The sequence below is a fragment of the Ctenopharyngodon idella genome, chromosome 13 (genome assembly GCF_019924925.1).
Source record: "Ctenopharyngodon idella isolate HZGC_01 chromosome 13, HZGC01, whole genome shotgun sequence".
In the NCBI taxonomy this organism is placed as follows: Eukaryota; Metazoa; Chordata; class Actinopteri; order Cypriniformes; family Xenocyprididae; genus Ctenopharyngodon; species Ctenopharyngodon idella.
In genome coordinates, this window is record NC_067232.1 from 22,947,470 (window position 1) to 23,084,609 (window position 137,140).

The following is a 137,140-nucleotide window of genomic DNA, read 5'->3' on the forward strand; positions in this document are numbered from 1 at the left end:
ACTTTATCCAAAAGAAGCCCGACTCGCAAAATGATTTGCTAAATTCGGAACCCCATACTAGCATACTGCTTTTACTATTTTTTAACAACATCTTTCTATGGTAGGAATAGTTAGAGTAGTATACTAGTATGCGGTTCCGAATTCAGCAATTGACTTGCAAAGAGCGTTTCTGATTGGCTAAACAAAGGCGGTCTGCTGACTCTGTTTAATTAAAGATACAGATCATTTGACTGTTTATCATTGATAGATGTAATAGCTATCTCAATTAACCTGTTTCAGTAATGTGGTATCGTATCACATTTGTAGCTATGGTATCAAAATAAACAGATTAGCAACATTGAATTCAAGTTGCAGTTTGGGATGTTGCAAACAATAACAAATGTTGTCCTTGTTTACATTTTGAATAAAGAGCTGCAGGTATATTTGGTGAAAATATGGATAAAACAGAAATCTTGACTTTACATATACGATGAATAGCCTAGGCTATTTATCAGAATTGCTTCACTCTACCGACATTAGGTAGCCTACAATAAAGTGAAGCAATTCTCGATTTCCATGACGAATTAAGTGTTTTTGTTTTTGTTTTGTTTTTTGCCAAATTCAGTTTACTCTGCAATAATTTCTGTAGGAGTTCATACCTCTTACAATCCAAATTCAGAGCAAAGAATTAAAGCAATGTTGTTAAATGACCACTATATGGCAGTATAGTGTCATGAAAGATGCTCCAATCTCCTTGATGCTATGAAGGGGATCAATTACAGTTTTACAGTTTATCCTTAAGACAAATCCACTTTCACAGTTTGATCAAAAGACAATTCCCTGGAAGTAGATCAAACACTCACAATTGCAACCATTTAACCATAATAGATAATGTAATCTCAAAAAAGAAGAGAAGTATACAACTTGTTAAAATGTGCTTCATTTTATGACTGACGGGAACAGGCGCTAAACTGCAGACCAATGTGAGACTTAATTGGATCTTGTTCCACAAGACCACTGTTCATATAATACTCTTATGCTATGAGAGACGATTGTGATTGTGACGATTGAACCACTGGTCCAAATGAGTTAGTGCAGTGTCCTTCTGAGCTGCTCCATAATCCAATCACCTGCCCTGAGAGGCGGGCTTAAAGCAGGGCTAATATTGTCTTTGTCTCAGGTGAGGTCATGCGGCACAACATGGAGACAGGTAACGGCGTTTAACTTCATCAGACTTTGTTTTTATTGCATTTAGGCATCATATTAACATCTGACTAAGTGAAATAAGTAAATAAAGTAAATTAGTTTTTATTCAGAATGAATCTTACTAGTAATGCAAATAATTCCATGCTAACCTGTTGACTGCATCTTTTGCTTGAGGATTTCATAGGATGATCTTTGTATAGTTGTGAGATCTTCTCACCCAGAATCATTTATGCTAGGCTATTTACTCTCGAAGAGCAAGTCAACACTTTATCTCTGTGAATGCTGTCTTATATTGTTCACTGAAGCGTTTCAAAACCTGTTGCTTGTGCGCTGTCCGAGGTGCTGATGATGACAGTCAGTCGACAGCGCCAACTTCCTGCTAAGAATATCAAAATGACAACATCAGTTTCTTATCTTAAACATATATTATGCCTGACCCAAAAAACCTACATGAACGCTTAGAGGATCAAGATAACGTGTTCTGGATTAAGTGGGTGTCTTTAAGGAAAATGAATCAATCCTGTTTTTATTGTTACTTTAAGGGTGATGGATTAGGGGTGAATTCAGCTTGATTGGGACACTTTTTGCCATTGAGAAGACTGGGGAAAAGTGTCCCAGTCAACCTGAATTCATCCTAATTTAAGTATTATTTTCATTTGTTTACTTTCCATATACAAATAAAGTAAAAATGAATTTAATATTGATTTATAATCCTGAAAGATATTCTTAAACGTAAACAATATCTTGTTAATAGGATTTTTTTTTCACACTCTGGACATTCTTTCAATCAACTTTATGAGGTGTTACCTAACCTGGGATGCTTATTAAAGTACAACCCGAATTCTGGAAATGTTGGGACATTTTTTAAATTTGAATAAAATGAAAACTAAAAGACTTTCAAATCACATGAGCCAATATTTTATTCACAATAGAACATAGATAACATAACAAATGTTTAAACGGAGAAATTTTTACACTTTTATCCACTAAATGACTTTGATGCCTGCTACAGGTCTCAAAAAAGTTGGCACGGGGGCAACAAATGGCTGAAAAAGCAAGAAATTTTAATTCAGCTGGGAGAACATCTAGCAACTAATTAAGTTAATTGATTTCAGGTCTGTAACATGATTAGCTATAAAAGGGATGTCTTAGAGAGGCAGAGTCTCTCAAAAGTAAATCTCTTAAATCTGTGAAAGAGTGCATAAAAAGATTGTGGAATACTTTACAAACAATGTTCCTCAACGTCAAATTGCAAAGGCTTTGCAAATCTCATCATCTACAGTGCATAACATCATCAAAAGATTCAGAGAAACTGGAGAAATTCTCTGTGCGTAAGGGACAAGGCCGAAGACCTTTATTGGATGCCGTGGTCTTTGGGCCCACAGATGACACTGCATCACTCATCGGCATGATTGTGTCAATGACATTACTAAATGGGCCCAGGAATACTTCCAGAAACCACTGTCGGTAAACACTATCCGCCGCGCCATCTGTAGATGCCAACTAAAGCTCTATCATGCAAAAAGGAAGCCATATATGAACATGGTCCAGAAGCGCCGTCGTGTCCTGTGGGCCAAAGCTCATTTAAAATGGACTGTTTCAAAGTGGAAAAGTGTTCTATGGTCAGACGATTCCAAATTTGACATTCTTGTTGGAAATCACGGACGCCATGTTCTCCGGGCTAAAGAGGAGGGAGACCTTCCAGCGTGTTATAAGTGTTCAGTTCAAAAGCCAGCATCTCTGATGGTATGGGGGTGCATAAGTGCATACAGTATGGGCAGCTTGCATGTTTTGGAAGGCACTATGAATGCTGAAAGGTATATAAAGGTTTTAGAGCAACATATGCTCCCCTCCAGACGACATCTATTTCAGGGAAGGCCTTGTATATTTTAGCAAGACAATGCAAAACTACATACTGCAGCTATTACAACAGCATGGCTTCGTCGTAGAAGAGTCCGGGTGCTGAATTAGCCTGCCTGCAGTTCAGATCTTTCACCTATAGAGAAAAATACGTCAAAGACGACCACAATCTCTTCAGCAGCTGGAAACCTATATCAGGCAATAATGGGACCAATTTTCAACACTAAAACTCCAGAAACTCATAACCTCAATGCCCAAACATCTTCACACTGTTTTGAGAAGAAGAGGAGATGCTACACCATGGTAAACATGCCCCCGTCCCAACTGTTTTAAGACCTGTAGCAGGCATCAAATTTGAAATGAGCTCATTTTGTGCATAAAATTGTGAAATTTCTCCATTTAAACATTTGTTATGTTATCTATGTTCTATTGTGAATAAAATATTGGCTCATGTGATTTGAAAGTCATTTAGTTTTCATTTTATTCAAAAAAACGTCCCAACATTTCTGGAAATCGGGTTGTACTCATATATGCTGGGCACTTGTTGGCTGCTTTTCTTTCACTGTTCAGCACACATTGGCACAATAAAAAAAAATTGGCTGGAATGATGTATGAAAGAAGCCTATGTGATGTAAACACTTTCAGTCATATAGAAATGCCTTTTATTTTGTTTTATAAAACAAAATATGAAGTAAAAAAATAAATAACTACAAGCCAAATGTAATGATTAATCCATCAAGAATATATATTTTTTAACCAATTACCAAAAATATGTAAATTACATTGCTGAGGCAACACCCTTTATGCATTCTTAGACTAAAAAAACAGGTCCTAACATATTAGTGTTCCACATCAGCTCAGTATCTCTTGCTGTGGAAACAGTGCAACCCTTAGCTTTCCAGAATGCAATAATTGCTGATATCACTTTACCTCCCATGGGAAATTACTCATTGCGCGGCTGGGTTCTCACAGATCTTTCTCTGTCGTCTTGGATCACTGGCAGGTAAAGGTGAGACACTGAGGCCTGGGAGGACCAGATGACTGACTCCTGCCAAGCAAAGCTCCACTGGCAGTGAGGAGGGACTCCAGCCCAATGCCCCAGTCTAACCGGCAGACTTACAACTCAACAAAAAGATCTGAGCCTCTGTTATACATCCTCCTCTCTTCCGAACAATGCACATAAGGATACACTTTGCTTTGCCACTGCTTGGATAATAGAATTTGTTTATCAGCTGTTTTATGAAATGATTATAACTATGTTGGATTCCTTTGGATCAATTCACTCTATGAAGACGCATCACTATATGGCTTGTAATCTGAAGTGAACAATGCTGGATCCATCGCAGTTTCTTCCTGCACCATTGCAGCAGAGTTTCCTTTTGTGGAACTAATCTGGACTGTAATCCTCGTGACTGGTACTGACCCACCGGACCTCTAGTTTTCCCACTCCACCCGTCTTCCCTTTAAGTGCTCAGGCCCTGGATGAGGGTCAGAAGGGAGGTCGGCACTTTGCCATGGCTCATTCGTCTGACGCGGCACGCAAAGACATGACGAATGGGGCTCATCCCAGTGCCCAGCCAGGGCCCTCGGGCACCTCTACCCTCCCACGCTACCTGCACAAGAAGCAGCAGCGCCAGAGAGGAGTGAGATCTTCCTCCCCTATGGGCAGGGTCATCATCATCAACTCACCTGTCGATGGTGAGTTTCCAACAAAAATTTGCACCTTCACATGATATAGATGCAAGTAACCAACACACTCTCATGGCAATTCAATCTATTTTTTACGTTTTGGCGAATTGGTGGCAAATTCGTATTATTTGGTATTGTGATGTCAAAAGTACCGACTTCAGTACCAAGTCGGTACTGAAATTTAAAAAAAATGTGACGATACCAGCATTTCCCCCTAGCATTTTGAGTGCTGTTGAACGCATTCTTAAACACCTCTGATTGGCCATTGTGTTCACATGCTCAACAGATATGTCTGTGATTGGTTACAATGATCAACGCTTCAAAAACATGTTGTAAATAGACATGTTTGATGCTCTTCACTGAGCGCTTACACAGATACACACGGGAGCGTTTGAAAGCAGGCGTCTATCAGCGGATATATTGGGGATCCGCTGATAGACGCCTGCTTTCAGACGCTCACATGTGTATCTGTGTAAGCGCTCTGTGAATTGTAATTGTGAATCATTGTAGCCAATCACAGACGTATCTGTTGAGCGCATGAACACAATGGCCAATCAAAGGGGGAAATGCTGGTATCGTCACATTTTTAAAATTTCAGTACCGACTTGGTACCAAAGTCGGTACTTTTGACAACCCTATTTGGTATGATGTCATTTGAATGTTTTTCGTTTGATCTGCTTACTCTTCACTTAGAGTTAGGTTTAGGGGTCGACATGAAGGCGTAGTTTTTATCTAAAAATCATACATTTTCGTACGAATCATATCATACAGATTCATACGAAATCACCAACTATTTCATGAGATCAGGTTTATTTAATCCGTTTAAGCATTAAGAATATACTAGTGCCATATTGGTTATCTGCAAATATATATATAATTTAATTAAACTATATGTAATGTCTGTATCTATAAATTGTAATGTCCTAGGACAGTAATAATACAGTGTCATCCAACTTTGGAATAACACAAACGGGTGCTTTTTAAACAAGATTGAAGGGATTGCCAAATGCTATACAATTGTTGGCTGCCTTTCCTTCCATTTAAAAACATTAAAAAATATAATAAAAAAATTATTTTTATTTTTTTTTACTTTTGTAAAGAAATTCATACATAGCAACAATAACAGTCCATTATATGCCTAGTTCTGTCATGAAACTCTAGATGGCACATGCTGATGGGTCCATAACGCTGATTGGTTCATGTCGCATCTGCAGCCAATGAGCTTGCTGCTCACAACATTTAAATAGCTGGTTAACATTCACTATAACAGTTTTCAGGGCGCTTTTAGATTTCCCCTAAAACCCTCAACCTTCCCCAGCTCCACCTGTATAGATCTGCCATGGGTAATTATGTATATGCTATTTGTGCAGCAGCAGCATGTCTTACATACGCACAGCGGTGTATCAGCGTATGTATTGGCAGTAGAAAATTCCTGTACTTGCTCTGCAGCAGCAGCAATAATCTACAACAGCAGCAATTCAGCAGCAGCATAGCTGATCTACTCCGCCAAGACCAAATACATTAACATTGTCATATCCATTACCATGCATGGAATCCATGAATCCATGAAATAACTTTGAATTAAGAATTTGTTTTCAGCTCTTCTTTCTATTTGTGTGTTGATTTCATGCACTGTAGGCGGGGATGACTGTGAAGACATTCACACAATTACTGTAGACAAAAGTGAGGATGGCAGGCTGGGCTTCAGTGTGCGGGGAGGCTCTGAACACGGCCTTGGAATCTTTGTCAGCAAGGTGGAGGATGACAGCACTGCAGGTACCCCTGACAGCAGAATAATGCATGAGGACACAAGACTGAGATTTCCATCCAAAATTCTTATTACATCTTACATCAAAGTATATTTGTATAAGCTATTAATGAGTTATATATCCCATATTTTGTTTCCTCATTCCACACTTCAGAGTTGGCAGGCTTGTGTGTTGGGGATAAGCTGGTCGAGGTGAATGGCATAAGTCTGGAGAGCATCACCATGAGCAGTGCTGTAAAAGTCCTGACGGGAAACAATCGTCTGCGCATGGTGGTAAGACGTGTGGGGAAGGTGCCTGGTATCCGCTATTCAAAAGAGAAGACTACATGGTAAGTGGTTTAAAATTTTTATGTCATTGTTTGAACTTGATTTGCTATTTTGTATGTTTTTATATCAGGCTAAACACATTCTATCAGACTGAACATCATTAGTAATGTTTCTTCTGCACCAGTGGTTCTCAAGGCATCTTATTTATTCAAATATGGCCCCATATTGGCCAAGATATTTCCTCTGCTTTTTCTGCTAAAATTTGTTATAACAAATATATAAAGATGTATTAGTGTGTGTTAGTGCTGTCAATCGATTAAAAAAAATTAACTAATTAATTATACATTTTTCTGTAATTAATCACGTTTAATCACATCCTAAAGTTAAAATTTTTTAATATATTTTTGTACTGAAATTATTTCACATTTAATCTCCAAATTAATGTAGAAACAACATAAAGACAGTATATTTTAAATATTTGATCTAACAGGTAGGAAATATACAGAAATTGAATAAAGTTATCAAACACTTCACAGTATTCACTGCATAAATTATACATTAAATATATATTCATCTTTATTAAAGCTACAAAAGTTATTCAAAAAAGAGCAGTGAATGATTTTCTCTTTGTCTTTTATTCTTTGATTAACATTAATGACACAGGTTTATTAGGCTGCTGTCACTTTAAGATCTGAAACACATGACATGTCCTCACAACTCTTTATGCTCATTTAAGCCTTTATTTTAACTCATTTAACACTGTGCGTAAGAGGACACTCAACAAAGCAGGTATTTTGGCATCCTTGTGTGTGTTTGTATCTGTTCAAGCGAGAAAGAGAATGCTTGAGGTTTTCAAATACCCTTTGACAGCTCATTATAGAAGAGAACATTTAGATTTCTTTTGGTGGCCTGTTCGAAATACTGGTACTTTAGGCATTTATTTGTTGCAGATGTGCTGAATGATGGGGTTTAATTAGAATAACTGAACTGAGAACATAAGGAAAGTGTAGGGATGGGCTGCCGCCCCCCTGCCTTGACTAACGGGGTGGAAACCCTGTGACTCTTGGCCTTTGCTTGTTATCTTTTCCTTGAGGTTCTGTTTCAGCATACAGCGGTGGTAGAGTTACCTCAGTGGTCTTCTCAGCCATTTCATTAACTGATAGTAGAGCGAGCAAGTTTATTACAGAAGTATATGTGTGTCCACCTGAATGTTTATGTGTATGCTTGTGGATAACATATTAATGGTGATGTTTGTAATTTTTTATATTAAAATATTTTCTTCTATCTTAACTTAATATGCAAAGACAACTATAAGTAAACCATCTGTATGATGATTTCCTCAACGTTTGCAATTTTTTATAAAGCATAAAGATATAGAACAGTGAAGGAAATATTTGCAAATAATATTTGCATTAATTGGCATTAAAATTTGCACATATGTATAGCCTACTTTTAATTGTATGCTTAATATGTCGAAAATGTAAAACGTTTCTTGTCTCATCACACTCAGTTAGAAATTACATCAATCACATAAATGCATATTTTCAATTCAAAACGGCCATATTTGAGAAAAAAGTTGAGTAGTTTGCATCACTGGATGTTACTGTCGTTTAACATTTCTATTGCGAAACAGCTGACATGTATTAAATATTTTGCTATTTACATCTTACCTCACTCTCTTTCAACATTAAACCGACGCTTTGTGCTGGAATTCACTCTCTGCTTCTGTGAACAGTAAACCCGACTACTTTGATTTGATTGGCCATCTCAATCATTTTGACATTGACAAGCGCTGTTAGACCGCTGAAGCAGACCAGACTAAAATGTAACTTAAACATTTATGTCATCCTAACAACATACAGAGTGCTGCATAATGGAGTGCAGTAGAGCGGTGCTAGAATTTCAAGTATTGGGGAGACAATTTGGCCATTTCTAATTATAGGGGGGGACTTGTTCCCCTCAGTGTCTATGGTGGTTAAGGCCCTGGCATCACATGGTCCTGCAGAAATCATTCTAATAAGCTGATGTGGTGCTCAAGAAACATTTGCTATTATTATCAATGTTGAAAACAGTTGTGCTGATTAATATTTTTTGTGAGAAAACATGATTTTCAGGGTTATTTTAATGAATAGAAAGTTCAAGAACAACATTTATTTGAAATAGAAATCTTTTGTAACATTGTAAATGGCTTTACTGTCACTTTTGATCAATTTAATGCATCCTTGGTAAATAAAATAATTATTTTCTTTCAAAAAAAAGAAAGAATGAAAAATGAAAATCTTACTGACCCCAAACCTTATTTGATTGGTTGTTATTTTGTAGTATGACTGATATTATTGTGTAACTTATTAAACATATATGAATGCATGTACTGTATGCAGGGTAGATCTGATTCACCGAAGGATGGTAGTGGAAGAAAGTGGTCGCACACCTTCAGAGGCCAGTTCAGACGGAGCCCTGCGCAGAATAGTGCACCTTTACACAACCTCAGATGACTACTGCCTGGGCTTCAACATCCGTGGTGGCAAAGAGTTTGGCCTGGGCATATATGTCTCAAAGTAAGACATAATGACCAGACATTTGGGGGATACATTTCCATGTCTAAAAACTAGATGTTGCCTAGATGTTATGGCTAATTTTTTTTTATTACTTTATTCATGTGATGATTTGTTTGATTTTGTGATAAGGCTGGACCCTGGTGGCCTGGCAGAGCAAAATGGAATTAAAATGGGGGATCAGATTCTGGCAGCCAATGGAGTGAGTTTTGAGGACATCACACACAGCAATGCAGTAGAAGTGCTAAAAAGTCACACTCACGTGATGCTGACCATCAAGGTGAGAATCAATATATATCTGTGTGTACAACTTTTCAAAAGTTCTGGCAGTTAGATAGATATTACAAAATATTTCAGAATAAAAAGGAGAAATAAAGTAATGTCATATTTCAGTGATTCAGCATCTTCTGATGTTCTGTCTGTGGAAAACTTATAAAACACCTTAGTTTATCAAGACGAATGATTTCCAAAGTGCTGTGGCATAATAATTGCCACCACAGCATGTTAAACAACACAGCCTCTTATTGCGTCTGAGAGTGAGAAAGCATAGCAAAGCAGACAGCTGGCATTTAGCCGTCACATTCCTGGTTGCTCGCTTTACTCAGGCAGAGCTCATGTTCCACCTGTGAAAAACAGCCAGCAGGTGTGCATTATTCACCAGGCCTTAGGGATCAAGTTATAATCAGCAGAAAGCCTAATTTTATGGCCTTTTCTCATTGCCCCCATGGCAAGGCTCTATCAAACCTGCAGCGGTGCTATAAGTATATAGGGCTGCTAAATGCCTGCTTTGTTAGCTATTGATGCCACTTCGTGGTGGTAAGTGTGAGCTCTGCTGGTGATAAATGAAGTGACAATGTGAGAAAATGTCAGACAAGCATCAACACAAAAGGAGAAAGGGAACTCTGCTGCAGTCTGTTTGAATCCAGCTCCTGTATGATATCTGTCCTCACAGTGACTTATTTTCCTACAAGGCAGAAGAAGCTGCCACCTACCATCATCTTAATGGTGTTCAAGTTTGTTTATGTTTATAGAGGAACAAACTTACTGTGACCTCATGAGAGCCCATAGTGAGGTCAGCATACACCTCGGGCATCAAAAATTAGGTCATATCCTCCTGACTTGTCTAGTGGATAAAGCTGTTTTTTAGTCATTTTAGGCTGTTTAGACTTTGCAATGAATTATATCCAACACAGGACATTTGAACTTGTATACAATGTAATTAAGGCTGTATATCCTTTTCTGACTGAGATTATGTCTTGTGTAATATCCTGTCCTAGGAGGCTGGTCGATATCCTGCTTACAAGGAGATGGTGGCGGAGTACAGTTGGCTTAATAAATGTATGTAAACATTACCTGCAAACCTCACTATTTAATATCTAATTTGTTAATTATTGTAAATATATTAAAGCATAGGTTGCGTGTTCTGTGTGACCTACTCATTTGCACTTGCGTTAGAAACCCATTTTTCATAATTAAATTGATGGTGTGCACTGGGATGGTCCATCTCCAGATTAAAGCTGAAAACCAACCGACCACATGTCAAGCCAGATTTTTCATTGCCCTCTGATTCTCCGTTTTCCATTTAATATGGATGCTGGTGTATGAAAATAGCTACGGATTAGACCATAATGTTCACATTTAGATAAATCGTCTGGGATTGTGCATGTTTGTAGCATCAGGGTGATTCAGGGGTATTTGGGTTGCAGGACAGAAGCTCATGCAATTCTGCTCCATATTTAACACTAGTGACATTAATATATTCATTCAGATGCAAAAGTGCATCAGGGCTTTCTTTAATATTTATGAGGCTTTTAGACTACATGTCTGTTGCTTTATTTTAATTTAATTTTTTATTTTATTTTATTTTATTTTATTTTATTATTTGATATTGTATTTAATTTTTATTTTATTTTATTTTATTTTATTTTATTTTATTTTATTTTATTTTATTTTATTTTATTTTATTTTATTATTTTATTTTATTTTATTTTATTTTATTTTATTTTAGGGGGTACCAGTGGCAGTCCTGGCTCATTTGGTGCCTTTCACTGTAAAAAGTGGTTGCAGTTGTTACCTTAAATAACTATTTCTACCTGATTTAACACATACGTTTTTTTTTTTGTTTTGTTTTTTTTGTATAAATCAATGTATTTAGGTGGATTCAGTGATTAAATAATACTTTTGGCTTGAATAAGTACAGTTCACATATATGTTACCAGTTGTTTTCTGTATGGGGCGAGATTAACCTTGACCTAAAGAAAATAATGACTGGCATGAGTGGCGCTGTACTGTATATCTAAGTTCTCAAGTGTAATGAAGTGGACCACAGACCTCCAGTCTCTAAAAACATTACATGAAAGTCTCTCTTTTCCCTCTCAGTGGCTAATGGAGGTCAGCCCTCTTCATCCCAGGGTTCAGACTCCTACTCCTCCACTTCCTCTCTCTCTTCCGGAACGCCGGTCAGCTCTCTCAGCGGCCTCTCGCAGGTCATGTTCCCTCCTGCATTCGGCTCAGAGATGGTGGATGTCTGTATCTCCACCGAGGACCGCTCACGCCGGCCCAGCTCTGAACGGATAGAGACCGCCATCCAGACTGACCCACAGGAGCTTGACACCACATCAAGATCCAGTAGGGTCATAACCACAGAAACCAGCCGAACAGTTGGTGAAACTGTCCTGTTGAAAGATACTGCGATCCGGAGCGCGACCAGCCACTCTCGGACAAGGACCTTCTCTGCTGGGGATAAAGAGACTCTGGAATCACCTAAAACGGCAGTCCTGATGGCTCTCAGCAAGCCTCGGAAACCCATCCGCCGATCCCAGAGTCACATCACTGTGTCAGGTACAGTAAGGCTGCTGTGAAGAGATAAAAAATGAGTCAGAAGGCTGTGAATCAAAATGAGATGAGCTACACAAGGCCGTCCTCTCTCTGTATTACTGATGTAACTCATATTTCAGTTGTAGAGCCCGGGACCAAGGTCACAACCAGATCGGTGATGAGGATCTTGGGTTATTTGATACACACACCATGCTGTGGAAGCTCTGCTCAGAATAGAAAATGCATTGTTGAAAACCAGCAATTGACCTTTAGAGCCACGCTCCTGCGTCTGTTTGTCAAATATATAGCAGTGTGCTGCCATTGTATCTGCATTTAAATGAACTTGGTGGAATGCATAATGCATCAGCATTACTGCATGGGATCTCCCTGTGAAAGATTAACGGTTCAGACTGGAGAATCTGATGCCATGAGAAATGTACGCTCAAAATCCACACAGCAAAGTGTATATCATCCTGTTTTATTTGCCAGGCTTAATACCTCACACTGAGATAAATGACTGGAGGGTTTGTGGCCTTTAAACAAATACATTCAATCACAACTTAGCATAACAGGCTCTTCTTGGGATACGTCCAGGTCGTATTTTACCCCAAATCAAAAATAGAAAAATAAGAACTAAAGCCTATTTTAGCAGCATTAACTTTTTTTGCGTGATTTTATGCACATTTGTACGGAACCTGGTTTAACCCGGTAACACGTGAAAAAAAAAAAAACGTGGCCACAGTTTAAGAATTTGTTCCCACGACTTATTAAAGGGAAACTCTATCCAAAAATGAAAATTCTCTAATCATTTACTCACCCTTATACCATCCCAGACTTCCTTTCTTCAGATGAATAATCCATCTTTGAGTCCATATAATGCAAGTGTACGGGACCTCCAAAGTTGACTCTTCAAAAACCACACAAAGTGAATATGATGGTAATCCATACAACCCCAGTTGATGTCTTTCAAAGTGAAACAATAAGTCTGTGAGAAAAATACTAATATTTTAAACTTTTTAAATTATGAACCATCACTTCCGGCCAACTGAACAAATTCTTGTATCTTGTTTTTCCCCCATATGTGATGTTTTGGGCTCTGTACATTTCCCCCAGTGACATTAATGCATCCAGATTAAAAATGTAACAAATAAAAATAAACTTTATTTCGCCAGTCCACTTTAGACATTCTAATAACTATAAATAACTTTGCTACTACATGTCAACTCCCAGTTGTTGAAGTATTAGTGGACTGTCTGCTTAATATCTGCTAACAGTTTATTTTGATGGTCCTTCAACAGACATTCTACTGACTATAAGTAACTTTTCAACTACATGTTAACTTATTCTACTAATCCTAACCTAACAGCCTACACAGCAAAATCACCAGAGTTAAATAAACTCTGCTCGGAGTACGTATGGTCCCTCTCTAAATAGTGTTAAAGTAACACTAAAGCAGAGTTAAAGTTAATGAGATAATTAAGCAATTAATTAAGTGATGAATGAGCATTAATGATAAACACCTGCTGTTAACAAGCAGAATCACTGAAGAAAAGATAATTCTCCTCTGCTGAGTTCTTGAGGGATATAATGTCTTTTATCTTCAGGTGATTTCATCTAAGACTGTGGCTGAAGTCAGCTGTAGTTCTTGTGTTTCTCTTTTCTTCATTGATTCTGCTTGTTAAGAGCAGGTGTTCATCACTAACGCTCAATCATCACTTAATTAATCGCTTAATTATCTCATTAACTAACTCTGCTTCAGTGTTACTTTAACACTATTTAGAGAGGGACCATATGTACTCCGAGCAGAGTTGATTTAACTGGTGATTTTGCTGTGTACTGATACTTTAATGAGAGTTGAAGAGTAAGTTGACATGTAGTTGCAAAGTTACTTCTAGTTGGTAAAATGTCTAAAGTAGATTATTAATATAAAGTGTAACCAGAAAAAAAAGTCACATGGTAGCAATAAGAAATGGCCTTAAAATATACAATTCTTTATGCAATATATATATTTTTCTAAAGAAAAATTAATCAATATTTCAATGAAAAATGTTTTATGAAAAATGACACCAGTATATCCTTGACAGTCTTTGTGAGTATTCAGCAGGTGTTTTTCAACTAAAACATTTCTAGTGCTCTTGCCCTGGAGTGACCTGGGGTTAAATGCCCTGTTCGAGGGCACAGTAGCAATGAAGCAAGATTGTGATCTCATTAACTGTCAGGTTTCTGCATGGGCCACCATTGCTCAGGACTGAACTTGCAACCTTTGCTACTTATAATACATGTATTTTATCACTTTGGCGCTTTCCTTGTAATATTTATCTATTCAATATAGTTAAAATTGCTAATTTAACTCCTTTGCCTGGAGGTCATTTTTTTTTCTTGTTTCTGTTTGAATGTTAATCAGAGGACAAGCAGAAGAAAAGCAAACATCAGAAGGACAAGGTAGACAAGGAGGGAAGCACCCTGCAGCGCTCCAAAACCTTTGTCAGCTTGCTCTTTAAAAGTGGACGCAGGAGGGAAAGGTCGTCTTCTAGAGACAGGAAGGACACCGGGACAGGGGATGGACACAGAGGAAGATCCAAATCCCCAAAACATTTAGATAACGAACCGGGTGAGTCCATAGCTGAGGAATAGCTGAGACCAAAGGCAGAGACGGATATTTGCATTTGAAAAGCCAGAAAGCAGTATAATGAGTTTTTAAAGAGGCTAAATCAGAGAGCTGCTTTACTGTACATGGATCTGCAGTAATTCCCTTGGAGTGGCCTTGATTCCGACCCCTGTGGTTTTGCTCAGCTAATGATTGCTGTCTTCTATACAGTGCCTACTGCAGCAACACACTGAGACAGACTTAGAAACGCATTGAAAACTCCAAGCTAATCGCAGCTTGTCAGCCAGTCAGATTTGCCAATTCAAAGCGCATATTAACAAAGCATAGTGGTCTTTTTGTAATGTTGTAACCAGGGCTTGACATTAACACTCGCCAACCCGCCAAATGCAGGTGGATTTCAGCAGTTGCGTGTAACGCAGTCATTCCTACTAGCCACTTTGGTGGGTTAAATTTTATATATAATATACATTTTTTTAAATTGTAGTCTTTTAAAAAGGCATCTGAAATAATAAACTAAATGCAATGTAGTGTTGTCAAAAATATCGTTTTTTTTCATACAAATCGATACTGAAATATCATTCTTTATTTGTTCCAGATGAATATTGTTGGTGTTACAGGACTTGAATTTCGGCATGGGATTGCACGTATGGGATTGCACATGGGATTTTGTTCTCACATCTAAAGTGTGCACACATAAAGCCGCCTCTCAGTATTAAATTGAGTTCTTTTTCGCTGTTTATTGCGTTTAAACAGTCAAATACACACAAAATAATGTCAAAATGTCAGTCTTGGCGAGTATTCACGTAAACACAGTCAGTTATATTTGACTGTAAGTGAATGTAAACAGTTGAGAAAGAAAACACATGTGTAACAGGATAATGGATTGGTGTGTCATGTCTTAAAGTGACAGCAGCCTAATATTCCTGCTGCCAAATTATGAGATATTAAAAATATCTATATGGCAGTTTTTCCCCATGGAATCGATGTCAAAATTGTGGCCAGTGAAAATGGCTTTGGAAAACCACTAGCCACAATGGCTGGTGAGCAAAAAGGTTAATGTCAAGCCCTAGTTGTAACACTACAATATAGTAGACATATTTGCAATTTTAACTACTGTTATGTTAGGTCTTATTTATGCAAACAAGACCTTTAATTGCAGTCAGAGCTTGTAGACTGACTCTAGCACTTGTGTCCTCAGGTAAAGAGCGAGGTCGACCCATAATTAACCTGTTGAGTTCTCCCAGAGAGACTCGTGCTGGTATGAGGGAGCACAGCGCCGTCCCCAGCCCGGAGACCATGGCTATGTTGGAGGACATGGCTCGCAAGCTGCTCAATGAGGATGAAGTGGCCGCTGTCATGAGACACTGTAAAAGGGTGAGTCAGCTAAAAGTCTGCTGAGGGGGAAAATGTCTAATTTATGACTTTATACAGATACTTTATACTCCAAATATTTCTGGCTGCCAGTCATGCTTATTAAATATGAATTTGCCTTGGCATTTAGGATTGAGATCAAGTGGTCCAAATCATCCAAGCTCTACAATTAACACATTCAAACTTTGACACAACACCGAGATCAATTCAGGAGATATTCTTATAATGCAGACATTGGTTGAGGTTCAAAACTGCTGTGTATACTTTATTGACAGCCTGTGAGCCTTAAATTGCAAGAATGCTTTATGCTTTAGACAAATTTTGTGAGATTTAAACTGTTTAAACCCAGTGCTTGTGATTAGTACACATTATCTGGACTAAATCGCTGACTCCAAAAGTTCACAATGTAACTAGGGCATCTCCTCTACCTGTTCTTTAGTTTCTGGTTGAGCGTGTGGTTGAGGATCTGGTGCGCCCCCTGCTGGCCATCTTGGACAAGCCTGAGAAGCTTCTGCTGCTGAGGGAGATCAGGTGAGGAGTGTTACAATGCCAGCCTACTTTACTCATATAACTCCTGCATGTGTTTACACCATTCATGCAGTCACTTAATTTGTGTGCAATGTTTGCATCTAACATCTAACTTTGTCTTATGTAGAATGATCATCCCTCCCACAGATCTGGGCCGTTTTGACAGTATGGTTTTACCCTTTGAGCTTGAAGCATATGACATACTGAAAAGCCGCTCTGGTAAACTTGAAACTTTGGCTTTTTAAATTTTTAGCCGACACATTTCACATTTATATATTTAATCTGAATCTAGTGTGGTGAAGGTGAACTGTTAATGCTTTTTCAGTGAGGTCTCCTGTCCTGCGTTCTCCTCGTCATGGTGGAACACCCCGTCGCCATCTAATAACGCCCATCCCAGGTAACATCCCTGCTTGTCTGAACTAGAATTTCCCATTCTTTCTTCTCTCTTTTGTTTTCACTGTTTTCAGTGCTGAGTCATGTCCTTAGATTGATCCCAATAGGAAATTATATAACCAGGAGACACAAACTCTCCTCTGTACCAGCCATTTCATATCCTGAAATGAATGTCTGACCATATGCTTAAACACATGCACACACTACAAATTTCCTGTTGCTGATATTTAATCCACACACAATCCCTGTCAGCCCTTGTTACTGTACCCTAGGCTACCATCACTTCTTGATAATGAGTCTGTGAAGTTTTGATCATTGTAAGCTGCCATTTGGGACACAAATGCATCATTTGTGTCATCAACATGCATCAATGCCAAAAGAAGATAATCTGTCTCTTATTGTCAAATAGCCTGCCTGTTTCTTTTTGCTGCTGCTGACACTGCATGACCTCCTGACCTCTAACCTAAGAGCGCACAGTACCGGCTATGATTGTGCACAGTGTCGGGCTGCATGTGCCTCTGACTTTTGAATGGAAGTCATTTCTGAAATGCAAGAAAGGCTCCTTGCATTGTTTAACCTTCAAGCGTCCACCCACACAGGTCTGAGGCTTAATGCAGCCCCTTTGTACGTCCACAGAGGAGTAATTCAAAACTCACTGTGCTAGAGGCCCCTGAAACGCCACACCGCTGATTACTCAATGGATATGAATGTGTGATTGTCGCTCACATTTCTGGATGAAAGGGAAAGTGTGTGTGTGGGGTTTTGTAACATCTGCACTGATTTATGGAGATGTAAATGAATTTGAATGCTGTTGAACCAGTTGTACATATGTTTGTGGGAGGAGGAACGTGTGTGTGAATGCGATGAATTCTTTGATTTTGAATTCTCAGTTGTATGTATATATCTATAAATTTGACTGTGTCTGTGATGTAGGCTTGTGTATCGAGAATGGTTCCATTTTAGAACCGGTTCCAAATTTGCAATAACCAGGGATTCGATAAGACAGGTGCATTTTGATTCCATTTAACGATTCCTGCGTTTGCATTTTAATGTGATTTTAACCATTCAAGCAAAAGAAGACGCAAAAGAGAACACAATTCGGCACTAGCACGCTGTTTTCAGCGCTGCGCACACATCTTAAGCATGCATAGAAAGCATCCTCTCATGTACTGAATACTAAATTGAGTTGTCTTTCACATCTTCTTGAGCTTGAATGGGCACATATACACAAAATTATGTCAAAATATCCTCGTAAACACAGTCGGTTTTGTCTTAAGTGAATGTGAACAGTTGAGGAAAAAAATGTATGTGTATCAGTATATTGGATCCATGCATTCAGTCTTAAAGTGACAGCAGCCTAATAAAACTGTCGCAGTCTGTCATTAAAGGGTTAGTTCACCCAAAAATGAAATTTCTGTCATTAAGTACTCACCCTCATGTTGTCTCAAAACCGTAAGACCTTCATTCATCTTCGGAACACAAATTAAGCTATTTTTGATGAAATCCAAGGTCCAGAAATATATTAAAGACATTGTTAAAATAGATAGTCAACATGACTACAATGGTTCAACCTTAATGTTATGAAGCGACGAGAATGTTTTTTGTGTGCGCAAAAACAAAACAAAAATAACAACTTTATTCAACAATCTCTTCTCTTTCCTGTCAGTCTCCTATGCTGTTGATGTAGTAAGCACAGTGCAGCGCTTCCTTGTTTATGTCCAAACGGCGGCACAGTATTGGCTGACACTGTTCACATGAGCAGCACGATGCATCCGTGTGATGCTGACGCAGGAGCCAGTATTCAGCTACAACAAGACAGAATAAATATGTTTGCTATCTAAATATTTGAATTTTTTTGCCTTATTGGAATCGAAACTTGGAATTGATAAGAATCGGAATAAATATGCAGAATCGGATTAGCTAAAATTAAAATGATAACCAACCCTACTCTGGTGGTACTATGATACAATGATGATATCAGATGGCAGTACCATGTACCTTGGTATCTGTTAGCCCCCAAACATATTTGGACATTTTAGCCAGTATATGTATAAATGTATAAATGTATAAAAAATGTATAAATGTATAAATGTAATTGTTATATCACAAAATAGATGAAAAGTATGAAATAAATAAATTTTTAGGATTCAAAAAGATATAAAAAAAATAGATATATTATTTAAATTAATGTCCAAACAACCAAGAACTGGTTTTAATATCCTCTTGTATTTTCTCATAGATTATAGGGGTGGATTCCACCTTCAGCCGGTGCAGGATCTGGAGAGAGAACGGCAGCTTATTGAAGATATGGAACGATTGCGTTTGTCAGGATTACCGACTGGACGACTTCCTCCTCCTCGGGCCTTCACACCTCTCTTGGATGTACCGGTGGACACCTACATCACAGACTCGCTCCGTAATCGCTCCTTGAGTCCTGCTCGGTCTGCATGGCCGCACTCAGAGTCCTCTCACAGCACAGAACGCCACGGACGCTCCCCCCAGAGAAGAGACAACGGTTTCCCCCAGACATCACACCATGACTCTTTATCCAGCAGGGGCGATTCTGTCCCAGAGCGAGGGAGATCCCCTTATAGAAATGGACATAGAATGAAAACGGACAAATCTCAGAATGGTAAAGAGGTCAAATATACCGTAATGAGTGCACGTCACCGGAGCAGGACACCATTGACACAGGTGTTTACGCCCAGCTCAGATCAGGACTGGAAAGAACCAGTGAATGGACACTCAGAAAGCCAAGAAAGCCCACCAGAGCAGGAGTATGAACTAACTACGGTTACCATCTCTAAGACCAAACAGTCCCTGGGTGAGTTTCTCGGAGTCACTGTGTCCTCGCTATATAGGGAAATGTTTCTCAAATGACAGACATCTGTCTGACTAAAATAACTAGATTTATATGTATTTTTTTTTTGTAAGAAAATTTTATTGCAGTTTGCCTATGCAAATGTTCTCGCCACAGTGCTAGGGTGTTTTGGTGGTTGCCAGGTAGTTATAATTTTTTTTTATCTTGTTGCTATGTGGATTATATGGTGTTCTGGGTGGTTGCTAGGTGGTTTCTTACCGGTCCAAGTTCCCAGACTCAAGTCTGTGTTATATTCTGATCTATAGACATGGTTTTAAGTTCCTCCATTTGAGTCATGACATTTTTATCATTCATCAGGCAAAAATTATAAGTTTGATAACTTAGAAAAGTAATCCCTTCCCAGAAGGCCAATTTGAGATGTCATTTATGTCAGTAACATAAACAGTGCTGGATGAGTTGTGTATAAGTTTAATACTTAGGGTTAGGGGTTTGTTCTGATCTCTAATTCTGAGTAATAGTATGACTAAAGCCTATTAATACAGTAGTTTGCAAAATATGTGATTCATTATGCACACACAATGCCTTAGTGTACACTGACAAGTGAAAATAAATAAGACTTTATAATCACTGATGAATTAGTATTAAAGAAGAGATTCTCCCTTAGTTCCTCTTCTCTCCTCGCCAGAAGATGGCAGTGAATTGCCCAATGTAAACAGTAACCCAAAAGTAATAGAGTGTGCTCCCTTTTTAAGAAAGTCTATAATGGATGCAGCTGGTGGACGTCTGTTTAGTATCTGTTTTAGAACTGGAATCAGAATCTGTTACTTTTAGGGAACAATCAAAAGCTCAGTTTTTACATGCATCAGAAGTCAGTGGTTACCATTTGTATGACTAGGTGATTTCTACTTTTCTTTGTGCAGGAATAAGCATCTCAGGTGGCATTGAGTCAAAGGTGCAGCCAATGGTGAAGATAGAGAAGATCTTTCCAGGAGGAGCGGCCTCTACCAGTGATGTTCTGAAGGTAACTGATCCTCCTCATATAGACTCAGCTGCAGTAGGCCAAGCAGTGTTGTAGTCGACAGCTTATTTGAGACTGAGACAAGAAGAGGGTTGAGTCTGACTTAAAGCCAAGACCAGAAGAGGGGCAAGTTCACGTTTCCAAATCCATTACAGGACCATGACCATGAAAATACGGTCTTGGATTCAGACTCTGGAGCACATGGACTATGTTTTGATTTGAACTCGACCCTCTTCTTATCATTGGTCTTGACTTGGACTTGAATGAGCGGGTCTCGTCTACAACACAGATGCTTAGTGTGCAAAGGATGACAATCTTCAGTCATGTATTGTGTGCTTCGCTTAATGACACACGTCCAAAACTTGATATAGCACAGACCCTTATGATACCGTCTGCTTGATTCTGTGTGGATTCGTTTGATATTTTACCTCAGCACTGTATCAGTGACATTTCTGTGCAGGTTCGGGTGTTAGTGAGAATGTCTCTCCTTGTCCATTTCGAGTGATAAGAGAATGATAACAATGATTTTGTGTTTTCTCCCTCTGATTATTTTGTTGTTAGTCATTTAGTATATGCTTTATTCATACATGTAGTATACATTTAATCATTATTTATCTCTCAGAGCCAGACTTTTGACAATTAGTTGAAAGTCTGGTCCATACTGCAGCTTATAATGGCCACTTGCTGTAGATATGAAGAGACCATGATGCCAACATGTAAAGTGACCAACCATAGTTTGCTGTTAAATCTGAAATTAGATAAAGAATAACATATTCCCAAGTGGTGGTGCGCTCACTGTAAAAAAGTCTGTAAAAATCACAAAGTACTGTATAAATATGAAATTTCCCATATTGGTCAGTATTTTGTTTACTTGCAACTAAGTGTCTCAAACTAAACTGAATATCTTTCTATGCCATTGCTGCGAATAATGTATAAGGATATTGCCGGTAGCATTATTATTTGATGAATAGTGTGTTTGACTCCCAATCATTATTAGGAGGGTCTGGTAATGATCAACGGTTTGCCTCGTAATTCCTTCTGTTGAAGATTTCTGTTTTGGTTACGTTAGCAGAGCGCAGAGGCATTTTTATATGCTTAAGTGGCGCAAATCATTCATCTTTGATGAATTACATCAGCCAGGTCAGAAAATGTAATATTTGAGTCAGATACTTTTCTTTTTAAGTTAGCTTTCACATGCTTTACGTCTCTGCTGAAGAGACCAGCTTGGTCCAGGCTGGTTTGTTCTGGTACTTCTAGTTTGGTGCTGGTCTAGCTGGTAGATCAACACATTATTTTTTTTTTTTTTTTGATGAAGCTGGTTGATTAAGCATGAAGCTGGTTGTCTTTTCATATGTCTAAACAATAGGGATGTGCCTGAAGCCGAATACTATGTTCGCAAAGGAAATGATGCATTCTACGGAGCCCTTAAAGGGACATGGTGAAAAAAAATATTTCACTGCTTTTGCATTCTCTCGCAATTATATAGTTGGGTTATTATATTGTAAATAATATGTGGGCATCAGGAAGCCGCTATCAATATGCGGGATATTGAAATCAATTTTGAATGCGCACTCGCATTTTACTTTCGCTTTCCATTTTGCAATCACGTACTTTGTGTATATAGAGCGGCGTTACTGACCACACATTTTAGAAGATCAGGGGCCTCATTTATAAAGTGATTTGATCTGAGTGTGCGTACGCTTAAATCCACACCAACGCTCATATTTATAAAAACGGTCTTTGAAGTGGAAAAGTGCTTAGTGCCACGTCAGGGTCTGAGCAGACGTATGCACTTTTCCTTGTCAGATTACTGCAGGTTTTTGGAAATCTGAGCTATTCTTGCAGCTCGCCATTCTAAATTAAAGGATTTGGACGATGACTGGTGATCTTTTATATATAAATGACATTAATTAGGTGTCGTTTACAACGCGGAGAACTGAAACCATTTAGCTGTGCACAAGTTCAAGATCATTTGCGATTTATAAATTTCACACCTGAAAGAGAGGCGTACGCTCGTTTTCTGTGTGTACGTTCATTCAATGAATCACACGTACGCACATCTGAGAAATGATCGTAAGATCAAATTTAGGACGGTTTCTGCGCAACATTTTATAAACGAGGCCCAAGATATTTGTCATTGACGCTCAGGATCTGTTGCGCACCTCAGTCATCTCTCCTTACTATCTTCACGTGACACATCTGTGTACTGTAATGTACTGTAATATAACCGACTACAGCAGCAAGCCTAACCATGTCCCTTTAAGGGCTAAATGCGTTATTCATTTTCTGTGCCTTTCCGAATTCAGAATTAGCCTTCTGGCACATCCCTACTAAACACATCCAGGTTGCATTGCATCTGTACTAAGTGAGGCAGAATGAGGGATAAAGGTCAAAGCAGGAGAGGGCACAATACCAGTGGCACTTCTGTGACCTCGCATGCAAGGTTAAAACCCTGGAATCCCATGTGTGTCTATGTATGTGTATTTGTCAAGAGAAGACGTATCCTTGTCGCTTACAGCCTATCAGGTGACAGCACTTCCCTGGCCTGCTCTGAGAGGCTTGTGTTGCCACACTCAGGAGATCTGGTGTCAGGCTCAAAACCCTTCAGTTGCCAAGAACATCCACTCATCTCTGGCCTCCACCTGGGCTTGGTGTGAAAGACCATTGGGTATTTCCATTCATACCAAAGACTGGCTAATTATCATTCCACTCAATTCACTTGTTGTCACACCCTGAAGCCGCGAGAGGTTCTTCTGAGCGACTATCTTCACTGAGCTCTGCAGATTATCAGACCTGCAGAGGAAAGTGTGGAGCGCCCTGTTGACATACTTCCTTTTCCTGTTGATAACTGCATTATCTGAGCAGCAAGTATGCTCCAGTGGCATGGAGGTCAGGTTTCTATCACACATTGTCTGCAGTCACGTCCCTCTTATCAAACGTTGTTGACACGCATGGCAGACGGAGGTCATGTGTTGTGTATGTGTTGGGGCTCCACGGAGTCTGCTCATTCAGCTCATGTGTAATTAGTCCAGCACTTTTTCATCTTGATTGTAGTCTGTTGTCTTCATCTTAACGGTCATTCTTCAGCTTATAAATACAGAGGACAGTTTAATAACAGATTTAACTACATTTCAACATTTTCTGAAGAAAATTGGGATGTTTTGCCAATGCATAACTTGCCACCATGAGGTAGCTTGACAACTTTCCCAGTATTTGCTAAAGCATGGCTAGAGGGTTCTGGGCGGTTACAGTATTTTGCATCAAAATTCAAAATGGCTGAATCGAAAGATCAACAGTCAGTTTCATTATTTTTGGCTACAATTTTCAAAAGCTATAGCATTACAAGAATACTGCTTCAATTCCTCTTCATTGTCCTCACTGTCAGATTTATGCGTTATACGCAAATGATTAGATAAATCATAAATTTGCAAGTTACTTTTGATTGATTGGATTGATTGATTGATTTTTATTGTCATTGTCAAAAAACAATGAAAACTGGTCAAGCATCTCTTTTGACCAGCACTGTCCGACCCAAATTTGCGGATTTGGCAAAATCTTAAAATATTTGAAAATATGTTTCTATTCAGCTGTAGGAGTGCTAAACATATTTCTTCTCATCCCTGAGTCATCATCTTTCTCTCTCTCTCTTCCTCACACACACAGTGAATTACACTGCTATCCACTGATGAATGACTCCTGCTTGTCCTCTGTAACCATAGAATGCTTTGGTAATTTGTTTTTTAGTCAAAAAGGCAGATGGCATACAGAAAAGACTGATGATGTCCCTGCGGTCTCCTTAATATAAGTGCTATTTGAAGGGGAATGTCAGCTTAAACAAATCTTAGGCCCCTAAACGGCCATAAAGGGACGAAAACAGACTAAGTATAATGTTTTGAAATACTCTTCATAATGCCTCTTAAGGAGTTTTGTTCTACTTTTATATTCACTCACCATAACTGGAATAATCATTGTGTAAAATTGTGTGCTATATTGTAAGCATACTTGTGTAAGTAACTTTAATGTTAGTGTTAATGATGTTATCAACCCATTTTACATCCTTAATGAGTGAAACGTGATATTTTATAACATGTTATATATCTGGGCATTACATATGAACAAAGCAAGACCAAATGCAATGTTTAAAGGGATAAAAATGAAAATTCTGTCATCATTTACTCACCTTCATGTCATTCCAAACCTGTATGACTTCTGTGAATCACAAAAGATATTTTTGTCCATGCATTGGAAGTCAGTGGTCACCAACATTCAATCTTCTTTCAGTCTTCTTTGTTTCACAGAAGAAAGAAAGTCATACAGATTTAGAGCAACATGATTGTGAGTAAATGACAGAATTGACATTTTTGGATGAACTATTCCTTTATTTATTTTGCGTGAACTATCCCTTTAAGAACTGTTTATTTCAACAGGAACTGTTTTCTGTTTTAATTTTATTAGAATGCACAGAGAAATATAATGTCTCTATAAGATGACAATAGTGTTTGTTCTGACTGATGGAGAGCATGAAAACAGACCCACGAAGGATGGGTGTAGAGAGTTCAGTAAACAGGTGCATCCTGGTAAGAGATCGTGACTGAGGAAATGTGCCTACTTTGAACTAAACGTGCGTTTGTGAGCTCAGCTGCACTTTGTACTTTTTTCCTGGCAGGAAAGACATAATTCCAAAGACACACTCCTGCATCTGTGAGAGTGTTTAACTTTTTGGTTATGCACACCTAGAGAATGGTGTATATAATTTGGTCCTGCTCACTATGAGTTGACCGTTCCCCCTAATTTGTAACTTTGTTTATGCTGTTGGTGGTGTCAGAGATAAGAGAATGAGTTTAGAAGAGAGCTAATGGGTATGTCGTGTGTTTTTGACCTGAAAGACCCAAACATCTGTGCTTCTGGTCTGCCAGTGGTTACAATCAGAGAAAAAAGCATCCATTTCTGAAGTATAATAAGCTGATGTCATTCACTGGCAGGGCTTTGACACACACACACACACACACACACACACACACACACACACACACACACACACACACACACACACACACACACACACACACACACACACACATATACAGTGTCTGAAGCAGAACAGATGAGATCATTCACAGGTATTAACGAAGGAGAACAAAGGAAATGAGAGGCATCCTGTGCCTGCAGCATCTGCTTTTTCCTGCCATTCAGACAGCGTTCTGTCTGCACTCTGCCAGGAATACTCAGGGATGTGTCAGAAAAACAGACATCTGCATCAAAGATCAAGTACGACATCTGAACTTTTCTAGAAATCTCTCTCTTTTTTTGTGTGTGTAGGCTGGATTCGAGCTGGTGTCAGTAGATGGAGAGTCCCTCCAAGGTGTCACACATCAGCATGCGGTGGACGCCATTCGGAGGGCTTTCAGTAACAAGGCCAAAGACCCCATGGAGTTCATCGTCAAAGTTCCCAAGAACCCAAGAGGCTGACTGAAATCAGCCTGATACCAAATGTGTTTGCGCTAAAGGCCCTGATATACTCACGGCAAAGTTCTTTTTCATTCTTCACTCAGTGGGAAAAAGAATTTTGTAGCGGTATACCGTTAGCGAACATCCTGACGCTGATGGAAACAGCTTTTAGATGAACATATTAAGATGTTAGATGAATAAGCTGTGCGCTTTCCTCACAATAACAAAATAAACACAACAAAAATGACAGATCATAACGAAGTGGACATGTTTGCATGAGCTCTGCAATTCAGCACTCCAGTCAAGTCAGTTCACGTTCATTTATAGCACTTTATACAATAGATTGCTTTAAAGCAAGCAGCTTTACAGTATTAAACACGAAAAAGTGTTACTTTCAATTAGAATTACAACTTCAGTTTTTACTATAAAGCCTCTCTTTAGTGTGTTCATGTTTGTACTTGATGGACTGTCACTGAACAGAAGAAATGGAGCAGAGAAGATTTCCATGTCAAAGAAGGCGGAGCCACAGAGCCACACCCACCTATTCCGTAAACGCCACGGACCAATGGTAGTTTGAAGGCGTTTACCAGCCGGAGCAAACTTTTCAGGAAAGTTCACTTTGGCAAGCTGTTTCAAACTTCAGAACAAAATCCAAACAAACTTCGTTTTCGGCCTGATTTTCTTTGAAATTGTCACATCAGTTTGTTCTTTCATTTTGCTAGAAGTATATTGGGGCCTTGATGCTGCTGGGTATAAACAGAGGGTACATGCTTGATTTGGAAGAGAAATAATGCCATCATGTCCAGTGGGGGTCGAGGCAGACCCCTGAGCAATAATTTAAAGGGTTAGTTCATCCAAAAATGAAAATTCTGTCATTAATTACTCACCCTCATGTCGTTCCATAAGACCTTCGTTCATCTTCGGAACACAAATTAAGATATTTTTGATAAAATCCGATGGCTCAGTGAGGCCTGCATTGACATCAAGACAATTAACACTTTCAAACGCCCATAAAGGTACTAAAGACATATTTAAAACAGTTCATGTGATTGCAGTAGTTCAACCTCAGTGTTATGAAGCGACGAGAATACTTTTTGTGTACCAAAAAAACAAAATAATGACTGTATTTAACAATATCTAGTGACGGGTGATTTCAAAACACTGCTTCATGAAGCTTCGAAGCTTTACGAATCTTTTGTTTCGAATCAGTGGTTCGGAGCCTGTCAAACTGCCAAAGTCACGTGATTTCAGTAAACGAGGCTTCGTTACGTCATAAGTGTTTCGAAATTTCAATGGTTCACCACTGGGGGGCGTGACTTTGGCAGTTTGATACACGCTCCGAACCACTGATTCGAAACAAAAGATTCGTAAAGCTTCGAAGCTTCATGAAGCAGTGTTTTGAAATTGCCCATCACTAGATATCGTTGAATAAAGTGGTTATTTTGGGGGTTTTTTTGGCACACAGAAAGTATTCTCGTTGCTTCATAACACTGAGGTTGAACCACTGTAGTCGCATGAACTATTTTAAATGTCTTTAGTAGCTTTCTGGGCATCTGAAAGTGTTAATTATCTTGCTGTCAATGCAGGCCTCACTGAGCCATAGAATTTTATCTGAAATATCTCAATTTGTGTTCTGAAGATGAATGAAGGTCTTACAGCTGTGGAACAACATGGGGGTGAGTAATTAATGACAGAATTTTCATTTTTGTGTGAACTAACCCTTTAAAAATGGGCTTCCACAGAGTGCTATTGGCCATTCACAGATACTGACCTTTTCTCTGCCTCTGTTGAAAGTTATTCACTTTTGAATCTGTTCTTTTCCTAATTCAGATCTATTCTGTTTACATGAATACAAATAAAACAGTCATAACATGTCACGTCCACATTTAAAGGATCCGAAACCCTGTATAAACATGATTGTGGGTTTCTATTTTTGGTTGCGGTTTAAGCCTAGGACAAGATAAGAGCGCACTGGCATGACATGCTGATAATCATAAATCATATCACCTCCCATCCTGGCTAGTCTCCACAGTCATGCCTGAAAGAGATTACACATGACCACAGTATGGATTGAGATTGAGATTAGGTCTTTTTTTCTTTTTCTTTTAAATTGCTGGTTTGGTTTAGTGAACGTCTGGGGGATTATTACAAATGATGATCCCTGTCTCACTTTACATCCTGTGCTCTAATCTAATGTCTATTTTTGGCAATTAATGCATACACTTGCATTTTTTATATTTGTGCCTTAATGCTGCACATATGGACTGTGCAATTAAGATATAAACGTTGTGATGATTGTAGGATCAGTGTTATATACTGAACGTTTTACTCTGTAAGCATCTAAAGAAAGCATATAAAAGCATCTGGTCTGCATTTTTGCAATTCGTTTTATTACAAAAGGCATTGTGTGATTATAAATAAAAAATTAAATAATGCCTGCTTCCATTGTGTAAGCTCTTTTGACAGATTCTGACCTCGAATACAAATTACTAAAGCTACTACACTGTGCAACTTTTAGCCCTCTAGCGGTTGAAGCATAAAACTACAATTTACTTGCGAAGGAACATTGTTCTGGTGATTGAGTTGAAATAACGAAAGAAAGACGGATATGAACATGTCTAATGAGTAGGTAATATGCCGCTGTTGCTTGACTTGTTGAAAACAATTGTTTTAAAATATTACAAACGCTTGGCAATACTGACTAATCGTTAGAACGAACAATTATTCATATCACAGAAGGTAAAACAGAGGATACTATTATTACTTCGCTAGTAGACTATTTATAGGCAAATAGACCAATGTAGTAACTGGTTTAGAGGCTGGCATTGTTACCAACTTATTGTTTCGTGAACCCAGCCAATGCCCAGCAAATGTGATGCTTTGCAAACGTATTTCTGAAAAGCTGAACCGGTGTGGGTTTGTGTTTTATTATGAGCACTGTTGCTTTCCTTTTTGTTTGCAATCTCTTTTCGGTTCAAGGTTCATTTGTTGTGGCTTTAAGCTACTGTGAAATTTCTGCACATAATAGTAGTCATGGCCTGCTTTCCTTTATTTATGGATATGACGCTAACACGCACGGAAGAATGACAGAAGCATGCAGTTTCCCGCGAAATCCGCCCCGACAACTCTAAAATATAAATTATTAAAGCCTTATCGTAGTAATTTTGCGCTCTAGTGTCTTGCGTCATTATCTACTTCATGATACATTTCTAAAATATTTTATAATCAGGATATCAATATAATATTTAAAGAAAGCCGTGAAAATGATCTGTCTTGTAAAATAAATTTGTTGACTTGATAGTTAAAACTGTAGGTACATTTTCAAAAACAACAGACTTTGCATGAGGTGACTTTCTTTAATCAAAAACACATTTTTACAAGAAATATACAACATGAAAATATACATACATGACTAAAAATACTACAGATTGACAAAGGAAACAAGCACATACATGAGGGCAAAAAGATTAAACATTAATTTGCTTTGGTCTATTCACAGTGGTTACAACTTCAAAATAGATATTTTGCGTGTGTAAAAACAAATGTATTGAATATGTCAATAATAATTACAATATGAGGAATATTTACATGTATTATTATCAGGGGCGTGATTGACATGAGGGAGGGATGCACAGGACAATGTCTAGGGGTGAAAGAGTTTTATTCTTACACTCATAACATATCTGTGCTACAGAGATGATGACAACAAGAGGGATGATAATCTGAGCAAGGTGAGAAAAATTGCCAATTCATATTTTTGATTCTCAGGTAGTTAAAAATGACCAGAAGCAATACAAGACCAGACCAATCACAAACAGTAATCCATTCTGACCAATACTGAAATTAATCATTTGGCCTTGAATGAAAAAAATACAAAAATGATTATCACATATATAAAGTGTCTGTTTTACTGTAGAGTCATGAAGAGTATAACACATTGTTTTATATTTATAAAAAAGGAAGCACTGAGTAAAAAATGTGTGAATGTATTATAGGCTGTTTAAAAGAATCTGGAAATTATGTAGCAGATTATCTTTGGTTGAGATGGCTAAAATGTGATTTTGTGAGTTCCTCATTTCATAATTTTTTTTTGTCATTAGATTTTATTGGTCTTCCCTGATGTCAAAAAAGTTAGTGTCCCAAACATTGCCTTATTGTCAGGCAATGTTCTTGCCAATTTTCTACAACATGCTCAAAAATCCTTATGTGATAATGCTGGATATTATTAACAGAGAAGGACACGATAAATACATGTGCGGTAGACCCCATGAGAATATAAAAGCACCAACTACTGTATGAAATACTATTAGAGCTGATGGCAAATGATCCTCTGGACAACAGTGTGTGAAATATGCAATTCATATGTATTAAACCCACAAAGTTACCTGTGTTACCACAAAATAGCTTGAGGTGCTATATATAAAAATATACATCACATATATATTTAATTCGTCCTATCTTTTTTGTTTTAAAGGATCTGTTCTGTAAAAACAACAAAGTTTATATTGTATATATCCCTTTAACAAACAAACATTTGATTAGTATTTCTTAGATTGTATGCAAATCTATTATGATATCTATGCATTCATCAACTATGTCATTACTTTGCAGAATTGGTTGGAAAAACCAACCCACTGACCTGTGTGAAGCCATAACGTGACTCGACTCCAGACTGTCTGGCCACAGAAATGCTACGGTGTCATGCACACATGCTATTCACTCTGTACAGTGTGCAAGGCAATACTCAAAAGAAAAGAAAAAATATATTTTCCTCTATATTTGCTAGTTATATCTGCCAATATATCATCTAATTATAAAAATAACACTTCTACATCAGTAATTAGTATCAAATGTAGTGTAAGCAGCGTGGCTGTGAGATGAGAGGTGACAGTTCTTGCTGCATAGTGCTGTAAATGGCTGAGAAGAAATGACACAATGTTACTGAGGACTTAACACCAGCACAGCTATAACACCAAGAATGAATGCAACAAATCTGCAGTTTCAGTGGCCTAACATGAGATGCTCAATAGAGTGCCTCCAAGTCCCTTCCCATCAGTGTTAATGCTGGTACAATGGGCGAGGCAAGTATTGTGCTCTTTCCATTATAGGATATGATAAACTCCATGAAACACTTAGCCTACATGCTGTATTTCTTCCCATCAGTTCTTCTATCTCTTAGCCATTTCAGTATATTTCTTTGCTGAGACAGTCTTCTCTGATTGTGTGTAAGGTATTTAGTTGAACTAATGAAAATATTGTAATTAAGGCTGCCAAGTGCCAATCAAATTTAATTAATCACACAGCAAAATCACCAGAGTTAAATAAACTCTGCTTGGAGTATATATGGTCCCTCTCTAAATAGTGTTAAAGTAACACTAAAGCAGAGTTAAAGTTAATGAGATAATTAAGCAATTAATTAAGTGATGAATGAGCATTAGTGATGAATGCCTGCTGTTAACAAGCAGAATCACGGAAGAAAAGATAATCCTCCTCTGCTGAGTTCTTGAGGGATATAATGTCTTTTATCTTCAGGTGATTTCATATAAGACTGTGGCTAAAGTCAGTTGTAGTTCTTGTGTTTCTCTTTCTTCATTGATTCTGCTTGTTAACAGCACGTGTTCATCACTAACGCTCAATAATCACTTAATTAATCGCTTAATTATCTCATTAACTAACTCCACTTCAGTGCTACTTTAACACTATTTAGAGAGGGACCATATGTACTCCGAGCAGAGTTGATTTAACTGGTAATTTTGCTGTGCAAATGAATCGCAAATAACTGCATACATCAATGTTTGCTGAGGAAAAAATTCCAAATGAAATAAGTTACATTATTGTAGCAGGCGAGTAAAGTATTGAATAGACAGTTTCATACCTTGTTTGATTGTTTTCTTCATATAATTGAACATAAGCCCATAATTGGTCTACGGTTCACAACAACCCGTTTAGCAATTGGGTTTGTCAGTCTGTCCAAGGTAGTTCACAAAGGACGCATTCTAGTGTTCGCTCTACACTAAACGTCTTTGGCCGTTACGTCTCATCTTGCTGTTTATTTCAACATCTTGTCTTTTGTGAACTCCTATGTTCCTTATTAAAGAATTTCTTTCTTGTTTAATTAATTGAACTGAATGGCAGCCCTAGTTTTATGATAAGGGTTTGTCAGCAACAAAGCACCATCTTTGAGGACATCCTTCCCATCATCATTGGCACCAATTAACTGCTGTTCACAGTCATTTTACATTCATCTGAAGTCCCTCACAGGTTTCCGAGGCAGGAAGTGATCATAAAGATGTCTAAATACAAACATTCCATGTTTTATTGGCCTCTGTAGACATCACAACAATAACTTGCCTTGAACACAAGTCTTTTTGAAATCGTGTAGAGAAGCATGCCAAATGACACGGCAGAAAGACTGCTCCTCACACAAGCACAGTGGAGATGCATTTTGGGAGGGCAGAGTAAGATGTGGGTTAGATTTCAGTGGCAGTGATCTCCTCAAAATGGATCTCGTTGCTACGCATGTCAAACTCTTCCATGTCCCTGTTCTCCAGCTCCAGACTAAGTTCCCTCATCACACGCTCAAGGTCACGGTTTCTGCGGTACATCTGGATGTAGTTCTGCTGCAGCTGCTTCTGGTAACGGATCACCTTGTCTTTCTCCTCTTGCCACACCCTGCGTTCCTCGTCAAAGCCCTCCAGCTGGTCCTCGCTCCGCCTCCTCTCGTACATCAGCTCTGCCCGCAGTCGGTCCACCTGCTGACGAAGACCGTGAAGCACATCCACGCTCTGGCGCTGCACCTTCGCCTCATCACTCTCGTATACTAGAAGCTGCTCTTCGCTGCTGTTGTCCCGGAAAGCGGGGCTGATCCCATGAGTGATCCCCCCACGGCTTTGTGGTAGGGGCAAGCTCATGCATTGGCCTTTAGAAGGTAGAGCTTGGGACATGGGCACCGCCAAAGCCTCTTTAAGACGGATGGACTCTTCCTCCAAACGGCCCACCTTCTCCCGCAGGAGCTCCGCTTCACTCTTACGGCGCTGCAGCTCATTCTCGCAAACCTCTAGTTCAAGTGTGCGAGTGCGAGCTGTGGCGTGGGCTTCCTGCGAGCAAGTCTGGCTAGCTTGAAGCTCAGAACGAGCCTCTCTCAACTGGGCCTTCAAAGCAACAATCTCGCTGGCCTTCTGACCAAGATCTGACTGCAAGTCCTTCAGCTGCTGCTTCAGCAGAGAGATCTCACCTGACTTCTGACACACCTGCGAGACAGAAACATTCAAATATCATTGAATGTAGTGATTACTCATTGCTAGTTCCACATGGCTAAAATGGTCTCACCTCCCACTTTGTCTCTTCTAGACGAGGACCAAGTTGAGTCTGCTCCCTCTCAAAAGAGGCACATCTTTTCTCCAATGCCTCCCGTTCTTGTAGCAGTTGGGAGAAGTCCTCCTGTAATTTCTTCTTCTCCTGTTGCAGCTGAAACACCTGCAACTGCAGAACCTGTTGTGCCCGTTGTGCCTTCAGCTGCACCTGCTTCATCTTCGATGCACAGCTCTGCCGAAGGTCCTCCAACTCTTGCTCGCAGCGCTTCTGTTTCTCCTCATACACCTGCATGGAGAAGACAGATGATTTGACTTACATTGTATCTATACTGTATCTAAAAATTCCCTGTCAAATGACACTAATAACTGGTAGAAATCAGCGATTGTCACCTGACAGATGGCTGCCTCGTTCTCATCCAGGTTGTCCCTAAGTTGCTGCAGCTCCAGGTCTCTTTCCCTCAGCTTCTCCTCAAGTTCCCGAATTACGCCTTCATAACCTTCTCCTGGAGCCGGGGAGCGGCCACACGATCCGTTGTCTGAGAGGGGCTGGCCACGCCCACTTAAAGACCCTGTACTCTTACTGGATGATGACCGACCACTGTCAGAGTTAGAGTGTCCGTGGCCACCACCGGAGCGTGTGGTTTCCATGTGCCCAGTGGGTACTTCACTCTGTGCCAGGCTGTACCCTGTGCTGCTGTAAGTGGGTAGGCTAGAGAGGGAGTTGCGGCCTGAGTCGGACATAGTGCAGGACTGGCTACTCCGTGCGTTGCGTCCCCCACTGTAAGAGTTACGCTTTTCCTGACAGCCCAACCCCGCTCCATTGCCAGGAAGTAAGAGGTTGAGGCTGCCCTGGCTTTCAGACAGACTGCCCCCTGACCGTGGAGACAGGTACTGCACAGAGTTGCGATTCTTGGGCATGACAGGCTTAAAGGCAGTGGGACGGATCAGTATCTTCTCCATACTCTGTAATCAAAAGTAAATGGTTAATGTGACTACTATTTAAAACCATTTATTTGATCACTTATTTATTTGATACACCGCCTGGCCAAAAAAATTCGCTGTTTGGATTTTAATAGGCAAATACTTAAGAGTCTATGGATGGATCAATATTACAGTGATTATTATGTTTCTAGCATGTTATATGTTTGGCAACGGTTCTTTTAACCCTAAAATATGGAGGGATTTTCATTTCTTAAACAACCATGTAGGAAGACATATCATGGCGATATTCCAGGATGACAATGTCAAGATTCATCAGTCCTGACCTTAATTTCATTGAAAGTCTTTGGGATGTGCTGGAGTAGACTTTACAGAGTTGCATTGTCAATGTAAGATATACTTGACCTGTACTTGACCAAAAATTGATGCACCTCTTGATGGAAATAAATGTTGTGATGTTATTTCCATCCAGAGGCGGATCAATTTTTGGTATTAAAATTAAAATCCAAACAGTGATTTTTTTTTATTTTTTTTTTGGCTGGGCAGTGTATATATAATTTATAATTTATTCCTGTGATAGCAAAGCTGAATTTTCAGCAGCCATTGCTCTCTCTTCTCACATGATCCTTCAGAAATTATTCTAATAAGCTGATTTGGTTCTCAAGAAACATCTTATTATTATCAATGCTGAAAACAATAAAGTGGTGCTTAATATTTTTGTGGAAACAGTGATAAATTCTTTTTAGAATTCTATAATGAATAGAAAGTTCAAAAGAACAGAATTCTTTTGTAACATTAGAAATGTCTTTACTGTCACTTTTGATCAATTTAATGTCTTTGTTATAATAATTATTCATTTGTTTAAACTTTTGAATGGTATCTGCACAATAAATAGCTAAAGCGTGAAGCCACCAACATCTATTAGTGTAACTGAGTTGTCATTGATTAAATGTGTACAGTGAGTGATGGCATATTGATGTATTGCAGTGATTAAAGGCTCTCCTCGATCAATAGAAATGAATAGCCAATTAGATGTACTACCCACTGTGTGTAATGAGCATCAGCAAAACCACCATTCTTTCATTTCTTCTTAAATGAATGAGACCTCGACAATGAAATGGACAGTGTTTTGAAGGAAAAAATGGTTCAAAAACTGTTGTATTTACATTAATGCACTTTTAATGGACACCTATATGGTACCCAGCATGTGTCGGAAAAGTAAGGCCCATTACCATAATTGCGAGCTTCGGCGTCCAAGGCTTTATGCAATTGTGAACACTGTTGATAATATCGTTGGTTTTATCGTATCAGTTTGTGCCTGAGTCTCAGTGGTTTCTCAATGGTAAGTAGTCTTTGTATATTGCTAGCGTTGTACTCTCCCAGGCTCAGGAAGCTGTCCTCTGTAAAATGTGCAAACTTTTGGGTTGTACTGCTCAAGAACAGCTTTATTAATAAATCTTAACCTCTGATTCCTAATTTTATCTGTTTTCGGAAGGCCAAACAAAGTGGTTTTGCTTTCGCATCCAAAAACACAGCGTCTCCATGACATGACGCAACACTACAATTCACTGAAGCCTCGTCTTTTCTCTTTGCATATGCCTTTGGACGGACATTATGCTAATATTTCACATTGTGACAGATGTTTGAGGAAGTAATATCTGGACTTCGATCAAGGCGTTTTAAGCAGGTCTGGAGCAGTGTTCTCTGTTAGATAGAATAAATCCCTCTAAATGCACAAGTTTACATTTATTATAAATATTAAAAAAAATGTCTCACTACTATTTATTGTACTTTTTAAAAATGTTTACCCCCCAAGCACCTCCAGACTCACCTTTTCCAGTCTGCCTGACACTGGGACGAGTTTGGGTGGAGGGCCACCAATATTACCATTCATGCCTCTGTTATCAGGAGGCTCTTCAGTATCACTTGATGGGCTGCACGTGGTCACATGATTATCATTCCAGTCGCCTACTGGCTCGTCACTCAAATAGCCATAGTTGCCATTGCCAGCAGAGATGAGGGCAGAGGACTTGTTCTTAGCAGGTAGAGGAGGCTGGCTGGCGAGAAGCTGCTCCTGTGAGCTGGCGCTGCGCAGCGTGCCCTCCTGCTGTCGGAAACAGCTCATAGCTGGTGTGGGTTTGCGATACTTGGCACCAAAGTCGCTGGCGGCACGGCAGTGGCGCTCCTGGTAGGTACGTCCAGAGATCAGGCTGCTGACAGAACCCATGGTGCCTGCCACAGCTACAGAGGGGGAGTGAGACACTGAGCAGCACTGCTGGACGTCAGCGCTGGGCTTAGGGTGATCAGTGGGCACAGGCAGTGCCTGAACTAGAGCCATGGCGAACACACGCCCAGGATACACACTCTGTGGAGAGAAAAGAAGGAAGACAAGGAAAAAATATTATTGTCTAAATGGTCTGATTGTCATGTAACCTGTAAAATAGATCAAACTAAATGTCTGATAAGTGTTTTTGATTTTTAACACAAAAGAATCACAAATCTTTAGACGTTGCCACACAAATAAAAGTGGTAAAATTTCTCCTTGTACTTTCAGAAAAAAAGGTATAAAAGCTGTCACTGGGGGTTACTTTTTCAAAAGGTACACATATGTACCTTTATTACCCCTAAAGGGTGCATATTAGTACTCTTTCCCGCCATTAATGCAATTTTCCGTCATTTATTATGACACAATGCTTTGCAGTAAATTTCCAACAATCCATGTTTTCACTGTTATTCTGTAGAGGGGCGCTATTACACATCTTCTGAAAGAGTACAGATCAAAACTACCTAATATTACCAAATGAAATGTCGAGGAAGTGGTATAGGACTGTGTAAGCTTTGGGGGTGTTGATGAAAGCGATCTACTTCATCTATGTTTTGATCATCATTCTGAATCTGATCCAGACGTAGTCTTTGACAAAAACACAATTTTTTTCAGCATTTTGTTCAAAATGTTGCTTTGTTTTTATGAAACTCAACCACCTTCAAGTGTTGATAAAAAAGAATGCATGAAGCTAGAATAAAACAGGTTTTATTTTGTTTAAAAGCAGAGACTCTGTTCCGGATGTTCATACAACAAAATATTCTGGGGGCCATGAAAATTTTGTGAAAATTATCAAAAATGTTAGCAGTGGCTGGCAACATAAAAAACAAAACAAAAAAAAAACACTGGTGGGGAAAGAGTACATGTTACTACCTAAAGTGTACATATTAATACCTTTTGTAAGGGTACCACCCCAGCTTTTGTACCTTTTTTCTGAGAGTGTGTAACTTTTACACAATGTTGCCACAGAATGAGATCATGGTCTTATTACAGGTTGTTAAGATTAAGTGCCTTGAGTTATTACAGCAATCTGCGGTCAAAATGCAACTTTTGTGTCGTTTAGTCCTGTTAGCTTTGAGGCTATCTATTGGCGCTTTTCCACTGCATGGTACGGTTCGGTACGGCTCGGTACGGTATTTTTTTGGTGCTTTTCCACTGCATGGGACGGCTCAGTACGGAACGGTACGGCTCGCTTTAATAGTACCACCTTGGTGGAGGTTCCAAGCAAGCAGAACTGATATTAAATGTGACGTGTAAACACTGCAGATCACTGATTGGTCAGAAAGAATCATCACTACCAGCATCATTGGATTTGAAACACGAGACACCAAACCCGCTAGATTTAAACAGTAACAGCCACCACAGTATCATTGGTTTGCGCGACTTTTTTTAAATGACCGTCGCACAGAACCTGAAAAAAGAAATGGCTGTATCGTGGTCAGTACACGAGGTGACTCGTTGGTAGCCGAGGAGTGGATCCGTGACAGTAAAGGTGGCACAACTATAATGATCAATCTATAATCCCACCCACTTTGAAGCGGTACTAAACTGCTGTGGAAAAGCAAACCAAAAATAAGCGAGCCGTACCGAACTGAGCCGAGTCGAGTCGTTCCACGCGGTGGAAAAGCGCCATTTATAGTATCCTTTAACTCTAATCTACATACTAAAAACTAAACTGGAATGATATCTGGTTGTATGTTAGTGTGGAAAAAATGTCTCTTTTTTGGGGTCTTTTTTGAACCCACATAGAAAATGAATTGGGTTACAGTGTGCAACACTAATGCTCACCTTCAGTGATCTGCATCTTAATATAAGATATGTCTTCATTTTATGTGTGGTATTAAAAAAAATACATAAATTTAAAAAAAAGTAATAATAATCATAATGGAAAAACAGGCACAAAGGCGGTGGTCAATTAAATACAGATAAGCAAGCATTAGCAGCTATTGGTTATGTGTCTGTGAATCAGTGTGTCAGGATTTAATTTGCAGATGGGCATTGAGGAGTATATATATATAGCCAGCTGCTGTGTGCTAAGAGCAATCTCACCATGTGGAATAATCTGCAAAAAGCCTGCCAGTCCAATCAATTACACACACCCCCAGTGCACTTCAGAAAACACTCCCAATGCACTTCAAAGAGCCACATGCAGGAGGAACATGAGATCAGACCGTTCCGACTGCACTGGCATCCCAATGACCTCTCTACCACAGGGACAGGCAAAGAGAAAGCCAGCACCAGTCTGACTCAAACTTCTCATAAGACATTCCCTGTTCTGTTCACTCATCCACATGCAGCCCCCCACATGCCATTTTAGCTGAGCTTTGAATTTTGATGAAGTCAAAGTAGCAGACTTCAGCACGGGAGGACAGCGTTTCTGTTGTCCCAACCTTCCCGTCCCGTCCGTCACAATGTCCTTGGGCATAGACAAGTTTCCCTCTGTCAGGAAGATTTCATTTTTGAGTGAATACCTGATGGTCTAAACGCATTATAATCCTCTTATATTAACTACCAGTCAAATGTTTCCACATTTTAGAACAATAATCATCAAAATTGAAGTATGGGTATCCTAGGGCCGACCCAAGCATGGGTCAGGTTAGAGGAAGTTGGGCCTCCATTGGTCGGTCCATTCGTGATCATCCTTCAGGGGGTGGGGGGTTGGGTCCCCGCGGTCTGTGCGGGATCGTCTTTTTTACCAGTTGCACCGCCCTAAGGACGACCCTTAAATCTTAAATTGGAGCTTCTTCAAAAATCACCACCCTTTATATATTCACTCATCCAACTTCATATGGTACAGCTTGGGATTCACTTGTTTGCTGGACACTTGTTAGCTGCTTTTCCTTAAGTAATTGACCCAAATAAAAAAAATATAATAAGATATAATATATTATAAAATAAACAATATAATATAATGTTAGACATATAAAGCAAAACATCAGTAAATTCAGCCAAGTATGCCCAAATATTTGACATACGTTCTTAACCAACCTGATTTATTAATGAGAACAATACAAGCAAAAGCAAATAATCCAAGGCAGACATCAGTACAAGTAGTGCTAGCATACCAAATTTCCAACAGATCATTTATTATTAAGTTATGAAGAAAAAATGTGCTAATAATTTTAAATTGATCTAAAAAGTACAAATTTTTATTCTCTGTTACGTACTTCAACATGGACCCCCTTGGAGTACCCATGGCTCTAGATGATAAAACACCTATTGTCACGAGGTTGGAGGGGAGATTCTGCTCTATTCCTCTATGTCTCCTCTAAATAAATCCAGGTGCATATTGACATGGCACTGGGAATCTTTCTGTCACAGCTGAGAATGTGGATATTAATAGCAGAATACTTGGATAAAACAGTGCTGTGAAGGAGATGAAACAGAAAGTTTGAGAGAGAGGAGAAAGAGGGATAGCGTGACTTGCTGAGAGTAACAGTTTCCAGGGCGGTTCTCTGCGAGTGCTTACGCACATGGTTCCACTAACGTGGCTATCAGGTATTTCTGCTTCAGCGCTTCTTATGAAGTATGTTCCCGCAGCCAGTCCAGCTAACTGCTGTGTGGCTCTGCTGCACTTCACGACAATCAGTCCTTAAATGCAAATAAACACCAACTACGACAAAATAATAATAATACAATTTTAAAAAACTTGCAAAAGAGTTTATACAGGACAAGGTGCATCATGAAGTGTGTGAAGACATTCAGGCTCAGTTAAACTGCAATTACTATATGTCAAGTTAGATGGACATAAAACTGCCTAAATTTTAACCTGACTCAAACTGAAGGCACATTGCAAATAAATAAATAAAATAAAGATACATATCCATTTCCATTTTCAAAGTTGGGAATGTCAGATTTAATCTGAATTTAGTCTGTGTTTTTAGCTGTTCACACAAAAATAAATCTGTCACATGTGAGGGGAAAACGATTTGCCCCTAATCAGATTCTGGAGAAAGTCCAAGACCAGAAAAAGACAATGTCAAATCGTGCTGGGATCATCATGGATCACTTCACTCTTTCTGAACTCGCTTCAACTAATCCCACCCCCTCCTCAAAGCCAGTCCTCACTCTTTGTTAAACCCAACCTACACCATTCCCAACCAGATTCCAACTGTTACCCTAAAGTTACCCTAAAATGAACTGCATGGCCTCCAAACCACTCACAGAGCCTCAGTACATTCTGCACCTCATACAAACGAACTAACCCAATCATAACCCTGAATGTTCTCCCATAGCTGTGATAATATAATGAGAAGACCTCCTCAGGATCGGCACCGCTCAACCCTGTGAACTTCAAACCTGCTTTTCAGAGACCCGTCCTCTCTGAAATGACCTCCAGATCTCGCTCCTCTGTTCCTCCTCTGTTCCGCCTTCGGAGATCTCAAAAGTATTCACTTTGGTTTTGTTTTGCTGTGTTTTAGAGGTGAATAGATCTTAATACCCTGAAATGTTATGTACAAATGCCCTGTTATATATATATATATATATTTTGATCATTCGAAACTTAAAACCCTCTGGTGCTCTTCGTGTGTCAGTCAAAAATGACCGATTTTTTTTTTAATTTCAGTTAAATGAATGTACTATATTTTAGTTTGATAATGTTTTTTATTTAATATTTTGTGTTTTTAGGGAATTTTATGGTACTTCATTATATTTACGCAGAAGTTAAAATCCATTATTCACTTGTTGAGCATAGACATGAAAATTCCAACTTAAACTGTAATAGAGCTTAATTTTGATCTCTTTTCAAAGACGACACTTGGCAAATTATTGCTGAAGTTAAAAAAGTTAACTTACGTTTGTTATGAAAACTGCACAAAAATACTATTTTCTATTTTTATGTGAAATATATATTTTAAAAAACAAGTTTTACTCTATAACTGCAAGAAAATCATAGCCATAAATCTAAACAAGTTGGGCTCCAAATTTGAGGTTGATATCTCGAAAAATTAGCTTTCAGTAAGATTTTGTATGGCCGCAGTACCAAAAGTTTCCACTAGATGAAATTCGTCTCCCATTCATTTTCAATGCAGTCATTTTTGACCGCGAGGAGCACAAGTGTGACTATTTTTTTCAGGACCATTTAACCTTTTCGAATCATGTCCATGATTTTTTTTGTGTGTGTGTTCACAAAGCAAGTGCCAAAACCTTTACCAAGTTTCATACCATTCTGATGAGGTAAAAAAAAAAAAAACAGTTCGATTACAGAGCTTGATTACAGTGCTGCCACTACCATTGTTTGATATTTTGTTATGCACTTCAGTGACAAATTTAATTTACCACATAACCCCTTTCTAAAATAATATAGGCAGCTATACAAAATTTATACTGTGAAAAAAATAGTGTGTGTAGAATATTAACTTGAAAATATTTAGTTTCAATTTAGTTGACAGTAATTGTGGGAAGAAATAATACAAAATACTGGTAGAAGCATAAAACTGGCTGTCCACAGAATTAAAACATTTTGATTAATATCATGATTTCAGACCAATCTTTAGAAAGTAGCATGACAAATTCTCAAATTCTGTAAATAATTTACATTTTTTTTTATTATATTATGTATTATGTATTTTTTTAACCAGACACCATGCAGACAGTATTATTTGAGCATAATATATATAATAATATAATAATATATAATAATAATATATATTATTACAGTAGGTAAAAAAGTACTATTGTGCTTTTGTCATTTTGATTGATTTTAAACATATTTTTATATAGCTTTAATTCATTTTTATTTTAGTTTCAGTTTCAAACTTATTTTAGTTAGTTCTCATTTTTGTTTACATTTTTTTTATTACATTTTTATAATATTAATTATATATTTTTGCACTTTTTATCCCCCCTCCCTCCCCGATTGACACATTTTACATATGTCACGCTTTACTGTCCTGCACTAACTGATGGTTAAATCAGTCTTTGATCTCGTCAGTCTCGACTGAGAGAATAGTGCATCTCTCTGCTGCAGGTGTTTCTAATCAAATTCCACAGCGAGGTGGCTGGTGGCTGAAATCTCGTTATGATAAGTCTTAATAGTGCCACTGCCGCCGGAAAGGATTAGCGGCGAGGTGTGAATCCCCCGGGAATCACGGAGCTCCTCTGTGGAGTCTGGAGCAGAATAGGATGGAATGCCAGCATGGGAGCCTGGAACCCAGCAGAGCTCCAAATCTCCGGGCAGAAATCCCTAAACCCTTAATCACATTTGGTCTCTGTTTGGTTCAAGTGCAGTTGCAGAGGCAGGATATTTGATGTGTGTGATGATCCCGATCAAAGCCTCTTCCCATGGAGACGTTAGACATGACATTGTGGCATGCAACAACAAAGCCTTTGTTCTGATAAAGGCAAGCTTTTTCCCTTAACTGTGCATTCCTCATTAAAGTATCCTCCTCACTTCACCATAAGCAGTGTCGGGGATAACGCATTACATGTAACTTGAGTTACGTAATCAGATTACTTTTTTTCCAAGTAACTAGTAAAGTAACGCATTACATTTAAATTTACAAAAAAATATCTAAGTTACTTTTTCAATTAAGTAACGCAAGTACATGTTTTCCCATGTATTGACTGACTCCCCATGTTGAGAGAAATTGTGCCGGGGTGTTGTGGGCGCTGTGTGAATGATGGTTTTTGTAGTTCTAGACATATGAGCATGCATTTACTTGCACAAAAACAGAATCAGTATTCCTCAAAATGAATAAAAACAGCGAAATGCAATCTCAGAATATTGCACAAACTTGCAATAATTATATTAAATTAAACAAATATACTTTATATATTTAATCTCACTTTATTGCTGAAATAGGAGTGTTGCTTCCTTCTCCTGTATCCTATACACTGCAAAAACTGCTTTTCTTACATAGAGTTTTTGTCTTGTTTCTAGTCCAAATATCTAAAAATTCTTAAATCAAGAAGCATTTTCTATACAAGTAAAAATTATTGTCTTGTTTTCAGAAAAAATAAGTCAAAATTAAGTGAGTTTTTCCTTAAAACAAGCAAAATAAGCTGCCAATGGGGTAAGCAAAATAATCTTATTTCAAACCAAAAACAATATTTTGCTTACCCATTGGCAGATTATTTCGCTTGTTTTAAGGAAAAACTCAATTATGACTTATTTTTTCTGAAAACAAGACAATAATTTTTACTTGTCTAGAAAATGCTTCTTGATTTAAGAATTTTTCAGATATTTGTACTGGAAACAAGACAAAAAGTAAGAAAAGCAGTTTTTGCAGTGTTTTTTCTTCAATCCAGAATGGCAGCATAGCTGAAAGGTTTGTTTGAGCTGCGCCCTCTACTGTACAGGTGTGAATTTGCATTTCCTTCAGGCTTATTCATTTTACTTTTGGTGTGAAAGGGCCTTCCTACGGAGCCCTGCACGACATGCAAAAAAAAAAATTAAATTGTGCGCACGATTTATAAATCGAGGGAACGAAATAGTAAATCGTGCACACGTTTTAGTAAATCGAGGCAACGAAACAGTAAATCGAGGGAACGAGTTAATAAATCGTGCGCACGATTTAGCCTACTATACCTTCCATACCTTCCTTTACATTTGCCAAAAATAGAACTTTATTGTTGTCATAAAAAAAAAAAAAACAAGCAAGCCCAGGTAAGAAAAAGTAATGCAAAAGTAATGTAACGCATTACTTTCCATAAAAAGTAACTAGGTAATGCAATTAGTTACTTTTTTAGGGAGTTACTCAATGTAATACATTTAAAAGTAACTTTCCCTAACACTGACCATAGGACATAAGACAACTAATTTAAGATTTTAGGTCATTCAAATCTGTCAAAACAAGACAAATTTCAAAATACCCCAGACAATAAACTTGCATTACATCACACAACCCTCACAGGCACGCAAAGATCCACAGAAACACAGGAAACTAGAGAGAAGTGGAGGCAGCACAAAGGAAATGCTGACCTCATCTACTACCTCATCTGACTTTTGCAAATGCAACCACACATCCTCATTAACACAGTGTGCGTGTTCCCCAAAAATAGAGAGGACAAAAGTACATGCTTGGATAAATGTAGCCCATGGAAAGCAGACAATTAATCCACAAGAATGACTCCTTGTGCACTTAACAGGGAAAAGTGAGAGCTGCATAGTCTCAGTGTGCTCAAGTGAGAATGATAAAGTGATCAGTGAAACTTATGATACTGTGTTTAACGATTATGAAGCTTCCAGCGAAGGAGAAGCATGTGAGAACTGAAGCGGTCAGCTGTGTTTATTTACATTCTTAAAGTATCTCTATGCCCTGATGACCTTCTAGTCTTTCTCATTAGTCACTCTATCCATTCCTTTAGTTTCGTTTAATCACTCTTCTTCCTACTCTCCTTGGAGTCATTTTCATTCCTTAATGGAATGTAACTTATTGCAACTTATCTACAGCATTCGTTGCATAATGTTGCCTGTAAACCTGGTAACTTCGCACAATGTCTCTACAGGGATACTAAGAAGGAAGGTGAACGGGAAGGAAGATCTCTTGCATTTATCCCACATTTAAACATGTGTTACATGTATATCAGTGTGAGTTATAGATATGAATCAGTGTCCTGCTTCAGTCACACGTCCAAACCCCCCAAGAGAGCTCTGAACGGCCGCTCTGCAACCTGCGGCCCCGCTCCGAGACTTCCTGCCAGCTGCACTGTTATTGTCCCCTCCATCAGATAACATACACAATGATACAAAAACACGCGCAGTTACATTCACAAACACACCGAAAAAAGATCATGGTCACATGACCGCATGAGAAAACTAAACATACTGTTAGTGATCTGAAGGACCTACTTTGAAAAACACAAAACAGCTCTAATTAGGTTGCTGCAATTACAAGGTGTGCGTGTGCTCATGAATTATTTATATATGCCATGGAGAGTAATTGTAGCAGTAATTAAACTTAATTAACATAGTCTTTGTTATTTAGGATGAGGGAAATTAGCAATTTACAGTTACTACAGAAAGCCAAACAGCACAATTAATTAGACTGCTCTAAATTAGTTTAGTACTGAATGCCACTACAAATACAAATGATGAGACCTAAGAATAAAAAAGGGTGAAATTTAGCATTTTTGTCATATGGTGTTAAGTTAGTGGGTTTTGTTTTGAGCTGAAGATTATAGGGATTCAGAAGTTTATAAATCATCATAAATTCCATTACTCTTCATGCTAGTATAGTGTTACTAATGCTAAATCTCAATTCGCATACTATTCATCCTATACAGTTTTCTGGATTAGGATTAGTATGTCCCAAAGTGTAGTAAAAATGAAACAGTATGTCAAAGGACCATGGATGGCATTTCTTTAATGATGTATTTATGAAGTCTGGATCCACGCTTTTAACATCCACAACCCCACTGAAGAGTTTGTGACAGACCTCTTACATTTTCAGCTGTAGGGAACAGATGCGAAAATGACAAATAGCTAAATGAACTAGGGCTGTCAAAATTAAAATGTTAATTTTGCTTTTTTTTTTCCAGTTTAACACTGAAAAAAGACGCAAGGCGTGAGCGCAACGGTCAAACACATCTGTCTAGCGCGTTTACATAGAAACATAGAAACACATCTGTCTAGTGCATGTTTACATAGAAAAATAATGGCGAAGTGGAATGGAAAAACGTATTCTGTGTGTGTGAGAAAGGCCCCTTTAAGGCTGTTCTGATTTTTCGTCATCTTACCTGAGAATTCCAATACACAAATGTTTTCATAACAAAATGAGATGCCAGGAATGAAGAAACTGATGAACATGATTGACTTTCAAAATGGTAAGCAAGTGCTGCTATATTTAGGGATTATATATATATCTGCAGTCCTAGTTTTGGTTTCCCTTTTTGAATGACGAAAATAGACTATTGATACCTGCTAATATAGACTGTTATTTCCTTACATGCAGGCACAGAACGCACATGCTAGTTGGCAGTCAGCTGTAGTCTTTGCAGTGTGTTCAAGTGCAGCTTTTTGGCCCAGACATAGCCAACGCGAGGCGACAACACTGTTTTGTCACCGCTAGTTCTCTGATGTCGGCTTGGTGTGTCACAGCCTTTAGATGCAAAAGAGAACTCAATTCGGTACTGGCACGCTATCTATGAAGCGGCTCTCTGTGTTCACTAGTGATGGGGAGTCTACTCCAAAAGAGTCGATTCCTCAACTCTGAATAGCCATACAGTTAGGGTTGACTCCAGCACAGGAAACGACCCTCGTTGTTGACTTTCTGTGTCCGAAATCGCTCACTTGTTCATTCATTCTCTGAATTTCCTATATAGAGCATGGCAGTTTAGTTCACTATATCAGCAAGGAGTGAATGGAATGAAGTGATGAATTCGTTAGAGAATACATTACTTTCCTTCTCATTTATTTAATTCTGACAATATTTGACCATGGCTGTTTCTCATGAGTTTCACCTCTGTAAAATTAGGCAGTGGCAACAACTAGGTAACGATGTTGATAGCTACTCATCATTTCAAGGTAATGTCATCACTAAATTAGAATAATTTGGACAGTCATGTTAAATATATGTTGTTTTAATAAGGGCAATTTAAGGCTTTGTGTCGGGGGAAAAAATAATTTGTGTGTAATAAGTGTGTAATAACGACTGCAATCTTGTGTTATTCCTGATCCTGTTTTGAAGTACAGTAAATGGAGTCATAGCGTTATTTCGTTTGACTCCTATTGTGGGAGTCTAGAGTAAGTCGACTCCGAAAAACCTGGAATCGAATACCCCTAGTGTTCACTCACCCTAAATGAGTGCACAGAAAGCCTACACCCTAAATTTTTGACGAGTATCCTCGTAAGCACAGTCTTAAATGAGTTAAAGTGTCTTAAATTAACATAATAAGTTGTGGGAAAATCTATGTTAATCTATATTCAATTTACAGTTTATGCATATTCAGTTCATAGTTTATGTGAAGATTGTTTTAAGATTACTTAAATTAAAAGTTGTTATATTTTCTAAAGTAGTATTAGTCATGGTAAAACATGGTACTCGCTGTAAATCAAGAAAATTAGATTTAAACAATAAGCTTAGCTATATAACATGATTAGTTTTCTGTCAATGAATGTCAAACAGTTGCTCACCTGTCTAATAAAACACGAAAAGGTAATGTGGGTGTCCTGGTTAAAATTGCTTATTTCTCTGGATTTAAACATTCTTGGAAACATTTGGGATAATGTAAGTACAAAAGTCAACAAAATATATAACACTATTCTAGTGGTTTTTGGATATTTTAATCCAAAAATCTTACATATTGTGCCTTTAAACAAACATTTTAAAAAATACATTCTACATTAATTTGGAGATTCTGTGTGAAATTATCACATTGTTGTATTAATATGCAATTAATCACAATTACAGAAAAATGCACATGCTTGTGCAGTGTTTCTGAATACTCAAAAGTATGTACTTTCCCATCACCAGCGAAGTACATACTTTTAGTGCATAGTAGAAGTATACAATATAAGATACAGCTTCAGGAATGTGGATGTCAGTCACTTTTTACATAAATCCTTCATTGTCCTTATCAGCTAATGTGCAAGACTAGCTCAAATGAATTAGCTAAAGACTTGATAAATTGAATTACGCTGTTGGCCAGTCTGAAAAGTCCACTGGCGCCCAAGTCTGGAGAAACAGAGTTTAGTCATGAATGACGCATTTGCAATAATAGAGTCAATGGAGCAAGAGAGAGGGAGTCATTACCGTCAGAGGACCCAAATATCCTCCTCAGTGTCTACTAAAATGCTCTGATGGACTGAAATAAACAGATGCGATACCTTCTTTCATCCCTTCATTTCTCAGTCAGGAGTTTTGTTCTGAATGATGACAATGAGTCACTGATCAAACTTTCACAGCCTTGCTGTCTGCGAATAAGGATTATTCTTTCTGGCACACATACAAAAGCATTGAGTGTGTTGTCATTAATTATGCGTGTAAAATTCTCTGTGTCAGGAAAACAAAGCCGAATGAGAACACAGGGAGTGTGTCTATGATTTATTGATAAGGAAGATGAGAGTCTTCTTAACTTCTTTATGATATCTTTACAAGACTTGTTTGAATGTGTCAGGGTTCTCATGGTAATAGATATAAGAATACACCTGGTCACGTCATGCGTTTTACTGATCAGATAGCTGTTCGATTTTTGTTAAAACTGTTCCATTTACGCTTGGCCACATAAATGTGTCTCCACAAAACAAATATAAATCCAATCTTCAAGTCCTGCGCTATATGCAAGCTCACAAAAGGTCCATGTCCATTTTATTTTTCAACTTCCAAAGCTTAAAGTTTTAGTTTTATAGAAGGAACAGTAAAAAAAAAATATATGGCAAGCCATTATCTATTTATGGCTTTTTTAAAATAATTGGGACTAGAATGATAAAACAAAACGCAATATATTAAAGGCCGATAACACCAAGGACGATAACTATAATGATAAAGCTATAGTTCTAAAATTTGTTCTCAATATTAAAGGTGTCCTTGATTATGATTTCACTTTTTTAACTTTAGTTAGTGTGTAATGTTGCTGTTTGAGCATAAACAACATCTGCAAAGTTACGACGCTCAAAGTTCAATGCAAAGGGAGATATTTTCTTTTAAAGAATTCTCTGTTTAAGGACTACAACAAACAGCTGGTAAGGACTACAATGATCTTCTTCATGGGTTAGTGACATCACTAACCCTAAAATTAACACAAACCCTGCCCCCGAGAACACACAACAAAGGGGGTGAAGCCATGTTGGGCTGCTTTAGAGAAGAGAAAGAGTTGTTGTAGTAGAGTGTTGTTACCATGCCGTCATTTTACGCTGGACTGCTTCACAAACGAGGGTCAACTCAACGCTGGATTTGCACAGAAGATGAACATGACGGCACATGCTAGTCGATGAGTTGAATCAACTCCACAGCAACTACGTAAATTTATCCACTAACCATTCAGAAACGTCCAGATGCATTCTAAAAGTTGTAACTTCTTCCTGAGTCTCTCCATCCGTGTCCGACTCTGGTTTGAACAATGTAAGGCTGAACACCATTGAGCAACGAAGCATGAGCTGTTAAAGCTCTGCCCTCTTCTGGGGCAGAGAGCAGCAGCTCATTTGCATTTAAAGGGACCACACAAAAACGACATGTTTTTTGCTCACACCCAAATAGGACCAAATTTGACAAGCTATAATAAATGATCTGTGGGGTATTTTGAGCTGAAACTTCACAGACACGTTCTGGGGACACCAGAGACTTATATTACATCTTGTAAAAGTGGCATTATAGGTCCCCCTTTAAAGAATAGCAGAGTCCACACAACTATAACGATAACGGCACAGAGAAATGATATAGTTGGAATCACTTCCAGAACAATTTTTTCTAGCTGATGAACGATAAAAAACATTGACCGGCAATCAGAATCCATTCTGCTTTAAAGAGTTTGAACATTTAAAGCAGCAGACAACAAAACTGCAGCATGCGATTATAATAAACAGAAAAATATCGTAACACTAATATACTTTTCGTAACAGTTATATTTATAGTTATCGTTCTTGGTGTGAACGGGCCTTAAGAGATTCAAAATGTATTTGGCACTAGTGAATTCACTCAAATTTAAAATCTCTTATATAATGACACTACAACAACGATTCCCAGAGACCACATGGTTGCTGTTAAATTCTGTGTAAAGCAACTCATTTTTTCATGTTAAATCACTGTAGCTCTCCTTCTCGAATCAATTAATGGTATGTTTCTTTGTTGAAATGCTGGATCGAATTAAAAGCGGAAGGGAAACACTGCCTAAAGAACAAGCATTAATGGCCCTGCTAGTTTCACTGCCAACCTGTTGCTGTTACAGGCTTTTGGCTTTTGGCTCTGTTTGGGGCTGTTGCCATGACACTTGAGGCCTACATGTGCACTGCCTGGGGTGAAAGAGAGCGAGAGGGGGAGGGAGCCAGAGTTTGTAACAAAAACAAAGGGAGAACTCCGCAGAGAAGAGAGGAAAGAGAGACAATGAATGATAGATAGACTATAAAAGAAAGACAAATTAAAACCTGAGCAGGTGGAGTGTTAGTGAACATGCATAAATAAGTTGCATGAAGGGGAAGGCCTGAGTGAAGTAGAGGAATTCATAAAAGAATGAGTGAGAGAGGGAAACTCAAAGTTTAAGATAGGGGGCTGGTCGGCTCTTTAGCATCTCAAAGCATATGGGCTCTATTAAAGGCCCCCTTGAACAGGGGCCCGAGCCGCCTCACAAACCTCCTGAAGACAATCTCTCCTGTCTCACTGTCCGAGCCTCCCTGGGCATCCCATCCAGCGAGCCTTTCAGAAAAAAGCCGGCTGCCTCAAACTCCAGAATGAGATGCAGCAGGCGACGTTATTTGCACAATACCACACAGGAGCTGCTGCCATCTGGACTGACACTACCTGCCAATCAACAGTGGACATTTTGTTTCACCCAGTGTGCAGTGCTAGACTCACTGGCACAGGCCCAGACGCCAGCCGTGGTGCCCATTACTAAGCATCTGCCAGCGGGAACAACCTCCCATGGCCTGACTGGTATAAAGTAGATTGAGTGCAAGCACCTCAGGAGACGAGTAATCTATACAAAGTCATTTTTTTTAAATAAATTAAAAATCACCTTCATTATTACACCAAGTTCACACAGAATATGCAATTGTGATGTAAATATGAAAGTTTTTCAAGTTATTAAATAGTTGTTTATGGTTCCAAGTGCAGTATAACTTGATTTGTCTACTCCACTGCATCTAAATAAGGTTCTATGTTACTACCCTTTAATTACTTAAATTATGCTTTTTCGGATGTTACCTTTATAGCTGTTTGTGAATGTAAAAGGTCTACAAAGTTTAAAAGATCAAAATGCACAACAGATAGAGTTATTGTCTCCTAAAAGAAAGAACCAAATCTGAACTGCCTGAAATGAGTCGTCAGTAATTCCAGTCTATCTTCCTGCACAAACCTACGTAGGTTTGTGGCAAATTTGCATAATGCCCATCCATGGCCTTCATTGGCTGCCTGTGAACAATGTCTACTTTGCCCCGCCCTCAAACATTGTAGTTGTAGCTGAGGCCTGGAACGGTTTGGTTTGTGTTGTCGACATGTCGAGAAGACGCCGTTTTCTGTGCTGCGAAAGTAAATCCACTTTGCATGCACTTCCAAAGGATGAGGAGACCAATCAGAGCAGAGTAGACTCTCAAAAAGGAGGGGTTTAGAGAAACCGAATCCTTTATCGAACCATTTCAAGCACTGTGGGAAAAAAAGAGGTAATGTTGCAATGTATATTTTTGACCTTGGATGCATGTAAACCCATTGTAGAAGACCTCCAAAACAAAATTAAAAATGTTTAAAATAGCATAATTGGGGCACTTTAAGGCAATTTACTAGTAAAGCCAAATAATTCAGGCTATGACTGTAGGTTAACAGGGTTGTGATACATACAACAAGAGTTTTTAAAGAAGAACTAATCACTGGACTTGCCATGTTAGTGACACAAAATCTTCTCAGAGTTGAGGCACTTTGTAGAAGGTAAACTAGATAACCACGAGCAAAATTGTATATTTAGGGCCTGAGCACCGATGGTGTGAGGACCCTATTGTAATTGCTCAGTCAATTCTTCTTCTTCTCTGAAATGAATCGCATTTTTGAGGGCCTAAACATGCTTGAAAACTCATGAAACTTTGCACACGCGTCAGAAATGGTGAAAATTTACGTCTGATATGGGTTTCGGAATTGGGTGTGGCAAAATGGCTCAATAGCGCCACCTACAAAATTTCAATAAAGTGCCCTTCGTGCTACGTTTCACGTACAGGTATGAAATTCTGTAGACACATGTAACAGCCCAATACCTACAAAAAAAAGTCCCTAGGTGCAAAATCTGTAAACCCAAAAGAAAGTGAGATATTTTGAATTTTCTCTGCAAAGTTTTTGCAGTTTTTGCCATTTCCAGGCGTTGTATTTTAACAAACTCCTCCTAAAGCTTTAATCAGATCAACATCATATTTGGTCAGTCTAATCTAAAGGCCTTTGCAACGTTAAATTAAGTTTTCACTAAAGGGCATGTCCGTGGCGGCCTGACAAAGTTCAATGTTTCGCCATGAAACAGGAAGTTGTTGTATCTTAGGCATACAATGTCCGATCTGCTCCAAACTTCACATGTTTGATAATAGTCCTGGCCTGAAGACATCTACATGGCAATATTCAGTTATAGTCAAAGCTCCACCTGTTGGCAGCAGGAAATGTGGCACGTCGAAATGACTTTGCCATAATTCTCCTGTATTTACTCGCTAACATGCATGTCGCCCACTGTTCACTGTTTTCCTAAGGCCACTGGGTGGCGGTGCCCCTGGGTGCGAGGGCCCTTTCATCGCTGCTTGCAGCTTTAATCTACTTTGAATCTGTAAGGTAATAAGCACTTATTACATTCTGATGTACACACATTTTGCACTATTTTTTGGTGTGTCCTGTACAGCCATTTATGGTCTTACAGCATTTTGCCAAATTTTTTTAAGCTGGTTTTTGTATAGTGATATCAGTATAGATAAACCTAACCCCTGAACTGAACATGAAAACAATATGAACTGTGACTAGCTGCTTTACATGGCAGTCAAACAGCTTCTTTCTCTGTAAGTATGCAAAATGAGCAGCAGAATGGATCAGGCATTATGCTGTTATGTGAAACTAGTCAGACTACCGCTCTGTGGTCAACAATACATGGTCAATCTGACCCATTGAAATTCTGGGCATTTGCAAGCAGTAGAAAAGCGTCCAGCGTGGGAATGGCCATGTAACGTCCAGGAGCCAGTTGTTTCTGAGTCAGCTGCTCTTTGCCACGGTAGGAATTTCCAACCACTAATGATTATTCAGTTCAATCCAGTGGTCAGAAACAGACACTTGGAATAACAGCAGAACGGAGAGGAGCTGTGGCTCCACCTCACTGTTATTACTGTGAGAGTGGCCATTTTGAGGAGATGCCACTGATAGGATGGTAATAAAGTGATGGAGTTTTTAAAATGCGGTCTGAAACAATATGAAATCCAGACCTTCAGTTATGAACAGGGGAGAGGACATACAATTTGGTTTTTATTGAAGAGCACATAAGGGCAAGCTACTGCCCAGCAGAAATGACTGAGTGTGAGCTAATGTTTCTTCAAATTCAAAAGTTTTTGATATATAAATATGATCTCAAATACTTATCCAGATTAGTCAAATAATCACAGTAGTCCATTTGTGTTTTACAAAGCTTAAAAATAAAACTTTTAGTGTAAATCCCTTACAAAAAGCACTTGAAGGGTTAGTTCAACCCAAAATGAAAATTCTGTCATTAATTACTCACCCTCATGTTGTTCCAAACATCTTCAGAACACAAATGAAGAACTTTTTGATGACAGAATGCTGTCAGATTTCAGTTGCTGTCTTAGCAACTGAAATATGCAAGTAAATATATGCGAGTAAAAGCCTAAAATAAATCTGTTCATCATAACAAGCGATCAAGTCTCTTCAGAAAATTTGGACTAAACCACTCAATTCATATGGATTACCTTTCAGATCTCTTTATGAACTTTTTGAAGCGTCAAAGTTTCAGTTGCGAAATCTGACAGCATTCTGTCATCAAAAAGTTCTTCATTGTGTTCTGAAGATGAACGAAAGTCTTACGGATGTGGAATGACACGAGGGTGAGTAATTAATGACAGAATTTTCATTTTTGGGGTGAGACTAACCCTTTATCATTGCCATATTTTTTACATGATACTTCCAAATAAATCAGTGTCCAAAAATCGATGGAAAAATCATCTTTTTGATGATATCTGATAATGTTGAAAACAAAACATACACTGTAAAATTTTATTATTTTACAAGAAAAGACTGTAAAAATGCTACAGTAAAAAAATCCTGTTAAATAACTGTAAAATACCTTACCATACAGAAAAAATATAAATGGTTTAGCATCACATTAAATGTAATTTTACTATAAAACACTGTCAGATTTATAGGGTTTTATACCATATAATTTTGATAAAAATTTTGATAAAGATTTTTACATTATATTATTCTAAACATTTAATTAAATAGTTTTGTTTTCAGTTTCGTTATTAGTATCACTGTAAAACATTTTCAGCTGGTTAAACTTAGAAATGAAAGTTCACCTGCTGCCTTAAAAATGTGAGTTAACTCAACTAAACATAAGTTAACTCAACTTGAAGATAAAATTTAAAGTTGAAACAAAGATTAACAAAGTAATATGTTGTCTTGACTATTTTTGTGTTGAAACAAAGCTTATCTTCAAGTTGAGTTAACTCACATTTTTAAGGCAGCAGGTGAACTTACATTTCTAAGTTTAACCAGCTGAAAATGTTTCATTAGGGTGCTTTGTGTTACATTTTCTAGTATGTAGTGAATTTTTATTGCATTATTTTAGTGTCATGTGTTTTTACCTTGGTGGTATTGGTCATCTTTGTGTATGTGAACCTGTACAACCATGTTTTTATGAACAGACCACTTACGATGAAGTCTGATTCATGTTGTGGCATTTTTTACCACCTATATTATTATGGTGGTTATCAGTTCATTTTAAGGTAAAATGTATTTCAAAATTAGCATTATATTGCTTAATGAATTTTTCAGGTATAACCTGTAAAATATACAGGCACCGATATGCCATCCTGCAATACCAGAAATACTAATACCGTATATTTTACAGTGAGTCAATCACAGCTGCCACTTTTTACCATAAATTTAACAAGACATTTCTTACAGTGAAGGAAAATAAATTAAAATGATCAATGTTAGAGATAGAAAGTTGTGTTTTCCCCCTGTTTCATAAAGGAATGATCTCAGAGTTCTTCAAATCAAAGTATTTCTTTACTGACTGTGGCCATTGATCTTTTCAAAATGGCTTCTCTGCCTCCTCTCAAAGCTCTCTGAACCAAACATCAGCAGAAAGAGGCAAATAAACAATCTTGTGGTGTTTCTGACAAGCCATAATCATCAGTCTCATGATCAAACTGAAATCACAGCGCAGATATGCACTGCAGTCGGAGGGAAAAGTGGCACAGCGCACATACCGGTAAATTAATTCCACACCAGCGCTTACATAACCAGTGTGGCCTCAGACAAACTATGCCAGCATGAATATGTAATTCATCTCAAAAGTGCAGAGATGGTGAACCACGCAGGAGCCGCAAACAAAAAAAGACAACCTTGGAGCTGGTCGTGAAACTTGCAAACACGCCGCAGCGAGGCCAGCCACAAGAGGATGTGGACATACAGACACTGTCCCAACAGATTCCAGCCAAGCTCAGACGGAGAGGAAAAGAGTGGCATGGAAAGTTGTGATTCAGTGCAGTCAGCTGAGACTGACTCGACGTTAATGAGCTCTCCCTCTGTATATACGTCTGCAGGAAGCTACAGACTTACATAAATACTTGGCACATAAAAGCATCTCATAAATGGAAACAGTAAAGTGATGAGAGGAGATGGTACGAGGTGTTTTGGAGAACCTAAACCTGTGAGGCATAGCTAGACAGTGAGGCACATTCTGTCCTTACAGAGACAGTGAGCTGACCGCATTTACTAAGGCTGTATTTCAGAGCCTTGTAACATATGAGAGTGATTTAACTCATCTATTATTTTCCGACTCACTGACGCAAGCACCTTTCCACCCCCCTAGGTGATCTCATCTGGAGCAGAGTCATGGACGCTGCTGACACGCAGGAACGGTCCGCTCTATTTCAGGCTTTTACTGTATAAGAATGTGCCACGAGCTGAGTCACATCCACTTTAAACACAAACAGCAATCTCAATATACTTGGGGGCGCTTCAATCTAAACTTCATCCCATTTGAAAACGAAATGTCAATAGATCAGGCCGCATGCTGAGCAAGAAGCTTAGTGGTGTTTGACTAGTTTGAAGAAGCTTTGTGTAAGCACTCGGCGAGGAGTGATTGGAGAGTGTGTGTGTGTCCGGACGTTCCAATCTAGGCCAGTTGTTCATACATCAACTTTTTGGTAACACTTTATTTTAGGGTCTTTTAACTAGTTGCTTATTAGCATGCATATTACTAGAATACTGGATATTTATTAGTACTTATTAAGCACATATTAATGCCTTTTTCTACATAACTTTATTCTACTTTCTTAATCCTACCCAATACCTAAGCTTAACAACTACCTTACTGACTATTAATAAGCAGTAAATTAAAAGTTTATTAAGGGAAAAGTCATAGTTAATAGCTTATATGTGTTTCCTATACTAAAGTGTTACCAACTTTTTACTTTACATTCACAATAAAGCAAACAAAATGCATAAATGTTTTGGCAATCATTATTACATATTCGGGTCTTTAGCGACCCGGATCTATATCTAACATGGATGGATCTCTAACTGTCGCGATAATATAAAACTCTCCTGATACTAGAGTAACAATTACAGAAGAATTTTTGTTACCTTTTGGAGCTTGGAAGGGTTCAGTTTGAGCAGATATTTTATACCATCATCACTGTCCTCGTCAGAGCTCAATTCCCAGTACATTCAGCATCTGGCGCATATTCGCGATCTCAAACAAATTCTCAAAACTAGTGTTTTCAACATTCACCAGATCCACCATCGAGTGACAGTGACACTAATATTTGATTGCGTTCAGTACTTGCTCTGCAGTAAATCCCTGAGCCATTTCAAGTTTTGCTGAAGATACTTCTTCCTATTCTTTTGTTTTCTGCCTGCGGTAACTATGAGTGAAACGTCACTTCATCATTGTGTATCAGACATAAACTGTTACACACCTCGGGTCGTTGGCGACCCTATATAATTTTTTTACAAAAAATGAATGGAAAAACAGGCACTCTTTTACAATTTTATTATTTTTTTCTTGTTATATTGTTTATAATGAATTGATTGAGGAATACTAAGAAGGTTGATGTCTAACTTTAAAAAAATGAATGAGTAGGAGGGTAGAAAATGTCCCGGGTCACTAAAGACCTGAGGGTATGCGTTTAAGGGTTAAAAGAACCATTTTTTCTTAGTTTAAAGAACCTTTTTGCACTTTTTCTCACTAAAGACCCTTTTGAGCAATTGATGGTTCTTCATGGAACAATATATGCTAATGAAGAACCTTTATGTTTAAGGGTGCACTTCCAAAACGCTGCTTTTAAACGGTGTAGTCTCCACAAGACATAAATAAAACAGCTTAACTAAGTTCTGTAAATCAATCAATTCACAAGGCCCTGCTCTCTCTCTCACACACACACACACACACACACACACACAAACCAGCTACAAAACAGCTCAACACTCTTTACCACAGATATAAATACCTATAGGAAACAAAAACCACAAAAGATATCTAACTTATGTCTCCTAGACAAGAATGACATTAAAATGAGAGCAAATGGAGACTTTTGTTTAAGCCTCATGCTTAGATATTTCTCCTTTGGGAAAAGCCCTGAGTAATCTCACATGTCTCCTCTTAAGTGCCAGAAAAGATCTCAATACACTCATTAAGAAATCTAATTTGAAAAGATACCAAAGTCTGCAATAGTTAGAAATCTCAACATAAACTCAAACATTTGTCATCAAATTCTTCCAGGATCAAATGTAAGCTTCTGTTGTCCACAACTTATAGCTTTTTACTCTTTACTGTATTTTGACAATCATTTCATTTAGTCTAATTTTATTCTCCAAAGAGTAGAAACATATATAGAAAAAGTTCATAGTTAAATGAAACATACTGAGATCTCTATTGTGCCTTTTGAACTCTGATAGAACAATAAAAATCCTTTCGAATAGTAGAGCCAACTTGCTCTATCCTCAAAACAACACATTATCATTAACTTTGTGCCATGCAGTCGTTTTCACACTGATCTCTCTTCAGAGGAAAACACTAACACTGCTCCTAAACTTCAAAGAGCTTCTTCTCACCCCAGTGTGATCAGCTTTAAGAAAGTTAATCATTCATTTCACATCACTTCAAAGCTCTTGTGAGCTGCAGTCGTAATCTGAACTCTCGTGCATTTAGAGGGTGTAATAATACAGTCGAGTTGCTGACATACCCATAGTGCTCTGCATGGCTGTCTCCTCGCGTCTCGCCAATCTATCCCGGAGGTACAATCCCAGTCTGCTCACAGTACTTGAGTTGCTTCTTCTCTCTCTCTGTCTTTCTTTTTCTCTGCTCCTCCACCTCATGCCAAAGTTTCCTCTCTTTTCTCTGGTAGAAACCCCCTTTTTCTCTGTCCTGTCCTGTCCTCTCTTTCCCTGCTGTTTGCCGCCACAGCACCGCCCCCTTCTCCTGCAACCCTCCTCCCTCCCTCACTTTGTCTGTGGCCCCTTCCTCCTCCACCACCCCCATCCTCACACACATTTAATCCCTCCTCATGCTCACTCCCTCTCTTTTTCCTTGTCTTTCCTCTACCTTTTCATTTTCTTCATCTCTGTCAACTATAATATCTGTGGAAAATGGAAGGACTGTCATCTTATTTTTAAATCTGACCCTCAGCAGCTGCTTTAACCCTATGAAGCCCACTGTATCATATTTGATAAGCAAATTTCTAAGGCCTCTAAATGATCAACATGATCAAAACTTTGCTGAAAAACCAGTTGTACACAATCTCGTGCATGATACTTCATACTCTTTTAGTAGGTAAAAAGCCTTTTAGTAATTCTAAAAAGCCCCCCTTCAGGTTCTAAGTCTTTTTGCTGTAAAATCTTAAAAGAATTTTATGAAGTAAACATAAAAATGACTATGAATATATTGTTCGTTTATAAAAGATGTAGTAGTATATAGAATATATTCTTAATATAACATAAGAACATATTGCTGGTAATATTTCAAGATGGAAACTTACCAGACTTCATGAAGCTTCGAAGCTTTACGAATCTTTTGTTTCGAATCAGTGGTTCGGAGCGTGTATCAAACTGCCAAAGTCACATGATTTCAGTAAACGAGGCTTTGTTACCTCATAAGTGTTTTGAAATTTCAGTGGTTCACCACTGGGGGGTGTGACTTTGGCAGTTTGATACACACCCTGAACCACTGAATCGAAACAAAAGATTCGTAAAGGTTCGAAGCTTCATGAAGCATTATTCTGAAATCACCCATCACTAGATATTGTTGAATAAAGTCCTAATTTTGGGTTTTTTTGGCGCACAAAAAGTATTCACGTCGCTTCATAACTTCTCTGTAGTCACATGAACTGTTTTAAATACGTCTTTAGTACCTTTGTGGGCATCTGAAGGTGTTAATTATCTTGCTGGCAATAGAGGCCTCACTGAGACATCGGATTTTATCAAAAATCTCTTAATTTGTGTTCTGAAGATGAACGAAGGTCTTACAGGTGTGGAACGACATGAGGGTGACTAATTAATGACAAAATTTTCATTTTTGGGTGAACTAACCCTTTAAAAAGTGAGTATCAAATATGATACATCAGGTTTTTGAGAAACGTTTGTTTGTATATCTCAATCATCATAGTATTGAATAGCATTATATATGTTTTGCCCCAACAATAAAAACTACAGAGCTTTGATCATAAAACCAAGCACTTAAATATCATCTTACTAAGACATATTATTGGGAGATATAGAGTGACAACTGTATGTACAGTATGTTAGGCTTTACAGGGTTAATGTGACTGACACACACACACACACACACACACACACACACACACACACACACACACACACACTGGGTTTTCACGTTTTATGGGGACATTCCATATATGGACATTTTTATACTGTACAAACTGTATATTCTATCCCCTAACCCTAAACCTACCCATAACAGAAAACTTTATGCATTTTTACATTTTCAAAAAATGTAGTATGATTTATAAGTTGTTTTCCTCATGGGGCCAAAAAATGTCCCCACAAGGACAAGGATTTCAGATATTGCCATCTTTGTGGGGACATTTTGTCCCCATAACATAGAGTATACCAGAACCACACACACACACAGACACAGACACACACACAGGTAAATGCTGTGTGTAAAGAGTTTGTTGTTCACTAACTGGATTAAAGTAAAACCTCTCCAATCAAGTCAAACTCTTCGTCTGTTTAGTGGATTTTCCTGGGATATACGTTAATCTCAAGGCATGCTGGGTCTTCAATGCATGACTCACTCTAAACATTGACATGCCCACATGCCTTGTTAATGCTTTAACATACGAAGGAGCATAGTAAATACACTCCGTCACCACAAATACACACATCAAGAGCACCACAAAGGGTCTGTTGTGCCATATGACATCACAATGAAACGTTCATGCAAAATGATCCAAGGAAAACTTTGTAAAGAGGGCATGAACAGAAAACCACATCTGGGTGTTTTGTTGATTAGTTTTGTTTTTTTGTTTAACTATGGGCATGTTTGGCCCTGTGGACTTTTATATAAATGTATTTTTCACATTTTTACTACTTTAATTTGTCTATTGATGTCCATCGGTGGTCAAACATGCTTCACTTTTTAACATTTTTTAAGAACTTTTATTAAAAAAATGTACGAACCAAATGACAGTGATGGAAACAACATGCTTGTTTAGTCCCAGTTCATTTGTTACCTTGGTTACTCATTGGTTCATTAATTAGTATCAACTGTTCCCTGTTTTTAGCCCTCATTTTGCATGTGTGTTTATAGCCCTGTGTTTCAGTTCTTGGTTGTCCGTTCTTGTTGTTGCTTTGATGGTTTGGTTTTCCATAACAGGAATAAATTACATTTTAAAATATATTAAAATAGAAAGCAGTAAATTGTAATAATATTTCACAATATTACTGTTTTACTGTATTATTTTAGCCTTGGTGAGCATTAAATACTTTCAAAAACATCAAAAAATCTTAACAACCCCAAACTTTTACTGTAGTGTAAATATACTGCACATAAAAGACATCTGAAAAGTAGCAAAAATATCCAAAAATAGTTTAAATGTGACCTTCATATAACAAAAAGTAAAAACATTTTTATGCAAATCAATCCCTGGGACACAGAAGTGCTGTATTTGAAGAATCAGCCATTTGTCTAAAGGGTTGCCTTTCAACAAAACCTATTCACTTGTTCTTCCCTTTCAATCGTTTACCACTTCACTCACTCATTTACTGGCCATTCCCAAACAAAAGCAAGGAAGCATGACGTGTTACTCCTAACCTGCATGCGCAAAGAACAGTAAATACAGGGACAAAGAGTAGTGTGGGACTCCAAGTGAAGTGAAAAGGAGAAAAGGGGGAATGAGAGAGGGAGAGAAAAAGACAGAGAGAGGCATGCAGGGAGGAAGGAGAGCTAATGAAGCGTTAGGAACAGATGAGCATCCGAGTGATTAATGGACACTTGCCCTCCAGGGGAGTTATCATATGAACATACACTCCACATATACTCATTGGGGAGGCTTAACATGATACTCCCAACCACAGTGCACACACATATCTCAAAGTACATCCGGTCAACTGTATTCTCCTTACTGGAGCGACAGCACATGCACGAATGCTTACAGACCTTGCTTGGTGTAGTAACTGATTATTTTGTCGGTGTCAGGCGGAAATCTCATATCTCTATATTTTTTTTATAAATCATTTGGTCACCTTTCACATCTCTCTGTGGGTTTTCAAAATATTTAACCAATGAAATGTATTAAAAAGAGCTTGTGACTAAACCTTGTAACTCCATTGGATCGTCAAACTGTCGTTAAAACCTCATAACTCCACTCCGCCTCAATCATGAATGAAGTGCCGCACACAGTTTGGATCATCGCTGCTTGTTTGCAATGCAAGGGTAAATAAAGAACTGGTTGTTTGAATATGTACAGCATTTTCTTTACTCAAGAAACACGATAGGCTAATGTTTCATGTATCTGAGGAGCGGAGAATAGTGAGATAGCACTTCATCTTTTATAACATGAGGTTTGGCCCAATTTACAGAAAAAAAACAGTGTCCAGATAAACTTTATAACCTATAAACTGATGAAAATGTAATGCAATGCGCGTACTGCCTCAGTTGGGTTCTAAGGACGGACAAACCACGTCTGAAATATGCAGGTCAAAAAACCATGTAACTCCATTTGAGCTTGATTTTGGTAAAATGTTAATAATATAAAGACACATCAAGTGTTTGACCATACATAGCCACAATATAAACTTTGACAACACAGTGTTTAATTATTTTAAAAATAATTTTTTTTTTCTATTTCCTGAAAAGTAGTGGTTTTCCGCCCTACAGCAACGATATGTAATCTGGATTACGTAATTTTTTATTGGTTACATACTTACTTAAAGGGTTAGTTCACCCAAAAATAAAATTATGTAATTTATTACTCACCCTTATTTCGTTCCACACCCGTAAGACCTTCGTTCATCTTTCTAACACAAATTAAGATATTTTTGATAAAATCCAATGGCTCAGTGAGGCCTGCATCGCCAGCAAGAACACTCCCTTTTTCAATGCCTAGAAAGCTACTAAAAACATAGTTAAAACAGTTCACGTGACTACAGTGGTTCAACCTTAATGTTATGAAGCGACGAGAATACTTTTTGTGCGCCAAAAATAACAAAATAGCGACTTTATTCCACAATATCTAGTGATGGGCGATTTCAAAACACTGTTTCATGAAGCTTCGAAGCTTTACGAATCTTTTGTTTTGAATCAGTGGTTCAGAGCGCCAAAATCATGTGATTTCAGTAAACGAGGCTTTGTTACATCATAAGTGTTTTGAAACTTCAATAGTTCACGTGACTTTGGCAGTTTGATAGTACTCCGAACCAGTGAAGCTTCGAAGCTTCATGAAACTTCATGTTTTGAAATCGCCCATCACTAGATATTGTGAAATAAAGTCGCTATTTTGTTATTTTTGACGCACAAAAAGTATTCTCGTCGTAAAATGTGTCTTTAGTAGCTTTCTAGGCATTGAAAAAGGGAGTGTTCTTGCTGGCGATGCAGGCCTTACTGAGCCATCGAATTTTATCAAAAATATCTTAATTTGTGTTCTGAAGATGAACGAAGGTCTTACGGGTGTGGAACGACACAAAGGTGAGTAATAAATGACATAATTTTCATTTTTTGGTGAACTAACCCTTTAATATTCACAAAATGGTTCTCGCTAATTCTAATTTTACATATTTCTTTTTTTAAAAAGCCTATTGCTTATATATGTCTGGAAAGGAATTGCACACACACCAGCCAATAGTTTGAGAAAAGAGACTGAGAGGCCACACATTATTATTTGTATTATTATATCAATATGGGACAATTATCCTATTCAAATCAATGTGATAAAAGTTAGGTAAACGCAATCTAAAAGTAGTCTGATTACAGTATATTAGCTGAAATGTGAAAGATTGTTACAAACTAAAATTCTTATCATGAAATTCGGACTACAATTTGTAAGTAATCTACCCAGCACTGCTTACAAAATACACTGGACATGAACTATAGGGAGTAAACTTTGTTTCTTCCAGTACTGTACTGGTTAAAGCTGTTGTTAGCGGGGTAATGAACAGCTTTGATTAAGTATGAATGGGAGCGAGGGGAATTCTCAATCCCCCAAACTTCCCAGTCCTGCTGTCTCTTTTCAATTCAGAAGGGAAGAACTGGAACGGAATGGAGTTGGTTAGGAAAGGGAGAGAAAATTAATGATAGTGAAGGACAAAAGACTGAACATGAACCTAATCCCCTTTCCATCCCCCACATACACACACACACACACATTGATTTGATCAAGCATGCACACACACACGCAGATGGACACACAAAATGAGAGGTCCTCAAAACCTCCAACAAAACACTTGACCCCTCATCTACTAAGAGAGGGAGAGACATAGAGGAAAGAAGGGGCAAAAACGCAAAACAACTGTTGAGTGCCAGACACGGGCGTTGTGGTGGGGGCTCTGTGAGAGTTTCATTGCTAAAATGAGTAGCACTCCACTGATATCTGTAGATTCAGGTACTGTCACCCTTTTCATGTTCATTTAATAAATAGTTTTAATTGTTTTCAGTCGTGATAATACTGCTCTGTTTAACACATTTAGAATGTTTAAAGTCAGCTTGAACCTGTTTACTTTCCAAATGCATTTATTGGGCATGATTCATCAGTTGGTGCACTTTATTCCTAAAAAAAGTCTGTCTTTGTAATCTTTGATCATGATGTAATAACATTCTTCGCCTCTAAACCATAGTTGGCATTAGTTTTTAAACCCGACCACTCCTGTTTGTCACATTTAAACCATGTTTCACAACCCTATCAAATTTCTAGAGTAGGGGCCAAAAACTCACAGTAAGTTTGTTTATTATCAAGCTATAGTGAGGTCTGAATATTTTTTCTAATATGTGTTACTTTTGGAAGCAAATTGGGTTTCTAATGCAGTTTGACATTCATAATCCTACAGATTTTTGAAAATCAGCATAAAAATGTTGCATTTCAGACTGCATCTGGGCCTCCTAATGAGGAACAAATCACGAAATGCCCATGAATCTTTGCTCCTCCTGATGGCATGAGAGGAGCATGCTGACACCATCAACTCTTTTAAGCAGTGGCAAAATGTGTTTTACCATCTAAATGTTTAAAGATTGCAGTGTGGAATGCACACTAATCTTTGATTAACCTGCTGCTGGAGGCAGATTACATAAGAAAATCATGGGTTCAAAGAAGTACATCAAATCTGGGATTGTGTATATAGACCTCCAGCTCTGAACTCAGACCCCCCAGAATCACAGGGCTCCATCACAAAGCATTGAGCTTATGCCAGACACATCTGCTGTCATAACACATCCCATACACTCTCCATAACAGCACATGCACACACCATCAGTGACAGAAACACATTCATCTTCAGTGCTGGGTAGTAACTGATCATATGTAATCTGGATTACGTAATCAGATATCAAAAATGTTATACTTGTGATTAGATAACATTAATCATTAAAATACTCATATGATTACTTGCTCACAAAATGGCAGTAAATTATTCATTATTTATTTATTCTCACTAATTCTTATTTTTTTTATCTTTTATTGCTTATGTATGTACAGAAAGTCTTTTAGTTTTGTGGAATTACACAAGTCAGTATTTCAAGTAGTATTTCATCTTATTTGAGTTTTGCATTAATAGTTTTTATTTTAAAATGTTAAATTTTTTTGGTTTAATTAATTATTAGCTTTTCATCAAACCCCCTGCAGTTCCTTCGCAAACCACAATTTGGGAAACCCTGACGTAATATAATGTTTAATGCATTTTGTTGATGACAAATTTTCAAATAGTTTTTTAGGGGTTCGAGTGCGTATCTTTTTAAGCCCTATTGTAATTGTTAGATTTTCCAAAGATTAGCATTCTTCTCTAAAAGTGATCGGGCTGAGGGCTTTGAGGGCTGGTAGTACTCACACTGCCTACAACGTCACCGAGGCTTGCCCTGATTGACCTGACAGGGGCGCTACAGAGGTCAAAAGTAAATTTTGACCGAAATTTTCAGGTATTTTGGATTTTTTGAAAAAACTACTTTTGGGAACTAGTCCTAGGTTTTTGACCTTATCGGAACCAAAACAGTGCAGCGAGATTCTCTGGAGTCTGACTGTCAATAGTTATCAAAAAAAGTTGAAATTCCGATTCATGGTCCCTAAGGGCCGCCAAAAGGTTTGAGGTGGGTGGAGCCACTTTTACTAAAACGGCTATAACTCGTGAACAGAATAAATCCACTGCAGTACAATTCTCAGGACTCTCTAGGTCAATAGTTATCAAAAAAAATGTTGAACTTTACCCTTTGCATAGCTGTAACAGGGTCATTTAGAAAAATGGGCGTGGCCAAGTGCTTGCAAAAGCCTATAACTCCGAAAGGAAAACTCAGAACTTTACAAAAATTGGTGAGCACATGCAGCATATGACTCTTTTATGGAGATCAGACCACAGGTGGTGCTATAACTGTTAAAAAGCTTTAAAAACCATATATTTCCTATGGTAAACTCCCTGTATTGGCTGTAAATGGTCTTTTCCATCTATTATTGAGATGGTTTCAGGCTTGCTAAATTAAATGTAATACCTTTTTACGCATGTGCTTAAAGACCCTAATACCAAGTTTACACTACAGAATTTTAAGCCCAATTTCAGCCCGTTTTGCAAGTTAATGAGCTCACCGACAGGTCGGGCTGTGATCGGGGGAAAATAAGCGGGTGATCGGCGCTCGCCAATCTTTATGTGCGAACTACTCAACGACGCACCAAAGAGGCTCGCTGGCACGTCGCCGACATCTCACTGACGCCAGTCAAATATCTAGCATGCTAAATATCTGAAGCTGTAGGCCGACTCGATATCCTGTGGTGTCACGTGTCGCAACAGCCAATGAAATATACACTGATGTCTATGGAAGCAGCAATAACAATCCATTCAAATAGCCTATAATTTGCCGACGTTTATTCATATCAGAAACACATTGTGTAAGTAACTATAAAGCTCACTCTATTCTTCTCCCAGTTTACCGGCCACATGTATTTCGGTACAAATTCACGTGCTGTAGCCTATAAATCAGACTAACAGTACTCTCTGAACTAAAGCGCAAACAAACAAGGCAAATCATTAATTCAAAATGTAATCAAATTTCTTCCCAATGTTCATTTTCAAATAAAGTCGTTGGGTGACAGAGTTGTTGTGTGTAACCCCCTGTTGCGGATCATTTATGTAGTGTCACTTAGTTTGAACACCACAACAACTTCAAGACTCCACAGCAAGTCATGTAGTCTGAACAGCACCGCGATCTGCCGACGTTTAAAGTCCTGTAGTGCAAACTTGGCATAAAGCACTTGAACCCCGATAATTGCTGCTCACAGCTATATTGTTCTTTTTGTATATTTATATCACTATCATACAAGATTATCTTATTCAAATCTGTGTGATAAACAAGTTAAGGCTAAAAGTAAGGTCAAAAGTAATCTAAAAGTAGTCAGATTACATTTGATTACAAGAGATTATGTTACTAACTACAGTTTATCATCATGTAATTTGTATTCAGTAATGGACTAATTTGTAAGTAATCTACCCTGCACTGCATATATAGTACATCAACACTTACAGTGCCACAAATGTAGCATGATAGACACAAAAAGAGACTTCATAAACATACATATATACATATCCTGGCCTGAGCACTGTAATGAATGGTGTATAATGAAACTGTATGTGTGAAGCTGCCAGCAGGTTTGAGCATTGCAAACCAATCTACTTTTACTGCTCTGCTCCCTGCCATGGAAAAGCAATAAGAGCATTGAGGTGATGTGGGGAGGGGGAAGGAGTTTCTCATCTCTTCTGTGTCCTTTTTGTGCTCCGTTGAGTGGGATCGCAGACAGCTTCATGTAAAAAAAAAAAAAAAAAAAAAAGAAGCTTGGGCATAGAGTGGAGGACACATGGGCATGATGCACCTCTACTCTTCTGTGCAACGTGCTAAAAATGAAAAATGTACTGAGAGTTTCCAGGCTATTTGGAACATTGACTATTCTTTCGATTTCAGAGAGTTTCCATTCTTGGAATCATTGGAATCACCCCATTGAATGGCCAGATCTCCAGCTAATAAAAGCATTTGGATAATACCTAAAATACCCGGTTATCCATCATCACTCATTATTATTATTTAAATACAACTATTTATTTTTTATTTTATTTAAAATGTATAATAATAATAATAATAATAATAATAATAATAATTATTATTATTATTATTATTATTATTATTATTAAAAAACAATTATTTATTTTTTATTTATTTAAATTTTATTATTTGATTTAAATTATTATTTAATTTTTTATTTTATTTAAAATGTATAATAATAATAATAATTATTTTTATTATTATTATTATTATTATTATTATTATTATTATTATTATTATATTATTACTACTACTACTACTATTTAAATACAATTAATATTTAAATAAAACATATATGTATTATTTTATTTAAACTTTATAATAATAATAATACATATTTTTTATTACTACTACTACAACTACTACTATTATTTAAATACAACTGTTAATTAAATAAAACATTTTTATTTTATTTAAACTTAATAATAATAATAATAATAATAATAATAATTATTATTATTATTATTATTTTATTTTTCAAAGATTTCAATATGAACTCAAATATTTCTCATCAAAATGTTCTGGAAGATCAAATAATAATAATAATAATAATAATAATAATAAAACAATAATAAGGTTGTTATTATTAATAATACTTCAATAACAATAAGAATTATTATTGTTTTATTATTGTTTTTATTATTATTATTATTATTAAAGTTAATGCAATATTATTATCTTTAATATTATCATTACTTTTTTAATATTACACAAATTTGATTTGTAAATGATATATAACTGAGAACTCCATTAAGTTTCCTTAGCTATGAAAGAGCAACCTCAGAGTGGCTCAAAAAAAAAAAAAAAATAAAATAAAAAAAATAATTTTGGGCACTGGTATCAAAGAACATGAAATAATAAGATAAAAATTAAGAGAGATATCTGAAACACACCTGCTGTTCCCAACACCAGCCGTCAAACACAAGAGCTATTAATGGTGTTTTATGAGCGTAAAGGGTCGGCTGAGGTTAAAGGTCGAAAGACCAGTGTTTTAAAATAACGCAGGGTTTGTGGTCTCAGTCATGACATGAACTCAGGTGGAAACACCAAATTTAACATCGCAATTAGCGAAGATCACATGGACAAAAGATAATGTCTTCAAATCAGTGGCCATAGCCAAATGAAAACATCTTTACAGAGTGTCATAAGCTTTGATCTGATGATCAGTGCTGTGAGAGTCCATGTCAACATGAGGTTAGACATGCCTAACAGAGAATGGAAAGAATAATAGATTTCTACAGAAGAATATAACAGTGTTAGTTGTCTTTGCTATGGGAGAATTGCTAACATAAGCATTGAAAGATGTTTTACACAGACAGTTATTTCCCACAACTAAACAAAAGTGATTCATCAGTCTATGGAGAGAGAGAAGGGGGAACGGGGGTCAGAGGGCAGAGAGACATCTGAAGAATTCTTCACCCCATTTAGGAAAAAAAGGTTACAAATCACAGAGGGACACAATCACTGCTCTGGTTTAATAGGACAGAGGAAAAGGGGATAACGTGTGGCGTCTGTTAAACTGTGAACACACAAATCTCAGGGCTGCCCTACTCTTCCACAGTAAATCTTAGCAGGAGAGAGGTGGGAGCCGGCAATGCATCAGAGACTCTGTCTTCTCATTCATTTCCCATTAACTCCCAGCATGCTCGCTGTTTATGTTCCACTGGCATGAAGAGAGGGTCAGATCAGTTCCCTCTGCCTACACAACCATGTGAATGCCATGAGAACGACATGGTTTGATGAGACTCATTTACACAAATAACAGCTTGTCTGAGAAAACCTTTAGGGAATATGTCCATGTAACACTTCACCCAAAAAATGTAATTAAATAACTTACAAATATGGAACATTAAGATTATTTTCATTAAACATTACTAACAGAAAAGTACTTTCCCTTCGCAAATTCTCATTACTGGGAATATTTTGCTATATTTACAGTCATGTTTTATACTGAAATATGAAGCAGCACAACTTTTTTCAACATTGATAATAATAAGAAATGTTTATTGAGCACCAAATCAGCGTATTAGAATGATTTCTAAAGGATCATGTGACACTGAAGACTAGAGTAATGGCTGATGAATATTTGCATCAAAAGAATAAATTAGAAAATTAGAATAAATAGAAAAGAGTTATTATAAATTGTAATAATATTTCAGAATATTACTGTTTTTACTGTATTGTTAATCAAATAAATGCAGCCTTGGGCAAGAGTATTAAGGCTTGTTTCTACCATTAAATAAAAAAATAAAACAGGTAATTGCGACTTTTTATCTCACAATTCTGACTTTTTTTTCTCAAAAATGCAAGATATAAAGTCAGAATTGCATGATATAAACTTGCAATTACGTCTTTTGAAGTTAGAATTGTGAGATATAAACTCACAATTCTGAGAAAAAACGTCAGTCTTTTTCCCCCCTCGCAATTCTGACTCTATATCTCGCAATTCTGACTTTATAACTCGCAATTCTGAGAAAAAAAGTCAGAATTGTGAGATAAAAAGTTGCCATTACCTTTTTTATTTTTTATTTTATGTCGTAAACAAGCTTCTATACAAGATACTTATTTTAAAAACATTTAAAAATCTTGCTGACATGGAAATCATGTCTTAATACAATACAAAAAATCTTTTCTCCTTTTTATCGTTAGAATCAACCACCTCTATGCCAATAAGAAACCCTTTTTATATCTCTGGATATTACCCTTACAAAATATAAAAAGATATAGTAAAAACACAAAGTCTGTTCATTAACTAGGCCTCAGATGCCATTTCACCACAGAGAGGAAGAGATAGAGCAGGGGTTGATCTCCTGAAGGAAACAGACAGCTGCTAAGATGAGTGTGAGCATAGTTTGAGAGCTGCAGGGTCGGAGCAGCTGCTTAGACCACACACACACACACACACACACACGAAACAAAGTCTCGAAGAACTGCCAGTCATGTGCTCTAGCTCTAACTGCAAACTAACAAGATGAGTTGAGCCAAAGGGCCCAAATCTGTAATCAAATGAACAGCACCCTCCTGGAAAATACTGGCAAAAGAACCAAAAATGCTGTCAAGTATGTGAAGGGTAATCAGATTTTAGAAATTTTAATCACCACTAACATGGTACCATGTCAAAAACATGGTATTACCATAGTACCATGTTTACAAAAACCTGTAATTTTTGTTAATGTGTTCATTAACACAGTTTTTCCATAATTCCCATCCTACATACCCTGTCCTCTGACCCCTATAGCCCCTCCCATCTAGACTCAGGTCGGCCAGTATCCATGCCACTGTCACACTCTGCATTGGTCATCCATCATGAACCTGACCCCCTTACAAAATACACTTCAAAGTGCTGGATGGGACCTTTATTGAAATTTCCCTGAGGGGTAAAAACTCAGCCAGACACATATTCACACCATTAATCAATGTCCAGACTCCTGCAGAAGCGATAATCAGCTGTGACAGCGAGGAAATGCTTGTTCCCACCGAGTATAACTCTGCTGATGCTTATAAATTTTCACCAACACAAATTTTGCACGTTTTTATTATGTTTATCTTAGTTGATTTCACCAGATTTAAAGCAGTCACTCATTTTTCCATACTGCAGATTTGCTGTTTCTGACAAGATCCCAACAAGCAGCAATTTTTCTGTACAAACTAAAAAGCTGTGAGAACCATCCGTCACAAAACACTAATGACGAGCATGTTCGAAACACCACTTCGCGAAGCTTTGACACCTTTACAAATCCTTTGTTTCGAATCAGTGATTCAGAGTACAAATTTTAAACTGACAAAGTCATGTGATTTCAGCAAACGAGGCTTCCTTACATATTGTTTCAAAATGCCTAAATATTTAATGGAATTTACTAACCTCACTTAAATGAAAACACTTGCAATTGTTGTGACAAGAACATTTTGTGAGAAAGTTGTCTTTTTTTAGGCGTGTAGTGTTTCTTTACAAAGTGATGTCGCCAACTACTGGCCTGGCATGGATAACACAGCGTTTTTAGTAGTTTTTGCGGATCCGTGTAAACGGGGACCGTTTTGATGTATGCGAAAAACACGAAAGAAAAACTTTTTTGTTTTTAGTACATCGTTGTCATGTAAATGTACCCTAAGTTCAAGGGGAACTTCACAGCTGGCAAAATGGGCTTTCAACAAAACATGGTTTACACATACACATATGGATACACATATCAGAGTCAAATACCACCTTGCTTTAGTAGGAAATACTTCTTAGCAAACTTTTAGTCATAAAGGTGTTGACTTGTATTGTTCCCGGTGCAAGAATTCAAAGAGTAAATGTTTAAATGGGAGTGAGTTACTTCCGGTTTCCAGTGAAGGACCCAGCAGAGTGGCCAAAGGCTGCAAAAAATTGTAAATATGGAAAGAACGGCGCAACGGAAAATCTGAAAAACCTCAGTGTTTGTACTGTAGTCAACATTTCAAATTGGATGGCTATGAACACAGTATTTTATGCCAAACGGAGGGGAAAAACTGAAAGAAAGAGCAGAAAATTAACGAAAAGATTTTCAGTGATAAACCTACCCTTACAATAACTTTTCTGTTAATAACCCTCTTCTGATCTGACCGTCCGTGGGTGGGGATACAAAAATGTGGAAGTACTATCTATAGTTTTCATAAAAGCCCTGGAGCTGTCAAAAGTCTGCCGGATGACGCGTTTTGCCTTTTCTGACAAATAAATGTGAATTACTCAGTCCAGGTATCACAGAGAACAAGTAAACATTGTTCATTTACATATACTAAAGAGTACCGACATTTTAACAATACAAAGAGTTTTAAAAATCTGTGAAGTAACACTTTAAATCATGGCCATGATTTAGCTAAAGCAAGGTAACAAATGGTAGGCAACTAATTCGTTAGACTGTACTAATTCGTTCTTCCATTCTAATTTAATTAAATCGTGGTCACAACCTAACTAAAACAAGAGAACAAATTGTGGACTACATTGTACTAATTCATTCCCTTGTTTTAACATGGCCACAATTTAACCAAAACAAGGGAGCAAACTAAGAAAGGAATGAACATGAGTGGTATTTAATATACATGAGGAGGAGAATTCTGTGTGGGCGGGGCTACCTAGTATGACTACTGTCAAATCACCTAATTAATATTCATGAGCAAGGCTGATAAGATTTACAATGCATTCCTTTTACTTTTCAGATCCTTCAGCCTTGATTAAGAAAACCTGAGTGCATTTTCATCATGCTTTACAGATCATTAGCTTTTAGTGTCTTTAATTAACTGAGCCTAATTAAAACTAACACAGTGAGGGGTAAAAGTTATGACACTGATGGCAGAGTCCATTAAAGCCTGCTTGTTCTGTATGCCTAGGCTAAATGAATGATGGAAATCAATTCCATATGTCATGTCTGTTTCTCCAGTGCTGACAGGGGGGATAGAGAGATGTACAGGGACTCATCACTTGTCTTACCTTGCACAGAGGCCCAGAGAGCAGCTCCTAAAAGCTGAGAGATCCAGGACTGATGGAGACTTTACACATCCCCAGAGTCCCGCCGCAGCATCCAGCTCCGCTCTCACACACACCTGCAGGGATAGCCACACGCACTGGGGTTACAAGAAGTTCGGAAACATGCAAAACACATTTAACAGAGGAAAACTGATAAAAAAATTCACAATTACTGTTAAAAAGTTCCAAACGTCTGTTAAAAACAACAAGAGAATGACTAGAGAGCTTCTACTATCTCAAAAGTCGAGAAGAAAGGGTTCAAGTATACATACTGTACGTCACACACCTGCTATGGAGTATTAGTTGCAGGGTGTCAAGGTGAAAAGCCTGTTATTATGTTACTATGAAAGCATGATAAGGTCATGGCTTTCTGAGGAGCCAGAAGTTTTTCTTTCTTTCTTTTTGGCTCTAAGACAGTGAGTTCACATTTGTCTCGATGGACACAGGGCAAGAAAGATCACATTTTGTCAGGTACAGCATAATTCATACTAAAATATCTGCTCAGCATGTCATTTCTGAGACGAGTGAAAGAGCACACTGCCCCCTACTGGATACCAACCAATATTACCTCTGTGTGAGTAACCATAAAAAAACAAATATAAAACTTAACAGCCATTTTGACTCAGGACATATCCTGAATTTGAAAGTAAATGAATGAGTCAGTTTCAGTGTCTGTGTGTATCATATGTGACAATATGCATATCCTTATGTTTCCACTCTGCCATGTTCACAAGTGCATGAATGAAACACAAAGTTTAATGTAACCTTTTTAAAGTGTGCAAAATCTGAAAAGACCATGGTAGACTGCCGTTTAAAATTCATCAAAGAATCCTGAAAAAAAAATGTACCACAGTTTATACAAAGATATTAAGCAAAATTTATAATAATAAGAAATGTTTCTTGAGCAGCAAATCAGCATATTAGAATGATTTCTGAAGGGGTCATGTGACACTGAAGACTGGAGTAATGGCATCACAAGAATAAATGACATTTTAAAATAAAATAGAAAAAAATGAATAGAGAAAAGTTATTTTAAAATTGTAATAATCTTTCACAATATTACTGTTTTTACTGTATTTTGATCGAATAAATGCAGCTTTAGTGAGCATAAGCGATTTCATTAAAAAAAACAAAAGATCTTACCAACCCCAAACTTTTTTATGGCAGTTTAAAAACTCAATACATGGTGAGAAAAGCTCCTCAAACCTGTTGTGCACTCAAGAACAAATAAACAAAACCAGTTAAAACAACAAGACCTGCTCATAATTCATAGGGACATGAAAAACTCCATACACCTTATACACAGTCAGGAATGCTATAGTTACTATTTACTCTGCTTTTAATAAAACCAGTGAAGAATGAAGAGGAGATTAGAGAGGAATGTGGTTATCTCTTCTCTTCAGTTATCAGTCTCATCTAGTGTGTGCTACCAATTCTAAATTGGGTCACATCTACATGGGCTGCCAGCCACACACACAAACACACACACACACACACACACACACACACACACACACACACACAAACTCAAACACGTGGAAAGGAGAGGGGAAACGGAGGTTCACACGTGCCTGATCTTGTCTGCTTCACAGAAAGGGGGAGCGACTAGGAAAATAAAGGGGGTGAATGGAGGTCTAAGACAGTTAAGCATAACACGCACACCACTACTGTTGTTGTGGAAACTCTTTCTGAACTACATGTTTCTCATAATTTGAGAAAGTACAAGTTACTAACAAAAGTAGCTATATTAAGCTACTGAAGGGGGCAATATCTTTATAAGAATTACATTAAATGTATTTGGAATGGTCATATTACATACTAAATACAAAAAAAAAAAAAAAAAAAAAAAAAAAAAAAAAAAAAATCACTACCGTTCAAATGTTTGAGTTGGTAAGATTTTTTAATGTCTCTAATGCTTAGTGAGGCTGCATTTAGTAAATAGTAATAAATATGAAACATAAACGTGAAATATGATTACAATTAAAAATAACTTAAAATGTAATTTATTCCTGTGATGCAAAGCTGAATTTTCAGCATCATTACTCAGTCTTCAGTGTCACATGATCCTTCAGAAATCATTCTAATATGCTCATTTGCTGTGCAAGAAACATTTATTATTATTATTATTATTATTATTAATGTTTAAAACTATGGAAGCTTGTTTCTGCCACAAAATAAAAAGTGAATAAGGTAATTACGACTTTTTATCTCACAATTCTGACTTTTTTCTCCCAATTGCAAGATATAAACTTCCAATTGCGAGAAATAAGTCACAATTGCGAGTTACAAAGTCAAAATTGCGAAGTTATAAAGTCAGAATTGCGTGATAAAGTCGCAATTTTGAGTTATAAAGTCAGAATTGTGAGATACAGACTCGCAATGGCGAGTTATAAAATCCAATTCTGAGGGAAAAAATACTTTTATAAAATACCCTTTCAAGTTTATATCTCACAATTCTGACTTTATAACTCGCAATTGTGAGTTTATATCATGCAATTCTGAGAAAAAAGTCAGAATTGCGAGATAAAAAGTCGCAATTATACATTTTTTCTTTTTTATTCAGCGGTTGAAACAAGCTTCCATAGAAAACAGTTAATATTTTTGTGGGAAAAGTGATATTTTTTTTTTTTTTTTCAGTATTCTTTGATAAATAGAAAGTTTAAAAAAAAACTCCCCAAACTTTTCAAACAGTAGTGTATACCTATAAGTTATATAACTATCTTAAAAATATATAGCTAAATATTTTACTATAAAAAAAGAAGACCTTAGCACACCCCTACTATGAGAGATAGAACAGTTCAGGAAAGTGTGTATGATTATTTGTGCGCAACACAGTGAGACTTTTAAAAACTACTGTCATGCTACCGAAAATGTATTAGTGCCATTACTTCTATTTAGTTACTAGCCAACACTGTACAGCAGCACACTCATATGTACAATGGATTAATAATAAGTTTCATTCTGACTCATATGCTCCTCCTCTCCCTTATCGGCCACACAGAAACATAAACACATTGTGCAGTAATTAATCACTGAGCCACTGTCTGCAAACTGATACAATATGGCCCATTGATTTTGCCATGACCTCAACTGGCCTGTCGGAGATAAACGTAAGCCTGTTAATTGGCACAGCTCTTTGGTTTCAAGTTGCTGTACTACCATTCAAGCTGATATATCTTTCATTTCCGTCTGAAAAACAGTCTCTAGTTCTTGACAATAAAAGTGCTGATTACTTCCTGAACTCAATGACATTTGATACAAGATACAGAGGATCAGACAGTGGGACATCTGCCTGACTAGAGTGGAGACAGTTTAAGAGGTCAGACTCTCATCAGAGCCGTGGCGCGACTGTTACAATGTGCCATGATGTTCAACCTTTGTGAAAAAAAATTGTTTGATTATAGTGAATGTGCACTTGTAGGGTACTTCAAATAAAAGTGTATTTTAAAAAAGCTGTACGTGCAAATAATACAGTATTAATGAAATAAAAGGCCACTGAAGTGTAGGAAGAGAGTATAGCTTCATGACTGTTCCTTAAAACACTTAAAGGGATAGTTCACCTAAAAATGAAATTTCAGTCATCATTTACTCACCCTCAAGTTGTTCCAAACCTCTATGAGTTTCTTTATCCTGTTGAACACAAAGGAAGACATTTTGAAGAATGTTGGTATCCAAACAGTTGTTGGACCCTGTGGACTTCCTTAGTAGGAAAAATAATTCTATGGAAGTCAATGGAGAAGATATTTGAAGAATGTTGGTAACCAAACAGTTTTTGGACCCCATTGACCTCCATAGTATTATTTTTCCTACTATGGAAGTCAATGGGGTCCAACAACTGTTTGGATACCAACATTCTTCAAAATATCTTCCTTTGTGTTCAACATAAGAAAGAAATTCATACAGGTTTGGAACAACATGAGAGTGTGTATATGATGACACAATTTTCATTTTTGGGTGAACTATCCCTTTAAGTACAATTTTGTAATACTTTAAATCAGAACACTTATTTTAATGTGTTAACTAACATACTAAACCACATGTAAAGTACTTGATTATAATTTTAACTCATGTGTCATTCGTTATTACATTTAAAGTCAATATATTAATGTACTGAAGTGCAACTTCATCATTACAAATCTGTAATTACAAATATACTCGACATACAAGGTTCAATAAAAATAACATTAAAGTATATTTTAGATGACCATAAATGCTTGTCAGTACATTTGGCAGAACACTTTATATATACTTCAAAGACAATATAATTAATTATCAAATTACATATAAAAATGTACTTAAGAGGGTCAAAAAGCACTCTAAAGTTCAGCTAATATAGATTTAAACAACAATACATTATTTCATTGTAATTACCATGCAATAATTTGTCTGAAAACTGTACATTCGTATTCATTTCACACTATATAAGTATATTTCCATGATAAAAAAAAAACTTCATGCTGAAGTGTTCTTTTCAATAAAGCTGTCAGGCTCCAAAAAAGAACGCAAGATATAAAAGTAAAACAACTAAATTCTAACACTTCTGAATCCATATGATTTTATATATGCCATGAAAAGAATTTTGGATATTATATACTAAAAATCTTGCCTTCTGCCCTACTTCTTCTAGCACATTTAAGATGCAGATCTCCATTTTCTTCAGTACTGAATATTAAGTGTTCTACAATTCCTGCTTTATGCAAATACTGTTAACATATTGCAAATGCACCAGGAGTGTTATAGCAGATGGTACATTTAAATGGGGCATTTTTGTACTTTTTGGAGCTTGACAGCTACTGGTCACCATCCACTTTCATTATATGCAAAAGAGTGGAAAATTTGCTACTGTAGAGAATTTGTGAGTTCTAAGCAAATAAATAAATGTTTCACTATGAGGTGAGTAAATGATGACAATTTTCACTTGCACTCAAACTATCCTGTAAAGACTCCACATTCTCCTCATTAACCTTACAGCTTCTTCCTGTTCCTCACCTGCTCCCGTAGGCAAAAGTACTGTTAGATGAGGTAAATGTGTATCTGACCCATTCTGGGCTCAGCAAGAAAAAGAGAGAGCCTGCAGGGTGGCAGATGGTGAGGGCCAAGCGTCAGGGACTCGAGGACGGAGCGGCATCAATCCACATCTCTCCTCCACCTCCACCTCCTCTCTGACCCCATCATCCCTCCTTCCAGACGGGGACACAGCTCAATGTCTCTCATCATTTGCCCATCCCTGAGAACCACGCGTATGGATACACAGCAGGACAATACATCACCAGCCGTGCACCACAATACAGACGCTGATTGACTCCCTCTGAACTTGTAATACATGGACTGGGAGTTCTGAGGCACCCACACATGGAGAGAAGCGGCCTGCGGGGTCACAGACTGGCCTCAATTAATGGTGAACTGAGGGTTTTGAACTTTAATGAGTCCAGACTGCTACTAGTTATAACTTTCAAATCTAGGTCTTTAGTTATAGGATATAAAAACAGGAAAAACAGAAATATAGAGTATAGAAAAACATGATATATTGCGAGGTATTAATAACTTGTGAGAACATGATCATTTTGTTGAGGTAATGACATCCTTATGTCATTATGTCAGATAATGCCATTACCTCGACAAAATTAACTTGTGGCCACAAAATATTATCACGTTGCCACAGGTTAAAATATTGTGGCCTCAACATGCTATGACATTCCTATGAATGTCGTGGGCACAAAAAAATGAACAAGAACATGGTGACATTTTATGAAATTGTTATGCTTATTATATAATTTTATAATTAATAATTTTGTATTGAATTGGAAAAGAATGCAAAACAAGCATTTTTACTAGGTTTTTAGACTTTTGGACGCAACTATGTGATAGATACTGAAAGAAATGTGGGTGGTAAAATGTTTATAGAAAGTCTGAAAGAAAAGTCTGACCAGAACCTGTTTCAGGTATTAGGAAAAACTGGACTGTGGATTTATGCTGTTATTTATTTCTGTCATGGAGAATCGGATTACTGTCCAACTCGCACACTGCTTCTGAGATTTGGGATGGCATTAGCATTTTAATTTTCATAAAACTAACAACTGAGCCACATTTGCTGACCTCTGACTGCAGGCTTGCGATTTGGTTCAGAGACAGGATGCTCTCATGGGCTTAAAAGAGCCTGAAATCATTGTAATTCACCTGCTTTGCTTCCTGTCTGTATCGTCCTATATCCTCTAATCAAGACCTCATCTCAAAGTCCTTTCATAAGAACCCTCTTCTGACCTGAACACAGGTCAGTCTGAGGTTCAGTGTATAAGTAGTACTAGTGATCCAAGGTCACGGGTTTTATTCACTTTGGATGAAAGCAACTGAAATATGTGTAAATGGAGATGCACAGCAGCAGACCTACAAATCACACAGGAAGGTTTGTCTGGAAACCCAATAGGTTACAACAATTTGACAACAACAGAAGTGCTTTGGGTGACCTGAGTCCTGGCTGTTTTCAACATTGATAATAATAAAAAATGTTTCTTGGGCATATTAGAATAATTTCTGAAGGATCATGTGACTGAAGACTGGAGTAACGACTGCTGAAAATTTAGTTATGCCATCACAGAAATAAATTACACCTTAAAATATGTTAAAAAAGAAAATAGTTGTTTTAAATTGTAATAATATTTCAATTTATATTTTAGATTAAATAAATGCAGCTTTGGTTTTAGGGGCCGTTTACATGACACAAATAAAAACTGAAAACTTTCTATGCTTTTTGGTCGTTCATTTACACGACAATGCATTTTGGGAGCCTGAAAACACAAACTTTCGAAAAATGGTTTTAAAGTGTAAGTTTTTGAAAACAATACTGTTATCATGTCCGTGTAAACTACAAAACACAAATTTGTGAAAACGGTGACGTCATGCGCATTTGTATTGCGTGTTTAGTCTATAGGCGTGTAGTTTTTTTACAAAGTGACATCGCCATCTACTGGCCTGGCAGCAGAATACAGCATTTTTAGTCGTTTTTTTGCAGATCCATGTGAACGTGGATCGTTTGTCTATACGTAAAAAACGCAAAGGAATAACTTTTCAGTTTTTAGTACATCGTCATGTAAACATACCCTTAGAAAGAAAGACGTCTTTCAAAAACATTAAAAACTTCTGGACAGTAGTGTAAACGCTACAATATAAGAGCAAAGACCCAACTAATCGAGAATGATTACGGAGTTGGCATTCTGACGTAGAACGTGGAAGCGCTGCACTGTCTATACAACGTAAAAAGAAGAATGACAGAGAAGAGACGAAATGGTTAAAAAAAAGTCGTTATTTTTGTTTTTGCGCACAAAAAAGTATTCTCGTCACTTAATAACATTAAGGTTGAACCATTGTAGTCATGTGGACTATTTTAACAATGTCTTTACTACTTTTCTGGACCTTGAATGTGGTAATTATGTTGCTTTCTTTGGGGGATAAAATAACATCTCGGATTTCATCAAAAATATCTGAATTTGTGTTCCAAAGATGAACGAAGGTCTTACGGATTTGGAACGACATGTGGGTGAGTAATTTCATTTTTGGGTGAGCTAACCTTTTAAAGCTGTTTTAAAGGGTAAAAAAAAAAATGTACATTTCTCAAATGAAACTCTGGAGTATGACAGCAGCAAGCTGTACTCTTTTCCACAGACGTACTTTAGATCGTCAGTGTCAGTAACCAAACGCCCCTCTGTAGCTGATTAATGTCGTTAATCTCCACGACAGTGTCATTAGGCGGGTGTAATGGTCTAACAGCAGCGCAGTGATGTCAAAGTCACACGGCGTCTTCAATCATCTCAGAGACAACTCAAGGACACGAGAGCTCAGCTCTGATGTGAGTGATGCTCATCGCTCAAGCGCACATCTGCTGTTTCTATGTTTAAGATGCTTACAAACCTCCAATATGACTCTCAATGTCAGGATCCTCACAACTGCACACACTTTTTCTCACTGCTGTACATCTGCTGTTATACTTCCTAATGGACTGGGTGTAGTATTGTGACCATGGAAGCATCCACCAGCATAGCTCTCTCTGTCCTTTCATATTCAACATCATCACTGCAGAGACGCCTCACATTAAATCCCAAGACAACTGTGATTTAAGCATGAAGGACACAGCTGCCTGAGAGAGAGTTACATAACAGAGTCTTATAACACCAACCGAGAGATTTCTCATGTCAGTCCTGTTCACTCAGAACTATCTGTGGTCTCAAAACAACTAGAAAAAAAATATCTCAGTAATTCGTAATGCAATTCTAACCCTTTATCCTGTTTGATAAGTAAAAGCAGTAAATCTCTCCATTTTCTGTCAGCATTGTTTTCCAGGAAAGCAAAAGCAGCTTTGTTGTCCTAATGCTCTGCTGACTGTCCCAGTTTCCACTATGTTCATTGTGCAGCACACATACATAAAAGATGATTTGCTGCTTCAGTTTATGCCTTTTTTCTGTTTGATATGATGGCAGATAACATCCGAGCTAGAGCAACCCCAGAGAGGACACAATTCAGCATTCGCAATGTGAGTTTCAAGAGACTCTGTGAAAGGACGGTACAGATCAAATATGTAACAGCAATAAAAAACGCTAAGTGATTGTTTTATGCATCTTGAAGTGCTCATTTTTACAAACAGCAAAAGGCAAATACTCAGACAAGAGAACAGGACACAAAAGAACAGAAAACAGTATTATTGATAAGAAAAAGTGTTTACAATATATTATATTTTCAAATATTATATAATCATACTATAGAGTATAAGAAAATATGCATTTGTTTCATGTATTTGTACGGTGTTAAAATTTTTGTTACAAATCAAAGCATTTAGCCATTATTTAGTATCACTGAGATATATTATAGTTTTTATTAATATTATTATTTTTTGTTTTTGTTTTCATTTTAATTTAAGTTTTACTAATTTAAGTTTTGTTATTTTTTGGTCTAAATAGTTTTTATTATTTTTATTTCAATTTTAGTTTTTGGTATTTCAGTAAATCAAGTTAAACTAAATTAAAATGTGAAATGTTGCCTTGCTTTTTTGTTGCTTTTTTATATTTTATTTTATTCCAGTTGGTTTATTTTATTTTACATAACGAAAAAGTTTTTTTATATTTACTTTTAGTTAAATATAATAACCCTGGCTGAAACCAAATATAGTTTTCACATTTAATTGTACTAAAAGTACATTTAATGCACAATCCCTGCAAAGGGTTTATTTGAAAAAGCAAAAAAAAAAAAAAAAAAAGATTCGAAAATGTAATATAGTAAGAATATAATTATCAGGTAAGAACAAATTCCCACAAATAGTATTTTTTCAATTACTCAGTCAGCACAGCTAAATCTTCCAAAGGATTCAGATTCTGAAGTAGTAGTAAAAATAGCAGTTCAGCCTCAGACCACCAGAGGGAGCAGAGCTGGGAATGAGAGACTATAACTATAGAGGGATCTCAGTACAGATTGGTTTTATCAGTGGTAGTAAAGTTTAATTAATAATAACTAGCTGCATCATACCATCATGTGACAAAAGGCCAAATAAGGGCCAACTCCATTGTAAGAAGGTTTCTCTTGACGGGTCTAAAGTAAGGACATGAGAAAGCAAAGTTTTAAAACAACTGTGTTGAAAAAGTATAAAGGGTCTAGGAGGATTTCTTCCCTCTACACTACTCCAGAAATTCTTCAGTTAGCCTTTAACATCATTCTTGATGAGGCAGAAAAACTCAAAAATGCTTTTAAAAAAAACTCAAAAGAGAGCAGCTTCTCATAGCGTCTCTGACTGTCGCATAACCCTAGGATAAATTTCTCACAAATTCCGTCTGCCTCCCCATTCTTACTCTCTCCATCCAGCACTCTCAAATTCCTTCTTTTTCTGAACTCATTTTGCTGAAAGGCAGAGGGAGCGAGCAAACAGGACCAAACCTATCACAGTTATCTTTTATTTGATATTTGCACAGCCATTTAATAGTTTGCTAGAACCGAAGTCTGGAATACAATTTGCTGAGTCACAGAAACAAAGGGGGACAGGTGAGGACAGCCTGCAGTACATATGTAAACAGTTCACACATTCTCTGTATGCACTGAATACCTGGATGGCCTTCTACTTTTTGCCAAAATGTGCATTATACAACAGAATACTGTATATCCCATAATGCTCAACATGATCTTATATTGCCAAATGTGACATCTGAACCAGAAGTAAAATCAGCCACACTTTTTAGCATCTCATTCTTGAGTTGGCCCATTAAAATTGGGTTTAAAATGACAAATTATTGTACTAGTACTCCCACGAAATTCACAGGAAACTCGACCCACAGTTGATTTCAACTTGCCATCGCTCACAACATGGTAGCGTAATAAGCAAAAAATATAAGGCAAACACAAATATTAGGTGAAACAGTCAATTTCTAATTAGATTAAATGTTTTTTCAAAGTTGCAAATAAAACAAAGATTATTGGAGTACACTTTCAAAGAAAATGCTATTTGAGTCTTTCTACTTCAAAATTTCACATCTAATTCACATGTAATTATGAAATTTACTAGCATTTTTAGGGAAAAGTAAATCCTACTCCAATTTGTTTTTCACTCTTTGTAATTTAAGTGTACAAACTCTATACTTTATATTCACAGTAATAGTAAAACACTTTTATTCATACAGTGCTCAGTGTAAATGAGTACACCCTCTTTGAAAAGTAACATTTTAAACACCATCTCAATGAACACAAAAACTATTTCCGAAATGTTGACAAAACTAGGTTTTATATAACATCTGTTTAACTTATAACATGAAAGTAAGGTTAATAATATAACTTATAGAACAAAATTTTCAGCTTTTACTCAAATTAGGGTCATGCAAAAATGAGTACACCCCACTGAAAGTCTCTGGAGCAAAGCTAAATTTAGACTACAAATGTCTAATTTAACAAGAATTCACATAATCACATAAAATAGACATCACAATTCTCCCATGATTCTGAATAGACAACTAAAAAAAAACAACAAAAAAAGTTTAATTTACTAGAGGTTCTGACAAAATGTAAAATACTACATTCTTTATAAATGTAATTAATTTGAATTATTTTTTTAAATCAGTTTGAATGTACTGGATGAACCAGTGTTTTTGAATGAATCTCTTGAATGATTCAATGACATACATTTTAACAGTCGCTTGTCGCCACCTATTGGCGTAACAACGTAATTGATATCTTTATTTGAAGCGTCAATTTACTTTCAAAAGGTGATTTGCTCCATTATGATCACTACCATAGACATCAGTGTTTATATATTCTATAAACTTTTTTCTCAGTTATTTTGAAATATTGTAACACTGAAATAATGATACTGTGTGGTTGAAAAGTCTGTTTGTTAAGCTGTTTCATACCTATACATGACAGCTGCTTTCTCTGGATCAGTGGCGGTGCCAACGCAAATTTTAACGTTCCATATGATCGTACTTGTCAAAGATTTAATAGACACAGCCGAATCGTTGTCATTTAGGTATAAGATCGCGTGTGTTTTTGAATCGAGATTGCGATCTTTTAACAATTAATCGTGCAGCTCTAGTTTCCACTGAGATCACACCAGAGAGGACATTAAGAGCAGGCATTAGCATTAGTCTTGATTTCTCATCTGGAGCAGAAAATGAGAAGTATTTGTCTAGGCACAAAGTGGAAGAACAGACAGGACAGGACTGCTGATTTTAACTGGGCTCTCAGTTGTTTGGGCTTTGTACGGTACTACAGTGGGTTTGTTATTCTAGCTTTGCCTTCCAAAACTGAACAATCATAACCTTGTACAATATAATAAACTTTTAATTTAATGAGTCATCCAAGACTTCATAACCACTCAACTGACTCAGTTCACAGTATTAATGGACATTTGATTGGAGTGACCACGATTTGGCAGCTTTGGCTGCCAAGTATCTTACAATTAGACATTTTATATGAAACACAGTCTATCAGACCTCTCGCTTAGTGACCTTAGTCTTCGTTTGAATAACACATTCTAGATCCAAGTGCCTCTAAGAGCCAAATAAGCATCACATCCTCCTACCAGAAAGCGGAACCACACAGAAGCCAAAACTGAAACAAGATTACAGTACATTACAGAGATTTTATCCCACAAACTCAATGGGGAGGAAAATATAAGCTTTTTCAAATAACTGTAAAAGCAATATATAACACACAACCTTGATAAATCCTCAACTGAGTCCCTGTGGGCGTACTCCTGAAAAATGACTGCCATTGGACCATGATGAAACACACTGTGCAGACAATGTAGAAAAACAGTGGAATCCAAACATTCAGTCCATAAACACAAAGACACAAACCACATGAGTGCATGTTATTAACATTCATTTCTCAAACATGTTTAAGGTAAACAAACTAAAAAAGAAATTAAAACAAAAACATGTATTAGCTTTCATTAAAATATATTGTTTATTAACAAACATATTCTGTGAATATTCAAAACAATGCATTCCTCTGAATATACACTGCGTGCATAATTATTATGCAAGTCGATTTTCTGATCATATATTTTTTTCCAAGCAAATCTTACCAATTCCAAACCACATCAATCTTAATAACTACTATTAATTTTGTAATTAATCATTTATAAGTGATATATAATTGTTCATAAAGGCTGGAAGTAAAAAACGCCTTATATTCAGGTGTGCATAATTATTAGGCAGGTTTTCTTTTACAGATAAAATGAGCCAAAAAGAGATTTAACTCAGACTGAAAAGTCAAAAATTATTAAATGGCCATGAGAACGATGCAATACTAATGCAATCCTAGAAATTGCAAAGTTAAAGCATGTCCACTGGACAGCAAAACGCTCATTTGGTGAGCAGGGTCAGACAAAAACAGGTGGAGAAGAAAAGACACATGTCAACTGCAAAAGAATTAAGAAATAAGGTGAAGAATTAGGTGTGTGAAACCATCAGGAACCCTTTAGTCTCCAGCGCCACCATTTTCCAGAACTCCAACCTACCTGGAGTCTCCAGAAGTGCAAGGTGTCAGAGACTTTGCTATGGTAAAGAATCCTGAAATATATGACCCACACTTAATAAGAATCACAAGCTGAAGTGTTGTAAAATACATGAAGGCTGTTTTTTTATAGGCTTTATAGACAGACAGATTGAAAGTGATTCTTGAAGGACCAGCACCACATCCTCTTGTACCACTGTTTGAAGAATTTATCTTCCAGAATCTGGCAGTAAGGTGTGGAAGTTCATTTTTAGTCCATCTCCTATCCTGAAAAGTCTGTCTTGCAGATATGGAATAAAAATGATCTTACTAAAACTTAGCCTATTACCCTAATGAATTAAACAGCTGGTTATCATAAAAATTGAAAGCGTGAATGCTCTCTCTCCCTCGCTCTCTGTTTTTATGTGTGTAGCATGCGGGGGAGGGGTGCAATTTTCAAATAATATTTGAATAATTCCCAGCAATCATCAAATATCATTTTTGCTTGATATGCCCATCCCTACTCAAGGGCACCTCAGTTGTGGATAATGCGAGTGGAAGACAGCGCTGTTCATTCACATCCCACCTACATTTTCCTGCCAGTACTGAGACTTGAACCCACAACCTTCGGGTTACAAATCCAACTCTCAAACCAAGTTACAAATGGCCGTACCTGCTCTTACGTTAAAAAATAAGGTGGATAGCATATCTCAACTGCTTGATTGCTCAAAATGTAAACTATATTTTTGCCCAGCTCTAACCTGCTAAATGCGACTATAGGGAATGAAGATATTAAGATATAAAAATATGTACACTACCAGTCAAAAGTTTGGAAACATTACTATTTTTAATGTTTTTGAACGAAGTCTCTTATGTTCTTTAAGGCTGCATTTATTTCATAATAAATAGAGAAAAAAACAATAATATTGTGAAATATTATTACAATTTAAAATTACGGTTTTCTGTTTTAATATACTTTAAAATATGTGATGCAAAGCTGAATTGTCAGCATCATTACTCCAGTCTTCAGTGTCACATGATCCTTCAGAAATCATTCTAATATGCTGATTTATTATCAATGCTGGAAACAGTTGTGCTGCTTAATATTATTTTATAACCTGTGATACTTTTTCAGGATTCTTTGATGAATTAAAAGTTAAAAAAAAATATCAGCATTTATTTAAAATAGAAATCTTTTGTAACAATATACACTACTGTTCAAAAGTTTGGGGTCAGTAATTTTTTTCTTTCTTTTTTTTGAAAGAAATTTTATTCAGCACGGATGTGTTAAATTGATAAAGTAAAAGTGATAGCAAAGATTTATATTGTTAGAAAAGATTTTTTAACCTTTTATTCTTCAATGAATCCTGAAAAAAGTATCACAGGTTCCAAAAAAATATTAAGCAACACAACTGTTTCCAACATTGATAATAACTGAGTATCAAATCAGCATATAAGAGTGATTTCTGAAGGATCATGTGACACTGAAGACTGGAGTAATGATGCTGAAAATTCAGCTTTGCATTACAGAAATAAATTATATTTTAAAGTATATTAAAATAGAAAACCATAATTTTAAATTGTAATAATATTTCACAATATTATTGTTTTTTCTGTATTTATTATGAAATAAATGCAGCCTTAATGAGCATAAGGGACTTCGTTCAAAAACATTAAAAATAGTAATGTTTCCAAACTTTTGACTGGTAGTGTATTGTAAAAATACATTTGACTTGACATTGCAGCTATCTTGCACTAAAGATGTTTCGTTTCACTTGTGTGAAGGGGCCTTATTTGTCATGTTTTTGAGAACTTTTTTTTCACTTCCACATAAAAGAGGTATCTACACTTCCAGTGTTACGATGGCACAGAGGGTGACAGTACGCTTACCCACATGAAACCAGATGTTTGGAGAGGCAGACAGCAGAGGAATGCCGCTTCCAAAGTGTTCTTTCAGCGTCCGTTTCCAGCCCGGACTAGACTGTTTCCTGTGCTGGAGTGTCAGGATGAGCCAGCGCTCTCTCTCTTCCCTCTCCGCTCCAGCCCCAAGGGCAGAAAACAAACAAGGCCAATGAAGTCATCAGCCTGAGTGCCCTAAGGGAGGCCTTCAGTTTCCCTGACAGAGCAGGGCAGCAGGAACACGTGCGTTTTTCTGTATGTGTGTTTGAGAGAGTGAGCCACTCAAGGGCCAAAGGCTAAAACAGACTGCTCTAGTAAGCATTACAGGACAAGAGTCCGTGTCTTAACTACATAAATGTAGGAGCACCACTGATGAAACTTCAGGATGCGTGATGCAGCTCAGCTGAAGGCATGAAACATTGATGTCAGCTTTTTCTCCCTCAGCGCATAATCTCTGCAACAGATGGGGAGCTGTGCGAGATCAAAGCTATGATGACATTGCTATGTTACTGCTGTCAAACACAGGATCTGACATATGTATAAACATGCAACGTTGTGCAGCCATCTGAAATGGTCACAGACTCGAGTGTAATGGCTTCTTGACTTATATATGAGAAGATCTTAGGAAAAAAACAACAGAAATGAAGCAAAAGCACAGGTAAATCCCTTCAGAAAGCTTTAAATGTGGTGAGAAAGGGACGACCTGGAGAAATAGATGGGCCAAAGAGCATATATTGCTATCTAATCCCTCTGGGACCCTGTGCAAGGTTGCATGATAAGAATTTGTTAACTCAGACAAGATAGGTGGATTACACATGTGTGTTTAGTGTCATTTATAGAAGGATGAGTTAAAGAGCTTTTGTTTCATGATATCATCCACATTCGTAAAACAAGGAAGCTTTTTGCATTAAATAAGGAAGTGTTTATATGTGTGGCAACAACATTTGTTTGTATTTACATTTTACCCAATGTACAGTGCAGACACACAACCTTGCAAAACATTTTCTTATTCAGTATTTACCGTTTTGTTTTTCAGTAAAAATCCTTAAAACAAGATCTATCAACTTGAGAACAATCTTGCTATTGTTAACTAAAACTATTAAATGTTTAGTTTAAATCACGTTCAGTTTCTGTAGGACTTTGAGTTGGTTTGTCTTTGTTTGATTTGTCATCCTGTTAGCTGTTTGCACTGTTTCTAGATCAGTTCTTTGTCTGCGTTCGTTTTTTGATTTCTCGCCTAGTGTTTTCCCTTGTACATGGCCCTGAGGGGGCGTTTACACTACACCATTTTCAACTAAAAATGGAAAACTTTTTATGCATTTTGGGCGTTCATTTACACGACAACAGCGTTTTGAGGGCCTGAAAACACAAACTTTTGAAAACAGGTTTCGAAGTTTTTAAATACAATACCGTTATTGTCTTTGTGTAAACTACAAAAACACAAATTTGAGAAAACGGTGACATCATGCGGAGGTGACATCGAAATCTTTTCAGTGTTTAGTACATCGTTGTCATGTAAACGTACCCTCAGTTTGTTCAGTTCTTTTTCTTGTAGTTGTTTATGCTGCTTTATTTTTCCTGTGATCTTCTTCATTTTGGATTATCTTCTTTGTTTTTGTTTAAAATAAAATGCTGCAATTAGATCCCCTTCTTGTTTTTGCCTGACCCACCGTGACATTATCCTTTGGAACAACAACAAAACAAAATCTACAGTAGTACATCCAAACAAAATAACGTTCAAAACGAGTTTTTTGATTGTAAAAATGCTGAATGTCTAATTGGGACTGATATAGTTGTAGTATTCTGTGTGTGCATGAGCTCGAGTCCATATGGAGATCTGATGGGGTCTGACAGGACGCAATGCTTCAGAGAGACAGACCGGCCAGCCCCACAGCAGGACACTCTATAAATACCCCATCACTCCCTCTTTCTCTGAGTCTTCTCTCACTTTAGCTCATCAAACATGAAAAGAAGGCAGATGCATTAATAAACAAAAGGGATTGTGCAAATTAAGCATAAATAAACCTCAAAATCATTATTTAGAGATTCTGTTCCAGACGGCCTTGCATGAGGAGAGGCTCTGGGGGGAGTTACGTAACTGACTCTAATCCTTTTTGCTATGTGGCACACAAACAGAAGAAGCGGCTTCACCATTAAAAGAGTCAGGACAGCTTCTATCCATCTCAAATTACTGCTCGGAAACTGCATTTATAACATTTTGATTAATACAGATAAAATGTTAATGAAAGGTAGCCTAACATTTTATAGCCTAACAAAATTGCCTTATTATTTTTGCTCAGAATTGTACAGCTCTGTATGGAAGCTTGTTTCCATTAAAATAAAAGGGTAATTGCAAGTTTATATCTTACAATTCTGACATTTTTTTTCTCAGAATTGCAAGTTTATATCTCGCTTTTTTTATATATTCTGACTTTTTTTACTTGCAATTACAAGTTTATATCTTGCAATTCTGACTTTATGACTGTTTCTCTCAGAATTGTAAGATATAAACTCACAATTGAGAGAAAAAAGCCAGATTTGAAAGATATAATCTTGCAATTCTGAGAAAAAAGCCAGAATTGTTAAATATAAACTCGCAATTGCGAGAAAAAAAGCCAGAATTGTAAGATATAAACTCGCAATTCTGAAAAAAAGTCAGAATTGTGAAATATAAACTCGCAACTGCGAGAAAAAAAGCCAGAATTGTAAGATATAAACTCACAATTCTGAGAAAAAAAAGTCAGAATTGTGAAATATAAACTCGCAGTTGCATGAAATAAGTCAGAATTGTAAGATAAAACTCACAACTGCTAGAAAGAAAAAAAAAGTCAGAATTGTAAGATATAAACTCGCAATTACTTTTTTTTTCTGTGGTGGAAATAACCTTCCATAGCTCTGAAAAATATACAACATGATGTTTTGAGTAATATATTCTTATTTACCACATAAATTATAAAGAATCAGAAATAAACCTTAAAATGTCAAGCAAATGAGCTGATCTCAGTACTGCGATATCAGGATCTATATTCTTTTTGTGCTTAGGTTCAGAAGGGAGATACTGAGTCACCAAATAAACCGTAAGTCCCCAAATAAGTCCTCTCAAATCAATACTGACACACAGCTTCAGTATTCTGCACTAATCTGGCAGCAATTCACAAAGTGGCCTGTAGTGGCTGGTGAACATCAAGCACATTCTCACTGGCTGGTCTCCCAGCTGTGCTGTCCTGGTTTTGTTCACCTCTCCATGCTGCTGCCTCAATGACAAGCAATGTGATGCTCAGTTAAACCCGACTCACTTTCTCACAATACCCCACCGAGAGGTTCAGACAGGTTAAAGTTCACACATTCAGGACAGACTTCTGTTTTAGGCATCTGACCTAAATGAAAAGGAGGTCATACTCAAAGGTCATCCAGTTTATCGCTGTGACTATCATTAGGTTCCGATAACAGTTTTTCAATAATGCTGATACTGGTCGAATGCAAAATACATTTGCCATCAAAAACAGCTTTTTGAAGGGATAATTCACTCAAAAATTAAAATTCTGTCATTATTTATTGACCCTCATGTCGTTCCAAACCTAAAAGACCTTTGTTCATCACACACATAGATTTATTTTAATGAAACCTGAGAGATTTCTGTTCCTCCAAATGAAAGTGCATACCACTAAAATTTGATGCTTCAAAAAGTTTTAAAAAAGTCATTATAAAAGAAACCCACATGAACCGAGTGGTTTAGTCCAAGCATTTTGAACAGACACGATCCCTTTATATGATGAACAGATATCACCTCACCTTTTGTGGAGTTTTGTTTATTAGCTGTCACTACCAAAATGAGAAAAAAAGCCTTGCATTTATCTGCCCAATGTGATCATGACACTGATAAATAGCTGTAGTGCAACACTAAACTGTTAGCTGACTGTAGAGAAAATTAAATGTCTCAAAATATTTATGTAATCCATAAGGTATACTCCTATTTCTTTCTATGGACAACAGGAAATCCATACTGCTCTATTAGGACATATAATAAGTGCACAACAATCCCAAAAAATGTCGATGGATGTAAAATAAACTACTCATACAGTCAGATTACTCAAATTGTCCTATTCAGATAAATAATATTTTATAGCTTCATAAACTCACTTTTCAGACTTTTTTTTTTTTTTGCAGGTTTTAGGTTGCACCCAGGCCACAAATCTTCTTGTTTCTTGAGCAGCAAATCAGCATATGCGAATGATTTCTGAAAGGTCATGTGACACTGAAGACTGGAGTAATGGCTGCTGGAAATTCAGCTTTGCCATCACATGAATAAATTACATTTTAAAATATGGTATTAATTACATAAAATAATATGTGATTTGACATTTAAAAAATCTGTTTTAAGTTGTAATAATATTTCACAATATTATGTTTTTTACTTTATTTTGATCAATTAAATGCAGCCTTGGTGAGCATAAGAGACGTTTTCGAAACTTTTTTAATATATCAAACCCCACTAATTATCATTACTGGTCATTGAATTATATACTACTACTGCTATATATGTTTTCTTGTGAATTTGAGTATTAATGAGAGACTGTTTGTCTCTTATAGAAATCCACACACATTACTGATTCCTCCATTAACAGAGCAGCAGCATCAGATCTGTTCCTAAAAATAAGTTAAGAAGACGACAGAGCACCCAAACAGCATGAGGGAAAAAAAAAAATTATATATATATATATATATATATATATATATATATATATATATATATATATATAACCATGCATTTAAATCAAGAGTATTCAGTGGAAATCTGTCTGCCCCCATCACAGCTTTATATGACAGCTCATCTCAGCCATGAATGCTGTGATTCAGAAAGTCTCCTGGAAATGTCAGGGAAGTTTTTGGACAAGGTGGTTGTAGTGACATAAATCAAGAGTTATGTGGTGGGAGGAGAGGTTTAGTGTTTGTGTTGTTGAGGAGAGGGGTAATAAAATTACTGTGGGGCTTGAACTGAGCCCCAGAGCTCACAGGCGGAGCTGCGAAAACATCAGCACCCAAAGAGACCATTCCTCATCTGCTGGCCCCAGTGAAGGGGTGGGAAGACAGAGCCAGAGGGTGGACGCCATACCACAGAGAGAGGAAAAACAACTATTTCTCTTCTTTTTCCAACTGTCTGCACTTATGGTAAAATGTTAATAGCGGCAGCATTCATAGAGGCAATTTATGGTACACCCCTACTTTCTTTTCATTTTGGAATTGGAAAAAACACAAGAGTCAGCTGATGGAGTGGGCTGAAGAGGGAACAGCACCACAGGCGATCTGGCAGAGTCATTCACTAAACTCCATCCACATGGAGCTAACTCCATTTCCCACAATTACAATAAGTGCAAAATTTCACACACACACACATAAATTCTTTACATGACGATGCTGATTTTACGGGCTATGAGGAACCTTTGGGAGATGGATCCTATGAACTACAAGGTCCTGAATTTGCTGCTTTTTAGGACTAAAGATAGTGGTGTATAGAGTGCCACAGGGATGATGTCATTTTGTAGACCAGTCCAGAATCTAGCATCACCCTGGTTCCTTCGACAAAAACCCAATAGGACTTTTACATTGGCTTTGGGGTAATTGCAGAAAATAAGCTCTGTGACAAGGTTTATGATCCTTGCATGTACAACTCAGAACATCCCTAGAAACCAAATAGCAACACCATAACAACACCCTAGAAACAACCCAAAACACCATAGCAACCACATAACAACACCCTAGAAACAACTCAGCCAGAACACCATAACTACTATATTACTCTAGATCAGGGGTGGGGAATGTTGATCCTGGAGGGCCATTGTCCTGCAGAGTTTAGCGCCAACCCAAAAAACACTCACCTGCCTGTAACTTTAGTAATCCTGAATACCTTGATTAGCTTCAGGTGTGTTTAATTAGGGTTGGAGCTAAACTCTGCAGGACAATGGCCCTCCAGGATCAATGTTCCCCACCCCTGCTCTAGATGATCTTTACAAATAAACTTTTATGAATTTTGATACCTAAATGCAAACCACAGAAGCAAAAAGCTAAAGGAACTACACCACAGTCGCATGACTTCTGACATCTCAAGTTTGAATTTGAATAGTTTGCAAGAGAGTGAGTATAAAGATGAGTTCATCATTGTGATGGCCCTATACGTTGTAGAATAAAACGTGAAAATATCTTGGGCTAGTGTTAACCACAGACTTTATTTCAGGAATTTCAGGACCCAAATACCCATTCAGAAAACCCACTGATTTCAGGACGATTCAAAAATTCAAAAACTCGTTTCCAGATTTTAGGAGCATTCTATTGCAAAGTACCGTTAAGCGGATTCGTAAACACCTCTGATTGGCTATTGTGTTCACACGCTCATCAGATATGTCTGTGATCGGCTACAATGATCAACGCTTCAAAAAAATGTAAATAGACATCAGTGACACTCTTTACTGAGCGCTTACACAGATACACACAGAAGCATTTGAAAGCAGGTGTCTATCAGCTGATAAGTCAAGATTTTAAGTTTTGATTGTGTGCCAATTCAGGACTTCCCAGATAAGTCTTCTTTCTACACAGTGCATCAGTGCAAAGCCAATGGAATGTCAGAAAAATGTGTACTTCATTTAACGTGACCTCTGCATTCAGTTCTGCTCGTTACTCTTAAACACTGCAATCCTGCCAAATGTTTGCTCCATCGGTCAACACATTCCAAGCTGACTACTGGCCCTGTTATGGATGCTGCTGGCTCAATGTGTAAGCTGTCTGGACAAAGTGGCCGTAATGGACAGCACTGAAACATTATTGTGTCTGCTGGACCATCTCATGACACTCTGACCTCATCTCATTACCTTCACGTATACTTCACAGATACCTCTCAACGTGGGAACAGCAGAGAGGTTAACAAGGCCATTCAGAGAGGTCAACAACCTTGCTACAGTCACTCAGGGCTTTTGGAGATTAAGTGTGAACAGTAGTAGTTTCACAGCGCTCCACATAGCTGCGACAACTAGACTCGGGTCTCTAACGCAGACGCTAATAAGTCTGTCTGTCCACCATGTGAGATGGGGGTGGTTAAGGACACAAAATGAGGGCTGTTTAAATTGCTGTGCTATGCAGTGTGGACATAATCCCCTCAAAACGGGGCAATCTAAGCCCATACGGCTCTTTAGACATGCCTGAGAGACTGCCGTCATGGTTCAGCATGACTGGACTGAGCATAAGCCCTCTGGTTTATGTAGCATGCTGTGCCAAAGATAGAGATGCATTATTTCTGCAATTTTTTAACCAGAGGATTCCAATTCATCCATCAATTACATCTGACAAATTACACTAAAGATTGATTTCAAGATTATCTTACATAGCCGGTACAAACCTTCAGAGAGGAGGCATCAATATAGGATTTCATCATCTCTATAATGGAATTCCTATCTAAAAAAAAAGGCTGTCATCTTCCCTTTTGCTTAATAGGTAGGAAAACTTCAACACCCATAATGCACTGGCCATGTTGCCGTCCAAGGCCACTCCCACCAGTCTGTTATGTATATGCCTACCAGAATCAAATACCGCCTTGCTTTAGTAGGAAATACTTCTTAGCAAACTTTTAGTTATAATGGTGTCGACTTATTGTCTCCGGGTTCAAGAATTCAAAGAGTAAGTGTTTAGCGGGAGTGAGTTTTCAAACTAGATTACCACAAACAATGTTTACAGCCAAACAAAGGAGAAAAACTGAAAGAAACTGACTTTTTGTCAGTTCTGTCCGAAGCAAAACAGAAGGTAAGAAAGCTGTTGCCATAGTGTTCGACTATAGAAAATCGACTAAATTACACTTTAAAATGGTTACATTTTACTTAAATTTTACACAAAAGTATGACAATAAATTTCAGTTTAGGAACTGAAATCATGTTCATTATAGGGATATACTGAAAAAAAAAAAAAAAAAAAAAAACGTATTACTTTATGAATTAATAGAGGACATAAAAATTAGCATCACATCTCTGATCCACCCATCAAATCAGTTTTACTATGGTTATATTAATTAACTCTATTGAGCAGATGTATTACAGAGACTTATATACAAAATACATTTTACTAACATGAATGAATGACTACAGGTGTGATTAATGTTGAATGCTAACTAAATGTGTCCCATTACGTACATATAGCCTCATCCCCTCCCTGTTGGATTGGTCTTGTGCGAGGTGGGTGTTGACCACACACATACAAGAGAGGAATTAAAGGGTTAGTCTGTATAAACATTGATGACATACTGGTTAAACAGCTTTAGTGCCTCCAAACACAAATCTCTGCCCCTCTTCACTGTTTAAACAGGATTGCAAACTTTGCATTCCTCTACCATATTCCGCTCTTGAACTAATGTTTACACACCTAATTACAGATCAGAGGTTAAAATGCAGGCAAGGTCAACAGTTGTAAAGCAGGAAACTCTGGCATGTCACACAGTCTGCTTGTTTGTAGTCAGTGGGAGATGCACCGGACAAGCCAGGAGCACAGCAGAAAGAGGTGAGAGTCAGAGCGTGCCTCAGGCAGAGCGAGCCCGCTTGTCTCTTATAATAACTCACATCACTATGGGACGCACCGTGCAGTGAAAACAGTTGCGATCCGAGGACCCCTGTGTTGCATCAGCTTGGAGACTTAGATGGAGAGAAAGCGCTGCATGCTTTACATCTCTCGCAGGCCAAAGATCATAAATCAGGGGACGTACAAAAAGGACAGTGTTTTCATAATGTTTCTCTCTCAGTGTGGGGGTGTACAGATTTGCAGAGCCCTTTGACAGGGCAGATTCCTGACTAATAGAAAGCAGCCCAAGCACATGATGCTGCACTACTTCAGTGAGCCCTTGGTGCACCGTATATCAGTATCCAAAATATTATTCTCTATAACTGGGATTTATTATTAACAATCCCATTAATTTTTCCTGCTATGGTATCCACCTTATTTTTAACATAAGAGTGATTAGAAGTATATGGACTTGCTACTGCTATTAGATACACAGACACACTTCTATGAGCGTGTAAGATATGCTGCTGCTGCATGAATAGACACATGAATCCCATTGCAGATCTAGGCAGGTGGAGTGGGGGAGGTGGAGGGTTTCAGAGGAACTGAATGATGCAATGATAGTGCATTGCAAGACCAGCGTACACACTGTAAACCCAAATAAGTTGGGCAAACTAAAAAAAAAATAAAAAAAATTGAGGTAATCAGTTACATCATATTTTTTGAGTTATGATGTTCCCAATTTTAAGTATGCAAAACTGTCAAATTTTGAGTTTTGTAGTACTCATGCATTTTAATTGCTCCTAACTTGAAGTACTGAGTTACCTAACTCATACATTTTGATAGCAATTAACAAAAGATTTAGTTAACTTTTTTTTTATTTTGAGTTCTTGCAAATCACATGAGTTATTTACTTCACTGTAAACCCTAATAAGAAAATTCAGAAAATGCCAACTTGCTAATTTTCTAACATGTTAACAATAGCACAGTATAGCACTTACTGAATAAGTACAGCAAACCTGCTCTGAAACCAAGCAGCATGCACCACTTGTCACCATGATGGTAACTCTCCAAAAACCCACATTAACAGAAACTCTTCTAAATTAGCATAAAACATTAATCACTACTAAGTCTCCCTTACCATTAATCTTGCACAAAAAAAAACATTATATAACACTTAATTTTAGCATTTACTCACCTTTTCGAGTGCCATGGGCAAAGCATGCTGGGAAATAGAAATCCCAGCCCAGTTTCAGTTAAACTTAAGTTCGTCTAAATTAAAAGAAATGAGTTCATACAACTCAAAACAATGAAACAGTTCAGTTTACTTGAAATACATCAGTGCTGTGAACTCTAAAGAAAAAGTTATACTTATAACAGTTAATTTAACTGAACTAATTTGTTCAGTTTAAGTTTGTCCTACTTTGAGCGTTAGGGTTTACAGTGCAGCAAACTGACTATTTAAATGTGGAGCAAGCAATCTCATTGGCTGCAGGAGCAGCAGAGGCCAATCAGCTTGTGCCATGCGGTAATATTGTGACTGCTTGCAGACTGCATGTAAAGGACCTCTCTCAGCCTGCGCCCTCATGACTGAACTACATATTTTAACCAGGTGATAAATCCCCCAAAATAGTGTTGTGTCATTTCAATGAATTAAGTCATTGGGTCTCATTCGCAAATAATTGCATGGGTTATTCTTATTTATACATGCGGGTGAACTTCTCACAGAAAATTCTGCCTAATTCACAGCAATGCGTATGAACATGAATTTGTTCTAAAACTTGTTCTAATGAATTTGGATTATCTAAATAAGCGATCATGTTGTTTCTAATTTGCATAAAATACACCTAAACCAGTTATATATATATATTTCTGCACAACCTTTCTTTTTTTTGCCTTTCGTAATCACTCTCAGCAAACATTGCGCACGAGCAGCAAGATCCTTGAAGCAATGGTGTTTATTCTTAAAACCAGTTCAAACACAAAAACAGATTGTATAGTTTTAAGCAGACAGAGATTATAGACCTCCCATTAACCAGTTCATTAGCCATATTTGATTAAATATATATGTATAAAATGTCATCTTAACACGTTTAAGACCACACAGAGTATGCGATTTTTGTGTATGTGTGGTTTTGCTTGTTTCTACAATTGAATTTTTTGTAAATTTAGAATAAATTTTAGTATGAAAGTTATAGGACAATCATGAATTGTTTATGAAAATGTTTATACACAGATTTCACTAACAAATATGTGGATTACAAATGTAAATTAGCAATATTATAAATTATATATAGCCATTCCAATTGAAAGGGTTAAAATACAAAAAGTAAACCTATCAGCTATTGTATCTGCCACAAAAAGCTACTGATTATAGGATCAATATTGGCCCTAAAATTGCAGTGCATCCCTTTCTTTCATCACGCAAATGGCCAAAGTACGCTACATCACACTGGACACATCACTGGGAATCACATCTTGCTGCTCAAAAGACCTCCACAGGAAGTGAAGGGGGCATCTCTGTGGGAGGAGCTTACAGACTGTCACTATCATTGTGCTGACTTCACTCTCTGAGGAAATGAAGCTCGGGTTTGCTTGTCCTCAACATCACAGCGGCCGGCACTATGCTGACATCTTGACTATGGATTTAGCAGAATAATGCCTCCTTGCAGCTCTCATTATCACAACCCACTCAATCACTGCATTTGATTCATTTATTCTGTGTAAATTAATCTGTATGAACAGCGTTTCTGCCTGAACTAAAATTGGTCAGTGCTCTCTGTGATGGATTGAAAATGAGAGATCCAATCAACAGAGAGGCCTATCGACCAGAGCAATGCAGATAGAAACTGTTCCAATTTGTAAATCCATAAAGAAACTTTATCCATGTGACATATTAGTAGAAATTGAAAGACGAAACCAAGAAAACAGAGCTACATACATTGACTTTCTCTCAGGAATATTAATGGATGGCTCCTCCCCCAACATGATACAGATCAACTGCTTCCTTACACACACACAGACCCATAAATAAACACTTACACTTATGCATATCTCAGCAAATCAGTCTGCAAGCGGGCAGTCTTAAGAACACTAGATCTACTGTCAGGACTCCAATCACGTAAAAATACAATTTTTCATTGAAAATATAGACAGTAAAGTCTTGGTGAATTTAATAAATGGCTATGTTAGAGCAACTAAATCAAAGATTTATGGTATTCTCTGAGCCAGCACTGAATTTTTCACACACACTAAACATATCAGAGATAACCTCGTAAATTTGGTGCTAGCGTGTTGGTTTATTGACGTGCACTTCCAATCAAGACAAAAACGGCAGGCAAGGTTATAGAGCAATGCCTGCCAAAGCCATCCAACATCCTATGAAATTACAACCTCTATCTCCATTGATACAGTATGATGCCAAATTCATTAAAACAGGAGCTTTGTTCATTTTATCAGTTTCTATATTTGTCAAATCAAACACCATACTGGGAGTTAAACTGAAAAGACCTTCAAGTGCTTGATTCAATGATGCTATCAATGCAGTTGGTTAAAAGTTTTATGAGCTACATGGAATGTATGTCATTTGACCTAGTGATCAGTGAGCGCTCACCTCATAGTTCCACACACTGTCAGCAACAGCTGGGCATTCATGGTGTAACCAGCCTTCCAGCACATTGACTTGCCTCTCTTCACACCATAAACACTCTGACAGCTCATGTGAGTGATTCCTCTCAGCTTGACTCATAAGAGCAGCCTGTTTATATTAAATTGCCTGCACTTTTGAAATTAGAAAACTACATGCAATACAACTACAGAAATGTACTGCATGCAAAACTGTTTTCTCTTGGGAAGAAAACAATTTTGGCAGAGAGATTAAGGAAATCTCAAATACTGACAATTTATACTTCATCTTTTCTGTAGGGAAGTGTATATATTATCCAAAAATAACTTTTAAATTGACCTTTGAAGCTATATATTCTACTTAAAAGCCTTTAACTTCAAGGCCCGAAATTAAATACAGCTGCCAAGATAGTTTGTCAAATTTCAGACATATTGCTATACAGTGTATCAAGTGTAAGATATACATGATGAACGTAAATAAATAAATGGTCTCCCATAGAACATCCAGTGTGCATTTTCATACAAATATATGGCACAGTGAGTAGCTGAAAGGATATAAAATTATGTTAAATATTTAGGATGGAACTGGGTGGGTGAAACGGTTATAACTTTTTCCCCCACCCACTTCCATCCTAAATATTTCCAGTGGGATGCCTGAAAGCAGCTGGGTATGGCGGACCGTGTACGGTGCCGGGATTCAGAGTGTCAGTATGTAGGTATTGCCAATTGAGCAGTTAAAGGGTTAGTTCACCCAAAAATATGTCATAATATATGTCAAAAATAATGTCATTCATTACTCACCCTCACGTCGTTCCACACCTTGAAGACCTTCGTTCATCTTCGGAACACAAATTAAGATATTTTTGATGAAATCCGATGGCTCAGTAAGGCCTGCATTGACAGCAATGTCACCTAACCTCTCAACATCCAGAAAGGTACTCAAAACATATTTAAAACAGTTCATGTGAGTACAGTGGTTCTACCTTAAAGGGCGGGGGTGTAATGCTATTTCATGCATTCTGACTTATTTACACTGTTGAAGAGTCGGATTCTCATGCTAAACATGGCCAAAGTTTCAAAACACAAGTTGGACGTATGACGGAGTATTTCTGTGCCAAATTACTACTTCCGGTTTCGGTACAGGTTTCGGAGAGTTTTTTTCTAGTATGGCCCTTTATCACGTAACAAAGGGCGGAATTCCTTGTATAGGCACTTCTCCCTGATAAGCGTGCACACACACATCACCCAGAACAAGAGCAAGAGCACATCAACGCATTTCGTTGGGGATACGGAAGCCGAGAGATTTTTCAACAATGGCTGTGTCCCAATTCAGGGGCTGCAGCCTTTAAAGGCTGCATACATCATTGGTCTCATTTAAGAAAAATAACTGTTAGATTGCAACATAAGAAAGAAATTACAGTATTTTACACCTCACAATGAATATCAGTCAATTTTATTACGGTTACTTTTCTTAAATATGACATCCTTAATGAAGTATTCAGCCTTCAAATGCAACTTCCAGAGGACGCAGCCTCCGAAATGAGACGCAGCTCCTGTCACCAAAGGAGTGCGTTTTTGGTTGTGAGGGAAAGATGACCTTTTTCAGCTTCCCAAAGAACCCAGCGTTAAGGGAACAGAGGATGAAGTTTTTTTTTCCAGGGCAGCAACGGAGTTGTACATGTATGTTTGTTTGTTCCCGGGATTTCGGTGATGAGTAGCTACTTTGTAAACAAGTCCCAGTTCGGAGCTGGATTTGCAGATTGCGGGTGGTGAGTAAAGCTGCATCAGATGTTTGTGTTTTGTTGGCAATCGGCGCGCAAGTGCATAAAATGTAAACAACACGAAAGTTTTTGTTCCCTTTGTATTTATAATGATGTCGCAGCTAGCAGACATCGCAGAAGCTGCACACGCTCTTTAGCCCCGCCCACGGCACTGATGGCAGACACACCTCCAGGATCTCGGCTTTTTCCGGAAAGACTTGGTTTAGTGTATCTATCTTTTATAAATATGACAAAACTAAAGACTTTTCGGAGATATGAAGGATGCATTGTTACTCTATATGTACTCAAGTTTAACATGAGATTGGCAGAAACTGTGTGTGATACCCCCCCTTTAATATTATAAAGTGACGAGAATACTTTTTGTGCGCCAAACAAATAAAATAATGACTTTTCAACAATATCTAGTGATGGCCGATTTCAAAACACTGCTTCAAAGCTTTACGAATCTTTTGTTTCGAATCAGTGATTCGGATCGTGTATCAAACTGCTGAAATCATGTGACTTTGGCGCTCCGAACCACTGATTTGAAACGAAAGATTTGTAAAGCTTCGAAGCTTCATGAAGCAGTGTTTTGAAATCGCCCATCACTAGATACTGTTGAAAAGTCGTTATTTTGTTTTTTTGGCGCACAAGAAGTATTCTCGTCGCTTCATAACATTAAGGATGAACCACTGTAGTCACATGAACTGTTTTAAATATGTTTTGAGTACCTTTCTGGATCTTGAGAAGTTCGGTGACATTGCTGGCAATGCAGGCCTCACTCTCAATTTCATCAAAAATATCTTAATTTATGTTCCGAAGATGAACGTAGGTCTTACGAGTGTAGAACGACATGAGGGTGAGTAATAAATGACATAAATTTCTCCAAATCGTAACGGTGCATGAATGCAGCATGTATTCTGTTTCACATACTGCAACTTTAAGTTAAAGCCCTCAAAAATACAGATAAACTGCTAAATATGAATCATAATAAGACTGAAAGTCCAGAGAGAGGCTTTGCTGACAGGGTGAAGAATGTCTTTATAACAGCAGAATCGTATCGAGTCTCATATTTAATCTTCCACTGATAGGCGGTGAGGGGGAGGGGGGGTGTAGGTTCCTAGAGTCTTACATTAAGGGACTTTGTGTTTTCAGTTAATAAAATCTCAGAGAACATCTACTCAATGTTGATAGAAGAAACAGAACTTCTTTGCTGAGTGTGTTGAACACAACAGGTATGTCGGTCAGAGTTAAGCCTGATTCTTCTAAAGAAGAGGAAAAATGTGACTGTTTAGGCACTTCAGTGTCTCCCAACATGACAATCCTTGGATCGTTACATCAAAATCTTTGAGTGTTTTATGCCTTGTCTTCACTTTTAAGTTGTTCCAATGATTTGAAAAATGGAATGTTTTACTGATTTACAATTTGACTAAGAATAAAAACATTGCTTTACAATGAACACAACATGTACCATAACTCTTGTCATACAGCACATAAAACAAAGGCTGTTTTAAACAACAACAGCTGGCTGTGAGAAGTGGTTACTAGCATACTGAAGCAACATTACAGTAAGTGGGTGAATGTCACAAAACGTTCTAGAATATCACGGAGAATCTAACAAATCTAATTGAAAATAATTGGAAAATGTTACAGATAAAGACCCTTAACACTAACAAAACCTTTGAAAGCAAACTGTTTTGTGAAAAACATAACCCATAACATTAAGGGTAATTAACAAGTTGCAATTATCACACAGTACATAACACTAGTCAAAGGTGAGATCTGAACCTACTGAGAATAAACTAAAGGGATTTGTGAGAATGTGTTAAATACAAAAGCTATTCAGACAATGTGTCTCCAGGAGGGACGCTCCATATGCTGTAATTACAAAAGACACTGGGATGCCATAATTACTTTTGCTGGGATAAATTGGTGTCTGCCTACATTTAACATAATTATGACCTTTGTAAGATAAAGCACTCGGTCACTTTACTCTCACAGCCAAACAAACAACAAAAACAACGTGCATAAGCACAAATGAAGGTGAACTGACATGAACTTTATAATCTATAGTAAGAGGACAAATCAATGCAACATTTTACACTTTGAAGGAAACTGAAAAAGTCAATAATAAAGTTTAACTTTTAATCTTACTATAGTACAATTTTAACCTTTTTTTCTTTATGCATCTAGTGAGATGTGGTACCATAAACAGGTATAGTATCTTTTTAAATCTGCAATCATAACAAGTGACAAAAATAGTAGTTTAAATTAATAGATTATATCTGAACAACAGATTCCCATTATAATTCAATGCCAAATAAAATATTACCAAATAAAACAGCAATAATGCAATAGTCACTTGCCACAGTTAAATCACTAAGTAGGCTACTACGGATTAATGAAACTACAATAAGATACAAATATAGTGATATTTAGTTATAAGCAATGCATGTTAAAACAAAACTTTAAAAATAGACAAAGCATCTGAAACGCTGTGGGCTCAAACTTTTCAAAACAGATTTAAGTCACTCACCGTTGACTACGTGAAGAGCGCTTGAGCAAAACCGTCCGAAGAATCAACGTTTCTGAAGAAACAACGTCCTGGTATTTTCAATGCTTCCAAAGGCTGGTGAAGTTCACGCAGATCTGAGCCGTCGTTTCTCTACTCCTCTCTGAAGTAATACAAACTCCCGTTGCTGAAGGTTAATACAAGGAGCCACTGCATATCTCTGCGTCCATCCTCCTGGAAGTGACTGCTGCAAACTGCCTTGAATCCCGCTGCTGAGTCGCGCTTCTCCCTGCCCCCCTCGCTCCGCACTGGACCGCCGCTGGCAGGAGCGCGAGAGTGAGCATGCCTCACATTCGGTCCCGACCGCTGATTTGGAGCGACAATCTGTAAGGCTATGGGAGAGTGGCCACGTGCGGGAGCTCGCGACGGACGACACGTTCAAGTTCACGAAGCAACTTGAACTGTATTGTAATTAGTGGTGAATGTCGAACCAACCGTAAACAGGCACTGCAGAGTGTGTTTTGGACACATTTAAAGGGTTAGTTCACCCAAAAATGAAAATTCTGTCATTTATTACTCACGCTCATGGCGTTCCAGACCCGTAAGACCTTCGTTAATCTTCGGAACGCAAACTGAGATATTTTTGTTTAAATCCGATGGCTCCGTGAGGCCTGCATTCACAGCAATGACATTTCCTCTCTCAAGATCCATAAAGGTACTAAAAACATATTTAAATCAGTTCATGTGAGTACAGTGGTTCAATATTAATATTATAAAGCGACGAGAATATTTTTGGTGCGCCAAAAAAACAAACAAAATAACGAATTATTTAGTGATGGCCGATTTCAAAACACTGCTTCAGGAAGCTTCGGAGCGTAATGAATCAGCGTGTCGAATCAGCGGTTCGGAGCGCCAAAGTCACGTGATTTCAGCAGTTTGGCGGTTTGACACACGATCCGAATCATGATTCGACACGCTGATTCATTACGTTCCGAATCTTCCTGAAGCAGTGTTTTGAAATCGGCCATCACTGAATAAGTCGTTAATTAGTTTTTTTTTTTTTTTTTTTTTTTGGCGCACCAAAAATAATCTCGTCGCTTTATAATATTAATATTGAACCACTGTACTCACATGAACTGATTTAAATATGTTTTTAGTACCTTCATGGATCTTGAGAGAGGAAATGTCATTGCAGAATTTTAATTTTTGGGTGAACTAACCCTTTAATGCTGACGTTAAAATATGTCGAGTCGACTATAATCATTTCGTAGGCTTTATAAAAATATGAGTCATAAACTAATAATGTAGAGGGAGCACCCGGTATCCACTTTGTCAGAATTGTTTTATCTTTATAACTATAAGGTTTTGGCAAGGTCATATAGTATGGCAGCATGCACATTTATCTTTTTGTAATCAAGAATTTAAAGGGTTAGTTCACCCAAAAATTAAAATTCTGTCATTAATTACTCACCCTCATGTCGTTCCACACCCGTAAGACCTTCGTTCATCTTCGGAACACAAATTAAGATATTTTTTTGATGAAATCAGAGAGGTATATGACTCGTCCATAGAGAGGAATATAATCACCACTTTCAATGTCCAGAAAGGTACTAAAGACATTGTTAAAACAGTCGACGTGACTACAGTGGTTAAACTTTAATGTTATGAAGCGACGAGAATACTTTTTGTGCGCAAAAACAAAACAAAAATAATGACTTTATTCAACAATATCTTCTCTTCTGTGTCATTCTCATATGTTGTTTATGTCCAGCGCTTCCGTGTACTACGTCAGAAAGCCAAGTCATTATTGGCCGGCTCCTGTGTCAGCATCACACGCATGCATCGTGCTGTTCACGTGAGCAGCTTTGGCCAATACTAAGTCGGGATTTGGACGTAAGCCTTCACTGTGCTTACTGCTTCAACTGTGTAAGAATAATGACAGGGAAGAAAAGAGATTGTTGAATAAAGTTGTTATTTTTGTTTTGTTCTTGGCGCACAAAAAGTATTCTCGTCGCTTCATAAAATTAAGGTTGAACCACTGCAATCACTTCGACTGTTTTTTTTTTTTTGTTTTTTGCTTAATCTGTTTATTAAACTTTTGCAATAATAGCAGAATAAAGATACAGGAGAATAGAAACAAATATAGTTCCCAGCCCTCCCCAAAACAAAAGTAAATTACAACTTACAAAAAAAATAAATAAATAAATAAAAGACAGTACATAATTGCAGTATATGTCAATTATGTATAAAATTAATGGTAGATCATTAAAATAAGTAAAAAATAATTGCAGATGTAGTGTACACATATACATCAACAAACAAAAATTATGAACATACAATACACATACAATACTCTTATGATCAAATTCAATCCACGATTAAGACATCTTAAGACTTAGATTGACTCTCTATAGAAGAAGCACTCACATATTCAGAAAAAAAAACGAATAAATGGGTTCCATATCATAGAAAAAGTATCAGTATTACCATTTATTGTGTACCTAATTTTTTCCAAATGAATGAAGCTCATTACATCTCGCATCCAGTTGTCAAAAGTTGGAGGAAAATTTTGTTTCCATAGCAGGAGAATGCACCGTCTTCACTTCGACTGTTTTAACGATGTCTTTAGCACCTTTCTGGACCTTGAAAGTGTTGATTATATTGCTGTCTATGGACGAGTCATACCTCTCGGATTTCATCAAAAATATCTTAATTTGTTTTCTGAAGATGAACGAAGGTCTTACGGGTGTGGAACAACATGAGGGTAAGTAATTAATGACAGAAATGTAATATTTGGGTGAACTAACCCTTTAAGGTATGTGTCTTGATTAAATACAAATCCACGCTGAAGAATATTTACTGGACTACAAAGTGTGACAACTAGCACCAGACTTCCCTTTACAACAAGACACATAACCATCTTCCCACATGTTGCTTATCGATTTCTGTAACAGTCTAAAAGTCTGTAAAAGTCCTCTGGCCAGGAAGGGTCTTTGAAATATGATTCGTTATTGTTTGAGGTAAAGGACTAAATAGAGGGTGAGACACAAAGAGCAAAGGAGTGGTATTTTTTTTATATCATCAAGGTACAACATGTTCAGTAACTCTGCTCAGGGCAAAACATAGATTTTGTTTAGGAGAATGACAGGGGAGGGAGGAAATTGTTAAATAAAGTCGTTATTTTTGTTTTGTTTTTGCATACAAAAGGTATTCTTGTCACTTCATAACATTAAGGTTGAACCACTGTATTCACATAGACTATTTTAACAATGTCTTTACTACTTTTCTGGACCTTAAATGTGGTAATTACGTTGCTTTCTATGGGATATATAAAAAAAAAAAAAAACTCATCAAATTTTCATCAAAAATATCTTCATTTGTGTTCTGAAGATGAACAATGGTCTTACGGGTTTGGAACGACATGAGGGTGAGTAATTAATGACAGAAATTTCATTTTTGGGTGAACTAACCCTTTAATTTTGACTAGCCAACACTTCATTGTGTGAGTTGTTGAGTCTAATTTTTCAGTCACTGTAGATGTTTTCTTTGTTTTCCCCATAACTTCATCTGGCCAAATTGTTAAGTGGTGTAATGATGCACTGTGAAGGGAGTGTGAGAGCAGATGGGGATCAATGTACATTTATCTCTGATGCATTTCACTGCATGCATTCTGTGGATTCTCATATTTATTATTTATAATAATTTATTTTTTATTTATTATTTATTCAAAAGCAGCCACATTGAAGTAATGCACAATATATCAAGATTGACTCTTATAACTGCCCCAAATATGAAAAAAGTTATTTACTGTTTGCAGTTTCATAAGATGTAACTGCAGTTCTGGTTTAAAGCCAACAAAAATAAAGGCTCTTAGTTCATATGAGTTCATTAAACTAAAATGTCATGGGGCTCAATTAGACATTCAGTTTCAGAGCAACATAGCAAGCCTAAAGGGATGCATTTGCATAATTCAAAACCTGTTAAATCAGCGGAGCGCACTGCAGCATAAACAATCTCACATGTGCTGTACACTCTTACTGTACGACCTCTCATACAAAGCTCATCTCTTTGTCCAATAGCTTCCCCATAACTGTGTAGACAAAAGACAAAACTAGGCCAATAACAGTCTATTTTTTCCCCTCTGCATGTTTAAAGCTCTGTTAATTGTTGTGCTGTCCTTTTATTATTTAAGACTTGTTTGCTAAATATGAGTAACAAAGTCACACATTTTCACACATTAACAATTCCTGAATAATTGAAATAAGCTATAATTACAGTAAATATTCTGGCTTTTTTAGACATGAGAAATCATTATTTGTACATTATTTTTTAACTGAAGCTGCTTTTTGTCCCCTTACACTTGGGAAAATCGCATTGGATCTGGGCTGTTGAAAGAGGATGACCATCACTGTGAATTATTATTATACCCTGTAGACTCTGCAGAACTCTGTCACACACATTATACAGCAGCAAAAGTGCTTTGAGATAATTGTCCACTGTAGTCTCCACATTGAAGATTATTTAAATCAGTTTCAAGCCTTTCAATATGTGTTACAGACAATAACATGGCAGACACAACACTGTCTGGACATCATAGGACATACCTTACTCCTCACACTAACATATTATGTAATAGTCAGTTGAAAATTAATTTTCCATCGCAGAAAGTTTGAGAAACTCTTCTGCAATCCATTTTTAGTCTTAGAAAGTAACAAAAAGTGTAAATGTAATCTGTGGACTCGTTGCAAATAGAAAACGGCAGCCGGGGCATCTCATTTTTCCATCCATTTTCTCAGTCATTACAATATTAAAGACAAAGATGGATAGAGAGAAAGAGGGAGAGCAAGAGATAATGAGCTGCTTACCTTGTTTCCTGGCTTCAGTTAACTTATCAAAGTCTTTCAGGTTCAAAGTTTGATACATAAAGATGGGTATATTTTGCATTTATGATGTAGCTGGGGAAAAAATTTGTGATCAGTCAAAGTCAAAAAATGTAATTTGTGACCCTGGACCACAAAACCAGTCATTAAGGGGTCAATTTTTTTTGAAACTGAGATTTATACATCATCTGAAAGCTTAATAAATAAGCTTTCCATTGATTGTTAGGATAGGACAATATTTGGCCGAGATACAAGTATTTGAACATCTGGAATCTGAGGGTGCAAAAAAATCAAAATATTGAGAAAATCACCTTTAAAGTTGTCCAGATGAAGTCCTTAGCAATGTATATTACTTACAAAAATACATTTTTGATATATTTACGGTAGGAAATTTACAAAATATCTTCATGGAACATGATCTTTACTTAATATCCTAATGATTTTTGGCATAAAAGAAAAATCGATAATTTTGACCCATTGCTACAAATATACCCGTGCGACTGGTTTTGTGGTCCAGGTAGTGTTGTAGTACTCAAGACCGGTCTTAAGACCATTTTTTGAAGGTCTCGGTCTTGTCTTGGTCTCGGCCACATTTGGTCTTGGTCTTGTCTTGGTCTCAGACTTAAAGGACTCGGGATTTTATTTCAAGACCGGTCAAGACCACAACTGCGGGGATATCGCTAAATTGCCGTTGCATTGTCTGATTTCTTTGTTAACATCATTAATTTGATTGGATGTAAAACTTCCTGCTTCAAATGCAATCAATAACTTATTTCTAATTTCATTTAGCCTGTTTTGTTACTTTTGCACTGGGTCAGAAATCAACAAGGGATTATGTCAAAAATGTCACCAAAATTAATACAAATGCCCAAATGGTATGATTGCAAAAAAGTACTTGTATAAGATTTTGATATTTATATTATAACATATGATATAATTAAGCAATATCACAAGAAAGAGGGCTGTTTTCACAAATATGAGCACAATTGCAAATGTGATATTGATTTTTTACAAATGTTCAATAAACAAAATTTTAGTTTTAAAACATTAATCTTAACATTATTTATGCATTTGTAATTGTACCAATTCAGATGCAACTTGCCACCTCAGACGCCACCTCTGCAGTGTAAAGATTAATTTTGTTGTAAGTGATTTCATTTGATTGGTAACAGCTCTATATAGTGTCTTATTAATCTAATTGTAATTTTTGAATAAAAATAAGACATTTCTCAGGCAGTAAATGTGGATCTTTCAGATGAATTTGAGGAGCGCTAGTCTGGTCTTGGTCTTGCCTTGGTCTCGACACACACTGGTCTTGGTCTCGACTTGGTCTCGGTTTAGGTGGTCTTGACTACAACACTAGGTCCAGGGTCACATTTTATTAAAACAGAATACTAAAAACTAGCATTGATAGAATGGCAAATTTAATTTTAAAATGGCATAAAATCAACATTTTAAAGGGACAAAACACATCTTGATCAATTTCTAGTGCAAATTCATCTGTCCCTTGGCTATATGGTTAATACTAATAGAATATTTAGTCCAGTTTTTATGCCATGTGTTTATTCCCTGCTAGGAGTATCTTGGTCTTGTGAAGTTTTGGACCAGTATGATAATTTTCATGTAAAATATAATGCATCATTTACTTCTTGTCCCAAGTTGCTCATGACAGATGGATAATTATGTGAATAAAAATGAACACATACACACACACTTTCATACACACACAGTCATTTTCTCAGAAACATCACTCCACCCTTAAATGAAAGAGCAGAAACAAAACAAATGTAAACAAAGTGGCCATCATAATCAATCACATACAATAATGTGAATAGACCGTAATCAGATTTGATTGATAAAGACAGGATCTTTAGTCATTTTGTTGGAGAGAGCTTACAGAAATCCCTTAAGGTTTCTGAGGATGAAAAGCATTGCCACATTTTATAATGCCTGCCATTTTTTCTGGTCAATTGCCCATTTCACAAATGCTTCAATAATGAACCAGAACAAAGAACGCCATCATGACTTTCGTCAAACAAGTACCAGGAATAAACAGAATCATGCTTGTACTAATTTATAATTTATTACAGATTTTCCAGATGGAAAATCTCAGTAATTCTTTGCAGACTGAGGTACATAAGAGACACAAAATTTAATTATGGAGAATAAAGCTAAATCGATCTATACGTGAGAAGAGTGCAAGCACCAATGGCAGTATACTGTACATATCCAAGCGAGATCATAATTACTCTATCAAGTGACTTCAAAGAAAATCCAAGCATAATGAGTGCAGAATAACACTAGAGTCTGTGCCGGACTTTAATTACTTCAGCTCCTCTGGAGAACTCTTACCAATAGCCTACATTCTTGCCATTCCTGTGATTGTACATGGCCACAAAATAGGATTATACATTTATTTAAATGGATGGTTTCCCAGTAGGGTTTGCTTCAGTCGGGCACTGCAGAGCAACTTGACAGTGAGCAGTTTTAGTCAAAGTAGACTAGTTCAGAGTCGCTCATTGTGAAGCAAAGCCATTGTGTGGCTAAATTAAGCACCCTTTCAATTCAAAGACCCAGTCTGTAACCCTCACCCAAGCCCCAACGACCCACTGAGTAGCACCACAAAAGTGTCTTTGCTTACAGAGGAGCTTTGTGTGTATAGTTAAGAGTATCTGGCCCTTTTCATGGTATGGTGAACTACTTGATTATGCCATTGCTGTCCAATTGCCTTCATTTGAGACACCCAAAGATGGACAAGTGGAGCCTCAGATCAGCAGTGAAAGAATTTCAGACACTAAGGCTCCATTTCTACTTTGTTTCACTACTTTGCGGAGTTGTAGATGTGGAATGAGTGCAGTGTTAAGCAGCTGAATCCTGCTTTGTTTAGGTGCCAAAGCTGTAAGCGCAGTGTTCCATTACTGTCAATGGTGTGCGCCGCAGCGTCCTGGATCTGTGTGTTTGTGCAGTTAAAACAGGATGTGGCATAGTGGATCTAAATGGGCTTTTTTTAATGTGAGAAAACATTTGTGTGTGCACATGTGTGTGTGTCACCATTATATAAGTGCTCACTGCTGTCCTGAGGGGGGTGGAAACCAAGAGCTGCAAATCGCTGTATGAAACGTCTGTTAAACAGGACTTTTTCGGCACTGACTGATTTTAAGGGAAATTCTGCAGGAATAGATTTAAAGATGATAAAAATAGGTGGAGCAAGGATGTTTGTCCCCACAGATTTTTGAGCCAAGTGGATTGTAGGTGCCTTGTTTTGTCTAAAAATAAATTTGGTCACAATTTCATATATGTACAGTGCCTTGTGAAAGTATTCATACCCCTTTCTTTTTTTTCTGCTAAACTGTTTTAAATTACTTTTTTTTTTCAATCTACACTCCATAGCCAAAATTATGGAAGCTTGTTTCTGCCACTGAATAAAAAATAAAAAAGGTAAGCGCAACTTTTTATCTCACAATTCTGACTATTTTTCTAGCAATTTACTCTTTTTCTAGAGTTTACATCTCGCAAATTGTCAGAATTCAGTCAGAATTGCATGATATAAAGTCACAAGTTGCGAGTTACAAATTCAGAATTGTGAGTTATAAAGTCAGAATTGTAAGATATAAACTTGTAATTCTGAGGGAAACAATTCAGTCTTTTTTTCCCCTCAGAACTGGACTTTATAACTCGAAAATGCGAGTTTATATCTTACAATTCTGACTTGCGAGATATAAATTCGCAATTGCGAGAAAAAAAGTCAGAATTGTGACAGTGAGTTTATATCTCGCTATTCTGACTTTATTTCTCGCAATTGTATTTATAACTCGCAATTCTGACTATTTCTCACAATTGTGAGTTTATAAAGCTTAATTGTGAGTTTATAACTCACAATTCTGACTTTATTTCTCGTAATTGTGTTTATATCTTGCAATTCTGACTATTTCTCACAATTGTGAGTTTATAACACATAATTGTGTTTATAATTCGTAATTCTGTCTTTATTTCTCGCAATTGTAAGTTTATATCTCGCAATTCTGAGAAAAGAAGAATTGCGAGATGTGAACTCGCAATTGTGAGAAAAAAGTGAGAATTGTGAGATAAAAAATTAGTGCAAATTTATTAAAACGGAAAAAACTGAAATAATTACAATGCATAAGTATTCATACCCTTAACGCAGCAGTTAGCTGAAGCACCTTTAGAGTCTCAAGTCTTTTTGGGTATGATGTGAGTGCTTTGTACTTCTGCATTTGAGAATATTATGCCATTCTTCTCTGCAGATCCTCTCAAGCTCTGTCAGGTTAGATGGAAACCGTCGGTGGACAGCCGTTTTCAGGTTTCTCTAGAGATGTTAGATTGGGTTCAAGTCTGGGTTCTGGCTGGGCCACTCAATTACATTTTTGCTGCGCTGCTCACACTGAATTAAAGCCACAGTGCATTGTGCTTGGTCAAAATACGCCTGAGTTAACATGAAACATAACAAATTTCACCATAAAATCATATAAGTGAAGTGTTCCGTATTTCACAGTCAACATATGACATTCAGACCTGTTAAAAAAAATGTTAAAAAAAAATACACAAAAACACATCATTGTTAGGAGATTTTGCCCAAATTTCTAAGGCCTGTTTAAATGATTAAAACTAGAGGTATATCTTAACTTTAAGATTACTTTTATCATATAAACCACACATATACTACAGCATGTTATATGCATATATAGTTTGTGTATGAGGGGAACACGCTCTCGTCCCAGCAGAGTATGCTGCCCATGATAAATCAAATCACGTTACAGACAGTGGTCATTGGAGAACACCTGAAAAATGTGGCACAATGGACAATACTGGTCTGTATTTACAGTACACAAGAGGTTCAGCTGTTTGTGACAAACACTGCCATTATGAAAGCACAATGGACGTGTGTTGCTTCTGCACTGCCTCCACTCAGTCCCTGCTTCTAAAAAACAACCCCACAACACGATGCTGCCTCCACCATGCTTTACCGTTGGGATGGTATTATGCAGGGTGGTGCCTGGTTTCCTCCAGACATGATGCACTCATTTTTCATTCAAGCTGCTGGTCAAGGACAGGTTGTCTTAGTACTATATAGGAATTTTCTCTGTGGGATTGGACCACTACAATTTCTTCAGCTTCGGTTATATCAGATTATCTCAAAACAGTACACTTAGCGACTGCAGACTGCAGCAAGTGAATCAACTAAATCATCTTCAATTCTAAAAACACCTCAAAGCAGATGAGGAAATATAATAGGTTAGACAGTGGCAAAACGGTCTCATTGTCTTTCTTGAGATGCTGATAGAAGGATTCTCAGTGGAACCTGCAGGAAATTGGCAGGGCATATAATGAAGAAGCATATAAAGGGGAGATAAAGATATGGCGCAGTGGGAAGGCTAGTTTATGTTCGTCTACAGTGAAGGTGATAGGATCTAAATTGAGGAAGTGGGGCACAAAGAGTCGTCTCTGTGATGTTATTGAAATCCATGGGGCAGACAGAGATAAAACTGAGCTTTATCAAAGAATGAGGCACAATCTATCTGCATCTCACATAACACTGCCACTACACAAAACACACGCACACACTTTTCCTGCTTGTGTTGTACTTAATAGAGTAGGTGTCAGCATTAGCCATGATAACATTAAGCTAGCACCCCCCCAAACAAATGCAAGGGCATACTGGCACCGACAGCTGTTAAGTGAGTGTAAACACACACTTTCAATTGTTTGTGTGACTATGGTGACATTTTGAACCTGCCACAGGGAAAACTCAAGCCATTTCAAACATTGTTATCATCATTTATTTTCTGTCGATGGATTTAGAATGGCATGATGTGGGCTGAAGAGAAACAGGTGATGCGTGAGTGTTTGTTGTCATAATATTACCATAATAAGAGGTGTTATATAATGCCACTTTTACAAGATGTAAAATAAGTCTCTGATGTCCCCAGAGTGTGTATGTGAAGTTTTAGCTCAAAATACCCCACAGATCATTTTTTATAGCATGTCAAATTTGTCACTACCAGCCGTTTGTTAGTCCTTAAACAGAGAATTCTTTAAAAGACAATATCTCCCTTTGCATTGAACTTTGAGCGTCCTAACTTTACAGACGCTGTTTATGCTCAAACAGCAAATTACACACTATCTAAAGTTAAAAAAGTGAAATCATAATCAACCACCCCTTTAACACTTCAAATCAGAGCGTTTGCGTTACTCTTATTAAGGCCCAGATGGAATCTGCAGACTTTCTTTGCATGTTATAAGCTGATTTTAAGGTGTAATCTATTAAATTCTACAGATTTAAACATGGTAAAATGTGATGAAATATTTATTTAGAAATTTAAAAGAGAATGTGTAGGAAATCAGTTGCCAAGGACCAGTGTTGGGGGTAACGCATTACAAGTAACTCGAGTTACGTAATCAGATTACTTTTAACAAGTAACGCATTACATTTAAAAATATCTGAGTTACTTTTTCAAATAAGTAACGCAAGTTACATTTATTGACTGAAACACCTCTTCTGTCCCCATGTCGAAAGAAATCGGGAGTAAGTGCAGAGGTGTTGTGTGGCTGTGTGAACATGATGGTTATTGTAGTTCTAGACTAAATGTGAACATGCATTTACTCATCTCACTTGCACGAGAACAGATATTCACCAAGTGGAATAAAAACAGTGAAATGCAAACTCAGAATATTAATAAAACCTGGATTAATTAGATATGTTAAATTACACAGATATACTTTATGTATTTAATCTCACTTTATTAACCAATGTCTTTGCTGCTAACCTTCGATGATTCAATTCAACCATGCCAATAAGCAAAAATGACTTTAGATAAACATCACATTTGTATTCCTTTTTTTTTTTCTGAAGTAGGAGTGTTAACTTTCTTCTCCTGCGTTCTATTCTTCTGCAATCCAGAATGGCAGCACAGCTGAATGGTTTGTTTGAGCTGTTCCCTATATGAATTTGCATTTCCTTCAGCCTGAGGCTTATTCATTTCACTTTTGGAGTGAAAGGGCTTTTACATTTGCCAAAAATAGAACTTTTTTGCTGTTGTTATTAAAAAAAAAAAAAGCAAGCCCAGCCCAGGTGAGAAAAATTATGCAAAAGTAAGGTAAATCATTATTTCCATAAAAAGTAACTAAGTAACGCAATATTGTAATGCATTACTTTTAAAAGTAACTTTCCCAAACACTGCCAAGAACATCAAACATAGTTTAGTGGTCAGTGTGTAAACGATAACGTAATGTAAGTTAGTCGTAAAGGCAAAATATTTGTCAGGATCCTGTGATCTGTGTAATGTCTTTTATTTTTTAATTTGTCATTCATGTGTTCATGTTCATTTGTAGTTCTGTCCATGGTCTTTGTAGTTCTTTTGCTCTTTGTAATTAGTTCCAGGTGTTCCTTGTTATCATTGTTTCAGTTAGCTATTTAACCATGGCTGCGCATACTCGCATACTGCGCATTGTCGCATACTCTCTTCAGTAGGTACTTATTTTGAATAAGTAATTCTTTTTATTTAATGTATCTTATCTATAATCTTCCACTATGACAATAATAGTCTAAAATGTACAAAAACAATCGGCCTTGTAACAAGATGAACATAGACGAACTAGAGTACTATTACCAGTAATACTGAATTTGCTGAGGTAATTTACACTTTTTTTTAATTTTCTCACCTCATACTTGAAAATTATGACTGGAATGAGCAGCTTACTGCCTCACAGTGCTAGTGTTGAGTACACATCGGTTGTACACTTATTATTGCAGCATCTTGTATGATTTCAGATTGTATGATTATGAGACAAATGAAAGCCGTTTCAGTTAGCAGGATGAGAGCTCTGATTTACAGACTGATTGACTTGGATGACGATATGAGTGATATGAATCTCTCTCTCTTTCACATACAAATAAAGAGGATGGGATGGGGAATTTCAGTGGATTTTTCCTCTTTTGCTCATTTGGCAGGATTACAGAAAGCTTTGCTTAAATTACATGGGTGGATTCATCAATAAGTGATGTAACACTTGGACTAAAGTGGGTTAAGCATTGGCCTCTTCCATCCTGTGATCTGCAGGCCTGTAGTGTGCCAGTGCCTAAACTCAACAGGGGAAATAATGAACGCTGGATCCTGAGTTGCCACAGCAGCTGTGGAAATGTTATGCTTGGCTGAGACAAGCACCAACAGCCAAAAGTTCCCATAGATGATGCATTGATGTCTGCTCAAACACTGCCTTTGTTCACCAAAATGGGCTTTCCACTTCTTCGGTGCATTAAGCTACAGGGGTAATGGGTATATTTTCACACATTTATAAATTTTTTGGTTCATTTTTGTGTTGGGAATTGCATAAGAGGGTGTGTTTTTTTTCAGACCACCCACATACTGAGACTTTTTCTATCATGGTGGGAACTTTGAATTGCTTTGAACTGCTTTTGTTTTTATACTGAGCAAATTATATTTTCCAAATTATATAAATCTTCAGTGTGACAGTCTGAGAGTTCTTTAATATTTTTATCAAGTCATTTCCTCATGGGGACTGCTGGCTGGCTTCACAGTTTAGGTGATTTCAGGGTTTACTATCCTTTTGGGAACATTTGGTTTAATCTAGGTAAAACCTGACACACACACACACACACAGAGAGAGAAAGAGAGAGTGTAGTTAATGCTCAGTGGCATTTTGGCGAGTGACCTGTAAAGCACTGTCATTATCTGGAGTGATAGAATCGAGCTAAATGGGGCAGATTCTCTAGTGCCATCAATCACTGAGAAATGATTCAGGGTTTTGTGTGGCCACTAAAGGGACAGTTGAGGATAGCATTTTACTGCTGTGTTAACAACATATTTGGACTGGTGACACTTAATCATAATACTTAAACAACATAACAAAAGTTGTGCTGCAGCTACTGATTATCACCACGTCTGTCATTGTTCTGTAGCCACAAGGCCACTGCTAATCAATCACAGCAGTGTTTGTATTCGAAAAATACCATGATTTTGAATGTATCATTGCTTTTATACAATAACAAGTAGTTAACATTTAGTAACTTACATTTAGCCACCTTTAAATTTATCAGCATATACATTTCTCAAGACCTCACAAGGTTTGTAAACACAGCTTCTCTGGTGAAGAAGGCACAGCAGTGGTTGTACTTTCTGAGGAGGAAAACCAACTTGTCCCAGCAGCTGCTTGTGTCCTTTTACTATTGCTCTGTTGAAATTATACTAACCTACGGCATCTTGGTGTGGCGTGCTGGATGTACTGTGGCAGAAAAAAAGCACTGCAGAGAGTCATTAACTCAACACAGACAATTATTGACTTATCAATCATCTCTTCACTCCGTTGCCATCCAGAAGACGCTATCAGTCTCTTAAGATGCACACATCCAGACTCCTGAACAGTTTTTACCCATGCACCATCAAGGAACTGAACTCTATCAAAAAAATTGAGTCGAAGACTGTACATTATAAGTACACACATTGTGTGTATGTATGTGTATATATGTGTGTGTATGTATATATATATATATATATATATATATATACACATATACATATACATACACACACATATATATATATATATATATATATATATAAACTATATTTTACTATTTATACTTTTCTACTTTTTTTATGCTCTTTTTGTCTGCATGTATATTTCATGTGAATGTAACACTGAGGAGAAGCACTAAATTTCATTGTACAATGACAATAATGTATTCTATTCTATTCTATTTTAAACAAAATTTTGCTTTGTGTTACTCCAGGGGTGTCCAAACTTTTTTAAAAGGAGGCTAGATTTGATGTTGTGGACACATCTGGGTGCCAGTTCCTTTTCTATTATATATGTTTTGTTTCTTGAAAACATGACAGATTCGACAAAAGCTTGAGCTGACAGTAGAGTAGCTTGAGATAGGACACAGATGTAAATCTGTAAAACTTTTATCAACCTTGTTTTTAAAGGGTGAAATTTAAATATTAATACTGAGTTAGAACTCTATTCTTATTTAAATTAAAAAGTACTCTAGATCACCGCAGGTAAAACCACACATCGCACCTGTCATGGTAAAAATAAAAATATTGTTTCTATATCTAGAATGGCTTTATGGTATTAAAATACATTTAATATAAATACGAATGCACAAAACTGCAAGTTTATGAAAAAAAAATAGTCTGTAATTTGACCTTTATTACTCATTTAATACGTCTACATTAAAAATGAAATAAAATGAGATATTAACCTACAGTTCTGACAAAATAGCCTACCACGGTTACACTTAGTGTTACCACAGTAAATCCATGATAAATGTTGTTGAATTGTTGGTTGAAAAGTATTCTAACTGGATCGACTCAATGTTTCTCCTTATTTGCACGATAGTGTTGTTGATTAAGTCAGCGCTGTTTCAACTGGCTTTAAACTGAATTAAATCACAGGGAGATTTGCAGCTTGTACCTGAGACCTCTACGCCGAACTCGAACACTTCTCACTGGCTGTTTAGTGGCCGTGTGATCGAGACACTCAGCAAGTTAACACATTTGTGAGCTCGTGAGTTGCGCAGTGCGCACAAATAGCGCTCTTTCGTTCCGCTTTTGGCGCGTTAATTTCCCTGGATTGAAATATAGTACTGCCACCTTGTGTTGACATTGTAAAACTGCACGATTTGTAAATTATGCATGGCGGGCCACATATAATAGATTTTAATAAAATTCATCCCCGGGCCGCATTTGGCCCGCGGGCCGTAGTTTGGACAGCTTTGCTCCACCAACAAAAATAATTCCAAACAAAGCCACAATAATCGACGCCTGTTTCAATTTAACACACAAGGTGTTCAGTTCCTGCATGAATCAGCATTTTTAACGATTCAGTTACATAAATGATTCAGTGACTCACTCGTAAAGTCCCTTCTTTCGTTCCTGAATGAATCACCATTTTTGAACGAATCAGTTGAGTGTAGTGACAATCACTTGTTTTGTTCCTGAATGAATCTGTTTTTGAATGAACCAGTGTGAATGATTCATGACTCACTCATAAAAGCAGTCACTTGCCGCAACATATTGGCTGCGTCCGAAAACTGGAAAATGCTGGCTGTGGAGGACACATTTCAAGATAGGAAGGCATCAAGGCATGTCCGAATCCAATGTTAGCTTCACTTCCTGTTTCCTGAGATACCTTCATCTGATCGATTTTTCAAGGCAGCATAGATGTATCCTTAGCTGCCTTTGATATCCCACAATCCTGTGCTTTCCATTCTGTGACAGTTGAGCTAGAAAAATAAAGATGGCGTACGAAATTTGCGGTTGCTGGCCAGTTTGTGATAAAAGTGCATTTTTGACCAACATTTTCTAGCGAGAAATTACTACAGTAATAATTAAATATTTGTTTAGTTCTCACCAAAGCTCGCGCTATATTGCGGTAGATCATTAAACTCCTATGCTGCTTCAGAAGTCTGTCCGAAATCCATTTCATGAGGTGCCTTCATGCACAAACGCTGCCTTACAAGTCATTGTTTGATAAGGCAGCGAGGCAGCAAGTCAGCTACCTAGGTTTTCGGATGCAGCCATTGGCGAAACCTGAAAACTGTCATTGTCACTGAAAAATCCCCACCACTAATGTAGAGACTGACAGTCTGAAATAAACAAAGACAAGAGGAGTGATACTAACAAAAAGAGTCTCAGAACATGGACAGCATAGCAGTGCTGTACACCAGCACTCCTGAAACACTGTTCGACCAATCATGTTCGAGGACTGGCACAAATTTTTGTATAATAAAAAGGTTCCTGTATTTTGTTGAAGTTACACACAAAAAAAAATACATATTCTGAATAGTGTTACATCTGTAAATAACTTGTGTATTATGTATAATAAATGAAATATTATATTATGACTGGCAGATTGTAGCAAACTGTCAAAGATGCACTTTTCACTTGTATTAAAAGCAGGAACAGTGAATGAATTATAAAGTGCATGAATACAGAGACAGGGGTGAGATTGAGGGTAAAGGGTAAATTGAAGCCATTTAAGGATGCTAGGAAGATTCAAGGGAGGTTGTCTTTCATTCAAGTATATAAGCTTCAAATGATGGTGCAGTGCCTACAGCAGCACTGGAGTAAGTGCTCTAATCGTTCAATGCACTGATGAGAGGAGACGGGTTAGAGGCATGGGAGCATCTGTTTTTAGTGCTTCCTCCCTCTGTTTCACCTCCATGTCCTTCCACTTGAAGGCCCATCCCAAGTTGTCTCACATACAGTTTTAAAGTAAGTTTGTAAGTCGCTTTAGGACAGACAGTATCAACAAAAGCAGGAGTTCTGTGTTTTGTAGTGTGGTAAAGTATTGCTGTAAAATACTTTGGGCAATTTGAATTTACTTAAGTATAGAACAGAGCTAGTAAGCTAGTTTAGCTTAAGTGCCTAATAGAGAATGTGCAGTAGGATAATCTTTCTCTCTCTCTCTCTCAACTGCATTAATAACTGTATCAGCTGTATTATTCTGCTATCAAGGCTCAAGCCTCTGTTACTAGTTCTGAAATGACGTTTTGGAATTAGCGACGGAGGCTTGGGATGAGATGCATAAGAAATTAGTCACACACACAAGAGTGTTTTAAGGAAAAAAACATGACAAATGTCTTGAAATACAACATCTGAACAGTGTCTTGAGGTGGTAACCGTAGTATAAGCGGAATAATCGACCGTTGAATTCTTAGAAAATAATGCAGCGCGCCCGAGGTGTAACTGTATTACCACCTCAGGTGTGCATTATTTTCTAAAAATTCAATGGCCCGGAGTCAATTATTCCTTACGTATTGTACAGTATTTACATGCTGTTTCCACAACCAAACTGCATTACACAATACATGTCCATGGTGTATGTACAATACTAGAAACCATGTCACTGCTTAATATAGCCTGTTTTCAGTGGATATTATTAAATATTTCAGATGAATATTTTACAAGCATCATATGTGTAGTGTAATTGGGAAAAAAGATACAATATTGCTACAATTCATCTTTAGATACATACAAAAAAGAGCAAAGCTATTCTTCTGTAACTAAAGGGTGGATGGATGAATGAATAAAGAATGAGCTTGGACTTGCTTTGAAAGTTTGCAGAATGGCAAATGATCAAAAGACAGGAATAGAAGTAAAGGGCTGCTCTTAATGTGGAACGGCCGAAACTCCCATGGAGAACATCCACGTGTGCTATATCCAGCAACAACGAATGCAGACTATTTTAGGCACTGTGCATTTAAAGAAACATTGCTTAAATGTAAAATTGCCGCATATGCTCATACAACAACTTCAAAGATACTGTTTGCACGCTATTATTTACAATTATCAGCAAATTTAACAGACTTTGCTTTCCAACTTCATTTGCATCATTTGCTGATTGTTTATTTTTTGTTTATGTTTATTTTTTGTTTATAGGTCCGACTTAAAGGAATTGTTCACCCAAAAATTTTAATTATACCATGAATTATCTCATTCATTGCGTCAGAGGTTACTTTTCCGCCATAACTCGATGTGTAAGGCCATTTGCCGGAAGCTAGTTATTATATTTTATTACGTTTAAATATGGATATTTTTCTTACAAAAACCCATCGCTTCGCTTCAGAAGGCCTTCATTAACCCCCTGGAGCCTACTTTTATGATGGATGGATGCGCTTTTTTGGGCTTCAAAATCGTGAGCACCATTCACTACCCACACAGCAAAAGTATTCCGTGGCGGATCGGCCGCAGAGGTATCGCGGATCTGCAACGAAGGCGGATCGCGGACCCGCCGTGGCTCCGCGCTGCATCCGCTCTGCAAATTGATACTACCGTTACAGTAAAGGCGCGTGCGCGTCCGCGGATCCGACATGGGTCCGCTCAGGATCCGCTGATTGACAGTAGAATTTACGGCGCCGCCCGGAGGCGGAGCTGATCCTCTGGGCGGTGCCAAAACGAATGTGACAGTCACGCGGGTTTGGCGACTTGAATGCGGATCCGCCTAGGAGTCTCCTGCTGTGTGGGTACCATCATAAAGCTTGGAAGAGCCAGGATATTTTTTAAAAATAACTCTGATTGTGTTCATCTGAAAGAAGATAGTCATATACACCTAGGCTTGAGGGTGAGTAAATCATGGGATAATTTTCATTTTTGGGCGAACTATCCCTTTAAACATGAATTAAAATAATTGCAAGACATGTTGATTAAATGATTGTATTGTAGAAGTACAGCGTGTTACACTCTAGAAGCATGGAAATTATGGAGCACACTTCAATCTTCAATCCACTGTAAGCACTGTTCAGACACATCAGCACAGCACACTCATATTTTCAAATTGTACATATGACATTCTACAGAATTAATTCAGCATGAAAGGTAATAAGGATGAAAAAGAACAGAATTGGTGTAAATGGAGTATGGAGAAACGGGGGTCTAATACTGAAGCTAATTCCCCAGCTTACTGACCCTTCCTTGAGCATTGCCTTGTGAAGCAAAATGAATGAATGTCTTGAGAAAATGACAGAATGTATAAAAGTTCATCTAGGATGTTCAATGAATGAAAAAGTTAGGAAAAGTAAAGACAAAAGTTAAACAGAAGACAAAATATAATTCTTATATGTTAACACTTTAAAATAAGGTTCCATTTGTTAATGTTAGTTAACTACATTAGTTAACATGAACTAACAATGAAATCTTATTCTTAATTCTTAATCTTAGTTTAATTTAATTTCAACATGTACTAATACATGATTAAAACCAAAAGTTATATCTGTTAATCTATATAATGGTTCTTAGAACAATCAACAGTTGTATTTTTATTAACGTTAAATATTTAGCTCATTGTTAGTTAATGTTAGGTAATGATAGTTAACGTTAAAGGTGCGGTTAAAAAACCAAACTACATGTATTTTGCGGAAGAACATTGTTTTGGTTGTGCTTCGGCTCTGTGTGACCATATGGATGGTTATAACCAGGTTATGACCGTTGGCTGAACGTCTGATGCATGTATGGCACACTTAACTGGAAATAATTTGGGAGTTTCGAAGTTGTCATCTGGTTGGTTGAATTCTACAAGATGTCCGGGAGATGTGTGTGTTGCGTTCTTTTACAGTCCGCCTGGAAACAAATGCCGTGATGCGAAATCCCCTCGTAGAAGAAGAACGCCATCATGTTTACAACTGTGACAACGAGCACTTACCAGGATCAACTAAATGCTGGATTCTCAAAAGTATGTGAAGTTTGCTGCCATTGTTGCAGTAAACTTGCACAGCGTTCTTAAATGAATAATTTATTAGATGCACTGTTATTGTAGAGACATCAACTTTCATTTTCACACCCCTAAACCTGATGCGGAACAAAACAAACTGTGATTGGTTGCGTTACATGTCAGTCAAATGTCTTCTTAGGCGGTCCTTGGCCAATGAAAGCTGCGATAGAGTCCAGACCTTCTGCCATCAGTCTGAAGGTCTGGCTACGTGAGACTAGGTTATAACCAGAGATATAACCAGTTTAGATGGAAAGGACCTCAAGCTGACTAGCTAAAGAGATACTTTAGCTATACCCATTAATAGACACGGTACTTCCTTGAGAATAAATTCCATGAATGGAAATGCCTACAGCGATACAACAACCATAATGAAATGACCCTTCACAAAAGATGATGCTTTACAATGAACTCTGTTAGAGAGCTACATATAGCAATTTATCTGCTCAATAAAATACCTTACTCACCTGCTGAGAAGTAAAAACGCCATCTCTGCGTCACCTTTACAACATTTCAAGTCCTAAAGTTCTCCATCTCCGAAAAGCCAAGCCAAGAATTTCATTTTATTATGAACTCTGTCACGTTCTTTTTGTGCTAGCAGACTCTCCTCTATTCAGCGTTTTTTTTTTAAATGGGTGATTCTCAGGAGGTTCGAGATTTAGCTGCTTCATGTCAACCTTTCTCGCTCGTTGTGACAACTAACCTATGCCAATAGCACTTCATACACTCGTCAAAGGCTGAATCCCAAATGGCACACTTCTATGCACTTTCAGTCTTGTGGACTTACGATGGCTGCCGTGTGCGCATGTCCGTTAAGTCCATGAGACCACAGGGTGTCCCATTCATCATTTTAGGTTTCAGAAGGGTGCTCGCGAGCGCCCCCTTTGCCGCTATGTGAAAGTGCGAAAGTGCGGACTCAGAGGAAATGGCGCTGTGAGGGTTTAGGGTGCCATTTGGGACCGGGCCAAAGAAGCCGAAGCAACTTTTCTCTGTTTACGGATATAATGAGACCGGGTGAGACACGGGTGAGTGACGTACAATATGCATCCCGCGAAAACCATCCCAACAGATGTAAATATAAACACTTATAATATGGGGTCAGGTTAAGACGAATACATGTTTTGAAAGAAGGATTGATGATGTGTTTACTTATTTAAATTTTGTACATTTTGAACTACAAAAAAAATCACTCAAATCACACACAAGCATGTACACAACTCACACTCATTTTCACTGACTTTTCTCTCACTAGATCCTTATGTAATTACCAGTAGGGGATCTACAATGGGAAAAGCATTAAAAGCTGTTAAGCAATGTCAGAGTGGTTAACTCAAAATGTTCTTATGTTCCTGATTTCCTCTCAGTGGAATAGTCAGAGACGGCTTTTAGCTCGGTTGCATTTGTTTCCTATAGCTGAGGATGTGGAGGGGCGGGCTGTTTCTGAAGAGGAATGTGCAGTGAACCGAAAACACAACCGGAGCTTATGTGTTAACATAGTTATTTATGTGTTTATGATTTTACATATGCGTGACTGCGCTCACGTTCATATATTCACTGCAGGGATGAGAACTGAGTTTAACCACCTCAGCAGCTGTGGTTTGTCATCCCTGGCATTTGTACATCCACATGGGAAGAAAACTCCAAGAACACTTCGGCACATGCAGCTGTTCACTCTGTCTTTTTCTTCCTACTCTCCACCCCCTTCATCTCTCTCTAGTGGGCTTTCATCAGGAACAAAAACAAACCCTTCCCTTCACTCGCTTAAAAGCTTTCATTCGCAATACTGAGTTGATACGAGACGTGGAAATACTGAGATATAAACATCTTCATGCTGGAACTTAACTGCTGCATTAAAAATACATCATTGCACTTTGCTGTTTTCTCTTTATGCTACTTTCACATAAAAACATCACATCAAGTTGATCACTTTATTATCTCAGTTGTCTCATCTAAATGCTAAAAAAAAAAATCAACTACAATCATGTTTCTTTTTATTTTCCCTCAATAAATACAAAGTTCTGTCATGAAACTCTCGATGGCGCAGGCTGATAGGTCCTAAACTCAGTCTGCTTGTAATCACACCGTCCTCTTAAAGGATTAGTTCACTTTCAAATGAAAATTACCCCAAGCTTTACTCACCCTCAAGCCATCCTAGGTGTATATGACTTTCTTCTTTCTGACGAAGACAATCTGAGAAATATTAATAAATATCCTGACGCATCCGAGCTTTATAATGGCAGTAAGCCTTACCAAACGAGTATGAGCTGAAGAAAGTGTCTCTATCCACATCCATCCATCATAAACATATTCCACACGGCTCCGGGGGGGTCTGGTGGAAGCTACATATTTTACTTCATAACTTGTTAAATATGGATTTTTTTTTACACAAACGCATCGCTTTGCTTCAGAAGACCTTTATTAACCCCCCCGGAGCTGTATGGAGTATGTTTATGATGGATGGATGTGGATGGAGACACTTTCTTCAGCTCATACTCGTTTGGTATATATCATTTGATACTTATTAATATATCTATGATTGTGTTTGTCAGTAAGAAGAAAGTCATATACACCTAGGATGGCTTGAGGTTGAGTAAAGCTTGGGGTAATTTTCATTTGAAAGTGAACTAATCCTTTAAGAGCACAGCTGATTGGTTCCTGCTGTATCAGCAGCCAATGAGCTCGCTGTTCAACTTTCAAATACTTGGTCCGCATTTGCATAGAAGTTTGCAGCACACTTTCAGAAACCTGAGGCTTGACAGAGGCCGTGTCTGAAGCTTGGTGCTGACATGACCGTCATAGTGACAACAGCCAATCACATTATTTTCCGGTGTTGCATGAACGCAATTTGCTAGCGTGTGCGCTAAGGTATTTGCATAAGGCGATCTGATTGGCTGACGCCTACATTGGCACTTGAAAAGTTGAAAATTTTTCATCTTCTGCTGCAAGCAACGCCAGTGAGGCGACATTTTATCATAATTCCAGCAGATAAAAACCTAAATATCTTATAGGGCGGGCATATAAGGAGGGAGCTTTAAATATTGTGTTGGACAATGTTTGAAAACAGGTCTAGAGGAGACACCAAGATACCAAAGTCTGCAATTCGGACATTTCAAAATGAACTCATTTTTTCGAAATGTAATTCTAATTTGATTGTTTGTTCATGATGGATATGGGTGAATGACTAAAACACAAAAGTAACAGACCTTTAAGAACGTAGAAGAAAATAATTGTCAGGTAAATGATGAGTGTTCAAAGGTCCACAGGAGGTCTGTGGAAAACTTTATCAGTATTTCTCTTCTGATATATGGACCCAAATCATGATATACAAGACCCAAAATCATGAGTAAGAACATATTTTGTCTTGCTGACAGTCCATGAGCAAACACAAAACATGCAGTCATTCTACCTATTCTTCACAACGGTTCCCACAATGCCCCAGTCTTTTGCCTGAGCTTCCAGCAGATGTGAGGTTCAGATTCCTCACTGTCATTATTGAGGCCCTGCTTCAGTTCAGAATGACACACAAAGAAAAGAAAACCTCTCTGCTGGAGACACAGATCATGTGTCTCAGAAAATAAAACAAGTTTCTCAAATTTCTTAAGGATATAGACACAGATCAGACATTTACATTAAAATAAAACATCCAGAGAGTCAATGTGTCTTTACCATTTTACAAAGGTCATCGCCGCAATAGTTTCTAATTGCACCTTTAAATTAGTATGTTCAAAGCACCGTTTCTCTGTTTACTGAAAAGTGCTGATGTTTCAGATAACATGGTTCAGTGAGTGGACAGGAGGAAACAGAATAAAGTGCATAACAACAGCCAGTTTATCTGATCTGGGACTGGAGCACTGGAACAGAAACGAATGTAACCCAGTGTATGTTCAACTATATGTATATTTAGTTGCATGTGGGCCTATTAAAGGGTTAGTTCACCCAAAAATGAAAATTCTGTTATCATTTACTCACCCTCAGGTTGTTCCAAACCTGTATAAATTTCTTTGTTCTGTTGAACACAAAGGAAGATATTTTGAAGAATGTGGGAAACCATTGACTTCCATAGTATTTTTTTTCTACTATGGAAGTCAATGGTGTCCCAAAGCAGCCTGCACAGCAAAATCTCCAGAGTTAAATCAACTCTGCTCAGAGTACATATGGTCCCTCTCTAAATAGTGTAAAAGTAACACTGAAGCAGAGTTAAAGTTAATGACATAATTAAGTGATTAATTGATGATTGAACATTAGTGATGAACACCTGCTGTTAACAAGCATAATCACTGAAGAAAAGAGAAACACAATAATAGTTAACAGTAGGTGTTCATCACTAATGCTCAATCATCACTAAATTTATCGCTTAATTATATAATTAACTTTAACTCTGCTTCAGTGTTACTTTTATCACTATTTAGAGAGGGACCAAATGTACTCTGAGCAGAGTTGATTTAACTCTGGGGATTTTGTTGTGTGGTTACAAACATTCTTCCAAATATCTTCCTTTGTGTTCAACAGAACAAAGAAATTCATACAGGTTTGGAACAATTTGGGGGTGAGTAAATGATGACAGAATTTTCATTTTTGGGTGAACTATCCCTTTAATGTTCAAAAGTCTTGGTAACACTTTAAAGCCTGTATATATAATGCATTATAAAAAAATATTCTTAATGCATTCATTATGTCTTGCAATGCATTACATTATCTCATTATCTCATGAATAACTGTAACCACACTTATAATACATTATAATACTTCATTTGTACACTGATAGAAATTACAATGCATTAGAACACATGAACAACCAATTGCATATGTAACAACGAATCTGCACATATTATAATGTATTTTAACTTTGTTTACACTTATGAAAACACTAATGCACTGCAACGTCCATATTGGTCATACCTTTATAATGCATTATGCTAATTATGGCTGCATTTATTTGATCAAAAATACAGTAAAAACACTGAATATTATTACAATTAAAGCTGAATTTTCAGCATCATTACTCCAGTCTTCAGAGTCACATGATCCTAAATATGCTGATTTGGTGCTCAAGAATCATTTCTTATTATTATCAATGTTAAAAACAGTAGTGCTGCTTAATGTTTTGGTGGAAACCGTGATACGTTTTTTTGTCAGGATTCTTTGAATAGAAAGTCTGCATTTGTTTGAAATATAAATCTTTTGTAACATTAAAAATGTCACATTTGATCAAATGTATGCATCCTTGCTTAATAAAAATATTAATTTCTTTAAATAAAATAAAAAAATACTGACCCCAAAACTTTTGAACAATGGTGTACATTTACACAGGTTTCACAGGTATAGCAGTCAATCACCTAAACACAAGCTCCACCCATCCAGCAGGTGTCAGTATATTTTACTCTGAACTGTTCTCTAGCAATCCTGCATGAACTTTATTTGAGGACAGCACTGTTGATACAGGTTGATACAGCAGAGTTTGCGACACACTGCCATCTGCTTCCACCGGCACTGTACACACTGAGTGCGCCTGTATTGTTAACTGGGTTAATTCCCTCTGGAACATCCTCTGAGAGATAAACGCCCTGTGAGATAATCTCTAATCCGGGATTTTTTGCAGCAGGATCATCTAACTCAATTAAAGTTAACTTCATTTATGGTCAGAACTCAAAGAGTAAGCTGCTGTGTTTGATCTCTCTGAAGAGAATGACACTGAATAGATCACAGGGATGTAAAGCAAGGAGGAGAGTGTTGCACACATCTGGAATAAATGGCATACTGAAAAAAAAGAAGAGATTTCAATGTTTACCTCACAGACAGAACACATTCTAAGCACTGTGTTTGGTGTCAAAAAAAAAAAAAAAGATCACTGTCCACTTGAAATCTCCTTTCTCTCCTGTTTATGATGCTTGATTGAAATCACACAGCAAGTGAGTCCAAAGAAAATAAGTCACTCGCTTTGTCAAGAAAACTGCTCAGCTGTCTAGGCAAGGATTCAGCCTCAGGGTATTGAGTCACACAAATGGAAGAATGTAAAATTTGGCCATCTAATTTAAATAAGCCCTGGGGAGCTGAATAATAATCTGATTTTCTGAGACAAATCACTCATAAATCGCAACTTATAAATACTTAAGTATTTAAAGTCACCATGAAATAAAAATGGACAATTTTTTTTTTTTTCTTTTTTTTTATGGAATTTTGCAGCACTTATTATAAATTATTTATCCATGCACTTTTTTTTTTTAAATTAATGTGCCCTCATAATCTTTAATCAATATAACTTCTCTCTTTTGCAGCGACATCTGTTCTCTGATGATGTGTTTACTGGCGCAAGGGCGGGACGACCTGTCACTCACATGACATCACAGCAATAGCAAACTACAATCATACAACGATCAAATCAATTCTTCACTTTCACATATGATAGAATTACTGTTTGTCATTTTTCTAAAATGCTTTGTGCATTTTGGGATTATGCAGTCTTTGTTCATACAGTTTCTGTTTAACCCTGTTATACTGTTTGTTTTTTTTTTTTTTGATAGTTTCATCATTTCATGATAATTTGATCTTTCTGACATCATATTTGAGTGAGAGACCATATGGTTCAAGTTTTCGTTATTTCATTATGTTTATGCTCATATTGGCCTCGCAAGCTCACTAGTTCAGCTTGATTATGGAAAAAAAATGTTGGCACAAAAAAAAGTTGTTGGCACAAAGCACAAGAATACTGTAATAATTTACTGTGGTATAATGACATTTGCATATTTATTTTTGCACTAGCCTTCAACCATAGCAGAAAACATGTTTTAAAAGACAAATGCAATGCGTTATTAATATTTTTCCAATTATAATGTTATATAATCTGTTCGTTGTTGTCAATAAAATCAAACACATGTCAAACTCATATAGCCTACCTCTGAGTTTGTATTTGTGCAGTGCTTGTATTTTACATGGTTGATCACTAGGTGGCGCAATACGACCAACAAACGATCAGAGAGCGAGAATAGACTGTAAGAGAAAGAGACCAAATTTGTATTACCAAATGTATATGAGAGTTTTGATGTTTTGAGATCTGAATGTAAAGACACATTACTGAAATCATCTAGACCTTCATACTTTGCCTTTATATCATCACACTGTAAAACATTTTCAGCTGGTTAAACTTAAATGTAAGTTCACCTGCTGCCTTAAAAATGTGAGTTAACTCAACTTGAAAATAAGCTTTGTTTCAACTCAAAAATAGTCAAGACAACGCATTACTTTAAGTTAAAATTTAAACTTAAAATAATGCATTGTCTTGACTATTTGTGAGTTGTTAATTTAACCAGCTGAAAATGTTTTGCAGGCATCATCTAAAAGGCTACTGTAATAGGATCTTGCATGTCTATCATATTCTAAGTAACAGATTCTTATCAAGCACCATGCAGTGTCAAAACAAACTTTATGAAAAAAATAAGAGCAAGCACATGCTGCTAAATGATGGTATCAAACTGGCAAAATCATGTGGTGAAAAATTATAGGTATACTGCAATGAATAGCCTGTTCAGGGTGTTGCCTCCAAAAACAAACACATCTGAGACAGAAGGAAAGAACATGTTGTAAAGGACAATTATTTGTTATTGTCACTTTATTGCCTATGGTAACAGAAAAAGGAATATCTTTACAGACCACCAGACATGAAAAGAAAGGAACAGGTGAGTAAATCCTAAAGTTATGGCAGGCCTTAATTAATTTTGCACTATAGCTATCAGTACCAGCATAGAGTAGGCTATATAAAAGTATTTCCCTGCAATTCTCCATTCAGTTCACGGCAGTACCTGAAGTATACGGTCGGTACAAATCTAAAAACAATCTTTTGTTGCTTGGTAACTAGTATGGCACAGTACGTTGGGTTCCCTCCTATGTTTTGCCTGTCTCAGTAAGGTTACCTGAATTCTCCTGCACAGCTCAAACCTTCAAACACCTTATTAGTCAGTGATACCTGAAGTGCAGCTGAACGGGTAATTCTAGCGCTGAGCGGGTGTGGTAAGTGCAGAATAAAGTTCTCGAGTCTCTACCACAGATCATTTACTTTAACCTTTAACACACACACACGCACATGAGGTTTACTCACTCAGCCTTACTCGACAAATACAAGATTATGCACAGCTGCAGATCACTACAGTGAGTCATAAACAATAAGGAAGTGACATAATAGATAAAAATAATCAAGGAAATAAAGAAAAGAGTGCATAAGGGCACAAGTCACGAGTGACGTTGTTTTGACTCATTTTGCTTGCCTTATAAATCAAGATAGATTATATATCAGTGTGACTGGGCAGAAATGCAGGTAAGCTATCTGGTGTTTTTTTAGTCCAGAATCTCCAGAGGCAGTGACTCACTCAGTTTGTCAGAGATTAAGTCAAATTTAGGGTTATTTATTAAAGGGTTAGTTCACCCAAAAATTAAAATAATGTCATTAATTACTCACCCTCATGTCATTCCACACCCTTATGACCTTCGTCCATCTTCGGAACATAAATTAAGATATTTTGATTAAATCTGATGTCTGTCTCGACTCCTCAATAGACAGCAATTTAATTACCACTTTCAAGGCTCAAAAAGGTAAAGACATTGTTAAAATAGTCGACGTGACTGCAGTGGTTCTAGCTACGCTACGCTATTTACATTAAGCGCTTCCAGGTTCGACGTCTGAACGCCGACTATTGGCCGGGTCCTGTGTCAGCATCACATGCATCGTGCTGCTCACGTGAACAGCTTTGGCCAATCAGATGTAGAACCTGCAAGAGCTTAACATAAACACTCTAGCAGAATGACACAAGATATTGTTGAATAAAGTCGTTATTTTTGTTTTGTTTTAGTGCACAAAAAGTATTCTCTTCGATTTATTAAGTTTGAACCACTGCAGTCATGTTGACTATTTTAACGACGTCGTTAGTGGTGAAAGTGGTGGTTAAATTGCTGTCTAATCAGACAGCTATCGGATTTCATCAAAAATATCTTAATTTGTGTTCCGAAGATGAATGAAGGTCTTACAGGTGTGGAAGGACACGATTTAGCAAATTGAGGGAATGGAATAGTAAATCGTGCGTACGATTTAGGGGCTGTTTACACGACACCGTTTACTAAAAACGGAAAACTTTTTATGCGTTTTGGCCGTTCATTTACACGACGATGGCATTTTGGTGGCCTGAAAAACACAAACTTTTGAAAACGGGTTTCAAAGTGCAAGTTTTTGAAAACGGTCTCAGTGTAAACAAAAAACGCGAATCTGTGAAAACGATTAGCCTACGTCATGCACATGTTCAGTCTATAGTGTTTCATCGCCATCTAATGGCCTGCCAGCAGAATACAGCGTTTGTTTGTTTTCACGGATTCATATGAATGGGGATCTTTTTGACAACGGTGTCGTCTGTACGTGGAAAACTCAAAGGAAAAACATCTCCATTTTAAGCATATCATTGTCGTGTAAACGTACCCTTAGTAAATCGAGGGAACGAGTAAATCGTGCACACAATTGACTTTTTTCCCCCCGTATGTTTGCGAGTATTTACCGCCAATAATTTGAGCCCTGACAAAACGTGGTCAGATTTACCGTTGTTTGGCAAATGTACACGGGAAAACATAGTCAATTCGACAGGAAATCCACACGAAAGATATCCCCATGCAGATTTCGCTTTTGGCAACCCTTTTTTTTTGCCTCCTAAATTAACCAAACCTAAACTTGGAGGTTACTGAAATGTTTGAAAACCCAGCTGAAACGTAGCTATGTAACAAGTAGGCTGCTGATAACAGGTAGACTACTTTTAAGACACCCCAATTTTGTTCCAGTTTCTTTTGGGGGGATTCAAAATTCAATTCGCCCTACAGTTAAAACGGATGTCTCTATCTAGAATGCTTTCGCTGGGACCTTTTTATAGGTTACAGTACAGAACAATTTAGTCTTAATGACACTTTCCATAGAGACTCCAGCAACACAAAACCACACTGCTCCTCACGTACAAACACTGCTTATCTCCCTTTCTTTTATCCTGTACCATTCCACCGGGCGATAACCAACATAATGCCCGCACCCTTTTGTTGTCATGTGACGTCATGGTTTACTATGATGTTGTAGGTGTTTGAATGTCTGGAGATTCATGATTGCTCTTTTAGAGGTTACAGTTACAGTATGGCTCTGGATCCAAGCCTGACTATTATAAAGCAATAAAATATATGAATATATGGTATGTGATGGTGACATTAGTTATGCAGGATGTGTAGACCAGATTAGATTATAGCACACTAATCATTATTAATAAGACAATAGATAGACTATTCCTTTTTTTTAATGGATGAACTGGTGATTTGTGGCTACCCTCATCAATAAATGTGATGGAGTGTGATGGAGTGCTTTGTTTTAATTCATTCTCTGCAGCAGATTTGAAGTCAATAAGAAACAGAAACCATTCTGTCATATTGAATACCATTTGACCACAGAACCTGTTCCAGCTGTATTTGATCCATCAAGTGGTAATAACCTGGTGTGTTAAAGCACCTACACGTCAACATAGGCGAGGTATGCTAACCTCATTTTGAATATTGACTCATGAAAGCAGACTGACTGATTGTAATATAACAGGTTTAATAACATTTTTCTTGTAACATATATAAATAGGCTACAATAAAGTAATAAAAAATATTATAAAGTCAACAAATGTTTCAAACAGATTAAAGTGGAAAATAATTATAAAGAACAATAGGTATCATTTTACAATAAGGTCTCATTAGTTAGCGTTAACATTAACAATGAGCAATAGCTACATTTGTTACAGAAGTTATTATTCTTTGTTAAAGTTAGTTTAAAAATACAAAGCTAATAGATAATACAGTTACAACTTTTGATTCTAAAGTGTTATTAAATGTTGAAATTAAGATTAATACATTCTTTAGAAGTATTTTTCATTGTCAGTTTATGTTAACTAATGAATTCACTAATGTTAAATAATGGAGCCTTATGGAGTGGTGCAGGTATGACATCTTGTAGGCCAAAACGCGGAAGCGAGTTAGCATTTTAGCACTTCCGGTTCCATCGTGCCAAAGTCAATGGGTTTTCTGAATGGGATTTTGGTTAAATGGCTGAAATAAGGTCTGTGGTGAACACAAGCTCAAGACACTTTCACGTTTTATTCTACGACATAAAATGCATCAGCCCACTTGTGATTTTTTTAAGCTGTTATGTGTCTTGAAAAAGGCGGTTGCTAACAAGTGGCTAAATGGGACTACACAGGCAGTCAGGGACATTAAACGTCATCACGGCGTAAAGGTAAGCTCAGTCTGCTTTTACAGCCTCATTATGCTCATAATTGTACTCTTATAAACTATTCTAACTCAAACGTGCTGGGAAAATGTTTTTAGATAAAAACTGAAAGAGTTGTCGGAAGCTTAGTGATGGTGACGTTGAAGTCGAGCGACCGTGGTGTAGTTCGTTTATAGCCTACCTTTAGCTTTTTACTTCTGGCGACTGCATTTAGGCTTCAAACTTCATAAAAGTTATGTTCAGTATCATAACCCTTTGTTAAACACATAGCTTATTTTTTGCAATTTTCCAAAAGTCTATGGGAAAAATGCATAGGCTTTCAATCGAGGGAACCCGTGCGCCGCTAACTTCCGGGTTGGCCTACAAAGTGACGTCATACCTGCACCACTCTATTGTGAAGTGTGACTAAACAATAAAGAATCAGAACATATTAAAACAATATCTAGGGCATGTTGTAGTCCAGAT

General features: G+C 37.3%; 2 protein-coding genes across 3 annotated transcripts; one reads left to right on the top strand and one right to left on the bottom strand.

Annotated features, from left to right (window-relative positions):
- The first annotated feature begins 1,058 nt into the window (after positions 1-1,058).
- pdzd7a (PDZ domain containing 7a) lies at positions 1,059-27,307 on the top strand. The gene is made up of 16 exons (XM_051917180.1): positions 1,059-1,189; positions 4,049-4,743; positions 6,373-6,510; positions 6,657-6,831; positions 9,151-9,327; positions 9,457-9,604; positions 10,602-10,662; positions 11,704-12,165; positions 14,546-14,752; positions 15,948-16,123; positions 16,560-16,651; positions 16,776-16,867; positions 16,974-17,045; positions 19,281-19,865; positions 20,783-20,883; positions 26,200-27,307. The coding sequence occupies exons 2-16, from the start codon at positions 4,560-4,562 to the stop codon at positions 26,347-26,349; spliced, it is 2,820 nt and encodes a 939-aa protein (XP_051773140.1). The 5' UTR covers positions 1,059-1,189; positions 4,049-4,559; the 3' UTR covers positions 26,350-27,307.
- A 2,363-nt stretch (positions 27,308-29,670) lies between these two features.
- lzts2a (leucine zipper, putative tumor suppressor 2a) lies at positions 29,671-105,696 on the bottom strand. 2 transcript variants are annotated; one of them, XM_051917187.1, is made up of 6 exons: positions 105,293-105,696; positions 73,943-74,055; positions 36,412-36,945; positions 34,032-34,604; positions 33,658-33,927; positions 29,671-33,578 (listed from the first exon to the last, which is right to left on the bottom strand). In XM_051917187.1, the coding sequence occupies exons 3-6, from the start codon at positions 36,916-36,918 to the stop codon at positions 32,799-32,801; spliced, it is 2,130 nt and encodes a 709-aa protein (XP_051773147.1). In that variant the 5' UTR covers positions 36,919-36,945; positions 73,943-74,055; positions 105,293-105,696; the 3' UTR covers positions 29,671-32,798. The 2 variants fall into 2 exon arrangements, with proteins under 2 accessions (XP_051773147.1, XP_051773146.1); XM_051917186.1 differs by lacking the exons at positions 73,943-74,055; positions 105,293-105,696 and adding an exon at positions 58,937-59,153.
- Between the last annotated feature and the right edge of the window lie 31,444 nt (positions 105,697-137,140).

What these genes read in the sequence shown, in the direction of transcription:
- pdzd7a (XM_051917180.1), top strand. Translation starts at nt 4,560, where the DNA reads ATGGCTCATTCGTCTGACGCGGCACGCAAAGACATGACGAATGGGGCT. An exon ending in CATACTGAAAAGCCGCTCTG is followed by an intron (nt 16,868 to 16,973) that starts GTAAACTTGAAA and finishes ATGCTTTTTCAG; the next exon opens with TGAGGTCTCCTGTCCTGCGT. An exon ending in CTACCAGTGATGTTCTGAAG is followed by an intron (nt 20,884 to 26,199) that starts GTAACTGATCCT and finishes TTGTGTGTGTAG; the next exon opens with GCTGGATTCGAGCTGGTGTC.
- lzts2a (XM_051917187.1), bottom strand. Translation starts at nt 36,918, where the DNA reads ATGGCTCTAGTTCAGGCACTGCCTGTGCCCACTGATCACCCTAAGCCC. An exon ending in TGTCAGGCAGACTGGAAAAG is followed by an intron (nt 34,605 to 36,411) that starts GTGAGTCTGGAG and finishes TTTTGATTACAG; the next exon opens with AGTATGGAGAAGATACTGAT. An exon ending in ACGAGGCAGCCATCTGTCAG is followed by an intron (nt 33,928 to 34,031) that starts GTGACAATCGCT and finishes TTCTCCATGCAG; the next exon opens with GTGTATGAGGAGAAACAGAA.